Here is a 125,720-nt window from a genome sequence, read left to right on the forward strand (position 1 = left end):
GCTTGGGGGACCCAGGGCCTGAAGGACAGTGGTTCCCACTGGGGTTTGGGGTGGGGCAGACGAGACTGCCGGGGAACCCAACCGCCGAGTGAAGGCAAAGCAAAACCGCCATACTTTTCGCGCCCTTCGCGTTTGAACGTGTAACTCTTTCGGTGCCGGAGAGGAGTGTCTCCGCCCACTTCCGCCACGCCTCCGGTTCTCAGACTTCCGAGCCCGCCTCTGGGGAGCGGGACGGTGGCCTTAGGGAGGCTCCAGGATCGAGAAGGTTCCGCGCCCGCTACCATCACGCACGCCTTCGGGACCCGCCGGGCGCTGACTCGAAATTTTCTCTCTGATCTGCGCCGCGGTTCCTCTCCGGTCCCCGGGCGCACCCGCTGCGCTTTCTCCAAGTGGCGCTGGAGGAGCCGGGGTGGGGTCCTACCCAAGCACTCCCAATTCCTGCCCTGCGGCAGGGGAGGGCTAAAACCGGACGGGCAGGCCCTGGTTGGCGGTGTGTGGCGGGACGCGCAGGCGGTTAGACCGCTGGACAGAGCCCAGGGCCCAGACGCCTCTGCTGGGGCTGCACGACTCCCAGCTGTTCCTCCGGGCAGTGCATTTGCCACCGAAATTCATGGCTTGTGCTCATAGACCCACTTGAAACTTTAATACTGTAAAATCCAAGTAACAGTGATTTAAAAGAGTTACTGGGCATCCCCGTGTCCACCAGCGCTGCTGCCTCCATTACCAGCCTCATAGGATCCTCAGCCGCGGTGGGGAGGTGCTGACGTTTGCACTGACCGTGAGGGCCCCACTGCACAGGTGGAGGAGGCTGCTGGGAGGATAAAGGCCAGCAGGTGGGCAGCAGTGCAGGGTGACTGAGGACCCTGTGGGGAGGGGAGTGCTGGTCCTCTGCACCTTGTCCCAGAGAGGAGGCGGCACACTTAGAGCACATCCTAGCTGCCAGGTACTTGGTACACGTGGCTCCTTGTAACAGAGGGAGATGCCCCAGAGAGCCCTGTCACCTTTCTGCCTGCCCCTGTTGCCAGCCAGCTCTGCCAGCTCCCAGGCAGGGTTCTAGCAGAGTCTTGCTGGCGGTGGGGACACCGTGTTGATTGGTTAGCTTGCTTGGTTTTGTCTTTTAATGAGATGGAGTGTCAGAGTGTATAGACAAGAGGCTGAGGAAAGCAAGTTCATTGTCCTCACAGGTACCAGAGGCAGGAGGCCACAGAGGGCCCCTGAGGAAGTACAGTGGTCAGGCGGCAGAAGACAGCAGCCACGGTAGAGAGGCCAGGTTGGGGCCTCCTAGACAAGGACCAAGCACAGCGGGGACAGTCTAGGACAGGCTAACATGGATGATTTGTGTGTGTGTTGGGCTCTTTTGACCCCTGGAGGCCTGACTCCTGGCACTGAGACGACTAAGGCAGAGCAGTGCTGTCTCCTGGGGTGGGGGCCAGACAGAGGAGGGTGGCTCTGGGTTGGGCAGTCTGCATGTCACAGGCATGCTCTTGGAGGTGCCCTGTGCTACCTCTAAGAGAAGCAGTCTCTTCCCACCCAAGAGACTTTGTAAGATTTCAGAGCATTATAACATCCAGAAAACTTGAAAATACTTACAGCCCAGTTACCCAGTCCAGCCCTATCCTTCCATAACCCCTCTGGTTTTTCTCGTCCCTCCAGGCCTCTGTACTGTGGTTTACTACTTCACCACAGGACAGCTTCTCTGGGGATGGCTGGCGTTTTCTGTCCTCCTGCCTGGCTTCCTGGTCCAGAGCCTGAGCTATCTGTGGTTCCGAGAAGATGGGCATCTGGGACGTAGCCTGTTGGTGATGCTGCACCTCCTGCAGCTGGGCGTCTGGAAGCGGTAAGAACAGCCAGCCTCCTTCCACCTCCAGAGCCTGACCAGGTGCAAGAAGGGACTCCTCTGACCTCTGTCCATATGTTCTGTCCTTAAGGTCCTGGAAGTTCAGGATCACACCTCTGCTTGAGACTGACATCCCCTCATCCAGCATCTCTAACACCAGGGCCCCCTCCTAGATGCATCTGTAACCTTTAGAAAGCTTTTTCTTCTCTTCAGCCAAATTCTGTCTTCATGTTGTGTCCATCCTTTGGTCAACCTTTGGAGCCACGTAAAGCTGCTCATGGCAGCTCTGTTTGAACACCTATTATCTTAGTCCAGGAAGGTGACATAGTTGAGTTAGCCACAGGCTAGACAGTGAACACCCCCATACCTTCACACCCCACAGCAGCATCTGTTCAAGCTTTTGTGAAAGGAAGAAGTCATCTGGGAGCCAGAACCAGTGTTTTTGCCACAGAAAAGCTGCCAGAGATGTATCTAGTGCTGTGGGCTTACCTGTGGTCCACAGGCCACCTCTGAGGCAAGGTGTGGCTTCTCCCCGGAGCACCTGGAAACAGGGAGTTGTCAGAGAGATGTGGCAGTGAGTTTGCACAAATGTGCACTTCAGCTCTCAGCAGCCTCAGGCCCACCTCATCTAGAGCCTTCTTCAGAGGTGGGGATGCAAGAGGCCCAGGGCATGTCCAGATTCTTGGTACTGGTATTTGACAGTGGACTCCATCCTCTTTTCTTCCCCTGGGCTCTCAGAACCTCCATAAGCACACTGATATTCTGGTATATACTGAAAATTAGCATGGGTAAGTGAAGAGAGATGCAAAAATTAGGAGCTAGGAAAGACAACTACTCACGTGTATCTGATCATTATAAAGAAGTGAAGGTAACCAAAGAAATTTACACATAATTTAAAAGAACACAAAAAAATTTTAAAAGGGGGGGTTGAGCGAATAAAAAGAAACAATAAAAGCCAGAAAAGGGGGCAAAATATTAGAACATGATCAAGCCAGAGTGGGCAGTTTGTATAACAAGCCACAAATTTGGTTCTAACTTCATGACAGTATAAGCATAAGAAACTACCCAGCTTACAAGTTTTCTGAGATTACAAATTAGCCAAAACACAGAAATCTACTTCCTTAGTAGGGAGATTTGAAAATAGAAATAAGAATCTTTTCCTTATTCTGAAGCTAGCACTTTCAGCTCTCACAAAGAAAACATGGTAAAAGTAGTCTTTTAAAGCAAATCGTTTTTTTTAAATCACAGTTTGGTAAGCCACCTGTAGGGGGAGCCAAAACAGTGGTATTTTGCACAATCCTGAGTTGGATCCCAGTGGCCCACAGGAAGTGATTCCATAAGGAAATGCAGAGGAGCCTTCAAAAACAGAACAATCAATAAAACACAACCAACTTGAGGAAAGTTGCTTATAAAAATTCAGGGCTTTAAAACAAAATTGCTGAATTTTTTTAACACAAAATGATACAAACTATATTCATGTTAAATCTGACTGTTCAAACCTGACATTAGTAGCAGCTTGTTTAAACAAAGAGCTACTTTTTTTCTATTTGGGCTTTTTGTGTCCCTTCTACTACTATATGTCACCAAGATCTTTTAAACAATTTTTAAAGCCTGTCAATTCAATTGAAACTCAGTGTAAGCTGGTAGAAGAGTCCCTAGCTAATCTCCTCAGCATGCATTCTGTGTTAGCACATTTAGAAGTTAAAAGTACTTTAAAAGAAAGAGGCAAATTTTAAGGGCGTGTAAGATAAGCTCAGTGTAGATGGGTGGAGACTGAATACTTAAAAAGTACGTAAAACACAGCTCTAGTCAAAACCTTGAGCTGCAGGCTGACAGGGCCAATATCCCCAGGAATGTTACACTGGAGAAAAAAATCACTTATTCTCCACGTCTTGGGCCCAAGATAGACTACTCTAGTTGTAGTGGACACATTTTCATGCTTACTTGTTATTTAGGAAAGACTAGATTGCTGAGAAACTGAATTCTAAAGACAAGTTAGGCTGATGGGTTGTGTTTCCAAGCCCCTGTGTGGAGCCTGTGTTCCTAATGCGACCAGGACCCTGGACCGTCATCCACAGGGCTCGGCACGCTTGGTGGGTGACTGTTCATGGTTAGTGACTTGTGTGAGTGCAGTCTCTGAGGCTGAGTTGGGAACAGAGCTGAGAGAAGGATGTCGGCAGAGCCCCAAGAGTCAGACTTGCCCTCCGCACAGAAGGCAGAGCACTGTCCCTACACCCGCTGAGGTCCAGTCCTGGCGCCTCTGCAGGTTCTCACATCGTGGGAGGGGAGGCGACTCTGACCCAGGAAGCCGCAGTGTTGCTGCAAAGGCACGGCAGCTGCCAGAAACTTCTGTCTGGGGAGTAGACGTCCGTAGTCAGTATAAGAGGGTGTTCTCTAGAGCAGGGAAAGTACCAGGGTAGAGGGACCTTGGTCGTAGCCTAAGGAGCTTGCAGTTGGAAGCCCTGGGAGAACTGACCACCGTGGCAGGCTGGGCCTGGAAGAGCTGCCCTAGCAACAGTCGGCCGAGGCTCTCAGAACCCAGGCCAGAGCAGGTGGGGGCCTGGGTGTGCTGTGGCCAGGACAGATAGGTTGAATCTCAGGACCAGGTAGCCAGATCTCTGCACCTTCCATATCACCCCAGCTTTCCCCAGGGCCCCCAGTGACCTACTGTCACAAAACCTGGGTGGCTGCCCTCCCTCAGGCCATCCGCATCCTGGAGGGAAGCAGCCTCAGCACACCCGGGAACCTTTCACCATCTGCCCCACCCTCTGTTCCACCAGACTCTTGACAGTTCCCAGACACGGACCCTTCCCACTGCGCCCACATACTCCTTTAGGTTCCCTCCCACCTCAGCTGCCCAACCAGGCCTTGCCATCCTCCCCCCAGAGAGCCCTCCTAGACCTCCTGACCCCCTGCCCAGGACTCGGACTCCACCTCCACCCTCACTGCTCATTTTGATGGTTTCTTCCTCAATCCTTTCACGTGTGTTTTCTTTCCAAAACTGAATCATAAGCTTCTAGTGAACATGGTTCATTTTTCTGGTTATATTTTTTGGGGTTTCATATGTTTTTTCTTAACATTAAGTTTGTGTCAGAATCAGAGCTTCAAAGACTCAGTAAGAAATCAGTTCACTCCAGGATTCCAAATTATGAAAAAGGAAAACTGTTTTCCCTAAGCATCTTCCCTAGGCCCTCAGCACTGTAAGTAAAACCCTTTCAAAGGGGACCCCCCACCTTCTGCTTGGACATAGCAGAGCTGGCCAAAGATCAGAGTCTGCCTGTCTGGCAGAGTCTCAGGAGATGCTTGGGAAGCCTTCCCCCGTGGACTTCCAGGGACATTGGCTCTGGCCCAGGGGTTGCTCCACTGTGTCTCTGAACTTGGACAAGACAAGGAGGTTCTGCTCCTAAATGGAGCTGTAGGCACCACTGCCCACACAGCAGGCAAGTGGCCACCTCCCTTGTTGCTGCTGTGCATAGAAACCTCATCACCAATGGAAACTCCAAGTCCACTGAACCTCCAAGTGTGACCAGGGAGTGGCATGGTTGTTATATATTCCGTGTGGCCCTTTGGGCAGTTTAGCAGGTGCCCCACACCACATTATAGACAGCTTTCAGAAGATGAGAATATGAGGAAAAGGCTTCTGGGATGGATTTATGGGAAACAGAATGAGAAAAGAGCATTCTAAGTCCTTTCACTGGTGTTTGACCCTCTTCCAGACCCTAGGAAGGTTACCCAGGTGGGCTGAGCTGAAGTGTCCTTGGGGTCCTGCGCAGCCCGGTGCGACAGACATGTGAGGGGGCTCATCCCTTCTGCTGTTTTCTGTGTCCCCCAGGCTGCTAGCAGCTGTCCATCTGCCTCCAGCTGCCTCTGGTTCCCCATTTGCCTCAGCCTGGTTTCCACGCTCCACCTTGACCACATGCCTTCCCTTTCTCATCTTGCCACCTGACAGCCTGACTCTCCTCCATCCACGTGTGTGTGTGTGTGTGTGTGTGTGTGTGTGTGTGTGTGCAAGCACGTGAGCATGTGTGCATGTGTGCGGCTTCTCTTTCTCATCCTGGCCCCTAAGCATGAACAGCCCCCCAGCTTCTTGGGTGTCTTAATTTTAGGGCACAAGGTTCTTGTGTGTCACAGTTTTAGGGCACACAAAGCTCTGCACTCCATGAGTGTGAGGATGAGGGTTTTCTCATCTCTCTGGGCTCTAAAGAGATGAGCACACACAGCACCTTGGAGCAGGCAGCTGCTGAAGGAATTGATTCCCATCCCAAGAGGCTCTGGGGCAGGGGAGTCAGTTGGAGTTGCCTTCAAACCTTGCCAGCCTATCCGTCTGGGTTTCCTTGCCCTGTGGCAGCTCTGCTCAGAGAGACCCTCCTGCACTGGGTCCTGGCTCCTCACCTGCCTTCCCCCACCCCTCCCAGATGTGGGGAGTCTGTGGCACATAGGCTGGGCCTGGCTGAGCACCAGAACTCAGGGCACACCCATTGGAACTGACATCTCCAGCTTGGAGTCAGCCCAGTGACAGCCTAACTGATGACTTTGGGTGACATTGATGAGTACCTAGGGTATTTCCCAGAATGCTACCTGTCTCTGAATGAAAGAGGCTGTCCTATTGAGTCCTGCCACAGCCTGGTTCCATGTCACCATGCCCCTTGCTCTTCTTTAGGCACTGGGACACTACATCAATTGCTCTGTCAAAGGCAGAGGAGGCTCCCCACTGGGGACAGCTGTGGCTGCAGGAGGCTGACCTGTCAGCGCTCCGGCTCCTGGAGGCCCTGCTGCAGACGGGGCCCCACCTGCTGCTCCAGACATATGTTTTTCTAGCCTCAGACTTCACAGATGTTGTGCCAGGTGAGTACCTCTTGCTGCAGAGCTCAGACTGTCAACTTCCCAAGGGGGACATGAACATGTGACTGGTTGGCAAAACCCTCCCATCTGAGACTTCCCCTGCCTGGGAGAATGAGGGCATCCTGTGCTCACTAGCCCATAGGGGACTACATTTGGCTTTGCTTGGGGCAATGCATTCTCAGTGAGCTGGCTCTCCTCGGGGGTTAGGCTGTAAGATCAGACCAGAAGATAGAAATTGTGCACTTAAGATGACCCTGAAAATACCCCAGGAAGAACTGGTTCTCAGCGAGATTAATGCTCCGTCTTCCCTGTGTCCTTAGTCTCTAGAATAACTCCTAATGCAGCCAGAGCTGACTCCAGAGCCTCATGGAAACCACAACTCAGATCCCAGCCGATGCACATTTCCATCTCCTGCATCCACAATCTCTCCTTCCCTCCCTCCCTCCCTCCCTCCCTCCCTTTCTCCTTCCTTCCCTCCCTTTCTCCTTCCTTCCCTCCTTCCCTCACCCACCTCCTCCCTCCCCCTCCTGTCCATAAACCAAATGCTCAGAAGACAGGACTGTATCATTCTTCCATGCATCTTCATCGAAGGGCCTGATGCCATTTATGTTCTGATTATAGTTTTTTTTATTAAATCTCCTTCACATGATCCAGTGATCGAGCAGCAAAACACCTGGGAAGGAACCACATTCATCATCTTCCAGGATCTGCTTTGTTCTAAACAGAACTTAGACCAGAGGATTTGGACCTGGGGCTGGGAAGTCTTTATGTTGTTATGTTTCCGCCTTCAAGGGGCTTGGTCAGTGGTGTCCCCTGTAGAGCTGGGTTTTAATGAGAGGTTATATGTCCCATTAAAGCAATGAACCTTCAACAGTGGCTGTTTGGAGCCTGTGGGGAATGTTCTGTCTGTTTGCTTCCCTTTCAGGAGTCAGTGCCCTGCTCTCCTGGTCCTCACTGTCCTGGGCCCTGGTGTCCTACACCCACTTCCTGGGTGTCCTGAAGCCAGGCCACCGCGTCATGCCATGGGCTGCCCTCTTCTGCCAGCAGCTCTGGCGGATGGGCATGCTGGGGACCCGCGTCCTGAGTCTGGCTCTGTTCTGCAGAGCTTACCGCGTTTGGGTCCTGGTGGTTGGAGGTAAGCAGATCTCACGCTCTGGTCATCTACTGCTGTGTAACACCGCACCGCAGAGCAGTATGTCTTAGAAATACTGTTGATGATCATGAGCCCCAGGTCTGGGGCTGGCTTGGCTGGGCCGGTGGCTCCTGCTTAGGGGTCGCCTGTGGTTGCAGCAGGAGAGCAGGCATCTGGGTTCACAGGGAGGCTGGAGCGGGCTGCGTGCACACATGGCCTTGCTCTTCCACAAAGTAGCCTGGACTCACCCTTGGCAGCTAGAATTCCAAGACAGGAAGTGGGACCTGCCAGTCCTCTTAAAAGCTAGGCCTAGAACTGGCTCAGTATTGCTTCCGCTGGGCTCTGCTGGTCCGAGCAGCCACAGGCAGCCCAGATCCCCCTGCGTGGAGACGCAGACCCCAGCTCCCAGAGGGCCGTGGAGTGGGAAGGAGGGCATGCAGCTCGCTCTGGAGAGACCTCGCCATAGCTTACATATCCCAGCCTCGAAAGTCCTAGGGACCCCCAGGGCATAGACACCATTCTACATCACAGACTAAAATCTTTCCCTAGAAAAACTGCCATTCAAACAGGAGGGAGGTCTGGGGTCCCATTGCCCTGACCCAGTTCAAAAATATACAAGTTATGAGAAGCTGCTTATAGTCTCTGAAAGTGCTCTGACATTGTCTCTGTCTGAAACGAGACAGCTCTTCAGAACCCCAGCCCTCTGTCCAGGGCACACAGAGATGCACAGTGATGACAGGGAGTCTCTCTGGCCTTGCACACTCCTGAATGGGGTCTGTGTGTCTCTGCCAAGGACAGCAGTCTCCTCTGGTCATCAGTGAATACACTCTGCAAGAAAGAACAGTGTACTCTTGTTTTAAGGGAACTGGAGACATTGAGAGGTATTTGGCCCTTGGGCCCAGAACAAACATTTGATACAGTTATTGGGGGGGGTGGGGGAACTTGCTCCAAAAGAGAAATTAACGATGTTTTTATTCATCCTTTTAAAAACTCGGCTTTAACTCTAGAAGGATATTACTCATCTTAAAATATAGGCATAAAAACTATAGCTGGACCACATAGAATCCTTCCCTGTGGGTATGGAGGGTTTTGGCTCATGTAGTAACAATTTTAAAATAGTAGAGTCGATTTTGTAACTGCCTCCTTAAAAACTTTCTGGAACCCAAAAGGCAGGGGTACGTAACATCTGACATGTGCCATTGAGGGCAGCAGCTCGTCTTTGTTCCCGAGTCTCCAGACTAGGCCAAGTGCCCTTTAGGAGGCTCGAGAGGTGATAGGTGCAGAGCTGGACTGGCCGGTTTGCCGCTCCTCCACTCTCTTCTGGATTCTGGTGTCTGTTCTTGGATGCTGGGGCAAGTGCAGCCCAAGCAGAGAGGGAGGGTTCCAGGCCATGCTTCTGTGTTCTTGCCCCCTCCCCCACCTCCCCCCTGGACCCTGACCACCACCGCTCACCTCTCCCCAGGTGCCCACTGGCTGGTGATGACGTTCTGGCTTGTAGCCCAGCAGAGTGACATCATCGACAGCACCTGCCACTGGCGACTCTTCAACCTGCTGGCGGGGGCCGTGTACATCCTCTGCTACCTCGACTTCTGGGACAGCCCTTCCAGAAGGAGGATGGCCAGCTTCTACTCGGCAAGTGCGATGGGGGCGCTCTTTCATCCCGGCTCTCCCAGAATGTGTGTGGCCTGTAGTGTGTGTGTGTGTCTGTGTGCACAGGAGCGTGAGTGTGCACACAGCTATGAAAGAAGGACTGGCATGGTTTACAGGAAAATTCTAAAAGGAATTAGTCTTGAATGGAGTCGACGGGCTGTGAAAATACTGAGCCGACGTCCAGGTGCCACCAGAGCATCACTGTGGCAAAGGCGTGTTTGGTGTGTTCTCTGCTGTCTGCTGAGGGTCCCTGCAGGTCCTCGTCCCACAAAACGGCCTTGGTCATCACCTCAGTCTTTACCAGGTGTTTATCACCGAGTTCCAGATGCGGTCCTACCTAGGGTGACAATCTCAAAGGTGGCCTGATGTCAGTCTTCAGGTTGCTTCTATTCCAGAAGAAATTTCTACCCATTTTTTAAAAGAATTCATATTAGTAAGTTCACATGATAGTGAGGCAGAATGTGGGCAAGGCAGGAGAGAAAAACCTGGAGGACCTAGCAGCATGGCTTCCCATTGGTGGCCAGAAGGTGAAGGTTGAGCTGCACTGTGAAGAGCAGAGACAATATGGCCCAGGGGGCAGGCCCCAGGTTTCGAAGGCTAACGAGTGACGGAACCCCAGCCCTGCTGGTCACGACCCAGAACTCAGATCCTCGCAGCCTTTTCCACCTGTCCCTCAGTGTTCCTGTGACAAGCAAGACCCATCTACTTTCCAAGGGCCTTATGAAGAGCAAACAACAGGTAGCATAAGTAGCTTGGCACAAAGTGACCGATAAATGGAGGCGAGACGCGTGACAGACGTCACAAGCCTTAGCAGGCAAACTCCAGGGGGGGTACACATTCAAAAGGAAATACGGTTAAAAAAGATGGTGAGACACCAACAGAGCCGGTAACAACTATAAGGAAAATACAGATGATGACCACCCAGCTTCCCAAGGGGGCCTCAGACCTCCAGGAGCCTGAGCCAACTGGGTCCTGGTGAGGGAGTTGGGGCCCTCCCAGAAACTGAGGCAGCACCAAGACCCCCTCTTCAAACCCCAGTTCTTGCAATTGAGTCAGAAAGATTGCAGACATGTCACCCAGAGTAACAAGAATGTTTAATGAAGGAATAGGAAAGCAGAAGGGGACACTCTCAAGGGAGAGGGTGGGTCCTCTCAGGGAAGACAGGGACTGTGTGCCTCTCCTGAACTCCAGTTTTATTGGGGATCCCAGAGACGTTTCCAGAAAGTCCTGCCCAGGTCCACCTCTTGACTTTCGACTGACAGCAGGACGGTATCAGACTTTCAGGCCTTCCCTGTCATGGCAACTCTAGGTCACCTTGGCTCATGCTGACCAGCTCTAGTTGAATTCTTAACCACACACAGATCGATTTTCTGGTTAGGAAGAACTTTCCTTATCTCCCAGAGTTCTGGGATCTGGTCACAAAAATCTTCCGGGCTCCTCCCATCAGTATTCTCCTGGGCCTGCATTTCCCCTGCAGTGAACAACAGGTAGTCTGCTGAGGAAGGTGACGTATCCTGTCCACTGAGGAAAAGAATGCATATGGGCGTCAGCACGGAGGGGGGGTGGTTACAGAATTACTCTTACCTTGTGATCCCCCATCCTCATCTGTCCCCTAACAGCCATGAGGCCCCAGGGGCCATATCTACAGGGCCTTTGAGCCTCTGCACTCCACTGTCCCCCTATTCATTTACTTCTCAGGTGTCCCTCAGGCAAGGATGGTGATGGCTCCGCTCCTGGAAGCCCATGTCCCACCCCTAAGCCCCTGGAGAGGGAGGCCCAGGTCAGGCCCAGATATCGTAAGGGCCACAGGCAGAGGATCACAGCACTGAGGTGGAAGGCGCCCAGAGGACCAGTCTGCCTTCCACCAGACTTGTGGACCAACCAGACATCTGTCAGGAGTCAGAGTGAAAGACTGCAGGTTTTCACAGGGGCTGCTGAGACCCCGCCCACAACAGCTCCTGAGAGTTTTCAACCCTTGACTTATTTGAGTTTCCTGGATTAAGATGAAGCCAGTGAATCACCAGGGCGAATCTTTGGAAGACTTTCTGAGCATGTCAGTGCTATAACTCAGTTTCCTATGTCTTACGGTCAGCAGTAAAGTGTACAGATGGTCCCAACTTCTATTATTTGATTTGCAGTGCAGCAGAGCTGCACCCATGCTGACATTCTGTCACTTTTAATGCACTATTAAGTTACGTGAGACAGTCCACTCTTCCCTGTAAGCGGGCTTGGCGCTACCTGACTTTGCCCAAGTGGGGAAGGTCAGTGTTCTAGGCACACTTGGCAGTCTGGGCTGTACTAGGGTATTTGGGAGGTGAGGTACCTCAGACTTATTTCCAACTTAGCAACATTCGATTTACAGTGGGTTTATTGGGTGGTAACCCCATGGTAAATCAAGGACCATCTGTATAATCTTGAATTATGTGCTGTTAATTTACATATTTCAATAAAAATTTACTTTTTATATTTAAAAATTAGAAACAAGTTGACAGGCCAGGCCAGCCTGGAGGCAGGTGCCTTTGGGAGAGCCCACCAGCCACCGGTTTCCAGCCAGGGAGATCCCCTCCCCCAGTGCCACTGCGTGGTGCAAAACAAATTAACCCTTAAAGGTGCTCCTGTTTACAGGAAATCTCTAGAGTTGTTATGAAAGTCTGTGACTCTAGCTTACTGGAGCTCGGTGACACCCTGAGCTCTGCACATGGCTTTCATTATCGCGTTACCATATGAGTCCCTGCCTACACCCAGCCTGGGCGGGAGACAGAGGTGGGAATAAGAGCAGCCCAGCCCGACTGCCCTAGGGAGCCCCCACGGCCGCTCCAGTGTTTGTGACTCTGACATTTTAATGAGCAATGCTAGGAGGCTCTCCCTTGCAGAGAGGTTGCCCTTGAGGATGAGGGTTCTGCTTCTAGGGGCCATTCGGCCTGGGCACCCTGGAGACAGCAAGGAAGAGCTGCAGATCCAGGAAGGGCGCAGTGGCTCTGCCTTGTTCTGACAGGTGCTGGCTCTGCCTTGGTCCCACAGGTAATGCTGCTGGAAGACATCATTCTTTTGGTGCTGGCCACTGACTTCCTCCAGGGGGCCTCATGGAGCAGCCTGTGGACCATAGCTGGGGTCTTGTCTGGATTTCTGATAGGTAAGACCCACCGTGGCTGCCTTCTCAACTTGGTTGTCTTGTTTTTACGTTGGACTCAGAGGACAGGAAACTGAGTTCAGAGGTGGTGGGCTAGGGACTGAGGACAGAGCCATTGTGCTGTGGCTGGAGGCCATGCTCCAGGGCCAGAGAAACTGAGATCAGCCCTGTTGTCCTGTCTTGACTGCTGGGAACTCAGGTGAGGCTGGGCCCAGCCCCTTGTAGCCAAAATGCCTCCTGTGCCAGCCCCTCTCCAGGCTCCCATGGGGTTCAGGCGATTTCCCTCTCCTCCCTGTCCTGGCCACACCATCCACAGCAGAACAGGGAGCTCCTGCTGGCCACACAGGCACTCTGGTGTCTGTCACATCTGCCACTGGTTGGAGAGAGTTTGCACAGAGGTCTCTAGGAGACTCCACGAGACCAGCAGTTGCTAAGTGGTCTAGCTGCGTCCACCCCAGCTCCATCATGGGCATCAGCAGTATCAGTCAGGCTTAGTGAGTGGACAACCTGATGTCACTGCTGTGTCCACGTGTTGACCTTGCCTCCCTGATAGGGGTGAGCTCAGCAGGGGCTTCATCCCTGTACTTGAAGGATGATGCCAGCCTGCCCCCCACCGCCGCCCTGCCAGCCGCTCTTGAGCCTGTGGTGGATTGTCCAGGATGGCCACCACACGTGGCAGTGGCCCCTGCCCAGGATCCCCCACTGTTCACTACAAGCCTTGGTCCTGAGGTCCTGCCTGTGCCCCCCATTCCTGCTCACCTGGTCCTGAGGTCCTGCCATGCCCCATCCCTTCCTCTGCCCACTTGTACTCTGAAGGAGGCACATGGAGGCAACAAGACCACCTGACACCTGGGCCCTCCCCAGAGAGGTGGGCAGCAGGGACCTAGGGCCTTTTTCTTGCTCACAGCTCTGGGGGTGGGCTGGCCTACGAGAGCAGCCGTGACGGGGAAAGAGCAACCTTGACACAAAGCCTTTGAGGTGAGAGACCATTCACAGCACAGAGGAGATTCCCAATACGTGAGCCCCAACCACCTGGGCCTTAAGTCTGCCTCCTCTTCCTCAGAGTCCCGAGTCCTGGCTTGGCAGAGTGGGCGGCTGAGCCAATGCTTCTTCTTCAGATGAACTTTTATTTTCAGATAGTTGTAGTTTTAATCATGCAGAGAGTTCCTGTACCCATCACCCAGTTTCTACCCTGCAAGACTATATCACAGTCTCACAACCAGGACAGAATGTGACATAGCCCAGACAGGAAGACCCTCCCACACCAAAGACCCCCTATAAGCTCGGGGTGGGAAGACACAGGCAGAGCTCAGCCAGAGTGGGCCTGCCCGTCCCTCTCCGCTGAAGGCAGAGCGTGAGCAGGCCTGGCTCACGAGGGGCCTCAGGAATCCTCAGCAGGAAGAGATACAAAAAAATGAAAAGGAAAGGAATTTTGTGAGCCAGTTGTTAAATGCAGGCATTATTGAGAATTAACTATATCATGTCTATACTTACAATCAAATACACTATATCAAAACTGATATCACTAAATATAAAACAAAATGGAAAGGAAGAAGGTAGGAAAGGAGGGGAGGGAGATTTGTAGGCCAAAGAGCTAGAGCTCAGGCTGAGAGTAGACAGTCCCAGCTCACGTTTAGCCCCCACCACCTTTCCTTCTTTATTGAGCACCTCCTGCCTGCCAGCCTGGGACTACGACCCAAAACCAGCAAATGGCATGGCCCTTGAAGAGACTTTTCACTGGATCTGTGTGCTAAGGACTTCTGTGACCCCACAGCTTGGTTCGTCTTGGGTCATTCATTGTAAAAGGTGACACTGGGTCCCTCTCAGCAATGTGAGAGTCTGAAGCAGTGTGCAGAAGTTGTGATCAGGGCCTGCTGCAGAGGCCACACCGAGCATGTAGGGATTCTGCCCTTTTTGTCCCTGGTTCGAGCCCTGAGCAGTGGCCCTTGGCCTGAGAGACAGAGGGTCTGGGGCAGAGTCCTGGGGCCCCTTGCAGCTGTCACGCTGGCGTGTCCTGGCGCCCTCAGACTCTTCTCCCCAGCACTTCCTCCCGTTTCCTGCGGTTGATAAGGAGCGCCCTGCCCAGCGCTCCTCCAGTGCCGCAGGAAGCTGGGCGCTGTGTGGGAGGCTTACTGGAACGCTCTGTTAAAGAGATTACCCAGCAGTCAACACTCCTGATCAAAATATACGAAAAAGGCAACAATGTGACCAAGATGTTTGCACACAGAGGAAGCCCGGCTGCTGTTCCTGGAAATTCCTTGATGTGTCTGTTCAGGAGCAGGACGGCCTGGGCTGCAGCCCTCCGCCAGCACCAGAGCGCTGTGGCCCCTCCACCCAGGGTGTTGACTGAGAGCTCTTCTAGGCATGTTGCACACTCACACACGTGTGCCCACTCCCACATGCTACACATCCCCGTGCTACACACCCACTACACACATGTACACACATATTCTCACACACAACCCGAGCACTCAGTGGGAGTGTGCTTGAGAGGGAAGACCCAGAATCGGCAGGAGTCAAGCTCTCTTGTTCCAGTTGAAGACGAGCTGCAAATTCTAGAAGCTGCAAACTCCCCCAGAACATGCATTTCTCAGGCTCCAAATAGTCTCACTTTGGATCCCACTGATATTGCTCTACTCAAAATGGCTGGAACCGCAAACCACGAGGCGGCTGCAGGACTTCCAAGAACTTGACCTGGTACTCTCTTTCTGTCTTTTCAGGCAGTGTGTCGCTGGTTATTTATTACAGCCTGCTACACCCCAAATCCACAGACATCTGGCCAGGCTTCGTGAGGACATGCAGAGGCCCTGCCAGCAGGGACAGCGCAGAGCAGGAGGCCCCACCCCGGACCACGGCTCCAGCAGCCGGAAGGCCTGAGAGCGCAGAGTCCTGCCACGGAGAAAGCTGGGTGCTGGCCAGTGTGGAGAAGGCCCCCAGCCCAGAGCAGGGCCCTCCAGGGACAGAGATGGGGGACCCAGGCTCCAGGGAGGGGTCCCTCCTGAGCCGCCACCACTGGCTGCTGGTGAAACTTGCCCTAAAAACAGGAAATGTGCCCAAGATCAACGCAGCCCTGGGAGAGGACAGTTCTGGCTGCCCTTGTCCCCCCACATGGGGGTCCAGTCAACACTGCAGTCTGCAGGGGCAGACCCTATGTACCCAGAAAGCCCACCTGTCATCCCCCCATGATGCTTCAACCCTAGAGAAAGGCTCCAAGTTTGAAGGGACCCCAAAAGCAGAGGTGGACGCCTTGGAAACCTCGAGTTACATCTCTTTTGCCAGTGATCATCAGGACAGTGTGCCCACCCAGAAGCCATCAGCCACACGCGGGGAGGACAACCCAAAGGAGAGAGCCAGGGCTGCCCCCAGGGAGCAGGGGAGGACTGCAGGGGGGCAGCTGAGAGGAAGCGAGGGACAGGAGAGCACAACATTGTACTTCAGTGCCACCACGGAAGTGGCCATGTCCTCACACCAAGAGGGCAGCCCCATGAGCCTGCTGATGGCCCGCTCCAGGAGGATGCCGGGAGAGAGCAGCCCTGCCCAGCCTCCCTTGCCCCAGCCCGGTGCCAAGTCCTTCCCCCTCACTGTGGCCAACATCAGCCCCATCCTAGGCGCAGGCCCGTGCAGACACTTCCGCCCCAGCCCAGGCCTCCCTGGACCAGCCCCGGGTGGCTCCGAGTGTGGGGAGTGGCAGGAGCCGGCAGAGGCTCTGAGCCATCCTGCTGTAGTTGGCACCCCGAGGCTGTGGCCACAGATGAGCCTGAGATCCGCTGAAGAGCCCCGCCTCACATCCACCCCCAAGTCCGAGCCCATCCAGAGGGACTGCAGCTGCCCGGACAGGATGAAGCACGAGGCAAGCTTTTACATCTGACCACAGTCACAGTGAGACAACAGGTCACAAATGGGGCCAGCCACCGGGTGCCATGATGAGAGAAACCACCTCCAACGTCTTCGTCCTTGGACGGGCTTTTCCTCCTCTGGCTCGCCATCTGCCCACCTGAAAAATGAGGGAGCAGGACTGGATGCCCCCTGTACCTCCCGCAAGAACGTCTCCTATGGCGCCTGCACAGGGGACATCCTAGCACAGTGTACCCAGGTGAAGAGGCTCCCAGACTGCTCACCTCCTCCAGTGAGCTGAATGGTCCCCATTTCCCATCTTGGTGGCACTAGGAAACAAAGGTAAAACTCAGTTCTGTTTTACCCTGGGTTCTTTTGTAACTAACTTTTCCTGACACTGAGTGCTTATTCATATTTTTATTAAACGTATTCCAACTGCATTATTTCTTGGAGTCACACAGCTAGACAATGCAAACTCTGGAAGCAGACAAGAACTACAGTGCCTGGAGTCAACAGAACTGAACCCGCAAACGCCGTTCTGAGATTTCCTCCGCTCTTTGGCAGAGTCTGGATGGTATTTTTCAGTGAAATCCCAGCTCTCCTTCCCGCAGGCCAGCCGGCCAGCAGTTCTTTGTCTGCTTTTGATAACTGCCATTCTGACTGGTGTGAGATGAAACCTGAGAGTAAGGTTTTCCTTGATCTCCAAACACTGCTTCCTCCTCCATTCCACGTGAGACTCAAGTGCACCCAGCGAGGGCCGCCAGCGCGCCCTCGTGACAGTTTCTTCCTCACTCCTCTCTATAGGCTGTCCCTGTGGGTAGGAATTTCCATCGTTTTTCTACGCCTTCCTTCATCGCTGGCTAAGGAAATCCAATCATAAACCCTCTAGAGAAAGGACACAGGGAGGGCTGTGTGCTGTTAGGGTGGGGAGTTTCTCCTCTCCAAGTGTCTCTGGGTCCAGGGACAGCATCAGAGCCCCAAAGAGGACAAGAAGCCAGCCTCGCTTAGGCCAAGACCACACAAACATCAGCAGTGAGCTCACAGGCATCCTCGTCACCAGCCATGGAAGCCAATCAGACACTTCAATGCCACAGTAAACATTAACTATGGGGAGTTTTAAAAGAATGAGTAAGTCATAGTGACAGTCACTGTGCCTCACATCACCCATTTTTTTTCCTCCTCTGCCTAGGTTCTCACCAGCTGAGTGAGAAGAACATGGGCCCCTCAATTCCTCCCATTCATCCTCTGATTCTCAATTCCAGCACGCCTTTAATTTTTTTGAGTTCTAATTAGTTATACATGATAGTAGAAAGCTCTTCAATTCTTTGTACACAAATGGAGAATTTTTCACTTCTCTGGTCATACATGGAGTAACATCATTCGTGTAGTCATGCATGTACCTAGAGAATGATGTTCGTCTCATTCCACCATCTTTCCTACCCCTTGCCCCCTCCCCATTGCCCCGTCCAAAGTTCCTCCACTTATCTCATGCACACCCCCCCCCATTATGGATTAGCATCCACTTATTGGAGAAAACATTCAGCCTTTAGTTTTTTGGGGATTGGCTTATTTCACTTAGCATGATGTTCTCCAGCTCCATCCATTTACCTGCAAATTCCTTGATTTTATTCTTTTAATGCTGAGTAATATTCCATTGTGGATATGTATCACAGTTTCTTTATTCATTCATCTATTGAAGGGCGTCTAGGTTGATTCCACAGTGTAGCTATTGTGAATTGTGCTGCTATAAACATTGATGTGGCTGTGTCCCTGTAGTATGCCGTTTTTAAGTCCTTTGGGGATAAACCCAGGAGTGGCATAGCTGGGTCAAATGGTGGTTCCATTCCAAGTTTTCTAAGGAATCTCCATACTGCTTTCCAGATTGGTTGCACCAATTTGCAGTCCCACCAGCAGTGTCTGAGTGTGCCTTTTCCTCCCACATCCTCACCAACAATTATTGTTGCTCATATTCTTGATAACTGTCATTCTGACTGGCATGAGGTGAAACCTTAGAGTAGTTTTGATTTGCATTTCTCTAATTACTAGAGATGTTGAACATTTTTTTCATATATTTGTTGAAAAAGACCTAGTAATTAGACCAGATAATATGCCTAATAGAAGAAAAACTAGCCCCAAATCTTCTTTATGTTGGATTAGGCCCTGACTTCCTTAACAAGACTCCTAAAGCACAAGAAATAAAATCAAGAATCAATCAATGGAATGGATTCAAATTAAAAAGTTTGTTCTCAGGGAAAAAAAACAACCAATGAGGTGAAGAGAGAGGCAAATTTTTGCCACATGCATGTCAGGTAGAGTATTAATCTCCAGGATATAAAAAGAACTCAAAAAACTTAACACCAAAAAAATAAACAACCCAATCAGTACATGGGCCAAGGAACTGAACAGACGCTTCTTATAAACAAATCCAGCCCGACTTTAGGGAGCCTTGTCCTGCTGGCCTCCTCCACCTCACCTCTCCCTGGCTGCCTCCTGTCCTCTGCCCTCCACTGACCTCTCCCAGGCTGGACACCCATCCCCACTTGGAGCTCTGGGTCTTCAAAGCCAGCACAGAGCCTGTGACATTCCAGGAAAAATTAGCAAAATGGGGAGACTTTAGTCAGGGCTTGCAGCTCTGCTCCCCATGGTAAAAGGCATTGTGGCACAGGGAAAGTGGGCCTCAGACCGGCCACTGGAGATGGCACTGTGCCGTCCCTCAGAATGTCGGCGAGGCCTCTTCTGTCTCCTCAGGCTCCCTCTCCCGTCCCAGATCACAGCCCAAGCCACAGGCCCCCCAAAGAGCCAGCAGCAGGTCTTCTCTGTGTGCACCTGAGCCTGAACGTTAGCTAGTCCTGTCCCAGGGTGGGAGCTGATCTGAGGTGGACAGGCTGCCCTGGTCCACAGGTAAGTGCAACACCTGAGAGTAAGAGGCGGCCATGACCCTTCTTAGAAGCCGAGGTCACGAGAGCCCGTCCAGCTCCCCAGAGGTGATGTCAAACCCGCACACTCTGGATGGGATGTCGCTCTTCTCTGCCTCACAGCTCCTGCCACATGGTCATCGCTCCTCCCGACAGTGGGCCCCTCACTGCCGCCTGCTCCTTTTCCTTACCAGGTGAGCTGCTGGGAGGAAAGGTCCACCTGGTGCTGAGGCCTCTGCTGGACTCATCCTCCACCCCCACCTCTGGTCCCCGCTGGCTTCTCCTTCCCTTACAGCCGCCATGCTGACTGTCCACTGCCCCCCCCCCAGTGCCCCTCAACACTGCTCTGCTGCAGCTTTGCCCAGACTCCGTGGCCACCATCTGCTTAGACCTGGAGGAGGGCAGAGTCGCTCCTGGGCACGGGAACCTGGCTCGCTGCTCTGCTGGGCTGCCGCCTCAGGAGGGGCTCGTCACCCAGGTCTCTGACATGGGGTTTGCTCCCAGGGCACTTATCTGCGGCTACAACCACCTGGCCTCTTTAATTTTTTTGAGCCTATCTCTGTTTAGTCAGTTTTTGTGCCTCTGTGACTAAGAGACCCGAAAAGAGCGATTTAGAGGAGGAAACGCTTACTTGGGGGCTCAGGGTTCAGAGCTCTCAGTCCATAGACAGCCAGCTCCATTCTCGGGGCTCAAGGACATCGTGGCAAAACAGTGTGGCAGAGGGAAGCGGCAATGATCAGGAAGCAGAGACTCTGTGCCCCCAGATACAAATATATACCCCAAGGCCACGCCCCTAATGCCCCACCCCCTCCAGCCACACCCCACCTGCCTCCAGTCAGCACCCAGTTAATCCCACCAGGGACTAACTCACTGATTGGGTTAAGGCCCTCATTACCCAATCATTCCACCTGGAAACCTTCTTGATTGTCTCACTCTTGACCTCTCGGGGGACACCTCCCATCCAAACCGTAACAACCTAACTTCTTCCCCCATGAGGGGACACCTGGCCGTCCACAAGCTGCAGGCCATAGCTTTCATGCATTTTCCTCTCCGCCATTCCTACCCAGGCAGGGAAACCCAGCCCCCAGGACCTGCAGGGAATTCGATGGTTCCCGTAATCTTCTGTTCCTTGGGGAAGGCTGTTTGGGGCAGCCGTAGCCCCTTGTGAGAGGCGTGGCAGGCATCCAGCAAACGCCTCTTTTCTGGAATTCAGCAAGGACTTTCTCGAGGACTAGGAGCAAAGCTTCTGAAGGGCCATTCCGGATACGGGTCTCAGCTGACAACCCCCCACCTTTGTAGTGGGGGCTCCGTTACCTCAGAACACAACTGCCCCCCTCTCACACTGGAAGGGGCTGCTCTCAGCAGGGGAGGGGAGTTTCCAAAGCCAAGGAGGCCGGGAGCACCCAGTTTGCTGCCACCCACCTGAAGGACAAGGCTCTGGCTGCCACTAGGCCCCATCTGAACCGTGCTGTTGGTGAGGGCAGCAGCCAACCCACAGGGACCAGTGAAGGAAATGAAAGCCCCGGGCCCTCTCTCCTCAGACGCCATTGTGGGCCAGCGCTCACCGGAAGCCTGAGGACTTGGAGCCTCCCACACAGCTCCCATGGCCCAGAATGGGCAGACCGGGCAGAGGGGAGACTGAAAATCCCTGAGGGTTGCCACGGGACATGCCCTCCAGATGCCCAAACGGCCCCCATGCCGTGGCCTCTGTGTGTGTCCACTTCACATGGTGGTCCTCTCCCTGGTGCCTGCTGTCTGCACTCTGTGGGCTCTGGCCTATGGCTGCAGAGCCTTCACGGGCTCGTCCACATTACTCATTTAGACTTTATTAGGAAAAGCAGAAGGGAGATTCTGCACCTTCTGCCGGCTCCTACACAACAGAAGAAATCCTGGAGGGAGACATTTGAGGACTTCTCTGGCTCTCGGTAACACAGGAATGGCCCAGCAAAGACAGCTGTGGCCCCTCACTGCTCACCCTCCTCCTTTAAGGACAAACAGCACAAAACAGCATCACAAACAGCACAAAATCTCAGTGACATGGACCAGCACTGCACACCACTCAGGTTGGGTCTGTGGGATCTAAGGGACCCTTCCTCGGCTGTGGTCCAGGTCCCATCCACTCACACCCCAGGCTACGGGACAGTGGCCAGGCCCTTCATTCTTCTAGAGAGGAAGGTTGGAAATTGCCTGACAGGTAGGTGGACACACAGGCGTAGGACCCACCAGCCCAGGTTCCCTGCTGGGGACGACACTCCTCCCGCAGAGGTGGGCAGAACAGGCAGCACCTTCACTCCCCCGGAACCCTGTCAGTCCATCGTGTGATCCTGGAGTTCACAGTACTCCAGTTATAGCAGCCCAAAGGATTAATGCTCCGCTGCCAAGGGCTCTGAATCCAGAAATGGATTCTATGCATATCCTACAAGTTCAGCATTTCTAAATCAAAAAATAGGTTTAACACTCATATCCCAAAAGTTCTGCTTTCATGTGTCAACAAGAGGTCTGACATACATTTTCTCTTGCTGCTCTACAGAGTAGGGGAAGTGCCTTCAATTCCACTCAGGCCCCAAATCCTGAGAGTTCGTGGTTCTCACAAAACCTAGAAAGGCAAACAGGATGCTCAGAGATCTGGGGGGGGGGGATTAATCCAGAAAGCAGGGCCCTTGAGGAAAGCACCACCTAGCTTTCCTCCGTTGCCTCTTTCATCATAGAGAAAGAAGCTTGGTCCTGCTGGGGGCAGGCGTGGAGCAGGGGACCCCACCACCACCCCCAGTGACTCCTCTGCTTTTGCCTCAGGAGAGCGAGCAGACACGTTCGCCTGTTTTCCACATATTTTCTGCCACGTTGAGCACAAGGCCTGACGGTTCCTTCTGAGTCTTTTCATGGATGTGATCTCCAGCTACATGTTGACTACACTAGGGTTTTTAAGCACCACGAAAGGATTTTCCTTTGAAACTCAGTCTAGTTTCTCTCTTTAAGAGAGTATTGGTTTTCTGTGTTGAATTTGATCCTAGTTCTATATTATATGTATTCTATTCCTATATATTAAACTGTATTTTATATATACATATTTCTACATATGCTTATTTCTACTTCGGATGACTGGCTGTCCTGGCCTCCCCAGGCCTGGGGAGTTTTGTAGAGTCCCAGGCCAACCAGGAAGGCGGTCACCCTAATAGGAGTTAGCTTGTTCAACTTTTCTTCTCTAATGTAGCTCCCAAGTCAGAGAAGAAAGAAACCCATTCCCTGGTTAAAAACGTGGGAGACGATGCAGTTTGCTGGGGTCCGCTCCTGCACTGAGCAACCACCAGTCCTCACCATCGGTGTCTCCAGAATCAATGTGACCAGTGTCCCCCTTGTGATCCACGGCTACCAGAGCCAGCGTCATCACCGACTTCAGGCTGCAGCATTGCCTGCTCTGAAGTGAAAGCTATAATCCAGATCTTAAGTTAACATCTCACAGGAGGAAACCTCCCATGGAAAAATACCATGGAAAAGTCCACACTGATACACTCATTATGGCAAGGCTATAATTACCGCATCGCCGTCAGGGTTTCCATTCTACGTGGGGCCTGAATCTTGGTGGAGCACAATTCTTTCCAGCTGGAGTAACACGGACAGGTTTTCAGCTCATTTGGGGATTTTTCCAAATTGTTTACACACTGGCAAGGCTGGGGATGGGGAAAGGAAAGAGGGGGAAGATGAGGCTAGGAACAGAATAAACAGTAGGGATTCCTGTTCCTAGGGCATCCTTTCCACTGAGACTAGAAGAACACAAAAAGCAACCGACCAGGCTGATGAAGAATATCACCCGAGTCCACTCCTGGATTTGGGGTTTGAAATGACACTTTGTCCTTAGTTTTCTTTTTAAAATGAAGTATTAAATGAAAGAACCAGGATTACCCTTTCCCCCTCATCCCTAAAGCGTGGCCCACCGCTGGAGAAACGAGCTCTGGGCTCTCTGTGCCTCGGGGAGAGCAGCACTGGGAAGAGCCGAGTGGGAGATGGGTCTTCTTCTAGCAAAATCTGAGGTTGCAGATAACGACTTCATCTTTCTGAGTGTCTGGCCCGTTGCTGCAAGACGGGGACACTGCTCGCTGGCCTGACTTGGTAGTAGATTTCTTAAGCATGTCCACAAGGCCACAGGTGTGAACTGTCTTACCAAGTGATGGGATCCTTCTGTTTGTTCTTTCAAGCTGATCCCCTGCTGCCCTCCAGACACAGTGAAGTCAGGGGCCTCCTGCTGGTCCCCAGAGGCCAGGGAAGAAGGGGTACCTACACCCTACTCTGCCTCGCTGGACACTGCCTCTCCCAGTGCAATGCACCCGCAGGCTCTCCAGCTTACTTCTCTAAAGGTTTTACAGTCGTTGCTCTAGCACCAAAAAAATCTCTGAAGGACATCTCACCCTCATCTGGTGACCTTGTACAGCACCAGAGGAGAAGCCTCCTCTGTGGAGTCTTTGGGGACAAAGACACAGACCTTTCTCAAGGCACACAGAGACCAACAGAATGACCAATACAGCTCCTCAAACAGCAGGAGGCCAGAGATGTTGGTCCCTGCCTTACCCTGCCCCGGGCCTGGGGACAGGGCTGAGGGCATCTGTTCTAGCTGTTGTTAGACTTCAGTCACAGCCATGGCAGAGCAAAGGATATTCAGACCCAACTTTCCATTCTCAAACATGTTAAGAATTTGGAGGTCAGTGTGTATCTTTTTCTGCCGCAGCCAGGAAGTACCATGATTAATCTAGTGAATGAGGTGGACAAAGGTCGAAGCTGAATTGCAAGGTCGTGAAAACACTCAGGATTGCTAGCCATTTATTTTCAGAAACTGTCAACTAAAAGGTTCCTCTGGGGTGGCTGTGTCTTGGGCTGGCGATGAAGGGCCAGCTGCCTTCCTATTTAGCACAGAGCTGGAAAGCAGCAAACGGCCCATCCTTGTGGTGATGGAGTGCGAAGCTGCCACAGTCTTGTTGACACAATGAGACACTCTGCCGTGAAGTAGCGCAGCGTGTTCCCACTCGTTTTGCTCTAGGGGCGAAAGCTGTGCTGGTCTCCAGTTCCCAGCCCTAGCCCATCCCTGGGCCAGCCGCGCACTGGGCTCCCCGGACCCCGCGCCGCTAGGGGGCGCTCCAAGCCCTCGGTCGCTAGGGGCGCTGCCTGGGCCGGGGTTAGCTAAGGCCCCGCTGCTTGTCCTTTGAAGTGCAAGTTTGGTGGGTCAATCCGCGGCTTTCAGTCACACACCGAAGCGCAGGCGCACCACAGAGCTTGTTGAAAGCTTAGCACACGCAGGACATTTTGCATTCCCAGCAAGTTGCCGACCTGCCCTAGTTGGAGCTTGTGTTTAAGGTTTTATGAAGATAATTAGGTATTCAAATGCAGCTATCCATTTTTCCAATGAAAGGAGTACAAGGGAGTTCCGTTTCCAACAGTGAGCGCCCTTACATTTGAAGTTAGTGTTGAGGAGACATCAAGCGAGTTTCTCCTCCAGGAAGCCAAGCTTGCTTCTGGGGGACTGGCCTTGCACACTGCCCCGGGCAAGGGCAACGCGTCCAACAAGCCGAGAATTCCTAAGGCTCCTAGGGGTTTGGTCCTGGTGTTGATGTCACTTAAGAAAAAGGAAATAATGTACATCTCTTCAGGGACAGAGAATTCCAAAATGGGCCTCCCGTGATAAGGGCCCTCAGTCTCCCAAGAGCAGGAGAGACTTTTCATTTTCACGAGGTGAGAACTGTCCCTTCTCAGACAATGGGGTACTGTGGGTGCCAAAAAGGAAAAGAGCCACAGGCCGTGAAAGACCTGGAGAAACCTGAAAGCAGGTCCCCGGGAAGAAGCCCGTCCATATGCTGCACATTCCAGCTAGCTGACATTCTGAAAAGCCCAACAGAGCTCGGGGGGATGGCTGGCTAAGGGTCAGTGGGAGGAGGCCCCAGCAGGCGGAGGGCTTTTAGGCAGAGAAGCCACGCTCCATGCCCTGTGACAGTGGGCACACGTGGTATGCACTGGTCCAATCTCACAGACGTGACACCAGGAGTGGACCCCAAGGACCCCTGTGACTCTGGGGGACAATGACACGTCCCCATGGGCGTGTGTACTGTAACACACACATTGCTCGGCGGGGATGTGTGAGGGGCAGTAGGGAGTGTTCCACAGGTCTCCCCCCTTCTGCTCAGCTCAATTTTGCTGTGAAACTAAAACCAGACCTACAGTTTTTTAAATCATGCTTCGTCAGTCATGAGCCAAAACCTGTTCTCATCTGTCGATGTGTTTGAGAGTTGGGCCATCACCTGGGCCGGCGCCAGAGATGCGAGGCTGCTCTGGATCCCCAGTGCCCAGAGGCCAAGGCTCCTCCCTACAGGCTTGCAGCGAGAGTCACTGCACCCCGAATCTGACGGACACCGACTCCGCTCACAGCCCGTCTCAGGTGCGTACTCATGATGGCTCTGCCCCTGTGGGTTTGTGTGCAGAGGACCCTGGATGAGCTGGGCACAGTCACGAGAGGCCTGGTTTTCACGCATCCACCCCTCAAGTCCAGTCTTGTGGTCAAGACACTGGCCTTGGAGTAAGTGCCTTGGTTTGCATTTCCTGCTCTGTCACTAAAGTGTGACTTCAGCAAGAGACCTAGCTTTTCCCCTCCCTCTCAAAGAGGCGGTAGTGACAGCCCAGCAGTGTCTGAGGACTACGGGGCAGGACTGAAGGAGATGAGGCCCATAAAGCTCTTCGCCATGCATCTGGCCGGACTGAGAACACAGAGTGAGTGGCCATTGCTTTTCCAGGTGGTCGGCACGTGGGGGGAGGCGGTCAAGCCGTGGACCCACTACATGCAGGACTACTATGGACTCAAGCTTATCTCCGAGATGTCAGAAATCCCTCAAGAGCACCTGCAGCACCCACTCAACAGCCTTTTCTACCCTCTGCTCCCCGTGACGGGGCAAGAACACCACCACGCTCCCCTCCGCCTCTCACAGGGCTCCCAGGCACCCACTGTGGCAAGAGTGCGTCACCTCCGCGGGGCAAACACGAAGATCCCCGGGTCACCTTGGGTCGGAGGTGACTGAAAGAGCATAGATGTTTCTTTAGTTTAAAAAAAAAAAATGGTTCCGTTTTCTCTGGTTGGGAGAGTTCCTGACGTGCTTTTTCTTGTTTTCCTTCGTACTTGGGGACAGCAGGAGTGATGCATGGCCTCGCCACAATCACAGGGCACTATCCAGCGGACGATGATCTATTTACTGAGAAATTTTTAATAAATAAACCGCAGCCTTGAACCCATGTGCCCTTATAAACCAGCCGGTTCTCATGGGGAGAGTTCCGGAGTTTTTATGGAGCAATCCTATGTTCTCATGAGAATTTTATTAGAAATCAGAGACTTGAAATGCATCGAGCAGGAAATTTATGAGGTTACATGGGAACCATCTTTTCATTTTGTCATTCTGGGTTAATTTACTTCTTCATATTATGTTGATTTACTTTGTACAATTTAGTCATGAACAGTATTCTGAATTTCTCAGCAAATTTAAGCCAGCTGATTGATCTCTTGAACTTTTCACTTTCCATTTTTATCCTTAAAGTCAGATAGATCATTATTGATTGTCTATAAAAGAAAAGTCCCTGACTCTATGGGAAACACAGATGGCTACTCAAAAATGAGGCCGAGCAGGTCTTGCCGAACTCAAGGAATAAACAAGAAGCTTAGTGGGAAACATGTTTTATAACCACACACAATTCTTTACATCTCTGACTTTTCCACTTAAGAGTTTCTTCAATTATGTTTTTGAAATTGTGTTTTGTGAAGTACCCAGTTAAGATTTCACTCACCCCCCCCCCCCCGCAAAAAAAAAAAAAAATACCCTGTTGTTTATCATCGTGGAACCCAACTTGGAAAACGGCCCAAACCCAGAATAGATGTTTGCGCGGTTGAAGTGTGGAGGAAGTGCTCCGGACACGTTTTCTCCCTGGGCCGGGTCCAGCGTTTCATTAGTCGCCTGTGTTAATGGTGTGAGGACGACGCCAAGCCAGAGCGGCCTTGGCTAGAGAGGAGAGAGTGGGGGTGACCCAGGAACCAGCCTTCTGTCAACTAGCTGACCCCTGCCCCTCTTTGAGCTGGATTCCAGGGTCAAGTCCCCAAATTAGGTATTTTTTCATACTCTCTGAATGTAATTCTCCAGTTGAAACTGTACTTTTCCATATTCCGGCTCTGGGGGGCTGCCTCCAGACCCAGCTGGTAAGCTCTAACTTTCTAGCCACCCTCCCAAGCTTCTAGGCAACTATGTTATTTAAAAAAAAAAAAAAAAAAAAAAAAATATATATATATATATATATATATATATATATATATTCTTGATAAAATTATGCAATAAGGCATAGTCACTGGCGGGCCTCATGGTTTTTGATCCCAGAGAATCAGCTGCCCCGCCCTGGCTCCACTGGTCTTTGTACTGATGAAATTCAGTCCTTCCGTCACAATGCAAACGGAGGGGTTGGGGATTTAGCTCAGTGGCAGAGCCCTTACCTTGTCCTCAGCCCTGGGCCGAACAGGGGCAGGGGTGGGGTGGGGGTGGGATGCAAACTGAGTGCTCATTGTCACCGTCAACGCACCTTCCCCGTGCTGGCTCTGTGCTGCTGTGTCTACTTTAGCATATTCACTACCGCAAACAACCCTGTAAAGCAGGTGCAGCTGTTCTCCCCATCACAGATGAGAAGCTTGAGGCTCAGAGGGGCCTGATCAGGGGCTGAGCCAACCAGCAGTCGCACCTACTTGCCCCATTGCACCCAGACAGAAGCTCCGCCCTCAGGCAGCCTGCTCCTTGACGTCAGTTTCTTAGCAACAAGAACTCAGATCCAGTGATTGTCCAGAGGAGCGCTGGCGGGCCTGGGAAGGAAGATGCCTGGGATGACAAGACTCACTGAAAAGGGCTCCCGGCACAGATCATCTGGGAGGCGCAAAGTGAAACCACACGAGATGCCACTGGACCCCGGCTGCTTGGCCAAGCCTGGTGCACCGTGAGGATGCAGGGCAACAGGACACTGACTCACTGCTGGAGGGAATGCAAGATAGCTACGCAGACTGGGGGAAGGCCTGTAGCAGTTCTTACAACACCAAGCACACTCTCACCTTCGATCCCTCTGTCATGCTCTCTGGAATTTACCCAAAGGAACTGAAAACTTATGTGCAACAAAACATGCGTGTACATGTTTGTAGGAGTTGTGTGTGTGACCGCCAAAGCTCAGAAGCAGCCAAGTTGTCTCCTAGTTGATGAACGGATAAACAAACCGGTACATCCAGACGATGGGATGTGATCTAGTGTAAAATGAAATGAGCTCTTAAAGCATGGAGCGATGCCGGTGGGGCTGACGATGTGGCTCAGCATGCGCAGAGCCCTGGGTTCCATTCCCAGCAGGAAAAAAAGGAAGGAAGGAAGGGAGAGGGAGAGAGAAAGGGGAGACCTGGAGAAGTCTAACAGCAGTTTACCAGTGGAAGGAGCCAGTGTGAAGGGGCTGCTGCTGTGTGTCGCAGCTACATGACATTCTCCAAAAGGCCAAGCCAAGGAGACAGGAGAGACCAGCGCTTGCCAAGGCTCGGGGGAAGGAGGGTGAACAGAGGAACACAGGGAATGCTACCGGATGGTGAACACGCATCGTGATGTGTTTGTCCAAACCCATACAATGTGCGACACCAACAGTGAGCCATGGCATAAGCTATGGATTCAGGGTGACTACGATGTGTCAGTGAAGATCCGTGGATGGTGATAAGTGTACCATTCTGGGGTTGAGGGTGTTGATAGTGGGGAGGCCGTGGAGGGGGAACAGAGAATATAGGGGAAACGACTGTATTTTCTGCTCAATTTTGCTGTGAGCCTAAAACTGCTTTTTTATTTTTTTTTTTAAGTCTTTAAGTAATAAAAAAAAACCTAGAACAGTGACAACCAAAAAGTTGACTTGGATTTAGGAGACACTCACCCCAGCTGCTCTGGAGCAGAGAGACCTTTGTAACAGGACTGCACCCATCTTAACAAGCATAATGCAAATCCAAACAAGTCCTTCCACCTGCCCCACCCTGCGCCTCAGGGAGAAGGTGCTGGAACAAGATGGAGGGCAGCGAGGGAGCTTCCTGGTGAGGCCGGCTTTGTGGCAGGATGTGAAGGGAATGAGGGTGTGAATGTGGCTCTGGCAGGACAAGGAGTTAGACTCAGGTCTTTGCCCTGGAATTGTGCCTGTAGATTCTTTCCCCCCCCCTGGCCTCTTGTTCCTGAGAACGTTAACAAATTGGTTTTCTTCCACCTCCGTGGTTTGGGGGCAGGCCAAGGGAAATACCCGCTGCATACAAACCAGTCTCCTAGAACATGCCCAGGAGCACAGAGCAAACTGTCCCAGCGAGCGCCCCCAGAAGCCTCCCCGCGCCCTCCTGGGAGGCCTGCCGCCCACCTTGCCAGTTGTGCGGCCTCTTGGAAAGGACCGACAAGTCTGGCGGGGCCTGCTCCAGCCCCCAGCTCAGACACTGCCAGCCACACACAGTCCTCCAGGCTTGGGAAAAACCGTGGTCCCCTCCCCTGGGAAGAGCTCCAGAGGGGCACCATCCACAGCAGAGGCAGGAAGGCGTGGGCAGCCCCAGAACAGGGTGCCACAGGGCCAACCCAAGCCTGGGCCACTCTGGCTCCACTCAGGGTTCTGCTGGCATCCAAAACCCAGAAGGGTCTTCCTGCGGGAGACCAGGAAACTCACCCATCCAACATGAGATTCCAAACAGGCGCCTCCTGGACCCACTGCCCACCAGTCCCCAAGGCCTCTGTCACAACCCAGGCTGGGAAGGTGACTTCTGAGCCCAGTGGCCCTGACTCACTTTCCACCATGCGATGGTTAAAGTTTGTGTCCCCCAAATCTGCCTATTGAAATCCTAATTCCCATTGTGCTGATATGGAAGGGGGGTGGTTAGGGCATGAGGGTGGAGCCCTCAGAATGGGATTAGTGCCCTTAGTGCTCATTAAGGAGGCCCCGGAGAGCTGCTTCACCTCCACCATGTGATGACACCACGAAAAGATGCCACCAAAGAACCAAGAAATGGGACCTCAGCAGACAATGACTCTGCCAGTGCCTTGGACTTGACTGCCGGCTTCCAGAACAGTGAGAAGTAAACTTCTATTGCTTATAAGCCACCTGGTCTATTGCCCTTTGTTATAGTACCACCAACAGACTAAGACACACTCTCCTGCTTTACCCAATCTCCCTACTGGGGCTGCCTGTGTTGAATGCCTCTCAGGATGCATCCTTTTATTTTCATGGAGATGGGGCTCTGAAACATTTCTAGAGGCTCTGAATAAGGCAGAAGCAAGGGGATACAAAGGGATAAGCAATTGCCTACTCTCTTTGAGGAAATCGATGACCCAAGCTGAGCTGCCTTTGTCCTTGGATGACAAGGATGTTAAAAACTGCATGAATCCCTCCCGTCTCTGCCACAGCCTGAGAAGATCTTACAGACTTTATACAGACTGTGGACATGCAGGTCAAAGTCATCAGGCCTGGAATCCTGAGCCTGATGAAAATAGAAAACAGCGTCATGTTTGAGTAAAAGCGGAAAAGTTGGCATAGGTCCATCTAGATGACCAAGTTCTCCATACTGAAAATCAACCTATCACTGAAAATATGTTCCTGATCCAAACAGAACTAGTGTTTGACCACTTGCATTAGGGGTTGAAGAGTCTGCTGAAACCCGAGCTCCTAAGAATCAGGACCCACCTGCCATGGCCCCTCTGGATCCCCCATCTCAGTCCATTTGTGCTGCTAGAACAGAACCCCACAGCCTGGGTAATTCACAGAGCAGACATTTGTCTGGCCTGGTTCTGGAGGCTGGGAGATTCAAGGTCAAGGTGCCAGCTGGTTCGGTGTGGGAGGAGGGCTGTGCCTTCGCGTAGCAGAGGGTGGAAGGACCTGCTGACCAACCGCTAGAGGCAGCCTCTTTCCCAAGGGCCTCGGCCCTCTGGGAGGAGCAGCCCTCAGGCCTGATCACCCCTTCAAGGCCCCACTTCTCATCACTGCCACGCTGGGAATACCTAAGTTTTGGAGGAGACACATTCAGGATGATGCCCCAGACTTAGAACAGTGCCTGGAGTCTGGTGAAGTTGGATTTGTTGAATAAAGCAGTGTTTCCAAGCCTTTGTCTCTGCAGCGAAGCAAAAATGCTCCTCAACTCATAATGGGGCCACATGCCAAGAAACCCACTGCAACCTGAAACCCATCTAAGTTGAAAATGCACTCAGTACAGCTGAGCTGCTGACGTCACAGCGTGGCCCCGTCTGGCTTCAATATGCTCAGAACACAGTAGCCCACAGTTGGGCAGAACCATCTAACACTGGCCTATCTTAGAACAACGAGTTGCCTGTCTGGTGTGACTTATTGAATTCCGTATTGAAAATGAAAACCAGAGGCTGGAAGGACACCACCCTGTGGCTTCTCTTTCATACCTTTATAAAGAAGAAAACTCACCAGAGGGACCGTCTTATTGGAGACCATCTATGGTGACAAGACCTCAGCGATTTCTCTTCAGTCTTGGTGAGCCCAAAGTGAGGGACGTAAGGATCCAGTCCAGGAGGGTGAAGCCACTGAAGGTCCCCGGATGGCTACTCCAGGCCCGGGGTTAGTGGGCCCACCCCATGGCTGGAGGACAGGGCGCCGGCTGCCTACAGGACCAGAGCCTCTCCCCTGTGCAGAGACCACAGTAGGCCAATCGTGACCCTGATGGGAGATGCGAAGGCAACTCCCAACTCCCGCTGGAGCAAGACGACCATGTTCTAGGTCCCGGAGGAAACCCGCAGACCAGCTTCACCGTGGCTGCACCCTCTTTGCCCCAAGTGGGGCTCCCTGTACGTTGTGCAAGGCCTTAGCCCCTGGTTTCCCACAGGAGTCACCCCAAACACTGTCCTCTGTGCTTCAGTGGAAACCTCTGCTGTGCCGAGAAGACGGGCCTCATCTGAGCGGAGCCCCTGAGCCTCCCGGGCCTCTCATCACAGGGGCATGAGTTTCCACTCGTCTCGGCCTCCTGCTCCTTCCTTATCAAGCCTCCCCCCTGCCCCGGGCTTCATCCCTCCTGCCTCCTCCTTGCCTTCCCCATGAGGGGTCCCCTCCCCCTCCAGAGCCTCCTCTGAGACCCCAATCCACCATCCACAAAGGCCGACGGCTGCCCGCACCCGCCGGTCCTGCAGCTACGCTCGTTGCCAGCTCAGCTCACCCCTGCCCCAGCCTGCACCCTCCAGGCCCTGCCACCAGTCAGCACCTCGGGTCGACCTGGGGACACATCAATCTGGAAAAGCCTCAGAGGCCTCTCCTCCGGTCCTCCCCGTCAAGACCAAGGAAGGTGACAACCTGAGCAAGGTCCCCAGAACTAAGGTGGGCTCAGGACACGCATCCCGGTCCCCTTAACCACCTAGTGGTCTCTGGGCCCCACGTCCTCCCCCACCCCTGGACCACCAACGAGGGAGCATCTTTGAGGGTGCCCCCCGACACCACCCCAGGCTCTCTGCACGTTAAGGCAGAGCCATCCTTCTCTCCGAGTCCACTCGGTCCTCCTGCTTGGCTTACTGCCCCTGCCACACCTCCCCACGACCACTAGCCCTCTCTCCCTCACCCATGCACCCAGCCCACATCTCCCTCTGTCTTGGAACTCAAGGCACAAATCCGCTGGTGTTCTTCTCCTGCTCTGGCTCTGGATATGAGAAGCCAAGCTGGAGCAGTGGGGCCGTCCTATCCCGTTGGCTTTTGCAACGGTCACAAATGTATCAGAAAGGCCCGCCGTTCCTCAACAGCGAGGAAGAGGGTCAAGGCAGAGGGCATCTGGAAACCACCTAGTGTCCAGTTGTCGATGTGTTGCACATGAACACTTTTGTTATTTCCTTTAAACAGTTTCAGTCCTATTTCTGGGAGGCAGATTCGGTAATCCTCTTCAAATTCTTGACATCCTTCTATAGTCCTGCATTAAGGTCCCCGTGAGGTTTGGACCTATAGAAGACAGATAGGACACAGCATAATCAACTTGACAATGCAGGTCAGTATTCTAGTGTCCATCTGGTTGGTGGCACCTTTTCTTTTTAAAGCAAACTCTCTTTTCATGAGGCCTACTTTGCACTGCGAGGACTTGGGTCTGCCTGTGGAGCCCTCAGGGAAACCCTTCTCTTTCTTTCTTTTTTTTCTTTTTTAACCACAAATTCCCATGTCAGTTCTTCTGCAGAAAAGAAAAATAACTTTAGGGCCTGGTTTCTGCATCCCAACAGATGACAATAACATTTCAAACAACCATATGAAATGGCGTTGTTAAAATCCCATCTTTGTGATACTTAGCCATTGTCATGGTACTTCCTCTTCATGCTTTTGCATTTCACAAGAAGATACTAATTCCATTTGAAAAGTAGATGAATACTGATGAGTGCAGGATGGAAAATAAAAATGCATCAGCTGGCCTCTGCTCGCTTACCTGCCCCTGGTTAGGTTCCTCCGGCTCAGTGTGTTCACCAGGCAACCAGCCTGAGATCATCGCCTGGGAGCAGTTTTCTGATTACCTAAGTTCCTACCACTGCGTTTGGCATATTGGACTCAATGAACATTACTTTCAAAATAACAAAACTGAGTTGAACCATGACAGCCGCAAACGTCTCACTCAGTGCCAATTTCTTTGTCCTCTAGATTGCTGTCTCCTCCGGGACAAGCCTATTCACTGATAGCCATGTCCCCAGCACTTGGGGCAGGACAGATGTTCTGTTCCAGCCACCACTAGCCCCCAGGCCCCTGCCTGTAAGTCAGGAAAAGTTTCCTGTCGGGTGGATTATAGCCCCTCTCCCCTCTGCAAGACGCTGGCTGCCAAGCTCAGCCCTCACAGGCACAGTGGCCCTGACTCTCAGGACTGCACCCAGCTCACAAGAAGACTGATGTCCTCCATCCCTGCCTGGGCCTGTACAGTTGGTTCTCAATCAGCTGGCCACGCTCTCTGCAGTCAGTGGTCACCAGCAGGGCTTAACTTGCCTCCACGTCCCTGATTTTAAAGGCCTCCCCAGGGACTTAGACTTGTAAGCAGGGACCATGGTGGATGGTAGGAAGAATGGCATCAGCCGAGACTCCGAGTCAGGCGGCAGTGCAGGGGAGGGAAGGATCGCTCTGACCGCGCCTCACCAGCAGCCGCATCTCCAGTGGGTGTGAAGGCTGCCCTTCTCCGCCGCGCTGCACCGAGCATCCTGTCTCTGTCCCTGGACGGACCCTGCAGTGCAGCCGCGTGTGGCCACTGTCTCTGTGAGGCGCTTTGGAAGTTCTGTTAGTACCTCTCAGCCTGGAGAGCGGAAAACCGGAGCAGAGAAGACACCACTGGCCTGTTTTACGCCTGGGCACAGCGTTCAGGAGAACCCTCCAAGGTCAGGACTGGGCTGCTGTTGGCGTGGAGCCAAGAGGAGAGTCCACTGGTTCCCGTGGGGGAGGGCAGGAGACCATTGGAGCAGTCGAGGCGTCTCTCCTTTGTGGTTTTGTGGGGAAGGAGACTAAATTATCCAGGTGGCTATGACTGTCTAGACTCAAATCACGGCTGCTCTCCACTCAGAGTCAAACTGGCGGCTGTTGTTGATTGAGCCTGGCTCTGTGCTGAGACAGGACGTGCCCGTTGATCGTAGCATCTTTGTTTTAAAGATAACAAACGCTCCTGAGAGAACTGAAGAAGGCCCCCAAGCTGGCAGCTGGAAGAACGAGGAATGGAACCCAGATCAGTCGGACGTCAGTTCCTACTGGACCCCAGCGTCTCCCCAGGGTCCCCTGCACTCACTCCCTATCACCTGGATACTTCTCCAAAGTCCCCGGCACCCGCCAGGTCCTCACCTCCATTCTCTTCTCCCAAGTCTCTGGCCCCTCCTCTTGCTGATTCTTTAAAACTCCCTTAGGAGTCCCCGCAGCCCAGGTTGAAGCACCTGGTGGCCACAAATGCACAGCTCATCTTCCCATGACGTGGGAAGAGCACAGATCCCACAGAGCACGTTACGGGACCCTGTCTCTAACAAGGACTGCAGGCAGGATGCCGAGTGTCAGCCGAGGGCCGCGGCCCCTCCACCTAGCAGATCTCGGCTTGTGCCTTCAGACGGGAGCAGAGGCCCCGGGTGCCGGGACACAGAGCAGGCTCCCACTCTGCCCACAGCTATTCATTCTGCCATGTGCCAAGCTTGCTGTTAGCTCAGCTCTGGGGTAGGAGTCGGAGGTGCAAGACAACCCAGACAGCCCCTACCCACGAGGACCGTAGAGTCTAAGGGGACAACAAATGAATAAACAAATACTTGCAATATAATTAGCCTTCACACAGAGGGCACGTGATGGAGACATTCAGCCTTTGCCAGACCAAGACCGCGTGAAGGCAGCCCGGTGCATTCCTACCCTCCTTCACACGTACCCAGAAAGAGGTCAATGAAGGCAGGTTCCTACATACCCATCCTAAATGCCCACCCTCTCTACAGCACACGGTTTCATTGTGAGACCCCAGTGGGTGTGGAAGGTGGCATTGGAATGTCCAGCGGTGTCCGCAGAGGTACAACACTGGAATTCACTGGCCCCGGTGGTGTGTAGGCTAGGTCATCACGAAGGAATCTGGGGAGAAGAGGAGAAGCCATCCATAAACCAGAAGGAGCCCCTGGACGGTGGGAAGCCAGGTGTGAGTGGGTCCCTGCAGTCCCACAAAGGTTTCCAGGAGGGGTACAATCAACCGTGTCCAAGGCCGAGGATGAGCCAAGGCCCAGGAGAACTGAGAAAGACCCTGATCCAGCCACACAGGGGCCTTGCTGACCTCAACAGCAGCAGTTTGAGAGATGGTTAGAGTCGGCCAACTTTGCACAGGAACCAGAGGAGGGTGACTGGGGCCCCAAGCGGAGACACCCCCGAGGCGTTTGGTGTGGAAGAAGGGAGCGGCGGAGCCCCAGCTGGAGGGAAGGGGGCTGCGGAGCACAGGCCTGGTGCCGTGGACAGGGAATGGCAGAATGCATGCACATGAGGGGGGCCCAGGAGGGAGGGGAACCAGAGGTGCAGGAGAGGGGAGACTGCTGGGCCTTGAGAGGTGATGGAACCCGCGTGTGCAAGCTTTGGTCAGCCAAGAGCATGGGCTGGTCGTCCACAGACACAGGCGAAGAGGGACAGAGGACGTGTGAGCAGGAGGAGGTTGTGGAAGTTCACCTGGGATTACCATCGGTCAGTTTTATGTGTCACTTGACAGGGTAAAGACTGAGCAGAGACCTGTCTTCGCCAATGAGGCTCCCAAACCACCCAGGACAGGAAGAGAGCCCAGAGGGCAGGAAGGGCAAGTACTCTCTCTGCCTGAGCTGCGACATCCATCCACGCCAGCCCCCATCAGAGCTGCTGACGCCCAGGCCTGCGGACGTGGACTGAGTTATACACCAGCTCCCTGGGCTTCTGGCTTGTGGGCTGCAAATCGCAAGGCTGCTCGGCCTCCATGATCACACAGACAAATTCCCATAATAAATATGACGCATGTGAGTGCGTGGAGTTGCGTGAATGTGTGAGTGGTGTTGTGTGTGTTGATATGTGAATGTGTGTTTGAGTACGTACAAGTTCAGTGTCTGTGTCCATGTGTATGCTCCAGTGTGTTAGCGTGTGTGTGAAGACGTTCGGGTGAGTTGTGTGTTTGAATATGACAGTGGTTGGAGTGTGCTAGGAGTGTGTGTTTGTGCATGTGCAAATGTGTGTGTGTGTGTCAGTGTGAGTGTTGAGACAGCCCAGAGACACCAAGTGTGGGTGGACTAGAGGGGCTGGGTGGTGGAGTCCAGGGCTTTACCAGGAATTCCTGGAGCTCAAGGACAGGGGCTTGTTCAGTGCACGTGTGCACGCGTGCACACACACACACAGACACACACACAACAGCAGGAAGGCGGCGGCGGGCCTGGCACAGGAGGCTCAAGGGGGAGTAAGGGACGGTCATTAAGGACAGGGGAAAAGGCTCAGGAGGCTATTAAGGAAGGGAAGTGGAGGGAGCTTCCTGAGAGCAGGGGCCTGCGTGGGCAACAGATCAGGGCCACCGGCCACTTCCCAGGGAGGGAGCCAGGCCTCCAGAGTCCCTGCGGGCCTGTGGAGTGGCCACCAGTGAGCCTGAGGCCCCTTGCCAGGGCCAAGGCCGGGAGATGGCCCCGGGGGGTTCTCAACCGCCTTTGCCTGCACCTGCTGTGCCCCAGCCAAGGCTCAGCCCCCTTGAGAAACAGGCAGCAAGCAGGAGAGGCGCCCCGGGCCTGCCCAGCACGCCTCAGCCAGAGCAGGGCGGCCTTTGCCTCTTGCTGGGTGGAAAGCCAGGGTCGGTTCCTGAGACTGCCCTGGGTGAAGGTGGCCCCGGAGGCTGGTATCGGGACTTCTGTGCTCCCCTCCTCACCATCTGAAGGCTGCAAGACTGAGGTCCACTGGTGCCTTGCTGACGTGTGAAAGAGGGCTGGTGAAGAGCTGGTTCATCAGCACCCACCGGTACCCCCCCCCCACCTCACCACCTCCCAAGAGACCCAAGGGCACATGCTCCGGCCTTTGGCCTCTTTTGAGTTCCATGAGCTAAAGTGATTTTTAGGGGAAAAAGTGTTCTTTCTAAACAGCCACTTTAGACCAAGGACACTTTGCCCTAGAGCACCCGGGCCTGGAGGTTAGTGTCTAACGGAGACTCACAGTAGCTCCCATGTCCAGCAGGCTAGGCAGTGTCCATCATGGGGTCAGCAGAGGAGGTCTGTCTACACAATGCAATGCCCTTGGCCTGGAAAGGAACAGAAAGGCTGGCCTGGGCTACACCATGGACGGACCTTTTGCTGTGTGCAACGAGCCAGCTGTAAAGGGACAGATGCAGGTGACTCCACCAGGTGAGGAGCTGGGGCCCGGTCAAGATCATAGCGGCCGAAACGGAGAGGTTGTTACCAGGGCTGGGGGAGGGGAGGAGCCGGTGTGAATGGGTGCAGTTTCAGCTGCGGGAAAACGGGAAGTTGTGCAGAGGGCTGTGGTGGGAGTCGCAGGGCAAACGTGGATTAAGTACATTAAGTGCCACAGAACTGAATGTTGAATCATGGTTAAAATGGTAAGCTTTAAGCTGTGTACGTTTCAGCGGTTTTTAAAAAGTGAAAAAGAAAGGTACATTGTTCCCAGAGCAGCTGCCAGGAAGCAGGCCCAGAGCTGGACCCACAGTGAAGCCAGGTGCCCGCGGCTCGGCAGGTAGGGGGCTGCCTGGTTCCGGGCTGCACAGTCCTGTGTGGTCCCCTCATCCCAATGCTGTCCTCTTGAAAGCCAAAGTTCCCTCCCTGCCCCGGGCCACTTAACAAAGAGGAGAGCCCTGGAAACTTGGAGTCTGTTTGTACTTATCACAATAGAAGCCGCGGCCCTGGAGACCCACTCTCTGTCCGCTGCTTCATATGTATTTTTAGTGTTCAAAACAAGCCTGTAAAGTAGGTATTCTTAGCTCTCGTGTCTGGAGAATGCTGTAGGGAGGACTGTGGTGCCTGTGTGGGAGCTCCAGCCTGGTAACGTGGCCTCATTCGGACAGTCTCAGCAGAGGTAAAATTAAAAGGACATAGTTAGTGTGGACCCTAATGCAATAAGGGTCCTGTCTTATGCAAGGGAAATTTGGACTCCAAGCCAGACGCGCATGGGGGAAGATGGTGACCAAAGGCACAGGGAAAGGATGGAGCTCTACAAGTCCCAGAGAGAGGCATGGACCGGAGCCTCCCCCTCAGCCCTCAGCCCTTCCAAACTCTACAGACTCCCCCCCAGAGCTGAGGCAGTCTCTGCTGTGCGAGCCGCCCCATCTGAACAGTTGGTTATGGCGGCCCAGGCAAAGGGACACAGCGGAGTTGAGGCTTGGCGGGGTGAGGGAGGGACCAGGGGTCCTGAGCCAGCCGGCCGCAGGGCAGAGCTTCACGCCCGGATCCAGGGGGTGTTATCAATATCCAGCAGCTATCTCCTGGGCAGCGGCTGGGGACCCCGGTAGGTAGCTTTTGGCGATCATGGTGGTGTAGACATTCACTGACTCAGGGACCCAGAAGATGTGTGCAGAGTTGACACCGGCTCTCGGGAGGACACGAACCACCTCCAGAGTGATGCTGCCTGAGGTGGGCAGGTTGGGTGTCCGGGTCCTTCCCCCCACACTACTGACCCTGTTCTTATAGACATGGCTGTGTAAGCTCTCGGAAACCACTAAGACGTGGCGACCATGTCATCTTATAGAAGGTCTGATCTCTGCCAGTTTCTTTGATGTCCTTTATTTAATTAAGACAATAAGGTGGGGGAGGGGGAACAGAAGCCATTAATAAGATAATTAAGGGGGATAGCCTATGCCACTTGTTGTGGGGGCAGTTGATAAATGAGCCATCTAATAGCTTCTGGGGTAAAAGTCCCCTACCCTTTGCACACTAGGTTGTAACATAATGAAACATGTGTCTTTTGAGTCAAAACAGGATGGAAAGGCATCTTACAATGCCGTCATCAAAACGGTGTGCCCATGGGCTCAGGAGACCTCAGGGTGCAGCTTTACTCCGTCTGCTAAGGCTGGGAAGGGAACGTTCCTAGGAACAGACCCACGCATGTCTTCCCTCCTTTACCACGGCCTGTTGGTCCACTGCCACCCGGTTCCCTCTGGGGACCCTTCCTGCCAGCCTCTCTGTGGTGCCATCTTTCCCATGCCCACCACCTTAACTTCAACAGCCACAACTCCTCCGAGCTGGTCTCTAGTGAAGCTGAGGCCTGAGGTGCTCCCACGGCAGACGTGAATGTTCTGGGGGCAGCGTGCCAAGTCTTGACCAACGTGTGGACAGCTGTCTGGCAACTGGGGGATGGGAGGCAGCAAGGTGCTCCACTTCGCTTTGGACAGCATTTTCCGAGGTGGTGAATGAAACTGTCTTCATTGAAGTTGGCCATGCCCAGTGTGAGCAAATGAAGGGCACAGGACAGACCACTCTTTCCTGTGGGTGCTCAGCAAGGACTTCACTGGACCCGGAGGTGTGTGGAGGAGGAGAGCTCCACCATATTGGATCCAACAGAGAAGTCTCTGAGAAATGCTGGGCAAGTGGACGCTTGCAAAGGGAGGTCAAGGCCCCAAAGAAACAAGTCCTCCTGTGTGGCTCGTGAAGAACAATGCATCATTCTGGGAGGCCGTGCCGGATCCAGCCTCCAAAGCTCCATGTGGCCCAAGAGCACAGGAGCTTCACCAGGCTGGGGGGCACGGCGCTCAGCAGCGTCTAGCCAATGATGCGTCTGGCTGCTGTGTATCTCAGAGGGCGTGGAGCACCCCCAGGAGTGCCCCCTACCTGCAGGCATTTGTGTCTATCCTAAATGTGGACAGTGGCTGAACACAGAGGGGATGAAGGACAGGAGCACTGGCCAAGGTCCTCACATCCTTATCAACTTCCCAAGAGCCCTTTCCCCATAACCCTCCTGTTATGGGGAATCATCCTCGGACATACCCAGAACAGAGAGAGCCCACACATGACTGCATTTTCTTCTACTTTGACTGAACAGGGATGGCTCAGTCCCTCAGCTTGCCTTCAGGTTGAAGAGATGCTAATCCATCTCTGTGGCTTCTGTTTTCTGATGTGGGATGACTTCAGGGCCTGCACTGGGGGTGCTTGTGATCCTCGGGACGTTTCTGTGGATTTTCCTGTATGCTGCATGTTGGTGAATTATGATCTACTAAAAGATTCTATTTTTATAGAAAAGGCCACACTTAAGAAATAAGATATTTATATCCGCAATTCATAGGAAAAAATTCAGTATGAACAGTAGAACTTTACCAGGATGTTGCCTGTCTTAATGTAATTTCTTCTCAGTGTATATCAAATGTTTTAAAACTTTAGAAAGTTTTATGTTTATTGGTACTCATAATAACTGGAATTTGACCAATAATAATTTTCCTGAGATGAGAACTTAGAGAATTTAACAGGCCAATAAACAGATACATAAAATATCAGAGTTAACGTGTAGATCAAATTTTTTTCTGTCTCTCTCTTCTCTAAATGAGGGCAGAGGAAACACTCAACAGGTACATTTGTGTAAGTCAACTATTATTTGTAACAAAGGAATCTGTAATTCATTAGCAGAGGAGTTATTTAAAAGCATCATATGTGTTTTTTTAAATGAATGGCTAATATTTAGAAAGTAAACAACAATTTTCTAATTTATCTGTTTCAGATCATCTAGAAAACTGCACGTGTGAATCCTGTTACTAAATTGATTTTGGTCTCCAGGGCAGCTTTCAATTACTTTAACTGTTTTTCTTTGATCCAGCAAATTGGCTACACATAGGGATAGTTAACTGGACCTAGGAGGATCTCAACTTCTTCGCTTAATTCTATTTTCAAGAGTTAGAATTCTTTATTAAATCAGTTTATTCTTACCAAAATTTGTACTCATTTCCTAGGTCTGCCAGAACAAAGTTCCACAACTGGGTGGCTTCAGACAACAGAAGCTTGTCACTGTTCTAAAGACTAGAAGTCCAAACTCACGGTGCAGGAGCACGTAGCAGGGACCCCTCCTGGCTCCTCCTGGCTCTTGGCGGTTTCTGACAAGCCAGGCTTGTGGATGCGCCACTCCAAGCATGGTGCTCCCGTGGCTCTGCCGCTGTCACATCAGCTAGCCCGTGCCTGCGTTCATCTGGATGCACATGGCACACACTCAGGAGTTGGAGTGTTTAAACATAAATGCTTAGGCAAACAGGAGCCTCGGACAACCTTCAATGACCCCGTGATGGGAGTCACTGTTCACATCTAGCCACCTTCTTCCCACAGATTTGACTCAGACTCCCTCTCAAAGGTGAGGCTTCTCAACCTTTCTGCAGTTTAGAAGCTGGCTCTTTCAGAAGTCTCACGGGCTGTTGCCTCAGGCCTCAGACCCACACTTCTCAGGACCCCGGCTCTGCCTGGTGAAGCAGAAGCCACAGAAATGGTGTCCAGGGACCTCATCTAGGTGGGTCTCACCCTGACAGGCACAGCGCAGACTTCTGCGTGCGTCCAGGCTCTCCTTCCTCAAAACCCTGCCTCCTTCCTATTCAAGACATGGGATTTGACATTTTAAAATTGGTTCTTTCTGTACCAAATTATGACCTTCGAGAGTGACTAGAACAAGAATGTGTTGAGCTGCGCCTTAAAGGGTCTTGCATTTGGGGTCTCACAGCTACTGAGACCAGGGCCGTTGGCCAGATGCATGTGGGGCCGGGCAGAGGATCCACACAACCTGGTACAGTCTAACTCAAGAGCATCTGCCTCTCAGGGACCCCACTTTTCACACCTCCCCAGTGGGAGGAGTCGCTGAGTCAGGCAGTAACACACCACGCCCACTGGAACTCACTGGGCCTCCTCCACCTGTGTCTGGCTGGGCTAGCCTAACACTGTGCAGGGGAAGGAGCTTACCGAGCTCCCTATTCTTAAAAATCAATCGACATCCAAAGTTTCAGAGAATTTATTGGAAGTCTCTACCTTGTACCCTTACAAACAATGTTGCCAGTACTGACCCACCTGATGGAATAAATAGGATATGTTTGACATGTATGTACAAGTGGCTCTCAAGGTTGATTCTTCTGGTTTCCACAATTCCTTTGTCATCTCACTGTCACCCACATGCCAACCTTTTCCCTTCCACCTATTAAGATGCAATTTGTATGTACAGTGCACTCTTCCTCACAACGATTAAGAGACTGAAAAGAACAACTTCCCCAAGATCACAGTTAGAAAACAAGTAGGAAACCAGGTCCTCTGGTCTGAATCTGGTGCTCCTAGAGTCACGCTGTCTGTGCAAAGCCCCTTTCCCACAGCTCCCTGGTCAATTGCTCTGACCATGATATTAGCTGACCTAGCAACCACACCAGCAGGACCACTGAGCCAGCTCCACTCATCCCAGGTCTTCCAGGCGAGTCAAACGGCTGGGGTGGGAAATTCTAGTTGTATCAGATTGGTTTTGTGGTTTTATTACGGCAAATTCCTTGCTCAAACTTTGAGGAAATACACCAAGAAACGTGCCTGACAGTCATGAGTTGCAAAGGATCCCGCTGCTGTGATTTCCCCACTCACTGGGGTTTTTCCATGTGGGAGGAAAACTGTCACCTAAACCCAGGTTTCAGGTTGGTCAGAGGCCAGTGGGGACTGTCCTCAGAGCCCTGCAGACATCACAGATGGAAAATCTGCCTGCAGGGTTCCGCCCCGTCCCGGAAGGGCAATCTCCAACAATTCCACGTGGCACCCGACCACCCCGCCCCGTCCCAAGAGAGGCCTTACCGTTTAACGACTCCCCACAGTGGTAAATTTCCCTTTCATTCATTTGCTTATTACATTTGGGAAAAGTTTTCAAAAATAATCTTTAACGAAAATCTGAACTAAAAATTCAAAAAATAAAATAGTTCTTGCAGCTTCCCATTCATGGAAAACCCTGTGTTCTTAAAATCAAAGTGATTTCCTTGGGCTTCTTTGAACAAGGAATACTGTCTTCGGATACTCTGGTGGGAAGGAACCCACTTCAAGAGCAACCTGAAGAGTTGTGCCCTGTGGCATGCAGGTCACACGTGGGTCACACACTGTCTACTGACATGGGATACTGCCCACGTGTTACCCAAGTGCTCCCTCCTGCACGTCTCTCCAAGCCTTCTTCAGGCCTTGCTGCTCGCATTGGGGACATTATCTTGCCCCCTATGGAAGCCAAAGTGGTGATCAGAAGGTGGATTTCAAGGGATGCATCCTCCATGTCTGTTGGTTCCAAAATCCCCAGATGCCACAGGCCAGAGGCCAGTGTCTCTGTGGCCTTCCCTCTGCACAGCTCAAGGAAGTTGTCTTCTAGCTTTATGTCTGTGGCAAATGTCTTTCCTCTGGTCCCCGATGGAGAATAGGAATATCTAGTGTTGCATGGAGTGAAAATGGATCCCTGCACCTCCTGTCAGCCCATTACGGCTGGGATACCCTTGACAGAGAAGATGTCCCAAGACATCAAACTTGGTCATCTCTTAATTGGAAGAGCTGGCCTCCCTCAAGGTCCTGGTGTGAGGTCACAGACATGCATGCATGACTCTGGCCGAGTGTGGGTTGGCCGTACACATTACCCCACATCCACGGGCACCATCTAATCTCTTTCCCCTCCAGTAGGGCCTCATTCTTACCTCCAACCCCCACCTCTGGCAGGGCCACCAGGCAGGGGGTTAAAACAGCAAGCTTCCAGGCTCCCCAGACCACTGACGCAGTCTCTGGAGGGTGAAGCAGGGAGACGTGACCACCTGACCATCAGGGGCCGTCAGGGGCCGTCAGGGACCAGCCCTCTGGCCGTCCTCCCCCTCGGCAGCAGAGGCATCTGAGGTGGTGCCACAGGACAAGGCCAATAGGAAACCCAGGAAAGGAACCGGGTGGGGAGACTGGAATGGCACAAGTGGCCCCCAAGGCGAACCAGGAACATGGCATTTGCAAGTAAAGCAGGGCCTGGCCCTAATCTCCATCATGTGGGATGAGGCCCCAACTTCCTTAATAAGACTCCTATAGCACAAGAATAAGAACCAAGAATCAATAAATGGGATGGATTCAAACTAAAAAGCTTCTTCTCAGCAAAAGAAACAATCTGTCAGGTGAATAGAGAGCCTACATCCTGGGAGCAAATTTTTACCCCTCACACATCAGATAGAGCACTAATCTCTAGTGTATGTAAAGAACTCAAAAAGCTAAGCACCGAAAAAACAAATAACCCAATCAATAAATGGGCCAAGGACCTGAACAGACACTTTTCAGAAGAGGATCTACAATCAATCAACAAATATATGAAAAATGCTCATCATCTCTAGCAATCAGAGAAATGCAAATCAAAACTTACTCTAAGATATCATCTCACGCCAGTCAGAATGGCAGCTATTATGAAGACAAACAACAATAAGTGCTGGCGAGGATGTGGGGAAAAGGCACACTCACACATGCTGGTGGGACTGCAAATTGGTGCAGCCAATATGGAAAGCAGTATGGAGATTCCTTGGAACCTGGGAATGGAACCACCATTTGACCCAGCTATCCCTCTCCTTGGACTATACCCAAAGGACTTTAAAACAGCATATTACAGGGACACAGCCATATCACTGTTTATAGCAGCACAATTCACAATAGCTAAACTGTGGAGCCAAACTAGATGCCCTTCAGTGGATGAATGGATAAAAAAAAAAATGTGGCATATATACACAATGGAATTTTACTCAGCAATAAGAGAGAATAAAATCCTGGCATTTGCAAGTAAATGGATGGAGTTGGACAAGATAATGCTGAGTGAAGTTAGCCAATCCCTAAAAAACAAATACTGAATGTTTTCTCTGATATAAGGAGGCTGACTCATAATGGGGTAGGGAGGGGGAGCATGGGAGGAATAGATGAATTCTAGATAGGGCAGAGGGGTGGGAGGGAGAGGGAGCAGGCAGGGGATTAGCAAGGATGGTGGAATGTGATGGACATCATTATCCAAAGTACATGTATAAAGACATGAATCGGTGTGAACATACCTTATATACAAAGATCTGAAAAATCATGCTCTATATGTGTAATAAGAATTGTAATGCATTCCGCTGTCGTGTATTTAAAAAAAATTTAAAAAAAGGATTTTAAAAAGTGTGAAAAAAAAAGAAGAAGAAGAAGCAGGGCCTGGGGTAGACTGCAGACCTCAACTCCCGCCCGACTGGTGACGTCGCAGTGCCTTCTCCACAACTGGGCAGGCAAACCCAGGGGCAATCCTGTAACCTGATGGGGAGTAACCACAGTCTGCCGTCTCTGCAGCTCTGTGTTGTTCTTTCCATTTGTGTTTAAACTCACTCCTTGGGCTGGGTGTGGCTTGGTGGCAGAGCTCTTAAGAGCCTAGCATGTGTGAAACCCTGGGCTCAAGGTCCAGTACAGAAAACAAAACCTTGTCTTTTAACAACTTTGACCTGCTCAACATCAGAACTGGCAGCTTCTCACTGGCCACTAGGTGGTGCCAAGTCCCCGGTCTGTGAAGGGGTCCCTGTGCCCCTTGAGCTGGAGACACCTTAGAGGGCAGAAGCTAGGAGTCAAATCTAGAGAGAATTTCAAAAGGAACAAGAGAAAGGGGCCAGAAACTGAGGCAATCTGGAAGCCAGTCTAGCGGGGTCACGGCCTCCCTGAGATGCACCCCCAGTGGAAGCCCTTCACCTGAGCCGCCGGAGGGCCCCAGGGATGCCCCCCACTGCCTGGCTCCCTCTTTCACACTTGGCCACTTGCTGTCCAGGGGCCCAGGTCGGAAGCGGGCTGCTCTCTGTTTTTCCACCAGGGTGGCTTTTCGGGCTGCTCCTTCCCCCGCAGGAAGCTGGGGCTGTTTACGGCCTCTGCATCCACAAAGGCCTTTTCCCACCGGACAGGCCTGGAGACAGCGGCCCCGGTTGGCGCGGGCGCAGTGTTTACGAGGCCGGTCATAAATCCCTCAGCACCGCTGGCGGGCTCAGCGGACGGGCCACCTCCTTTAACCTCGTTCCCCGTCCTGTGGAAGCTGATTTTCCGGGCATGTTGCTGTGACTTTTGACTTGGGGCATCCCAGGCTGAGGGGCTGGCCCGGGGCTGTTGCAGGAGCTGGCCAGGAGCAGGCCTGTGACTGACATCCTCAGGATGCTGGTGGTCCCGGGACAAACAGGAAGACCTGGGAATAAGAATGAAGACAGCAAGCCCCGCTTCCCTCAAACTCAAGTGTCTCAACTTGGAGGAACCATCATCTTCTTGTCAAACACGGGGTGGACGCTTGCGTCACCCCCTAAAACACAGGCTGAGGGCTCACCTGGCCTTTCACCTGCCTCTGAAGGAAAATGAGCTGAAACATAAGAGCCAGGTTCAGGTGGCTACTGCAGGGGCAGTAGGTGTGAGGGACTCTCACCAGCATGAAGGTCAAGGCCAACCTTCCTGTAACAGAAGACAGGTCCACGAGGAAACCAGGACAGTTACTTAACCAAAGGTTTTCATGACACGGGAGACTTCAGAAATGGAGATCCAAAGGCCCAGGGAAAGTGGTCCGTTTTGACGATGAAAGTGCCTGGACGCGGAGTCTGGCTGGTGGAATGCATGGGGGACCCACAGGCCTGTCTGTCTGAGTCTTGGTGGCCACCGGCTCAGCCTTCCTTGCACCTGACCTCACCAGCCACGGCAGGACCCTGTTGCACGGGGCTTTGAGGGAGAAGGGGGAGTGACCTTCCTACTTTCTCTACTCACCTTGGGGAAAGGAATTCTGGCTTCCCTGACTCCCTTTGGGAGGAGAGTGGAACAGAGATGGGAAAGGGGACATCAGAAAGACCTCTCTTCTGGGCCTCCCAGTCTCCTTCGTGGAGAGAATTCGGAGGCCAAGGCAACACAGCCTCGAGCCTTCAAGCTCCTCCAGCCCTCGCACTGGGTCCCAAGCCTCCCAGCGGCTCCTCTGCCCAACCTGTGCCAGGGGAAACCCTCCTGGGAGCCATGCTCCAGCCAGCCGCTACATGCAGACAGAAGCCTCCTCCCTCCGGGGGCTCCGTGGGGGAAGCACATCGCCAGCGACCCAGTCACCCTGGATGGCGCTCATAAAGTGCTGCGGACCAGGCGGCTGCAACAACAGAGATGTGTCTCTCATAGCTCTGGATGTCCACAAGTGGCCCCATCCCTGCATGCAGGGCAGGACACAGAAAGCTCTGGAGTCCCTTCCTCTTCTCAGAAGGGCACTCATCCCACTGTGAGAGCCCCGCCTTTGTGACCTCACGGAGCACCACCTCCATGTACCATTGAACTGGGGTGAGGCCTTCAACCCCCCAAAGTCGGGGGACACAACACTCAGTCCTAAGACTCCCATTACTGAGGTTTACAAGGACTGATCATTTTAAGGAAGGGACTGTTCAACCAGCTTTAGGGACATGGAAACCTTCAGAAGAGACTACCCTAGAGGTGGGTTTTGAGAGATGAGTAGGATTTTGCCAAGGAGATGTGCATTACAGTTAAAGGGATGCTGCCCAAGAGTTTAGGTAGTATCCATCTTTCTTAATCGTCAGACAAATGTACCCAATAAATCAGTCATTCAAGATAGCACTTAACTCAGCCCTTCTCAGCATCCCTCTGAGGACAGCCGAATCTGCAGAGTGACTGTCTGCTGGAATAGATTTTAGGGTTTCTCTAGACAGACGAATACTGAACTGCATTTAGAATGTCAGGGGAGAGACGCATATAGATTCTGGCAGTGCTAAGGGGCAAGAGAGTTAAAAGTGTCCAGGCTGCCTCCCTTCAAGTCTGCCTGGCACAGGCTCAGTCTATAGTTGGCCTGTGGAAAGGGATCCTGAGCTGGGCCTAAACCCAGGCATGGAGGGGGCACAGAGGGCAGAAACACGAGGGCTCTCACCAGGGCCCAGCAGGGCCCAGCGGCAGGACAGGCAGTGGGGACAGCCCCGCACTGCGATGGAAGTCCTCACACCCAGTGTGGGGTTTCTTCAGCTGCCCACAGGCACAAACCAGGGCTCAGACAACAGAAACCTGTTTTTCAAGGTCCTCGGGGTGGAGTCTGGATCAAGGTGTCAGCAGGGCTGCTTCCTCCTGAGCCTCTCTCCTTGGCTTGTGGGTGTCCACCTGCTTGTGCCCTCAAATGGACATCTCTGTGCATGTCTGAGTCCGGAGTCCTTCTTCTCATAAGGACCCCAGGCTGCTGGATCGGGCCACCCTAGGCCCTGATTCCGCCTGATCTCCTCCATAAACCCTCGTCTCTGTGTGCAGTCACATTCTGAGACACTGAAGTCTAGGCATTTGGGGGAAGGGTGGAGGGTGGGGCTCAGGGGTAGGGCACTTGCTCAGCCTGCTCTGGGTTCAATTCCCAGCACCAGAAAAATTCATAACTAAAATTAAAAAATAGATAAACATGGGGAGATGCAGCCCATCCCTTAATCTCCACGATTTCAAAACCAAGTACGAGCACCCGGACGACAGGTGTGGTATGTTTATTTCGGCTCTCCCAGCTTCAGGCCTGGGAAAGAGGGTGACCTTGTTGACAGACATTTTGGGGGCAGGAGGATCAGTGAAAGGCTAGTCTGGGCTGGGCCGGGACGGGAGCAGGGTTTCAGTGTTATGTGGGGCCAGAGCCCTGGGCTTCTGCAAACCGCTCCTCTTGGGCAAGGCTTGGCACCCCCTGCAGCCGCTCTCAGACCTTCTCCCCTGCTTCATTCCTCCAACAAGCCAGGCCCCCTGCTACCCCCCGGAGGGAATCAGGATCTCCTCGCCGTTCCCCAGTCCTGAAGTCACCTTGCAGACAAGGACAGAGCCAGGTTTCCCTGTGTCCTGGGGCCTGCCCCAGCGGGTTCTCCTAGTGGAAGGAAAGCTCAGCTGAGAAACGCTGAGATCATGTGATCCGTACGACTGGGCCTTTCCGTGAGGTGACGAGGATCTCATGCTTGTCCCCTCACTTTTCCCTGGAGGAAGATTCTTGGTAATCAAGGAGGAGGAGAGCCACGTGTGGCATGGAGGAGACCTGGTCCTTTGTCAGGGCTGCCCTGGGTCCTGCCGCAGCCTTGCCGTGATGGGGGGGCATCCCTGCTTCTCCACCTGCCGCAGATGGTTAGTGTCCAGGCCCCGCTGCGCGGCACCCAGGGAGCAGTGCCTCACATCGGGTCAGGACGGTGGTATTAACTACCTGCTTGCTGATGGTGAGGGCCACAGGCCCAGTGCAGCGAGGCCCTTGCCAGGAGGAGCAGAGGTCAGGGCCAGTCCACACCCAGCGGTGGCTTTCAGTGCCTGGCCTGGAAGCTGCATGGTGGGCATCAGCAGGTCGGTTTGCACCTGGCTTGGCCCCTTCTTCTCTCAGTGACTTTGGATGAATTGTTAAATCTGTGAGTTTCGTGTCCCTCAGCTGTCAACTAGGACAGATTTCTACCACTCAGGTCTCATAAGGACTGATAGGACGATGGGACCATGTCCTCCAAGCATGGCACCCGCAGCAGGGGAAGGCGGGGCACTGAGCCCCTTCCCTCTGCTTTCTGTCCCCGTTCTCCAGGCGGCCGGCCTTCGCACCCTGCCTGGATTCTCACCACCTCCCACAGCACCTCCTCCTACCTCAAGCCCCTGTCCACCCACTGCCGCCAGTTGAGAAATGCCTAGGCCCACGCTGTGGCTCTTCTCCTGCTCAGAGGTCCCCGGACACGTCTTCACCTGCCTAAGACTTGGTTTTCTTGTCTATAAGGTGGGACGGGCGATGCCTTCTTTACACAGTCAGGAGGTGACGCAGCTCACGGGCACCAGCCTAGCTCAAGGCTAGACTGGGAACTGCTCGAGGCTAGGTGGACGCCCCTCTTCCCCCAGCAGCCCACTTCTCCCCAGAAACCTGAATCCGTAACCCCCAGTGCGACTCTGGAGGTCTCTGGTCATTTCCTGGGCTGGTCACACAGCAGGCCTGAGAGCTGAAGGCTGAATTGATGCTCCCACTGAGTGGGGGCAGAGTCAGTGCCAGGGCCTGGGCCCTGGCTCTGGGAAGGCAGGAGGCTGTTCCCGTCCCAGCCTGCAGGACTAATTGTGCCCTGTACTCAGGCCCCAGAAGCTGCAGGACAACCTCAGAAGCACTGTTTCCCTGTTATTCAGGGAGATGCCCAGCACCTGCCAATTCCTCGTCCCTCATGAGAATCAAGGAGAGGCTGGGAGCTGGGGGTGGAGAATTCAGCACCATGGTCACAGGTCACTTTGCTTTCTCTGAACACCCTTGAGAGGAAAAAGAAACTGAAGAAGGGAATCAGGATGGGAGGGGGCTTCTGTGGCACACATGCACTGTATTGACCAGTGTCCCTGCGCCCTGATGGCACAGCCCTCCCGGAGAGTCCCTGCCAGCTCTCAAAGCCTGGCATTTGGCCACACACACACCTCTCGCCTCTCACCTCCAAGTGTGGGCACCAAGCCTCGCCAGCCGGGTGGGGTGGAGGAGGAGAGCTGTGTGGCCGGAGAAGGGCCCTTAGCGGTCACCCCACATGTGGTTCTTAGCGGTCACCCCACATGAGGTTCTTCTCTGAACCTCAGTCTTCCCCCCATAGAGATGAGGACGCTGACGTGGGAACCCTGGCTGGCCTTGGAGCAGTCTCCTGCTGACGTGATTGGTCCTGTGGAGCACAGGGGCTTAGGTGTGCACAGGCTGCTCAGGGCGCTCTGGTGGGGCTCTGGACGGCAGGTGGAGGCAGAGGCTGTGGAAGTCCCTCCTTAGGGAGGCACTTCTCCGTCCTTGAATGGCCACCAGGGGGTGGCAAACCACCACTGGCCCAGGGGCTAACACACAGGCTTCCAGCTCACTCTCCTTTTCCGACTCCCCAGGGACCCCACCTTACCTCCAAGGTGGACTGCCCACCAGCCACGTGGAGTCTTGGGAAAGCCCGAGGTGGTCTTGGACCCCAGTGACCAGGGCTTTCTTCTCTTGAGTGTTGTCTCTGGAGTAAACACCAGCAGCTTCCTTATCTGTAGGCCTCTGGGCAGCTCTTGGAACTGAGCCGTCAGAGCTGGCGCTGCACTGGACGTGACCTCAAGAATCCTGGGCAACAGCAGCAGCAGGGGAAGCGTGGGCTCTGGGGTCAGATGGGCATCGAAGCCTCAGTCCCCTCCTGACCCATGGAGTGAGCTGCCTCTCCGGAGCAGAGGGAGGCCGCACAGCCCCGTGGCCAAGCTGCCCTGAGGCCGGCAGGGCTGATGGCCCAGCCTCCCTGGATGGGAGCCCCAAGTGACCAACCCTGCCCCTGACACCAAACCACCTCCAGCCCCCAGGCCTCAAGAGGGAAACCCAAGGAAGCACAGGCCAGGTCTGCTTTCTCTCCCAAGGCTGGAGGGGGTGCGTCTCTGTTTCTTTTAATGCCCCCGCATCAGCCATTGCCTTTCCTAGAAGCCCACACTCACCTCTCCGGTGCTGCAGGCAGGGGTTCCTAGGAGATCTCATGGGAGAAGGAAGCACCCCTCACCTCCTCACCTCCTCGCCTCTCAGGGCAGGCAGGCCACTGCTGACCACCCACTTGTCACCTGTCCCACCGACCTCCACCTAGCTGGTCATTTGCTGGTGTGTCAAACAGCTCAGTTCCACCCCAAGCTCTCTGCCAAGCAGCTCCACAGGCTCACGCACTGAACCCCCAATTCCCATATCCTCAGACCCTCAGCCGTGGGCAGGGCTGCCTTGGTCATGAAGCTGGTGATAAGAAGGACACCTGGTGGGAGGACCTGGCATCTGTCCACCGGCACAGCCTCCCTGTGTTTCTTCAACTCTGTTTCTTCAACACTCCACCCTGTCCCCACCTGAGAAGACGGGGAGCCAGGCCTCCTGCTCCAGTGCCGCCGGCTCTTGGGAGCAGTGGCAGGTGGCACTTTCAGATGATGAGATTTCAGAAGTAATAAACATTCATCGTCAGATGTTTGGGGACTCATCTACTTCAGAGTCATTGTGAAAACTTGTATGCTACCTTAGATGGTAAATACTCAATAAATGACAGTGATTCTGAATCCCCGAGCGCTTACTTGAATTTGGGTATGGCTGAGCCTTTGAGAACTTTATCAACTGAAAAAACTATTAATCCAAGGTCAGGTAATGACTCAGAACTGCCTAGTCCATCAGAGACGGACACACCTGGCATGAGCATGCCTGTTAACGTAACAGGTCGCTCTTTTCTTTTGTGGTGCTAGGATTGCTCACACTAAGCAAGTGCTCTACCACAGAGCTGCATCCAGTTCAGACGATGTATGGTTTTATAAGAACAAATTTCTGTTAAGAGAGATGGTAACTGGGCATAAACTGATACCAAGGACCATACAGAATGTGCCAATATTATCAAAATCAGCAGTCTTCAAATTAACTGAGGCTTCAGGAGGCTGGTTGAGACCTTGCTGGGCCGATGGGTGGAGGGGGAGGTCAGCGCCCACTAATTCATGGAGGGCCTTTTAAGGAAGGGTGGCCTGATTGCTGCCCTCCACATCAAATATGGAGAGAGGGGATTCAGCAGACCCTGTGCTGTAGAACACATGCACCATGCAATTTCATGTCTATGAAACTGGAGTATATGCTGTGTGTGTGTGTGTGTGTGTGTGTGTGTGTAAATCAAAGACTCCTTACAATAAAGTCGGTATTTGGTTATAGCTGTTCACACTGGCAGACACCTAGTCATCCTTCTGTCTCTCGGCACCCACCAGCTCACCTTGGTGAGAGCTTGGTGCAGCCTCCTGCTGACTTGGATTGGTTCTTGGTTCTTCCTCTCAATGTCCTTCCAGCCCTCTGTTCACAATTTTACCTCTTCATTGAACCATTTAGAAATGTATTTTCTAGGTAGGTATCACGCTTAACCTAAAGGGCCAAATTATTTACTAGATTACGAGAGTGTTTCTAACGACAACTGGGGGAGTCGTCTTTTCTTAGGTCCTTGTAAATTCCAGCTGCAACCAGGTCAGGCACCCCATTCTCTCACTGCCAGCACCCTGCACCCTGTCAGCAACCACCCTCAGTGGTTCTGAGGCCAGAGCAATCCATCCCAAGGGATTTCCTTTGAGAAAAATGAAAGGAGAAGAAAGAATTAACAATATTTTAGTTCCTTATTATAAACATGCAAGAGCAACAGTTTCAATGATCACTATTTGGAACCAGTGGCATGTAACATTAACTAATTATATTCACTGAGATACAGTGCAGAAGAAGGGTTTTCAATTCCTTGAACATTTTACTGACTCCACTCATACCTGGAAAAGAGATCAAGGGAAAACAGCAATATATTAAACTAGAAATCGTAGCACAGTATGGAATCACCTTTGGCTATTTCTAAATGAAATCACTTGACATTTTTTAATTTGGAAAATACAACCCCCACCCCTAGTAGCCACTGAATACACAATCCACAGGGAATGAATTTCAGTGTTCTCCTGTTCATGTCGGATTTTATTTCTTGGTTGTGCGTTATCTTAAACACCAATTCCTGGAAGACCATTCCATTGTAACTTTTTGAAACTTACTAAAATGTTTCTTGATTGTGCCACTTTAAAAATAATTTACTATGGACTATATAAAAACCTTTACATGATATTTAATCTGACATAACTCTGATTAAGCTAAATGTGAACTGTCCTGTCCCAAATTTATATTTATTATCTATTTGTAGATTTGAGCATCCATTTGTAAAATCTGTATCTATTAAACACTGTTTAAGTGTTCAATATGTGCTGAGAATTGCCAGTTTGGGGAATTAAAAATTGGGACTAAAGTCCCTGCCCCTAAGTTATCTTGTGTACTGTGTCTGTCCAACAGAAATACAATGCCAAGCACATAGCCAATATTAAATTCCCTACTAATTGCGACTTTGAAAAAGTAAAATAGGTAAAAATAATTTTAATGTATTTTATTGAACACAATATTTCCAAAAAAGTATCATTGTACCTACTGAATATAAAGATTAATAGAGTATTTAACATTGATCGTACTTATTTTTCAAAATCTGGCATGCATTTTGCATAGGCAGCACCTGTCCCCTTCCCAGGGTTCTACAGCCCTGGGGGACTGTGGCTACCACACTGGAAAGCTGGCTAAGGCGGGTGCAGTGGCTCATGCCCGAGGGCAGCAGGGGGAGCTGTATGTGGCACTCGCCCACTTAGTGGAAGGGGACTGTGGGGGGTGGTGAAGACAAAGAGGAAGTGATGGGGACAGGAAGAAACCACCAGGTGGACTGGCTAAGGCAACAGGGTGGCAGAAGACAGCCCCAGGCATGAGGCCCAGGGCGGGGGACGATGTGTGGGAACGAGACTGTGGGAGCTGCACATCTCAGAAGCTCAGGGGTCCAGAGATGAGTGACATGTCACATGTGGGACTAGCCACAGCTCCAGATGTCCTAGCCCCCAGCAGGGCCTTTCTGTACCCGATGCCTTAAGGCTGCGTGTAGTTCAAGCTCCACTGCCTGTTTCATGCAGACCACAGCTGACAGTTGTCAAATACACCAAGAAACAAAGTGACACAATAAAGTTAGAAACCACCAGTCACCTAGAAAGAGAGGGTGCAGGGATAGGGTCAGTAGGGAGACACAGTCAGGACTGCCCATCCAATGACATCAGGAACACGTGCCCGGCATTTGTTCTGATCTCACACCCTTTATTTATTTCAACTGCTAGAAACAGACGAGGGGACGAGATCCAAACACAAAAAGAATAATGATATTAGCACACATTAGGACACATTGTTTAGAGATGTAGCAGATTTCACAATGTCTGCTTTGTGTCACATGCTCATTAGACCACCATACCAAAAACCTAAAGCAAAGCATCCTGAGCTCTAGGGTAAGGTGGAACCCACTTATGGGCACATACGAGCTAAGTGAGGGATCTGCAGCGGAAGGGACAACCATGATACAGTTTTGGACAGCTCAGCACCCAGCTTCCCACTGGACTTCTGGGATTGCCACTGTCACAGCACAGAATGGCTGGGGTCATCAGGGTGGCTCAGAACAGGCTTTATGTAGGCCATACCATCTCATCCTCGCGACACTTCTGTCAGGTTGGTACCAGCACATTACCTCCTTTCTACAACCACGGGAAACAAAGCCCAGGAACTGGGGCACTCGCCCAGGTAGGTCCTCCTGTGGCGGGCTGGCAACAGAACAAGGATTCCAGCCCAGTGGCCAGGCTCCGGAACCCTGCTGCACCCCGTCCCTCCCTGCACCCAACCAATCCTCCCTGTGGCTCCTTCACAAATGAGGTCAACAGAAGAATTATAAAGAGCCTTGTTTGACCATCTGAACAACAAAAAAGCCACTATTTAAGCTGCAGTGCCATGGGCAATGCGACCCTGCTGTGCTAATACCTCAGGCTCACCTCAGTGGTCCCAGAGGCTGGGTCCGCCCCCACCCCCACCACATCTGGGTTGAGCTAGTAGGCCCCCAAACAAAGAGCAAATTGGCAGCAGAGGAAGAGCAACCCTCGCCCAGGTCCCTTGTGCACCATGCCTACTCTGCAGAAGTCTGAATAAGCGGTGGCCGAGGCCACAAAGTCAGCCTGGGTGCAGCAACCAGTCCCTGTAGGAAGGTACCAAAGGCTTTCTTTGACTCCCTAACACCTTTGGCTTTGCTAGAGACTTTGCCTGGTTTTCTTTGCACCACAAATAGGAACCTCTGGCAATGGCTGTCCTGGTTTAGCGCCTAACAGGGAGCCAACATTCAGTGGGCACCTGGGAAGCGAATGCAGACTTCTGGGGGCACTGGTAGAACCATAACTTACCACTACTCCAAGGCCTCTGAAGGTCACCGTGGCTGTGCTGTAATTTTGGCCTGACTTCCTACTAAATCAACCTTCAGCTATTGTCATGTTCCTCATGACTAAAACACCCAGGGTCACTCCAGGGGAACTGGACTGCACAAAATAATCAGACAAGAGACAGAGAGACCTTTTTCTTTAGGGTCCTGTGATGGCTCCTCTGACCTTAAGGGTCGGCAGAAAGAGAGCATGTGCGGAGCCCTTTGATTGAGGAGAAGCCATTCAAATGAGGCAAGGGATCAGGTTTCGGGGGTTGAGTCTAGCTTCATGTTTTCTGCTGTCAGCAGGTTGACTGCCATCTAGGAAGGCCACACCCAAAGGCAGACAAGAGAAGGGGACACACAAAGAGAGTTTCCATGGAACATTCTATCCCAAACAGGGAAAAGGGGTAGTATTCAAAGGAATAGGTGAGTGTAGCTCAACCCCATGGTGACATGCCTACACCTGAAGACACACCCTCAACCTCCTGGACCAGGACGTCGTCCAGGTCACTACAAAATGTAGTGACCAGTGACCGGTCAAAGCCTTTCGCTTCAGGATGGAAGGCGCGAATCATTCGGAGTGGCACCCTACAAACTATCACAATTCCATAGTGAAAATTATTGAGGATAAAACCTAATCAACCAAAGCAAGCAGACAACAAAATTATAATAGAACTCCTAAAATATTTACATCTTACAGATGTACTCCAGGATTTGGGGACACATACTCTATCTTCTGCTGATATTTGCTAATTAGTAGCTTGAGACAAAAAATTTCCTATAACTATAGTAATCTTTCATTGGTATTTAATTTGAAAGTGCTCTTTAAGAAAGTAAAAATGTCAGTTCTTCAAGGTAAATCAGGTTCTTTGCTGTTTCCATTGTACAGACAGATGACTCAGTATTCACTGGTATTTTGCATTCTAGCCAGGGATGAGTTGCTGAGGTGGAGCTGGTTGGAGAAAGGATCTTCTCTGCCATATTCCCTGTAATAGATGGAAAAAACCTATAAAGGATGGGTGCCGGTAATAGAGAATGAAAGGGGTCCTGGACAAGAGGTTGATTGTTCGTAAAATCACCAAAAACTGACCTTTGACCCAGATACAAAGTAACCCAGGCATGGATAGAACCCAATGGAAACATGGTCCTGGACGGCTAGAAAATGTGTGATATTCCTAACAATCATATGCTTAATTTCCAAAATACATTAGACCATAACGGACAATAACCTACTCACAAACTTTAGACAGTAGGTAAAGCTGATACCGCTGGTCACTGGTGACGAGTCCTGCTCCCCACATGTTGAAGTAGAACATTAGAGAAGCACACCCAGGCAAGTAGGTGAAGCAGGTTTATTTTAAAAGGGGTAACATAGACTGCTCCCCGTGAGGGAGAAGGGGCCATAGCTGGTATCCTGATCCCAAGAAGCATAAGTGTTCTGCCCTTTTTATATGACCTAGACTTCCTTTGTTCTCCGGCCTTTTCCCCCTTATCTTTCTCCTTCCTGCCCAAGTGACTAGGCCCAGGAGTGCTTGGTGGGATGGCCCAAAGGTGGCAAACAGTGGGCTGAAGGGGAAGGGCAGGACAGTCCGGCACAGGACACATTAATTAACAACTTTATAGCTCCCTGTAGGGAGGGGTAACTCCTGGGACAGGTGACCTTAGCAACAGGTAGGAGCAGGGGCAGGTTCTTGATAAGGGTGGAGGAAGGCTCTGAGGAATTAACATTTCCATCCCTCAGGGACAGTCTCCAACTTGCCCCATTCCATCTGACCTGACTCATCTATCAGTCAATACAGACTGGCTGCCTAATTCTGGCTTCAAACTGATCTAAGGACCTCTCACCTCTATGCCCAGCACCGTGTGAGTCCATCTTCATTCACCTAGGTAGAGGCTCCTTCCTCTCTGGCCTGCAGGAGAAGGTAAGGATTCCGTCCAGTTTGTCAAGGGAGGCTCCAGCAGGTAATCCCTAAGGCTGTACCCAGAACACACTGTTTCACAGCCAGGAGTGACCCCAGGGTTGCACCCCCCGAGGGAGGACTTGATGCCCCTCCGGGAAAGGCCTGTGAACCCCCATGGTGCTCCCTGAGGAAGGCCAGTCTGCAGCCCCAGGCTCCGAGCAGCCTCTCCTGGAGAGGCCCTGGGACTTCCTTAAAAGCTGAAGGCATCTTCCTTTTGTGACTCTACACTGTTGAATTTATATTTTAAGCAGAGCCTATAATCTAGATCATAGTCAAAATCAACCACTTTTAAAGGCTCTTAACGGGTTTGAAACACTGCCTTACATCTTTGATCAACAGGAAGAATGAGAGCACAGCAGAGTGTGTCACTCAGTATTCTATTTGGTTAAGTCCATTGTCAGAATTTATTCTGAAAATGTCCTAAGGAAACAAGATGGAGTTAGTTATGTATTTCCTATCAGACACAGAGAATATCAGTGGTAACTTCATTTTTTAAAGACATGAATATAAAATTGAAGAACACATATATTCACAAGTAAAATTATGAACCAATAATAATTTGGGTGCAAAATCTGACCCATCTCATCATCAAAAAACATTTGACAATTTACTCCAATATCCAGTTTTCTTTAATAAATTATAGTTCTTGAGCTTTCTATTTGGAATGGCTTTCTTCAAAATAACTTCTGCTCAGGATAGTAGCCAGATGTTATTAAATTACACACTCACATCAGGTGATCACCTCTCTGACTCCCAGGACAGCTACCTTTTGTATGACTCTACCTGCTAACATAATGGACTTACCTCTACACATGAAGTGAACAGGAAGTCAAATTAAATCCTGATGGTCATGTCTGAGTCATGACCACTCCAAACTGAAATCAGTGATTGTACATGAAAGTAGTCCATAATGATGAATAATAAGTTTTAAGTTAACATGGGTATTTTCCCTATATAACATATCTGGATATTCCAAATATTGGTTTGACCAAAGTACTGACTTTCATCCTAATGCATGGGTGTTACATCCGTACATAATGCCAGTTACGCCAGATGGTAACATTTCACGTAGGTCAGTCTTAAATCTAAAAAGCATGTGTTACTCATAATAAAAACTGGCCTGAAAGGGAGAAATTAACACTGTTTATGAAGAAAGATATAACTTTGTACAAGTTGGTATCTGGAGTATCTGCCAAGAAAATCTTGAATCTGAATACGTCAAAAACAAGCCGGGTGTGTCGGCACATGCCAGTAATCCCAGCGACCCAGGAAGCTGAGGAGCAGGACTGCAGCCTGAGCCAGCCTCAGCAATTTATTGAGGTTCCAAGCAACTTAGTGAGAACCTATCTCAAAATAAAAAGTAAAAAGGGCGGGGGATGTAGCTCAGTGGTAAAGCAATCCTGGGTTCAATCCCCAGTATCATTAGAAATAAATAAATAAATAGTACTTTAACAATAAGTATTAGTAAGGTTAAAATTCATTTTTACTATAGACTTGCAATTGAGCAGATGAAATACTTTGATAAGAATTTCTGTCTTCACAAATGTGGGTCTGGTATACATGTAGGAGTTACTTTGGCAAATTTTTATTTCGACTTTCATTAATAGTCAATTTAAGTATGAACCATGTAATATTATATGTATAAAGGAAAATTGGTACTATTACTAATTAAAAAAAAAACACACAGAATTGAAACATGTGAAATAAATCATTAGTACATAAAACAATTAACCAGACTGGCCCACCTGCTCAACAGCCCTGCTAATTTTAAGCACTCGACATGTTTGGCTGAGATCACCTAATGATTACAGCACTGCCAAGTATTGATTAGTATTGATCATACATCTTAGTAATAACATAAATGAATTTTTAACAAACTATTATATTCCTTTGCAATTTTTAATTTTTCAACCTAGTTTTTAAAAACTTTTCTCAGTACTTAAGAAAAATATTGTAGTTTTATAAATGCAGAAAGCAAGCCCAATCACTAAGTCACTCTTATGTAATAGAAAACTGTTGGTGATATTTGGGTCGCAAAATGTTAAACAGTGAAGACATTAGAGACAGTGAAAGGTTTTATTTTATTTTTTACTTTCATCCAAACACACCCTTTGCTGAAAAACATAAAAGCATGCACAATGATGAAATTCTTATAAAGAAAAACCAAGTAATAAGTAAGCTGTAAATCAACAATAATACAACGAAAGCTTAAAATGATAATGTGAAACGATTTACAGGTAGGCATATAGCTTTTAATTTTAGAAAACAGTTAATTCAAGTCAACATCAACATGTGTTAAGTTTCTGACTTCTCAAATGTTTTGATACAAAAATGTTTCCAACTCCCATGTTTTATTGACCTTTTGTGATAAGAAAGTTAAATACAGTCCTAAGAAACACCTTATTCAAAAGTGACCTCATGAAGGTCACCTTTCTTGTTAAAATCATTTGTAATCCACATAATTCCAATAATATTTTCTCTTAAAATTTAAATAGAAGCATATCCATGATATTCCAAGTTCCACAACTTAAATTCATTTTGATTTGTCAGAAACAAGCTCTAAAATTAGGACTTAAAAAAAAAAGTATTTAACAGAGACATGGAATTGATCTAAATTTCACTTTACATGTAAAAGAAAACGGCAATTCAGCATGAGGACACTTTTCATGAGTCTGATCCAAGCCTCCACTCATAGTCAGGCTGACCGTATTCTGCGGGAAGATAGGCATATGAATGTTGTACTCATACACATACTAACGGACAGAGACTGATTCACACCACACTACTCTTCAAAGGTATTGTTTGAAATGGCTTATTCTCTGGTTTTGGAAAAGTAACGGAAGATAGAGAAAATTTCCCTCGATTTTTTTCCCTCCATTTTGCTTTTTATAATTCAATTGGTGTGTTTCATCTGGGTCACAAAATGATTTTGCAACAAAAACTGACCAACAGAAAGCAGAATTGTTATCTTAAAACACCAGAAAGCAGTTGTATTTAAATTATAACATAAAAACAGAGCATAAAAACAGACCTTTAAAAAGGTCTTCTTCCATGACTGAAAGCTGTGATTTGGTTCCTGGAACGTAGTAGCTCTTATTCTCACTTTGTAGCTCCATTTAAACCAATGGAAAGAACCAAATCTACTCAGTCCTGATGAATGATGTGAGGAAGGTGAATTTCTTGACACTGAACAAATGTGAGATGCCTCTGCAGAAGTCTGGGAAGCTTGCTCGGAGTGCCTGGTGAGTTCCACTCCAAGCCAGGCCCGCTGGCCGGCCACTCTTCACTGCTGGTCTACTGTGCAAGCTAGGAGCAGCACCACTGAAGGAAGGGGTCCGGGAGGAAGGAAGGGCCCAGTGCAGCTACCATGATAGCAGAAAGATGGTTTCTGAATCAAACAGTTGGCTAGATCAAAGAGAAAAGAGGCCAAAGGCACATGCTAGCAATGGAGTCGTGATGTTTGTGGGCTCCGACCACCTCAAAGACCTGGGGACTCCAGATCCAGACAAAGGTTCACAGTAATTACTCTGATATAAAAAATAACAGGAGACAATTTTGTTTTCAAGCACTTATGGCACAGATGTTGGGAAGTACTAATAGCGTAGCTTAAATCTTCAAAAGCTGGGCAAATTCAAGTTCTGTTGTAATGTATCAGTTGCAAATTTAACTTAAAGTTCATTCTGACATTTGATACATTATTCTCTTGTGCAGAGTATAGGGTATGCAAATTAAGTGTTTTGAATAAATATTAGAAATGTTAATTATTTTTCAAATACAAAGTAAAATCAGCTAATATCGCAATACAAAAAAAAAAAAAAAAAACACTGAACAGAATTTCTTTCCCCATGAACATTTCTTGCCCTTTTCCTTGAACGTATTCATACTTAAATTCAATTTCTTTCATGGGCTTGCACAAAGTAAGAAAAAGCCAAATATTGCTAGCTTCAAGATACTAAACAGTGATGAGTTTGGAGTTGTCAGGTTGTAAAAAAAAAAACTGAAAATAACAAATAGAGTGAAATATGCTGCAAATTAATGTTAAAAATACAGCCCTCTAAATTACAAAACGACATCAAATTATACAATGCTAATAATCTTCGGAAGCTGACGTTAGCTCGTGGGAGGTGTAAAGAATAGCATAAGCTCCACTTGGCTTTTACCTTTCCAGCAGCTCCTGCAATAACGTTGAAAAACCACCTTATGTTTGCCCAAGATCATCTGCTTATCGGCTTTAGTCACAAACTCTATCTTATCCAATGTTCAATCAACAAGGCTTTATTTACACTTCTTACTAAACTCAGGAAACAAGTTGACGTACTAGGCAGCCACAACGGCGAGAGGCAAGGCAGCACATTTGTGGCTGGGGTGCCTCCTGCTCATGCTCTGATGGTGACCCACAGGCAGCCCAGCAGGGTCCCGTAGAGCCACGTGTTCACATACAGTTTCCTTCCCGCCTCCGTGGTCAGCATGCCAGCAGTCAGTCCACTGAGGATCAACAGTGATGGCAAGGTCTTCTTGAGACTTAGTTTGGAATGAATACATTTCCCAGGAAATTTGTTTCTTCTTTCTGGATCCGGTGAATCAAAGAATTCTATGAGCAACCTATGGTCATAATGAAAACCAATACAATTGAAAGTTTCAGTTTAAAGACATTTCAGAAGGTCTTGGAAATTCAGGGGAGATTGAGATTTCTAGCCTTTCACACTCTATATAATTCATATGAACTGTATTTCATGTCTGACTTCAAACATTTCTCAAGGATGTCTTTGAACCTTGACCTTCAGTTTTGCAGCAACCTGACTCACAGGGAGTGGCTTGTTGCAGCTTCTCTCCCTCCTCCCACTGCCCCTATCACACTACACAGCCAAAAAAAGACCAGCAGTGCTTACGATACACATGGAGAGGCCCAGCAAAGCCCTAGTTCCCATGGAACTATAAACACAAGTAAAAGAAGGAAAACAACAAGCATCTTCCCAACTTAAAATGTGTAGAATTCCAATAGCAGTACATGATTCGATAATCTCAAACAAAATCAGAAAGGAAAAATGCTTCTATTGCCTTATAAACTGCACTAGACATAACCACTGTTTTAAAATGTCTAGCCTCGTCCTAAATACATATAAGTATCTATACCATAAAATAAATGATATATTAAACATTGTTAGGTCTTTTTTCTAAAAATAGATTCCCATATCAATACACAGATATTATTTATTAAAGTTCTCCCATAACCAAAATGGCCCTGAATCACTAGTTTAATAAATTCCATCATGTATAACTGCATTGATGAAACATAGAAATTTAACAAAGTTTCATTTTCTACCTGCCACACTTTTAATACTTTTCTTAGGTTAACCCAGAAGGGCTAATTATGAGGTATTTCACCATAATTCAAGGAAAAGAAGAACAACTAAGTCTCCTGAGAAGAAACATACTAATATGTGTGTGTGTGTGTGTGTGTGTGTGTGTGTGTGTGGTGTTGGAATTAAACCCAGAACCTCACCCATGTCAAGCACTCTACTACTGAGCTCAACCCCAAATCCTCAAACAACACTTTTTAATATGGACTTAGTAAATGGACCCATTGGGAAAAAAAAACAAAAAAAGTCTAAATGTTTAAAATACATCTTAAAAAATAGGATATGCTTCAGAAAGTATAAAATTTTCATTTATAAAAGCAAAACAAGCAGTAAATATCCTGAAGTGTTCAACTGAAAAAATACTTTCTTGTAACAATAAATATCACATCTGAATTTAAGACTCGCCTTTCACCTTTGAAAAGAAAATCCTAAAACTTCTCATATGAAATCAGAGACAGTGATGTTGCCTGCTGCAGCTCAGTGTGGCCCTGGGCTGTGCCTCACCTGAGAGGTATCCAGATATACCTGTAATTCACTTACAGGTAACCCTCAGCAAGGTTCAACTCTGTGCTATTATCGTGGACAAAAACATGGCCAAGACCAGAAACTACTTAGGCCCCAACATACTAACAACATAGAGACACCTTCACCATAAAAATGTCAACTGCCCCTTCCTCTTCCAACACACACACCTGCACTATGCCCACCAGCATGGGAGGCCCTGCCCTCTGCACCCCAGGATGGCGGCTGCTCCTTGTACAAAAGGAACACACCTTTATCTGACCTGGGGAGGCAGACTCAAGCATCTTACACTGGGAAACTTCTCCTTTTTCCTTAAACTTTATATCTTACCACATAGTTCAGGAAACACTGACAGGTAGACAGCTCTTTTACACTGACTTGTAAAAGCAACGTATGAACAGATATGCAGGGAATAAGATACTACTTGAGTTTATAAAAAGTATTCTTGAGATAATAAAACTCTTTAAATTGGTTTCAAGTTATTTACTATAGTAAAATTTAAGTTTCTCGAATTGTTGTTACTCACTTATCTTTTATCTCAAAACGCTCATGAAGCCATCTTCTCATATACTCTTGTTCTTCTGGGACATCTTTCTTGTCTATACGAGCTATGTGAATATGAATTGTTGGACATTCTTTGCAGAGAAATTCTAATAAAGAACAAAAATATTTCACTTTTTGCTATTTTAGAACTCATGGTTATATAAAAGTGAACTGTAATGCATTCCGCTGTCATATATAAATTAAAAAAAAAAAACTAATTCCCAAGTACTTACACCTGATCCTCTTCCAGTGCTATACTGGTGTCCCTACTTTTTCATGAGAACACTTTTTTCCTTCTTTCTTTCTAGCTTTCAACATATGAGAGAAAACATAAAACCCTTGACTTTCTGGGTTTGGCTTATTTCACTTAATATTTTACTATTCAGGTTACTGCAAATGACATGATTTCATTCATCTTTATGACTGAATAAAATTCCACTGTATATATACACAACATTTTTATTCATTCATTGTATTCTATACTTTGTTATTCTAATTTGTACTGCCATAAACATGGATATACATACATTTCTATTTAAAAAAATAAAAAGAAAGAAAATAAGGCAAAAAAAGTATTGATTATAAACTGGTAGTTTGAAGTTTCCAGAGGCAGTGATGTGGTAATTTCCAAGTCTACTATAATTATGCAAGTCATTATTAAATAAACAGCACCATATGTTGTTTTCATACAACAACTTGTAATTCTCTAAGCATCCCAGGCATAGGAAGCTGGACCCTTACTAAAAGTCCACCTCATCCCTCTGAAGGGATGCCAGGATACTGATCACCATCAGACTCATCTCCAGTACCAACCCCCATCTAGCACAGCACCTGTTATGCATGGTTACTGCCACTTCCCCTAAAAGACTGGAGGCTTCTGGGGCAGAGGAGTCCATCTGGTTCACTACCACCTAGACCTCCCAGCCTGGTGAAGAGCTGGGCGGAAAGAGCCCTTCAGAGCTTTACTTCTGGTTGTAGGCAGACAGTTTCTTGTCACTGACTGCTCCACAGCCCGGAGAGATCTGGAGGAGCAGCTGCCTTTCCTCTCTCTTCTTGGCCACTGGCTATCCTTGATTTCCTGATCCTTGCCACATTTTAACAGATGACAATTGGTCTGGGAACCCAGATTCTTACTATGAAATAGCTACAAGCCCGTAAGTGACTGTTACTTTGAAGGCTTGCTAATATAGTAAAGGAGATGCTCTTTTTCTGCCTGGGCTGCCCAGGGATGAGGTGAGTGTTTACTGCAAGCCCCAGCCCTACTCCTAGCCCAGAGACCCCCTTGCAGACGGCTCTGTGGAAAGGAGAGCTCTCAACACACTGAAGTTCCTCAGGGAACAAGGAAATCATCCTCTGAAATTTAAGAGTATGTTTCCCTGGTAGGTGTGAAGCAGGACGCTGGGGCCTTTCTTCTCAGCATTGCCCAGTCTGAGGGGGCCTTCAAGCTTCTCCTTAAGCAGCCTTCACTCTCTTGGACTCTGTGGGTGCTCTTTACTTCTGCGTCAGGCCTTAGTGACATGTTGCACTTAGGTCATCAGAAACACCTGAGGAGGAGCAGGCAGCTTGGATGGCAAGGAGCCAAGCACTAAGCCAGGGAAGATGTCACTTGTTCAGTGTTTTTGTCTTCATTTTCCTCCAGGTCTATTTCATCTACATAATCCAAGAACTGCTTACAAACTGCTCTTTGAAGCAGAAGTGCGACTGGTCAAGAGCACAGGCAGTGGGAAGCGGGAGCTGGCCTCGATCCCTCACGACCCTAAGCAAATCTCCTAGGCTCTCTGTGCCCATGCACCCACGTCTGAACAGAGGATGACAGTCACAGCAGCTCCCACACTCCCTAGTCTGCCTATTCCTCGTTCTCAGTTCTCTAAATTAGTTAAGAGTGTCTGCTTACATTTACCCAAACTATTCTGCTCACTCAGAACTCTTTTTCTTCTTATGTATGACACAGATAATAGATCTAAGTCCTTAAAGCCCAGCATGTTTGAAAAAGAAATGTCATAATTTCTTCTTGTCAGACACTGATACTAAGTTTCATAAGTATTCTATGAAAAACACATTCAAAGATGAGCACTGGCCGTCAGTGCACACCTTGATATCACTCAGGACCACTTACCCTACCTTTGATTTACAGAGCTGTCCGTTTCTATGTATGAGCTTCAGGTAGAAAGAGGCTGGGATAAGGACTTCCAAAAGAATAATGTGCAGCCAAGAAGTACCAAACTTGGCAGGGCAGATGAAATTTCAACTGGAGCCAATTAATAGCATCTTGAAAAAGACACCAAGTAAATGGAATGCCTATTTTTGAAGAATGGTGATACTCTTAATAGACACCAGCCACTGACATGTGCTGTATTAGCACTGAGTCTCTAGCACACGAAAACCTAGACTTACCCGTCATGGACGGTGACTCTTCTCGCTCTCCTTTATTGTCTTTCCCTTGGTAAACCACTGTAACATCATAAATCGCATCTAAGTAGTTCTTCATAGAATCAAAAGCAACATAAGTTGCCTTTATTCTTGGTGTCAGCACATACTTTAATACTGGAAGGCCTAGAAAAGAAGTCAATTCAGTGTGCCACAAATTAGGAGTATTCTAAGTTTTCAATTGTTTTAAATTTCCACAAGTAGACAAGACAGACAAGTATTAATGCCATAACCTCATACCTATGGGCTTTAGCTTTGAAAGCACACCTCTCACAAGCCTTCTTCTATTTATGTCCACATTCCTTAATACAAACTAAACACTTACAGGCACAAGATACTGCATGGAGAGCTGCCAGAAAACAGGTCCTTGGAAACTCTTGGCTTCAGTACGCCCAGCCAAGGGCAGACGCTGGGATCCTCACTTCTGGCAACTGCCTCAGGCCACAGCATCCTGCCCATGACCACTCAAGATGTCTGAGCAGCACAATTCATAATTTATGACCCCTAGTCCGTGACTCCTTTAATTCTACTTCTGCTCAAACTAAGACAGGGAGAGAGGAATCATGTAGATGACCTCCACTGTGTACAACATCTAATAAGAGCTCACACATTCCATATACTGCAAAATACTGACCTGATGTTTTAGGATAAACTGAAGAATACCACATCTTAGTGTAGTATTTTTTAATGAAGTATACAATCTAGTGGCTGAGTCTATTCAGAACTGTCAGTCATCATCACTAAGGCTAGACTATCCCCACTTCCCCACAGACACCCCATAGCACATATGTGGACTCTGCACACGCCACTCACTGGTGACGACCACTGCTCTGCCCGCTGTCTCCTGCTTACTCTGAACATTCCACATAAATGAGCTCTGACACTATGTGACCTTGTGTGACTGGTAGCTTCCTTACTTAGCAGAATGATTCCAAGGTTCACTTGCTCTTGCATGCATCAGTTTATCCATTCCTTTTTATGGCTAAATACTATTCCACTGCATGGATGGAGCACATGTTTTACCTGTTCATCATTTGATGGCATGTGAGTTGTTTCCACTCTTTGGCTCTTAGGAATCATGCAGCTATGCACATTCACATAAACTCCATATGAATTCTGCCCACTGAATAAGTTATTGTATCAACATATGATCTTAATTCTCTCAGGTATTTCTTATACTTTTTAAAACTTCTTGGATGAGAAAACATTGCAATTATAGACAACTAACAGAATGTCACCAGTGTCTCTACTTGTGTGAAGGATTTGCAGTTCCCCTTCTATTTTCTGCTGCCTCCCCCTGCCTGGATTAGCACACTGACCAGTTTAAGGGAAAACCGCACGTCTCTAGACATGCCTTGAACATAGACCACGGAGAACCTGACTTGGATCCTCTGCCTCCTCTTGCTGAGTCCTGCTCTGGCCCTCATGACTATTGGCCAAGAAAGGCCCATGGCTCTCACTGGTCCTCTGCCTTCACCCCTATTCTGAAGCTCCCTCAAGAAAGCGCTGTCCCGGTGTTTCTCCCCTACCTGGACTTGTGCTCAGGCCCCTCGGGGCTGACGCACACCCCCCTCAGGAGCCCTGCCCACTGGCATCCTGCACAGCCCAGCTTCAGTGCTTCTTCCCATAAAATCTCCCCAAACCACACCTAGAAGTGGTTCAGCCTCTGTGGACTTACTCTTTTCTGTGTTCTGGTTTTATGAAACTATGTAAAAACCTAAACAAGACTGAGGCAGGTGGCCTCTAAAACAGCTCCAGTAACCCCTGCTCCTGTGTTCATGCCCGAGTGGGGCTGGACCTGGTAGCTGGCTTCTAAACAACAGAATACGGCAAAAGTGACAGACGCCACTTCCAACATCAGCTTGCAGGGCTGGGCCTCCTGTCTTGCCCATTCTTGCTCCAAACTCTTTATTTTTTTTAATCCTAAATTATAGTTTTATTTACATTTAAAAATACATTGGAAATTCTGAATATGCCCATGATCAAGCTTATTTTCAATGTACATTACTTCAGTTTTGATGTCATGGTTTGTTCTGACAAGTCCTTTTACAGACTCAACACCAAAATGGGGAAACCCCTATAGATTTTTGCTGGCATTGCTGCCGATGATGTACACTGCTCCCTTGCTAACAGTGATGAGTGACTCTAATCGGCTCCTTGTCACCTCAACGTTTTCTGGCCATAAGGATGATAACTGTGAGCTGATGAGCTGTTGTGCATCTACCAAAGCACCTGAAGGTCAATGCCATCAGCATGATTGAAAACTGTAGCTGCCAAAGAAGCCACCACGTTTAACTGAACTGCTGTGTTTGCCTTGCTGATGAGCGTTAGTTTTAACACCGCAACAGTTCAGCAAGGATTGAAATACTTAGTGTTTGTGGTGGTGGAAAAGTTCAATATCTGAAATAAAAAACAGCAGCAATTACTACATCTCTTGAAATTATCCCATTAGTAAGTGGAACTGGAATAAGACCTTCATAGGTCAAGCTAACATGGAAGATACTGATAAGGACTTTATCAGCAAGTGGATCAAGAGCACTTCCCAAAGATGATTTTTGATTGGCCCAGTTTCCAGCAATAAATCATCCAACAAATCAGTTAGCCCAGCTAAAGCAAAAACTCCTAATGCAACATTAAAATCTTCAATAATCAAATATCCCCAAGCCGGGGCCATGCCAAGGTACTCACTGACACCCTCTCTGGAACTGTCCATGAATGTTCATGGGGACTGGCAGTGCTCGCTGAGATCCACTCACCTTTGGGACCTCCTTTATGGGCCGGCTGCCGCAGGGCAAGTGCTATGGGTGCAGCAACCAAGCTTGGCCTGGCAGCTCAGGCAGGCGGGCACAAGTGGGCAACTTAGAGAAGTTCCCCTACAGAACTCAAATGTTCTGAAACCCTAACATTTGTCCCACTGAAAATCCAAAAATCTTATTTAATGATGAGATTGCTATTTTTTTTCCCTAAAACCTATAAAATTATGAAACACAATCAGACTCTACTGTGGAACTTTTCTGAGATTAATGTTAACATGAACTGAAACTCTCTAAGGGAAGTACATAAAATACAACATTATCTAAACCCACCTGTACATGAAACCCTCTTCTTAACACTGCATGGACTTCATCACAGAATCAAGACTGTAAAGCCTTAAATAAAACTCAGTGACCTCATTAGGAAGACTGCTGTCAGCAGAGGGGCAAAAGGAGGCACAGTGGAAAAGACAGGAGCAAGTACTCAGGGAGTAACTTTTTTAAATTATTTTTTTATTTGTTTTAATCAGTCATATATGACAGTAGAATGCAGTTATGCACTTTAATATACCATCCATAGGTGGGGTATGATTTCTCATTTTTCTGAGTGTACAGGGTGCAGAATCACATTGGTCATGCAGTCACACAGACACATACAGTGATAATGTCTGCTTCCTTCTACTGTCTTTCCTATCCCCACATCCCCTCCCGCCGTCCCTCCCATCACTGCCCTCTACCTAATCTAAGGTAATGCTATTCTTCCCTAGTGTCCCCCCCTTATTGTGAATTAGCATCCGCATATTAGAGAAAACATTTGGCCTTTGTTTTTTGGGATTGGCTTAATTTTCTTAGCATGATATTCTCCAAGTCCATCCATTTACTAGCAAATGCCATAATTTCACTCTTCTTTAAAGTGGAGTGATATTCCATTGAGTATATATGCCACATTTTCTTTATCCATTCATCTACTGAAGGACACCTAGGCTGGTTCCTAGTCTAGCTATTGTGAATTGAGGTGCTATAAACATTGATGTGGCTGCATCACTATAGTCACTGATTTTAAGGCCTTTGGGTATAAAGGAGTGGGACAGCTGGGTCAAGTGGTGGTTCCATTCCCAGCTTTCTGAGGAATCTCCATACTGCTTTCCATAGTGGTTGCAGCAATTTGCAGTCCCACCAGCAATATAGGAGTGTACCTTTTTCACCATATCCTCACCAATATTTATTGTTGCCTGTATTCTTTGATGACTGCCATTCTAACAGGAGTGAGATGAAATCTTAGAGTAGTTTTGATTTGCACTTCTCTAATTGCTAGAGATGTTGAACACTTTCTCATGTTTGTTGACTGATTGTGTATCTTTTTCTGTAAAGTGTCTGTTCAATTCCTTAGCCCATTTATTGAGTTATTTGTTTTCTGAGTGTTAAAGTTTTTGAGTTCTTTATATGTCCTAGAGATTAATGTTTTATCAGAGGTGCATGTGGTGAAGATTTTCTCCCAGTCTGCAGGCTCTCTCCTCACGTTATTTATTGATTGCTTCCTTTGCTGAGAAAAAGCTTTTTATTTTGAATCCATCCCATTTATTAATTCTTTATTTTACTTCTTGCACTTTAGGAGTCTTGTTAAGGAAGTCAGATCCTAGGCCAACATGGTGAAGATTTGGGCCTATTTTTTCTTCTATTAGGCTCAGGGTCTCTAATCTAGTTCCTAAGTCTTTGGTCCACTTTGAGTTGACTTTTGTGCAGGGTGAGAAAGAGAGGTTTAACTTCATTTTGCTACATAAGGATTTCCACTTTTGCCAGCGCCATTTGTTAAATAGGCCATCTTCTCTCCAGGGAATGCTTTTGACACCTTTGTCTAATATGAGATAACCGTATTTATGTGGGGTTGTCTCTGTGTCCTCTATTCTGTACCATTATTCTACAAGTCTATTTTGGTGCCAATACCATGCGGTTTTTGTTAACTATTGCTCTGTAGTATAGTTTAAGGTCTGGTATTGTGATGCCTCCTGCTCCACTTTTCTTGCTAAGGACTGCTCTAGCTATTCTGAGTCTCTTGTTTTTCCAAATAAATTTCATGATTGCCTTTTCTATTTTTATGAAGAATGTCACTGCGATTTTAATAGAAAATGCATTAAATTTGTATAACGCTTTTGGTAATATGGCCAGTTAGACAATATTAATTCTGCCTATCCACAAGCATGGTAGATCTTTCCATCTTCTGAGGTTTTCTTCAATTTCTTTCTTTAGTGTTCTGTAGTTTTGATTGTAGAGGTCTTTCACCTCTTTTGTTAGATTGATTCCCAGGTATTATATATTTTTTGAGGCTACTGTGAATGGGGTAGTTTTCCTAATTTCTCTTATGGATTTACTGCTGATGTCTAGGAATGTGTTTGATTTATAGGTGTTGGTTTTATATCCTGCTACTTTGCTGAATTCATTTATTAGTTCTAGAAGTTTTCTGGTGAAATTTTTGGAACTTCTAGATATAGAATCATGTCATCAGCAAATAGTGATAGTCTGAGCTCTTCTTTACCTATTTGTATCCCTTTAATTTCTTTCTTTTGTCTAACTGCTCTAGTTAGAGTTTCAAAGATGATGCTGAATAGAAGTGGTGAAAGAGGACATCTTTGTCTCGTTCTAATTTAGCGGGAATGCTTTCAATTTTTCTCCAATTAGGAGGATGCTGGCCTTGGGTTTAGCATAGGTTTTACAATGTTGAGGTATGTTCCTACTATCCGTAGTTTTTCTATTATTTTGAACATTAAGCAGTCCTGTATTTTGTCAAATGCTTTTTCTGCATCTATCAAGATGATTTTATGATTCTTATCTTCAAATCTATTGATGTGATGGATTACATTTACTGATTTCCATATGCTGAACCAACCCTGCATCCTTAGGATGAATCCCACTTGACCGTGGTGTACTAAAATTTTAATGTGTTTTTGTATGTGATTTGCTAGAATTTTATTGAGAATTTTTGCATCTATGTTCATCAGCGATATTGGTCTGAAGTTTTCTTTCCTTGGTGTCTGGATTTGGTATCAGGGTAAGATTTGCCTCGTTGAATGAGTTTGCTTTTATATTTCATGAAATACTTTGAGGAGTATTGGTGTTAATTCTTCTTTGAAAGTCTTGTAGAACCTGGCTTAGAATCCATCTGGTCCTGGGCTTTTCTTGGTTGGTAGGCTTTTGATGGCATTTTTTATTTCATTACTTGAAACTGAAATGTTTAAATCATGTATGACCTATTCATTCAGTTTGGATAGGCCACATGTCTCTACAAATCTGTTGATGTCTTCAATATTTTCTATTTTATTGGAATATAAATTTTCAAAACAGTTTCTAATTATCTTCTGTATTTCAGACATGTCCATTGTGATATCTGCTTCTTCATCTTGTATTTTAGTATTTTTCTCCTTTTTCTCTTTGTTAGCATGGCCAGCGGTTTCTCTATTTTATTTATTTTTTCATAGAACCAACTTTTTGTTTTGTCAACTTTTTCAATTTTCATTGATTTCAGCTCTGATTTTAATTATTTCTTGTCTTCTACTGCTTTTGGTATTGATTTCTTCTTTTTTATCCTAGGGCTTTGAGATGTAGTGTTACATCATTTATTTGTTGACTTTTTATTCTTTTGATGAATGAGCTCAATGCAATAAACTTTCCTCTTAGTAGTGCCTTCATAGTGTCCTAGAGAATATCAGTGTTCTCATTTACCTCTAAGAAATTTTTTATTTCATTCTTGATTTCTTCTACTATCCATTCATCATTCAATAGTGTATTATTTAGTCTCCATTTGTTATAGTAGCTTGTATTTTTTAATTTTTTCATTGATTTCTAATTTCATTCCATTATGGTCTAATAGAAGGCAGGGTATTATCTCTGTTAATTTGTATTTACTAAGAGTTGCTTTGTGGCTTAAGATATGGTTTATTTTAGAGTCAGAGCATGTGCTGCTGAGAAAAAAGTATAATTTTTGCTTGTTGATGGGTGAAATATTCTATATATGTCTGTAAGTCTAAATTATTGATTGAATTATTTAGTTCTATAGTTTCCTTATTTAGTTTTTATTTGGAAGATCTGTCCAGTAGTGAGAAAGGTGTATTAAAGTCATCCAGTATTACTGTATTGTGGTCTATTTGACTCTTAAAATTGAGAAGGGTTTGTTCAATGTACATAGATGCTCCACTGTTTGGGAGCATGTCCTGCTTATATATACTTCCCTTAATAAGTATGAAGTGTCCTTCTTTGTGTCTTCTGAATAACCTTGGTTTGACCTCTACTTCATCTGAGAATGAAAACTCCTGCTTGTTTACACAATCCATGAGTGATAAATCTTATCCCATCCTTTAACCTTCAGCCTGTGGATGTCTTTGCCCATGAGGTGAGTCTCCTGAAGACAGATATTATTGGGCCTTGCTTTTTAACCCAATCTGCCAGTCTATGGCTTTTGATTGATGATTTTAGCCTATTGACATTCAAAGTTATTACTGAGATATGATTTGTATTCCCTGTCATTTTGATTTATTTCTGGTTTTTGATTTGTCTGGGTTTCTCATTTGGTTGAATGTCCCTTTAGTGTAGATGCTCCCTCTGCTGGTTTTCACTTCATCCTCATGGAATATTATGTTGGGATGTTCTGTCTGTAGTGTAACTTTCTAGTGTGAATTATTTTTTTTTTTTTAAAGAGAGTGAGAGAGAAAGAATTTTAATATTTATTTTTTAGTTATCGGCGGACACAACATCTTTGTATGTGGTGCTGAGGATCGAACCCGGGCCGCACGCATGCCAGGCAAGCGCGCTACCGCTTGAGCCACATCCCAGCCCAAGTGTGAATTATTTTAATTTCATCTTCAAATCTGAAACTTAATTTTGCTTGGTATAAAATTCTTGGTTGGCATCCATTTTCTTCAGAGCTTGAAATACATTATTCCAGGACCTCCTAGCTTTGAGAGTTTGGGCTGAGAAATCAGTTGAGATCTGAATTGGTTTCTCCCTATATGTACTTTGATTCTTTTTCTCTCACAGCCATTAAGATTTTATCTTTATTCTGTGTGTTAGTCATTCTCATTGTAATGTGTCTTGGTGGGGGTCTGCTGTAATTTTGTACATTTAGTGTCCTATAAGCCTCTTGTATTTGATTTTCCATTCCATTCTTTAGATTTGGGAAATTTTCTGCTATTATACATTGAAAGGATTGTGCATTCCTTTGGTTTGTATCTCTGCTCCTTCATCTATTCCAATTAAGCTTAAATTTGGTCTTTTCATGTTACCCATAATTCTTGGATGTTCTTCATAGTTTCTTACCATCTTCTCTGCATGGTCAACTCTACTTTCAAGATTATATATTTCGTCTTCATTGTCTGAGGTTCTGTTCCAAGGGGTCTTAGTCTATGGGTGATGCTTTCTATTGAATTTATTCATTTTTATTTTTTTAGAATTTATTTATTTATTTATTTAAGTTTTCGGTGGACACAACATCTTTGTTTGTATGTGGTGGTGAGGATCGAACCCAGGCTGCACGTCTGCCAGGCGAGCACGCTACTGCTTGAGCCACATCCCCAGCCCCTTTCTATTGAATTTATAATTCGGTTTACTGATTCCTTCATTTTGAGGATTTCTGCTTGTTTTTATTTCCATGATCTCTAACTCTTTTTGAAGTGAACTTTCACTTCCTGTATTTTTTCTTTGATTTCACTCCTTACACTATACTTCACAGATCAATTTAACTATATACAATCTGAACTCCTTCCTGAACATTTCTTCTACTGTTATCAGTGGCTTCTGTTGTTGAAGCATCTTGGTTTGTTTGGGGTGCTTTATTCCCTTGTTTTTTCATGTTGTTAGTGTGTTTTCCCATCTAGAAGTATGGATCTAAGGCAGGATAAATTCTACCCTGTAGACCTACAGGGTCCCTGAAGGTTTCTAACACTTCACCTTTACTGGTAAGACCAATATCAACAGCACCCAGTGTACACAATATATAGGCTTAAACCTAATAGCTCCCACCAAGGCGTCTGCTGCTTTCTTGTAGATGATGAGTTCAATAACTATCTATAGTACAAACAGAAAATTGGTTAAAACAGTTTACACTTTCAAATGGTAGATGAGAGAACAGGGGTAGTATGCGATACTAGTGAGGGAGGAAGAGAAGCTAGAAGTAAAACTTCACAGGAAGAGTGGAAGAGGAGCCGACAGAGATTGGCTGTTGGTTGGAGAAAGGTTTGAAAGAAAACAGACAAAAGAGAGGAAGAACATGAACAAAGAGAAAAATATTAAAGACATAAGAATAAAACAAAAATGCAAAACACCAATCATATATTATTGTCCTCCACACACTGATGCATAAAAACATCCTGTTCCAAATATGGTAGAGATATTAGCAAATCAAAAAATAAAATAGAGTAAATCTTGCTGGGAAGACTAACTGTCTCTGTCAGTGTTCAACAGTTTCTCAGCTCTGTCTCTGAGAAACTTGATCACCAAACCCAGATCAGCCCCTACAAACCCAGTCACTATCCCACTGATCTGGTCTTCAGATACCTCAGGTTCAGCAAGCTGCAGTCCCAAGATCTCAGTGCTGCTCCTATTTGCAGAGAGATCACCGGGGATCCACTCATGCAAAGGAGCAACCCCGAGATGCAGCAGCAAGACAAGGGCCACCAGCACTCTCAGCAGGAAGACCCCAGGCTCCTCAAACCCACAGGCACCCCGACACTGGACCTGCAGGTCCCAGCTGGAGTCCTCAGACAGAGGCTCTTGTGGTGGTAAACCTGCTAGTACCCAGGCCTCAGGGCCTGGCTGGTGTCCCAAAATGGGTGCAGCCATGCGCAACCAAATCCGGAGTCTCCCCTGCAGAGGTGCTCTAAGCCTTGGGAGCCGTGGTAGTGGTGGTGGTTGTCGGCAGCAGGAAGTAGGTCAGTAGCAGTGGCAGCTGCAGGGTAAGCAGCAATTGAAGCTGTGGGGGCAGCGTCACCAGGCAATTTCCAGGGATCAGCAGCAGTTTGGGCTTCAGCTGCATCGGGGCAGCCGTGTCTTCTGGGACAGCACCAGGTTGTTGCAGCTGCAAAGGGAGCAGCATCCAGAAAGAAGACCTCCAAGCGACCTCAGGCTGGCAGCAGCAGAATCAGAGGCAGCAGCCAAGCGGGTAGCGGTGCAGGCTAGGAGTGACGTTTTGATGTGAGCCACTGATAGGGTCTCTTCTGACTGGACTGAGGGATACTTTAATTCACTGGGAACAAGCATCCATGTGGATATTTCAGAAGTAGAAATCTGGGTCATGAACACTCTTGGAAACATGCTCGGTGGATTCTGTCTCTTCATCTCATTTTAAACGGAACATTAAGGAATGCATTATTTTAGCCGTAACTATGCCAATGTATCTATCTAGAGGCCTCTCGCCATTTCTATCTTCAGTGAACATTTTGTCCCCAAGAAAGGATTATAAATTTTGACTAATAGATTGAGATGGTATTGTGTATTTTTGGTTATCCAAAACACTCACGTAGCTTTAGGATTCTGAACTGGTGAACAAGCGCAGTACACAAGACCTGAGGAGTATGCCAACTATGCTGCTTGTGACGCAATGGCTTTGTTCTTTGCTTGTGTTTGTTTCTTGTCTTGCACAAATGAACTTTTAAAAAATAAAAGCTATTTTGGAAATAAAAAGAAAGAAAGAAAACTACTGCTAATGACTTGCCTTCACCCACAGAAGGAGAGCCAAATACCAAGCCCACGTTCAATGACCTCCATCACTGCACCCGGCCCAACTGAACACTCCATTGCCACAGCTCTTCTTCATTGGCTTTTTGCATGAAGCCACTGTAACTCCTTGCTCACCACACATGTCCCTCACCACTCATGCCGTTCAGCTTGGTTTCTCACACCCAGAGCTCCCTCTTCAAGTCACCAGGTGCCCTGCAGGCTGGCCAACTGGCTCTGGCCTGACTTACCCACTGCAGTGCGGAGGCTCCTCAAGTTGCACACCTGACACACCATGCACTCTCCTGAGCAGGATTCGTGCCTGTGCCATGTCAAGTCTCTTAAACAAACGCAGCTACACGCAGCTACACAAAAGCCTTGTTTGCCTGCTATTACATGGCACAAGATGACCGACTTGAGTTCTTCTGTACAGTTTTATTAATCCTTTTTTTTTAAAAAAAAAAAATAATCGAATCTCTTTTTTAATGTGTTCTCCTTGGTTATACATGACAGTACAGTATATTATGACATATTTGTATAAACATGGGTACATCTTATTCAAATTAGGGATGCCAGTCTTGTGGTTGTACATGATGCGGAGATTCTTTGTAGTGAATTTATAGTGTACAAAGGAAAGTTAAGTCACATTCATTCCACTGTTTTTCTTATTCCTGACCCTCCTCCCTTCCCTTCAATCCCCTTTGTCTAATCTACTGAACTTCTATTCTTCCTCCCCAACGCTTACTGTATGTGAGCATCCATAGACAGAATATTCAACCTTTGGTTTTTCAGGGATTAGCTTATTTCACTTATCATAATAGTGTCCAGATCCACCTATTTCTCAGCAAATGTCATAAAGTCATCCTTTTTTATGGCTGGTTAATATTTCATTGTGTATACATCATGTTCTCTTTATCCATTAACCTGCTGAAGGGACCTAGGTTGGTTCATAGCTTACCTATTGTGAATTGAGCTGCTATATGTGTCACTGTAGTATGCTGATTTTAAGTCCTTTGGATATATACCTTAGAGTAAGAGAATTGGGTCAAATGATGGTTCCTTATAAAGGTTGTTTTAGGGTGCAGAGTGGGAGCACATACCAGCAATAGAACTCCAGGGCACTTGACCACTGAGCCACATCCCCAGTCCTATTTTGTATTTTATTTAGAGACAGGATCTCACTGAGTTGCTTAGCACCTCACTTTTCCTGAGGCTGGCTTTGAACTCATGATCTTCCTGCCTTAGCCTCCTGAGCCACTGGGATTACAGGTGTGTGCCATCGCGCCCAGCCCCATAACAAGTTTTCTTGAGGAATTTCCATACTGTTTTCCCGAGTGATTGCACCAATTTGCAGTTCTACCAGCAATGTATTATGTACCCTTTTCCCCACATCCTCACAAACATTTATTGTTACTTGTATTCTTGACTGTTCCATTCTAATTGGAATGAGATGAAATCTCAGTGTAGTTTTAATTTGCATTTCTCTAATTGCTAGAGATGCTGAATATTTTTTCAAATATTTGTTGACCATTTGTATTCACTTCTGTGAAGTATCTGTTTAGTTCCTTTGCCCATTTATTCATTGGGTTATTTGTCTTTTGGTATTAAGTTTTAGAGTTCTTTATATATCCTAGAGATTAATGCTCTATCTGAGGTGCAGGCAGCAAAGATTTTCTCCCATTCTGTAGGCTCTCTCTTCACAATGTACAGTGAACCCCAGGCCAACATCCTTTAAATGGAGAAAAAATGAAAGCATTCCCTCTAAAAACAGGAACAAGACAGGGATGCCCTCTTCCACGACTTCTATTCAACGCAGTCCTTGAAACACTAGCCAGGAGCAATTAGGCCAAAGAAAGAAGTCAAAGGGATACAAATAGTTCATATAAGAGCTCAAACTATCCCTATTTGCTGTGACATGATCCTATATTCAGAAGACTCAAAAAACTTCACCAGACAACTTCTAGAACTCGTAAATGAATTCAGCAAAGTAGCAGGATATAAAACTAACACCCATAATTCAACTGTGTTCCTATACATCAAAGATGAATCAGCTGAAAGAGAAATTAGGGAAACTATCCCATTCACAATAGGCTCAAAAATAAAAAAGAAAACATGGCAATCAATCTAACAAAAGAGGTGAAAGACCTCTACAATGAAAAATAAGTAACACTAAAGAAAAAAAACTGAAGACCTTAGAAGATAGAAAGATCTCCCATGATCTTGGATAGGCAGAATTAATATCATCATAAAGGCCATACTACCAAAAGTGCTCTACAGATTTAATGCAATTCCTATTAAAACTCCAATGACATGGGGCTACAGTTGTAGCTCAGTGGCAGAGCACTTGCCTAGCATGTGTGAGGCACAGGGTTCGATCCACAGCACCACAAAAAAACAGAAACAAAAACAAAGCTTTTTTAAAAAAAATTCCAACAGCATTCTTCATAGAACTAGAAAAGCAATCATGAAATACATTTGGAAAAATAAGAAGCCCAGAATAGCCAAAGAAATCCTCAGTGAGAAAAGTAAAGCAAGAGGCATCACAATACCAGGCCTTAGATCACACTTCAGAGCTGCAAAAACAAAAACAGCAGGCACTGGCACCAGAGCAGACATGGAGAGCAACGCAGCAGAACAGAGACACAGAGGCCAACCCACGTGAACACAGTTAGCGCACTCTAGACAAAGGCGCCATTAACATGCCCTGGAGAAAAGATGGCCTCTTCAACAAGTGGTGCTGGAAAAACTGGAAATCCATACGTAGCAGAATGAAATTGTGAGTCCTTCTGTTTTGTCCCTCAGGACCAGCTACCAGTGTTTGGTATCACCAATAGATTTACCTGTACTGCTCCCTTCTCTCTATCTTCTAAAGTTAGCAGCGACGACTTTACTTATCACATATGAGTCTTTGTATAAATACTGTGTCACTCACAAAAGCCATATTACTACTACTGCTGCTTTACAAGTAAAGAAAGAAACTGAAAGAAATAAACTTGTCCAAGGATATGTGACTAATATGTGCTTAGGAAAAGCCCAAAGCTAGTGCTGATGTTCATCTAGGCACAAATACTAGCAAAAGAGTGAAACTTGATAAATATCATGAAGAAAAGCTGAAAATTGAAGAAAGAGGCCCAGTTACTCCTGGCCAATACAGACATAACAAGTATGATATAAGACAGGCTGGCAAAGTCATCTTGGACTTTCCACCCATTTTCTGAAGTGAAATAAGAGACCACAGCTGACTCCGTGGATAGAGATGAGCTGACCTTGCCGAGCCTTGCACAAGGCACAGATTATGAGCAATAAACAGGTGTTACTGTTTGGAGTTACTAAGCTCTTGGATGGTTTGTCACCTAACAACAGATATCTGAAAGAGATTTTAAAGTACAGCGTAATTATGGGCATAGAGAGAAACTAGACTTTGCTGATCTATTAGATGTTTGCTTGGAGAAAGGGAAGCGTTGAGGATGAGTCTGGTTTTGCACTGAGTGGCTGAGTCACGAGGGTAGGAAACGTGAGTGTGTGTGTGAGGGGTAACACACCTTCAGCATACTGACTCTGAGACGCAGCTCTGGACCCGTCAAGTGAAGCTCTCTAATGGGCAACTGTACATACAGGACTAGAATTAGAGAGAAATAAAAAGGAGAAAGCTTTTTGTGAATCATCAGCACTAAACAAATGATGGCTGAGGTCATGAATTTAGACAATTATGAGAAAAATAAAAAGTGAAAAGAGGGGGATAGTAGAGGATAGGAAAGGCAGCAGAATGCAACAGACACTAGTATGACAATATGTAAAAAAGTGGATGTGGAACCGATGTGAATCTGCAATATGTATACGGGGTAAAAATGGGAGTTCATAATCTGCTTGAATCAAATGTATGAAATATGATATGTCAAGAGCTTTGTAATGGACTGAACAACTAATAATAAAAAAAAGAGAAAAAATAAAAATAAAAAAAGTGAAAAGAATGAAAGGTCCAATTCAGATGGTGGAAACAGTGTATGAGACAGGAGAGAATGAAGACGAGTGGGACAGAAGGAGATGAACACATGCAGGAACACAAAGGACAACCGACAGGAGCGCAGGGAATGGGAATCAGAAAGTACCATGAATGTCGTAAACCATCCCCGGGGGCTGAGAGGTGAGTGAGAAGGTGGGAAGAAGGACTCAGAGGCCCGGGCTTTAAGGAAAGGAGAAGAGGGCGCCAGAAGGAGGAGAACGTGAGCAGAGGGAGGAGGTTTTTATTTTACTTTTTCAATGTGAAAAAGTCAACAGAGACGATGGTATCGCAAGAGAACAAGTGAAAAGACAGCCCATGGTGTCCAGACTAGCCAGAGAAGGCAGTAAAAGCCAAGCCTTCACAGGACTCTCCTGTTCCTGACCCACTGCTTGGGAACGGGGTGTGTAAACCAGGGTGTGTAAAATACACTAGCATTTTAAAAATGCATCGTTATAAGAGATTTCACATACACATGCATATTCATACATACTGAATGAATGAAAGTTCCATTCTTAGGAAAAGAGGTTTCTCTTAATTTGTTTGCATATTATATCTGCCAGAGATTAAATTCAAGTGCTGTGGATCTAGTAAAAATCTAAAGTTTTTTGCATCCCACAAACCTGTGCTATCATAGATCTTCCACTAGCAACATGTGTCTGCTTAAATGTAAATTAAACAAAATTTAGAATGTCAATTAAAGTAAAATCAAATAAAATGAAGACTTCCTTTCCTCTGATGCACTGGCCACATGCAGAAACCACATGCAGGCTGCGGAAGTACACTGGACAGAGCAGACAGAGTGTGTCACCGTCGTTGCAGAAAGCTCTCTTCTATGGCACTGTCATGTTCCTGGAGTGACATGACCAGCAGATGCTCAGTCATGCCTCGCTGGCCACACAGGAGAGCTCACACTGATTCAACCTTCAAAGACACTTCTGAGAACACAGCAGAACTACTGTTGTCTGCAGAATTCCCAATTTGGTTAAACTGTGTAGCTTACTGGTGTATTAGTTATCCAATTTTCTAAAATGGACTTTAATCCTTGATATCCCATCATCCTATATACAGGACACCGACAAAAACTTAACTGAGCACTTTTATAGGTGTCCTACACAACGGTGTGCATTTTTATAGGTGTCCTATACGCAGGATGATGGACACAATGAGTTAGGAAGAACATTCCTGTTGTTGGGGAACATTACAGCTTCTAAGAGCTATGAACCAACTTTCAGAAATACTCTCCAAGGGAAACTTCATACATATTCTAATCTGATTCCTACACAAATGTGGGGCTTACACAAATATATCTATGTATTTTAGAAATAAGAAACTGGTGTTTGGTAACATTAGGCAACATGTACTCACATAGCTAATCAAAGTCAGAGTGTGGCTTCTGCCTCTCATCTGTAAACCTACAAGACAGAAGTTATTTCCATGACCCATAACCCACTCAGTAGGAAAAAAATTACACTTACTTGCCCATGTACTTAGATTTTTAACTAAATCCAAAGTACCTGAATATAATATCTTAGACATATGAAATAACATGCCAATGAATTTAGGAGAAACCTCATTTCCTCAGAGATGATACATTACTTCATTCAATCATAAAACATACCTTCTCCAGGAAGAAAAACTAAAAGGATCTTTCTCTTTAAAAAGTTATTTTTCAAACACAGTTAACCTTTTACTTACCTTGTTGAACAGCAAATGTCTGGCTAGCCGAAAGGAGCTTTGTCTGTCCTGGATTATACCTTGTTCCCTCTGGAAAAATCACAAGATACATCTGTGGGGCATAAAGGAAATTCAGTTTGCTTTTTTTGTTTGAGCTTTATTGTTGTTACTGTTAATTTACCCATGCTAATCCTATTATTACAGGATTTACATACAACATTTTTTCAGGCAGAGCAATCAAACTGCACACACTCACTTGAGTCTGAACACAGCATGGACTACATGTAAAATGCAATCCTCACGGTGGGCCAGCCACTGAGGATCTAAAACGGTTCTAATAACATGCTAGCATTCACAAATCGAAAATCTGGCCACACCATACTGACTTGTAATGAAATCACCTTTCCCCTCTAAGAATCTATACCATTTTATTTCATTTGTCCATTGACTTAATAACATTGCAGCTGCACATTTATACTGGTATTCAGTGTATTTCTATACATGTATACAGTATGCACTGACCCTGCCCCAACCATCCTGTTTTCACCCTTTCCCCCTAAAAACCCAACATGACATTTAAAAGGGTGCAAATTTTAGAAATTAATGTTAAGTATCAAGACAAAAGTACATCTCAAGTACTAAATGTACTAAAAGTACATTTCCATTTTAGGAAAACTATATATATACATTGAATATTCCATAATATAAAAGGTAATATCTGCATTTTGAAAGCTTTGTACAATAATCCTATTTTATAGAACTTCTCTAATGCATTTGCAGCTTCATATTAGTTACATAAGTTGAAGTAATATAGTACCTATAAATAAAACGAGACTATCAAGTATCTACTAAGCAATCAATTAGTCTAAGCTTTTTATAAGTACCTACCTGGGAAGGTAAAAACAAAAACATTAAATCATACAATAACAAACTCTCACTTTGAGAAGTGAGTTACAAAAACTACACTGATATTTTTAATTGACAGCCAAAAGAAAAGACAAAAGTAAAACATTCACCTTTTCAAATAAACGCGTAGAGTAGGGACTTTGGATTTGACTGAAGAGGCACTCTACCTCTGAGCCACATCCCTATTCCTTTTTATTTTATTTTTAAAATTCTAATGTTTTTTATTTTTTTATAATAAGGTTAGAAATCAATAATAAGTTAAAAAACAGAAACCACTCTAACACCTGGACACTAAATAATAATACACTTTTGAATGATGAATGGATGGCAGAAGAAATCAAGGGAGAAATTTTTTTTAAAAAATCATATAAACAAATGGAAATAATGATATATCAAAATCTCTGGGACTGTATAAAAGCAATTCTAAGAGGAAAATTTACAGCACTGAGTTTGTACATTAGAAACTAGAAAGATACCAAATAATCTAATACTATATATCAAGACCTTAGAAAAAGAAAAAATTAAACCAAAATCAACAGAAAATAATTAAAACCAGTACCAAAATAAATGAAATAGAGAATTTAAACACACACACACACACACGATCAATGAAACAGTTTCTTGAAAGGACAAACAAGACTGATAAACCGCTAGTCAAATTAACCAAAATAAGAAGAGAGAAGAGTCAAACGAATAAAATCAGAGATGAAAAAGAAAATACACCACAGACACTATACTGAATCCACAAGATCATCAGAAACTATTTTAAAAATTCATACTCCAATAAACTATAAGATCTTGAAGATATTGACAGTTTCCTAGAGAGATAGAGCTTCCTTACACAAATTGAACCATGAGGATATAGAAAACTTAAACAGATCAATAACAAGAAATAAAATTGAAGGAGATAGCAAAAGCCCTCCAAAAAAAGTCCAAGACTGGATGGATTCTTAGCCAAGTTCTATCAGGTCTTTAAAAAAGAGGTAATTGATGGGCTGGGCCTGCAGCTCCGGGGTAGAGTGCTGGCCTAGCAGGTATGAGGCACTGGGTTCGATCCTCAGCACCACATTAAAAATAATTAATTAAAGGTATTGTGTCTACCTACAACTAAAAAGTATATTTAAAAAAAAGAAGAAGAATTGACTAATCCTCTTCAAATTATTCCATGAAATAAAAAAGCAGGGTACACTGTCAAACAGACAAAGACACATCAAGGAAAGAACACTTCAGATCAATATCCTTGATGAACACAGATGCAAAAAATCTTAATAAAATATTGGCAAACTGAATACAAAAACACATTAAGGGGCTGGGGTGGTGGCTCAGAGGTAGAGCACTCGCCTACGTGCGTGAGGCACTGGTTTGGATCCTCAGCACCACATGAAATATATAGTGAAGATATTGTATCCACCTATAACTGAAAAATAAATATTAAAAAAAAGCACACACTAAAAGCTGGGCTTGGTGGTGCATGCCTGTAATTCCAGCAACTCGGGACTGAGACGGAACTATCACAGGTTTGATGCCAGCCTCAGCAACTTAATGAGGCTATAAGCAACCTAGTGAGACTCTGTCTCAAAACAAACAAACAAATAGGGCTGAGTATGTGGCTCAGTGGTTAAGTGCCCTTGCATTCAATCCCTGCTACCAAACACACACACACACACACACACACACACATATTCACACACACACAGATATTGCATCATGATCAAGTGGGTTTTGTCCCAGGGATGCAAGGTTGGGTCAATAAATATAATTCCCCATATAAATAGCCTTAAGGATGAGAATCACATGATTATCTCAATAGATGCAGAAAAAGAATTTGGCAAAGTGCAACACCCATTCATGTTTAAACAACAGGTACTAGAGATAAAAGTAAGCACTTCAACATTGTAAAGGATGTATATGACAAACCCCAAGCCAACAGCATACTGAATGAAGAAAAACTACAAACATATTCTCTGAAAACAGAAACAAGAGAAGGATGCCCACTCTCACCACTCCTACTCAACAAAGTCCTAAAACCCAGCCAGGTCAATCAAGCAGAAGAAGGGAATTAAAGGGCTACAACAGGAAAAGAAGAGCTCAAATTATCTGTTTGCCAATGACATGAGCCTATATTTAGAAGACTCCAAAAATTCCGCTAGAAGACTTCTAGAGTTGAAAACCAAATTTGGTAAAGTAGCCGGGGGCAGTGGCATATGCCTGAAATCCCAGCGCTCAAGAGGCTGAGGCACAAGGATCGCAAGTTCAAAGTCAGCTTCAGGAAAAGGGAGGCACTAAGCAACTCAGTGACAACGTTTTCCTAAATAAAATACAAAATAGGGCTGGGGATGTGACTCAGTGGTTGAGTACCCCGAGTTCAATCCCTAGTACACCCCAACAAAAAAAAGGTAAAGGAGCAGATATAAAAATACATACATAAATCAACTTAACATACATAAATCAATCACTTCCCTATACTCCAATAACAAACCTGCTGAAAAAGAAATTAGGAAAAATATCCCAATTATAATAACCTCAAAAAAATGGAAATAAATCGCACAAAGAATGTCAAAGAACTCTACAATAAAAACTATTGAACACAGAAGAAAGAAACTGAATAAGACCTCAGAAGATGGAAAGACCTTCCATGTTCTTGGATAGGCAAAATATTATTAAAATGACCATACTATCAAAAGCATTCTACAGATTCAATGCATATAGAGCACAGATTTTCCTGTCTCTGGTTGTACACAAAGTAGAGTCACACCATTCATGTCTTCATACATGTACTCAGGGTAATGATGTCCATCTCAGTCCACCATCTTTCCTAAAAATCTCTTTTGAAGTAACTTGAATAATTTTTAGTTACTGACTTTTTTACCATTTTGTTTAGTGAAAATAATTTCATTATGAAATTTAAGTGTGGTAAACATTGACTTTTTATCTTTATCTAGCACATTCAGAACTTTGATGTTTCTAATCTTACTTGTACTACAATCATACAATATATTATTCTGATGTCTAATTTACCTCTTTAAATTTAGTTAATTTAAGGTTTTTTAAAATTTCCTAACAGTTTGTCTAATTTTACTAGAGTGATCCAAGATCAAAATGCATTCTGCTGCCATGTGTAACAAATTAGAATAAATAAAAATTTAAAAAGAAAAAAAAAAAAAGACCAAGGGAATAGAAGACACAGAGATAAACCCACATAAATACAACTATCTGATACTAGATAAAGGTACCAAAAACATTTCTTGGGAGAAAAGATGGCCTTTTAGACAAATGGTGTTAGGAAAAATGAAAATCCCTATGTAGAAAAATGAAACTTGACTCCTATCTCTCACCCTGCACGAAAGTCAAGTGGATTAAAGACCCAGGAACTAGAACACAAATTCTGCAACTGCTTGATAAAAATGTAGGCTCAACAGTCCAACATGCTGGCACAGGAACCGACTTCCTTAACAGGACCTCTAAAGTACAAGAAATAAAACCAAAAACCAATAAGTGGATGGCATCAAATTAAAAAGCTTCTGCACAGCAAAAGAAACGAATAAGAGCATAAAAAGAAAGCCCACAGAATGGAAGAAGATCTTTGCCACCTGCTCCTCTCATAGGACATTTATATCCAGAATATATAAAGAACTCAAAATATTTGACACTATGAAATCAAATAACCCAATTAATAAACGGGCAAAAGAACTAAACAGACACTTCTCAAAAGAAGAAATGCAATTAGCCAACAAATATATGAAAAAATGATCAACATCTTCAGCAGTCAGGGAAATGCAAATCAAAACCACATTGAGATTTCACCTCACTCCAGTCAGAATGGCAATCAATTACAAATAATAAATGTTGTCGAGGATGTGGGGGAAAAGGTACATTCATACATTGTTGGTGGGCTGCAAATTAGTGTAACCACGCAGGAAAGCTGTATGGAGATTTCTCAAAAAAACAGAAATGGAGTCACATATGACCCAGCTATCCCACTCCTGAGTATATATCCAAAAGATTTAAAAATCTGTATACTATAGGGATATAGCCACATTGATGTTTATAGCAGCACAATTCACAATAGCCAAGTTATGGAACAAACCAAAGTGTCCTTTAACAAATGAATGGATAAAGAAAATGTGGTATATATACCCAAAGGAGTATTACTCAGCCATAAAGAATGAAATTACGGCATTTGCTGGTAAATGAATGAAACTGGAAACTATCGTGCTAAGTGAAATAAGCCAGACTCAGAAAGCCAAAGGTGAATATTTTCTCTGATTTGCAAAAGCTAGTCCCAAATAAGCAGGGGGAAAGAGAGAGAAAAAGAAGTGGGGTGGATTCCATTAGAATAAAAGAAAGGACTAGATGAAGGGGAGTGCAGGGGAGGGAGACGAGCTAGGAGAGGGAACAACAACAGAAGGAATCTGCCCACCTTCCCTGTGTACATGCAGGAAGATGCCACAGAGAATCTCACTGTCATGTACACCCACAGGACACTGACTTTAAGGGGTGGGGGTAAGGGCTGAAAGTGAACAGCAGAAATATCAGTAGAGGGAAGAAAACAGGAGGAAGGAGAAGGACAGGGAGAGGGGAAATAGCGGGGACTGAAATACAGCAAATCATAGTCCATGCTTTTATGCCAAAATCAACCCTAGCGTTGTGTGTAGCTAAAAAGAGCAAAATTTTTTTTTAAATGTTTTTGGTACAGGGAATCAAACCCAGGGTGTTTTAGCATTCCCAGGCCTTTTTAATTTTTTATTTTAAGACAAGAGTCTCACTAGGTTGGCCTAGAACTTAAGATCCTCCTGCCTCAACTTCCTGAGTTACTGGGATCAATAACAGGAAGATAGAAAAGAGGACAGGAGTTCAGGGAGAAAACTCTGCTCATGCCACCCATGCTCAAATAGCACCTAAGTACACCTCTGATATAAGACACAGTCCCTTATCTGAGTGACCTGTGATTATAAGACTCCTACTTAACACATCCATATGAGAATCTGAGTTTGCTTATGAAACAAACTCATAAACAAATTCACCCAGAGTTTATCTGAAAAAGGGATAATGGAGAATGCTATTGTGGCAGTTTTGCATTTTCAGCTCCCACACAAATAATAAGCTTTTTGTTCATTTACATAAAAAGCTTTGGAATCCATTTTCTTTGCCTAACTTAGGAAGTAACAGATTGTGTTATGGACCTTTATATTTGATAATGTAGATTGACCAGATTTGTTATGAAAATGTAAAAAAAAAAAAAACTGGTAAAACTGACAAAAAAATAAAAATTCATTATTTTCAGGAAGAAAAATATAAATATTAGTTCCCCAAACCATAAATTCATGTTCATGAGAATATGTTTTTAAAGTCTATATCCAGATCTACGAGAGCAATCACTGCTGGCGATCAGCCTTAGGCTCAACCACGAGAGACAGAATGGTTTTCCCCTGGCTAACCACTCTTGTAGCATGCTCTCCTGCTCTTGGGTGTTTACCTTAAAAGAAGACTGACAATCAGAGAAGGCAAGGTCCCCAGAGAGCTATTTCTTGCACTCTCCTTATGTGCCAGGTCCTACACACCAGACGCAGAACAGACACAGCCTCCCCTCCAGTCTTTACGTACAAGTGAGGAAAATACACAAGATAAACAAATAAAACTGTGCAACTACACATCGTGACATACTGTGAGAAAGGAACACAAGGATGTGAAGGACAAGTTACACAGGGGACTCCGAACGGGGCATGGGATTAGGCACCAAGAAGGGCAGGAGAAGGAGTGTCTCCTCCGAGGCTGAGAAAGGCTGCTGCTCTCTTAGTTCTAATTGAGAATGTCCTGAAGGGTCTGGCCAGAAAATCTGGCAAGAAAAATAAAAGACATCAGATTTTAAAAGAAGCAAAACTGTCACTCAGATTAATACAAATGACATTATTGTCTATATAGAAAACCCTAAGGAATAATCTAAAAGAAGTTAAAGTTATTATTACTTCTAATAAGTAAGCTTAGCAATGTTATGGGATTAAAAAGTCAATATACAAAAAACAACTGTATATTTAGATGCTATCAACAACAGAATGTACTTTTTAAATGTGAATTTTTAATAGCATTGAAAATGTGAACTTCTTAAGGTAGTAAAAATTTGGCTGAAAATATAGAAACCATACCCTAAAAACTACAGAACACTAATAAGAGAAATTAAAGATGACTTAGATAAAGAAATGTAAGCTATTTATAGAGCCAAAGATTCAATTCTGTTATATCAGTTCTTCCCACACTGAGTTATAGAATCAATAAAATCCAAAACAATTTTGAAAACAAAGTGAAAATTTAAAACTCAATATACCAGATTTCAAAACTGATTATAAAGCAAGGGTAATCATGAAAGAAAGGTACTGGTATAAAGACACACATACAAATCTACAGAAAAGAACACAGAATCCACTATGTATCAATAACAGACCTACACACAGTACATTTATTTCAAACAATGGGGAAAAGATATCCTTTTCAATCAAAGGTGATATATATCTATATAAAAAAATAAACTCCTAACTTATGTACAAAAATGAACTTGAATGAATCAGACCCAAATGTAAAAAATAAACTTTTATGTTTCTAGGAGAAAAATCTCAGCAACTCTGAGTTTAGTAAAGATTTCTTAATAGGACACCAAAAGCAGAAATTATATATGAAAGGAAAAAACAAAGAAAGTGAAAATTATAACGATACCTACGCTTCCTGACGATATTATAAAAATAAAAGGTTACCATCTTTTAATATGCACATCTACTTAATACAGTGCGTAACATAAAAGAGCACTACAACTCGCTGCTTTTCAATTACAACATGGATCTGCTTTGAAAGTCTGAGCTGACCCACTCGGTGGAGGACTGGAGAGGGGGCGAGGGGACGCCAGACCCCGTTCCCTAACCCCGGCCGTCCCTGTGGTCACCCTCGCACGCGGCATCCTCAGGAACCACCACCCAGGGCAAGGAAACTGAAGCAGTGTTCTCTTTCTCCCTCCCAACAACCAGACAACCACATGGGGCAGAAGGCACACTTGGAGAGGCAAGGTTTTCCACAGAAGGTTTTTTCTCCTTCAGGTGCTTTCATCTGATAACTTTTTTGCTACTGGTTTCAAAATGCTGATAAAAAGGGCAGCCATCCTTTTTTTTTTTTTTTTTTGTAAAGAGAGAGAGAGAATTTTTCAATATTTATTTTTTAGCTCTCGGCGGACACAACATCTTTGTTTGCATGTGGTGCTGAGGATCGAACCGGGGCCGCACGCATGCCAGGCGAGCGCGCCACCACTTGAGCCACATCCCCAGCCCAGCAGCCATCCTCTTTATTCCCGGGGTAAGGAGAAGGTGGCCCTGGAGGGAGGACAAGGAGCAAGCCAGAGCACTGGGGCAAGAAAAGGGCGCCCTGCAGGGTAGCCTGGGCGTCGGGACCTCATCGCAAGAAGCATGATGTAAAAGAAACTGCTGTCCCCCGACAAGGAGGAATGGGAGCTACAAGAAAAAATGACAAACTACTAGTAGTTAAACTATGGAGAGGATCTCTACTGCTACCCATGTAAGTCTGATATGCTAAGTTTTCACTGAAAGAACCTGAGATTCTGTTCTCCCCTGTGATGACCTTCAATATTTTTAAAAATATATATATATTTTCAAGATATGATACACCATTTGGAACATGAGATGTTTCACCCTCTGATGGAAAATTAACAACCTATTTACACTAAAAACCTAGTCAAAAATAAAACAACTCTAATCAGAGTTTTAAACTATAACCAACCACTGAACTGGACTTTTTCCATGCACTGGATAAGTTAATTATTAGAGGGATGTCATGAAAATATTAAGCACTAAGTGGCAGGCTCTTATGAATGTTTCCTTCACCCTCTGATTTTTAGAAATTCTAGTTTACTAAATAGTTTTCAAAGCACATTTATATAGGAACAATATTAAAGAACTTAAAAACCCTGAATTGATTAGCTATATACTTTGAATACTGCCTTTTCTTTCATCTCTGCCTTCTGTCCCCCAAGCTAATCTAATCTAGCAAACCATTTTAAAGTTTTTTACAATTACAATCAGAAACACTCAAGTCATTCAAAAGTCCATCATCCGGTTAAGAGGAAAACCTGCCAAATGTGGCAGGATACAGAATAGTTTCTTTCCTCGCTGAGCTCATTATTTATTTCACTCTGAAAGTGCTATATGCATGGTCAGAAAACATGGTCAGGTCCCATAAACACATATGTGAGTGTGGTGGGCAGGATAACGCCTTCCCTCCCTGGGAGGTCCACATCCTAACCCTGGAGCCCTCAACGTACTGTGTGACAAGGCCAGAGGGAGTTATGAGGATTACTTATGGACCTAAAGACAACAAGTTATCTTCAACTAACCAGAAGGCTTAATATAATCATGAGAGTCCTTGAACAGGAAAGGGGGAAAGTCCTGGAACAGGAAAGGGGCTCAAAAGTCAGAACCAGAGGGCTGGGGTTGTGGCTCAGTGGTAGAGTGCTTGCCTAGCACACAGGAGGCACTGGGTTCAAATGTCAGCACCACATAAAAGTGAAATAGATACTGTGCCCACCTATAACAAAAAAATAAATATATATATATTTTAAAAGTCAGAACCAGAGAAATGGTCCATAAGGACAGACCAGGCCAGCCAGCGCTCACTTGTGGAGACGGATGGAGCCACGAGGTAGGGAAGCAGGCCATTTTAAAAGCAGGGGAAGGCAGGAGCATGGATTTTCCCTAGAGTCTCTAGAAAGGACCACAGCCCACCAACACTTTGATTTCAGTTCAGTGAGACCTATTTTGGGCTGATTTTTAGAAAAGTTAAGATAATAAATCTGTGTTATTTTAAGCCGGTGAGTATGTATTATTTGTTAAAGTAGTAATAGGAAACTAAGACAATTTGTGTAGTTTGCAAATATGCTATTTAAGACTAGCTAACAAATTAATAGTTATTAATAGATTTAATGAAAATGGAAATCAAAGCTTAGAAAGTGACTTATGTAAAATAATAAAGTCTAAACAGCAGACCTAGGACTTAAACCTAAATCTGATGCCAAAGGAGTACTCTCATCTAATAGGCTGCCTCCCACTCCAAAAGAAACTTGGAAGAAAAAGCATATAAATTTACTAGCTCGAATTCTAACTTCATGACTTTTATAAATTATGTAGTTATTTTTATCATAAATGTTTCATTTGCATCCAGAACCAATAAGTACCTTATGAAAATATTATCCCAGCAACAATTATGGAAATTATTTCTTAATAATTTGTAATACAGATGCACTTTTTTAAAATAAAATTTTGTAATCCCTTAAATAACAATATTGAGGACTAACTCATGTAGTCATAGATTCCTAAGAGATATATTAAGCCATATGAAAGCTAACTTGATAAATACATTCTACCATGTCAGTTACTTAACTTTCACAAATAAGAGTGTAATCTCTGCTTTCATCTAGATTCTAAGAAATTGGACCTCAGATACAGGGTGATTCCAACATGAGCATGCCAGTCATTATGTGCTAGGAACATAAAAAGTGAGACTCTTGCCCTTGAAAAGCAATAAGGTTCTTTTGGTAAGTCACAATGAAAAAGTAGACTATCTGAATGAACCTTCCTATAAAAACAATTTGAAAAACTAGATATAACATAATTTTCAAAGTATCAAACAGATGACAAAGCCAGGTGTGGTGGTGCATGTCTGTAATCCCAGCAATTTAGGAGGCTGAGGCAGGAGGATTCCAAGTTCAAGGCCAGCTTCAGCAACTTAAGCAAGTGTCTCAGAATTACAAATTAATTTAGCATGCAGAACACTGAAGAAGGTTGCTCCTAACCCTACACCAGCACAACAACACTGGCAGCGTGTAAATTCACAACTTCAAAGAGCTGACAGGCTGCAAGGCAACCCCCACCAAACACTGAGGAAGGGGCTCAAAGGGGACAAGAGATGTCAGCACTTGCTTACCTAGGAAATGCCGGGGGCCACTAAAAAAAATTTAGTTAAAAAATTGTTACCGATTTTCAAAAGCCAAATGTGAACCAGTAAAACAGAAGCACCCCCGATGGCCCCAGGCACTACAACCTGAAGGAGGGAAGGAAGTGAGGAGGAAGGGAAAACCACGGAAAGACAAAGGGGGAAATGCTGGAGTCGGGAGGAGAACAACACAGCCCTGGAGAGAGAAGCAGCCCTGGACGGCCGCCCAGCCCACACAGGCCCTTCCCTCCACTCTCCTGTGCAGTTGCTGGTAAAAGAGCAAGAAAATTCTGCTACACTTCAGATGTGGATGGAAAACTAAGGATGCGAGGGGAAGAGAAGGAAGAAAGAAGCCTCAGAGGAGGGAGGGCAGGGATTCATCCAGGCACAGACAGAGGGGCAAAGGCAAGATCAGAGAAGGCTGCCCTCCATACCCTCCCTAAGTCTGAATCAAAACAAAAATACTCCTTCCTTCCCTCTACCAAATCAGCAGAGGTCAGCAACAAGTTCCAGAGTACTATGGAGAGAGGGAGCCTGAGTAAAAGCTGGGCATGGAACAGACACTTAGGGAAAACTCTCCAATAGGACACCCTCCATCCTGAGCACAAAGTAATGAAAGCTACTGGAATCTGAAGCCCCAAAGACAAAACACGACATAGCAAAGCTCAAACCTAATACAACTGCTGGCTGGCAGACTCCACTCCCAACACAGGGACAAAGAAAGGTGCGACCATTTCCAAGTGTCGGGACGATCTGCCTCAGTGCCTTCTAGTCTACCCAAGATGCCAACTTTCAAAATCTTAGGAGGTGTGAAAAGGCAGGTGAAAGCAGGGTCTGGACACAGAACCACCAGAAGCACTGGTCTCAGGCAGATGCTGGAAAACAGCCAGCAAGGATGAGAGGCACAATCAAGGTTCTCAAGTGGAGACGTGCAGTACAAAGAGGAAATCATGAGAGAGAGTCAAAGAGAAATGTTGAGAGGAAGGACCAGGTACAGATGAAGAATGCCTTTAACTGGCTCAAGTACAGACTGAGCACAGCCACAAGAAGAACTAGTGAACTTGATGGCAATCAGCAGAAGCTACCCAAACTGTAAGACAGAAATAAAAGTGAGAATGGGGAGGGCAATTTGTGGAACAGGGTAAAGCATCCAAGAGCTGTGGGACAGCATCAAATGATCCAACACACCAGTAACCAGAGAAGAGAGAGAGAACAGGATAGCAATAATATTCAAAGAAATACAGGTTGAGCACTCCCAATTCAAAAATCACAAATCCAAAATGCTCCAAAATCCAAAATTTTGAATACTGACATTCCTCAAAAAGTTTCAGATTTTGGAGCATTTCAGATTTTGATTACAGATGTTCAACAGGTAAAGCCTATGGAAAATTCCAAAATCTAAAAAATTCGAAATTGAAACACTTCTGGTTCTCAAGGATACTCAACCTGTAATAAACAGAAATTTTCCAAAATTAATGATAGACACCAAACTGTAGAGCCAATAAGGAGAAAAGAAAAATGGACATTTTAACACATTAATCCATGTCTTTAAATTTAAAACTTTTAAAAGTGGATATAAATATTTCCAATCTAGTCTGTCTTTTGGAGATCTACAAAATGACCCCCACTGTATCAAAAACCCACCACACTGTATAAAACTGAGTAGTCCCTTCTCGACTCAATGCCTGTCCTCCAGAGTGCACTATGACAGGACACAGGGCCGCTCTTCCCCTCATCTCATTCCATTGCCATCTGCCCAGACCGCACGCCACCTCCTACTGCAAACACACCCAGAGAACATTTATGAGAAAATGCTCACACTGGGTACCTCACCGGCTGACTCGCAGAATCCCTTCAACGGGAGCCCAGGCTGCTGCCCACAAGCCCTGGCAAGTGGAGAGGAGGAGAGAGGGGATAAGAAGAAAAAGAAAAGAAGTTGAGCCCCTGAGCAAAGTTTCGGAGCACTTGGAATGCACTGAAAGACACATCCCAAGCCGTCATGGCGATCCTGTTGCTGATCCAGGGGGAGTCATGGGAAAAGTCATTTGGCAGCAACTGGCATTCTTCAAATAGAAGATCGAGATTCTTGGGTTGTTTTTTTTTTTAAGCATAGTTTTGGAAAATAATATTCACATTGAATGTAAATATTAATACTCCTGGTTTTTCAAACAATTCAGTGTATAAGAAAAATCCAAATTTATACTGACAGAAAACTGTGGCTGCTTCTAGTATCAAATCTGATCTAAAGAAGACAGAAGTTCGATGAGCTCCGAGGAACTCAAGTGTAGGGTTACCAGCACATTGCCGTTTTCTATTTATAGACTCCAAAAGTATGAAATGTTCTTTTTATTCCTCTTTAAGGTCGACACTGACAACCACCAGGAAAGGACTTAATTGTCTGCAGCAACCTTTCTGATGGCTAAAAAGAATCACTGACTTTTATTCAGAGAGTTTTTGTTGCCTCACAAAACTCTGAATTATTTAGTACCTATATGGTTGTGTACTTTCAAACCAAATCTTAAATGTCACCTTGACCCTAGATTAGTAATCAGGAGCTGCTAAGGAAAAACACAAACAGCACTCTTACTGGGGTCCCCGCGTCCACGTAACTCCGCAGCTTCCTCCTCATGTCTCTTTCGTTAAATTTGGCACTTCGCTTCACATAGATCCCTCCATGCTGCACATGAAAAAATGGGGAGGAAAATCATTTACTTTTAAATTAACCAACTGCCACAGTCATCAGAGAGGCAACTCTGCTCCTGAAGAGTAAAGAACAAAACCACATTTCACAATTTAAGGTATATTTAATACATTCAAATATTAGCACCTAAATAACTTAGATAAACATTATTCCAATAAAATTGCATGCTATCCTATGAAAATATATGAACGTTTAGTTTGTTGGTAGTTAAAATCCTTTCTTTCTTAAAAATATATCCTTTAAACCAAAAACTCTATTTATCAGATGGATCTTAACTCCCAATTTTCCACTGATTCATTACAGAATCACTAAAAAATATCCTTAAATGTCAGCACTAACAAACTTTAGGGATTTGAAAAACCGACCCAGCTACAGCTATTTACGTGGCACTGGTAAGGACTACATTTGTTTCCCCAAAACCCAGGTGTTGAGGCTCCAACTTCCATGGTGACTGTGTGGAGACAGGGGTAATCATGATAAGTACATCAAGGTCCTGGGGTGCGGGGCTGAGCCAGAGTGACTGCATCCTTCTGAGGAAAACAAACAACAGGAATGCAGTGCACAGAACAAGATCACGTAAGACACAGGGAGGGTGCTGTCATCTGCCAGCCAGGGAGAAAGGCTAGGCAGAAACCCGCTCTCTCACACCTGGATCCTGCACTTTAGGACCTTAGAAAATAAATGCCCTCATGCTAAGAACTTTACACATTATCTCATTATTTTGCTTAATCTCTGAGAGATCATAATTAATTTTACCATTGGTTTCTTAAAGTAACTGACTACTGAATTCTATGTCTTTAGTTTCCTATCTGACTTTTGTACTTTTGCTATTTCATTTAACTATGTGGACAATCAGACACGTATATACATATACAACATCAAAAATACCAAAGAAAAATTCTGGGGATATAGTTCAGTGGTACAGCGACTACTCAGCATGCATGAAGACATGCATTCAATCCCCAACACTACAAAACAGAACCAAAAAATCCACATATATTTATATTAAGTGTATGTTAAACTTTAAAATATATTTTTTTAACTGACCCATATGTAAAGGAAAAAGTAGAGGAAAGAAAAGTTACCTGAGAAAAGTAACACCCATATAATGGAAGCCACTTGAGCCTATCCTTCAGCACGTAGCGCACGTGTCCGAGAGCATTCTGCCGGATGGCCAGAATATCAGCAACAACCCAGTCAACTGCAAAGACAGACTCTGTCAGTACGTCCAGCGCCCCTCCCCAGAGACCACAGAAACAGCCTCTTCACAGCACTGTGTTAGGAATATGCTATGAGAATAATCAGAATGTTTAAAATTACTTTACATAAACCCCAGATAGTTAAATAACTTAAATTGTGGGGGATTTTTTTCTCTTTTACATTATCCTCCAATTCTTGAAAGGCTTTTTATTTCAAGGACAAAAGAAAAAAAAATCATAAAGTACCAAGTAATTCAACAGAAGTATTTTACAAAGAATAAGCTGAGTTTTTAAAATTAAGACATATTTTTCTTTTTTTCATAAAAAGGGGGAAATTATAAGCAGAAAATGCTAAAGAAACTATCAAGGATGACTAAATATTCTGGACACACATGCTCAATAAAAGGCCAGGGCCCTTTAAGAACGAGCCTCTGGACACAGTACTAGGTCACACTGGCATTCAGAAGGTCTCAGATGCCTTACAACGAGGCTAGGGAGATGTGTGCTCCTTACCAACCAAGGGACGAGGTCCCCAACAACCCATTACCCCGCTATGCTATTATCAAAGAGTCGCGAAACCAAGAGCAAAGCGTAAGCGAGCCGACAGGAGTGGCAACTGAAGCCTTCCAAGAAGTTGTGCACTGGGCTTCAGACAGAAGAAACGCTGACCCGCAGGAGTGGGCTTGCCAAAGCAAAGAAACAGGACCAGCAAACAGGGTGCAGAAGACAGTAACAGAAGAGGCGCTTTGAACAGATGAGAGGAAAGGAAATGACAGGGACAAATAATAATAATGTCTTGAGAGCCAGAGAAACCAGACTTGAAAGTCAGTGGCTGCCAACGGCCTCTCCTGGTGAGAAGGGCAGGGTAAAGTGAAACGTGAAGGAAACTCTAGCATTAGCAGATGAACTCAAGGTGTGAGACTTAAAAATACATTTGTTAAGAACCTGTGAAAAGAATATAGTTCTAGCATCACAAGCATATTCAAGGCCACGGAAATGAGAAATGGAGTAAATTAAAGGAAAAAAATGTTTTAAAGCCTAGGAAATAAGTCTGGAATTTAAAGAAATCACAATAAAATTTTAACAAAAGAGACAGTTTTCCACAGACTACAAGATGACTAACTCTTAGTCACGTGAAATCCTTTTGACAACGCACATACTATCTAGACTGTCCTGAAGATATAGCGATTTAAACACTAAAAATTAACCTTCTAGAAAAAGTCTTACCAATTATTATAAATTTCTCTTTTTAATTAGGGATTATCACTCACAGATTACCTGGTTTTTGATGCCTTTAAGACTTACAATTATATATTATAATTTTGTTATGGATCCTTATATACTGATGCCTAAAGATCTCTGTCTATGTTAGACAGTCAATGGCAGCTGTGTCTATCACACAAACTGTAATGCTATCAACTATGGCTTTTTCTAAGGTACACAACTTTCTTTAGAAGCCCTCTCCTTAGTCCCTTCTAACTTAGATCACATAAACCATCACTGAGACACAGTTCTTCGAAATCATCTTAAAAACACATAACCAAGCCTGTTAAAACTGTTCTAAATTTAGAAGTAGATTCAATATTAAGAACTAATTTGATATGACTCTATATGGTTCCCAGGTTAAAGTACATCATGGTATATATTCAGGGAGTATGAAGCTAAAAAACAGATTTGGCATCTTTTCCTACAACAATTATTTTTGAAAGTTTAGGGAATAATAAATGTATTTTTTGAAACAAGCATGGTTATGTTGTGGACTTGGATGCATATTCCAAGAACGTTGTAAGAAGGTATAAGATTTCCAAAATATGTCATGATCCTAATAACCTACCCTGAGCTATGCCCTTAAACTTGAAATTTTTTTGTGGAAAAGTTTAACAACTAACTAAAGCAGTCAAAAGACATAAGCTTTTTAATTGTCTCGCTGTTTATTCTCAGCTAGGTTTCAGATAGGTAATACTAGATTACAACTGACACAATGACATATCACCTTTGGAGTAACTATTCATATTTCACATTCTGGCTAAGTCAGAATTCTTCAACAGTGAACCAAACAAAGCAGGGTCACGCTCCCTCATCATGAGGAGAGAGTGGAGGGATGAGGAGGGGCAGCCACCTTTTATCTCCCTCAACCCTATCATCTGTTGTAACACTAGTTCCTAACTCAAAGGTCTGCTGTACAGAGACACAGCACATGGAGCACTCAGCTACTGTGGGCACAGCACTGTGCTAACGGTTAGCTCTCATCCTCATTACTGTTGTTGAACGCCACCCATAAGCCATATTCACCACTGGGATCACGAGATAACCTAAATGTAAACTGCCTAAAACCTCCATCAGTAGATATGACACCTAAACAACTAGCCTCCAAGAGGTTAAGTAATTTGCCCACAAACTCACATGAACCAAGGTCCCTGACTTCAAAGCCACATCTACTTATGACAGTTGACTCACCACACATGCTGTTAGTCAAGGAAATTGCCACCTAAACCCAGAAAAGGAGCATTTGTGAGATTAAAGATAAATAGTGTTCAAAGCAGATAGTTAAAGAAGAATGAGGGGAAGAAATAGACTTTTGTTTTTGGTAACACTGGTAAGAAATAAGTTAACAAAAACTAAGAATGTAGAGACAGCAAGGGCATGCCAAGTAAAAACAAGGGATGAGAGAGACTCATTTACATGTCAATTCTATTTGAACGCCAGCCAGGAAACTCATTTATTCTGGCAGGCCTCGTGGAGGGTGAACTAGAAAGCCCAAACTGAGCAGTGGTCCTTGAAATGTTCTTTCTGCCAATTACATTTTCAGAGATATTTAATTGTGCCTTTTAATATCTCAAAAGGGTTTTTAAAAGGGCATCTACACACAAGAGGCCAAGGAACCTAGTCTATGGTTAGGCTTTGAGAACCTCTGGAATCAAAAAACTACATGCAGATTTTATGGGTCCGTTTTTCTGGGGGAAGATTCCAAACCTTCCATCACATACTAACCAAAGCCTGCAATTCTAAGGTAATTTAAACTCATTCTTCTGGTATGTCCCCAAGTTGTGCATTTTTAGAAAGCATTCCAAAAGTAGCCTTCCCAAATTCCAAAGGCTGCCTGGTATCAGGACCTGGTGCTAAAGCAATGCAAGAAAGCCACGGGGCTTGGGCAGGGAGTAGAAGGACGTGGTTCTCTACAGTGAGAAACGGAACCTCTCAGGTTAGGGTGGGCCCAGTGTGGAGTTCATGCCGCCACCTGCGACATTCCAATCCCAACACAGAAGGAGAACTGTTTCCATGTATCGTGTTTCCACAAATGCTCTCCCAGAAGTTCTCACTCTGGAGGGAGGCATGGAAAGGCCAACAGAGTAAGCATGGAAATGGCAGTGGGGGTTTTCCATTCTCATCACCACCACCACAGCCTCTGGGAGTAGTCCCAGGACGCGTTCTGCTTGTCAGTACTAGGACCACAGCTGTTAAGAGCAGTGTTTCCACTAAAACCCGGAAAAGGGGAAGCTGGCAGGAAACTGAATAAGGAATTTCAAGAGAATTCTGATAAAGAAAATTCTATGTTAAATTAGTGACTCAGTCAATAATAATTGAAAAACGTGGGGTACATAATGCTATCATAGGTCATTCCCTATGGTAGACCCATGAATGTCTTTTTTATTTGGATGCCTGGTAGAAATTCTTCCTCAGCACCAGGACAAGAATGGCAGGATTGTCCTACTGGTTAAAAAAAGGGCATCTTGTCTGGGCAAGCCAGCATCCCAAGAGGCTGTTATTTCTACTAAAGTCAAATGTAATTAGATCAAATAATCTGAGCCAGTCCCATTAATAAAGTTGGGGAAAATACACAGATATGTCATGATTCCTATCCACCAGTTTCTCCAGCCCTGATCCTATTCATCTGAATGTAGTCATTCATATGCTAAATTGAGATTCACTTCAACTGCTCTCACTTTCTGCACTTACCTAAGGTAATAAAAGCAACAAGATCATGAGGACAGCTGATAGGAAAAAACAAAGGAAAGCCACGGGCATACGTGATCTTCCATGAGAGCTCTACCATGGTTTTTAGCTTTGGACATACTATATATCTAAAAGTAATTAAAATGGAATTTAGGAAGCATGTATCAAAAGTAGCTACAGGTTTGAAAAATATGGAGATTTGTTTGTTTTTTGACTAAATTATTTGAAGAAAAAAGTGCCTTAACCAGTGTCACTTTCCTGGTTTTGATACTGGCTACAGTTTTATAAAAATGTTATCATTGAGGGAAACTTGGTAAAGGGGTTATGGGACTAGATGCACTATTTTTACAAATTCCTGGTAATTATTTAAAAACGAACAGCTTTTGAAAAGCACCTTGACCTAATTCAAAGTCTACTAGAGACAGTCTCCTGTGATTTCTCTGACAGAGACTAGCAAGCTGGAGCTAAAACAAAGGCATGTGAAGGGGCAAAAGGAGGTGGACCAGTAGGAACAGAAGGCCATGATCAGCAAGTGTGCAAGTGCATGCACACCAGCCCAACCGTGCAGGCCACAGCTAGGAGTGCAAAGGGTGCACCCACTTTGACCTACCACCTGCACCTGCAGACAGCTCACAAAGAGAAGAATGGACAGTCTCAACAGTTACTCTAAGGAATAGGGGAAAGCAAAGAAACAACTCATTTACAAAGAAGTACAAATTCAGAACTTTCACATTACTGACTTTCCAAAAAGTAAAATCACAAAAATACAAGGACAGATAGAAAATCTGCATAAAAAATGCATGTTTTAATAACTATAAAAAGACCCCACTTCATTTAAATATATTAAAGTATTATTTTGAATGCCCATGAACCATTTGTAGAAAAACCTAAATCTCATGCAAATGAAATACAAACCTGTGCTTTGATGATTTGCTAAATATATTATATTTTCTTTATTTTTTGGCAAATCTCCATATAGCAATATCTAAAAGACAAAAAGAAACATTACTTTGATATTTTAAAACACATACTACTGTAATATACAAACTAAGACAATGTGAAAAATTTGACAAACATGTGATGTTGTAAATATATCCATAATTAACGAAAATTAGATTTCTCTCAGAAGCCTCACAGATCATAAATAGCTCATGCTTATAAAGTAGACAAACGTAGGGCAGGTTAATGGTCATAGCATAAAACAGAATGATAAACATCCTCCAGAAAAAGGCTACAAGCATTAATTGATTGCTAGCAATATATAAAATTTTTCAAAAGATACCTCTTCCTTCAAATAGCTTGCAAGCTAGTGGAAGAGACAGACACGTACACAGCAACTGCAATGACAACATAACACACGTATAATCAAAGTACAGTATATTTTAAAGAACTACAAGCTGCAAAGCTGTGCATTTCATAGGTGTGATTTCCAGGGACAAAAGGAAAATGTTCACAAACATAAGGTCAAATGAAGCAGCGGTGCTGGAGTCCTGCTGAAGCACACCAAGCAGTATTGTGGGGAAAGCCCAGAGAGAGGAGCTGGTGAAATGGAGCAAGGAGGGCAGAAGGGGGACTGCACTGAATGTCAGGTCTTTTGAATACCAAGTAAAAGATTACCACTGTATTCTGTAAGTACCAGGGAAACATGGCCTGGGGATCAGAACTCTGTATCTCCATCAGGAATTGATGCCCTGAGAGCTTCCAGTCCACCTGTCAGCTGCATTTCTTAAATCGGGTGGTAGAGACATAGGGTTCCTTTTATTAGACCTTCTGAAGTTTTACATGTCTTAAGTAATCCATGACAAATAATTTAAAGAAGCTGGCAGTACACTTCTAAAGACTTCAAAGGAATGACTGTTAATGGTGGGTTTTGCTTTTTTTTTTTTTAATACCTTCATTTTATTTACTTATTTTTATGTGGTGCTGGGGATCAAACCCAGTGCCTTGTACATGCTAGGTGAGTACTCTACCACTGAGCCACAACCCCAGCCCTTGCTTTGTTTTTAATTCAGGGCTTTCTGTTTTTGTTCCTTGTCACCATTGAGTATGCAAGCTTATGAATTAGCTAAGGCTTTTTAGATCTAGCTCATCCACAGGGGACTTTCTTTATTCATTAGCATTTTAACAAAAAAGAAAGGACATTAATGCAATATCTTTGTAGAAAATGCAACTAGGTGACATAAAGTTCCAAAGGTCAGCGACTCAGACTGAAGTTTCTTCTATCTTTGACAACCACATAGTGCATGAATCTAATAGGTATAAATATATGCCCAAATTTTTAAAATAAGGTTTATCAATGGCATAAATAAATACAGTAAATACAAATAAAACCAAATGATTGATCTGTGCAGGGTTAAGACTGGAGGGACTCCAGATTGTGAGCCCATTCCCTTAACAACGAGCACAGGACCTCTTCAGGACCCTTGTGTACACACTCAATTTAAAAGTACTGCAGATATGTAGCAGTGTTTCAGGTTTCACTTCCTTGGGTAGAATATCCAAGGTTCTTTAGAGACATGCCTAGCCCCCAAGCTGAAGGCAACACTTGAACCATCCAAAGGCTCCTTTCTCACTTTCTTGCAGAGATCTACTAAGAAACTGCTAAGCTGCAGCCTTTGAAGACTGATGGCAAAAAAGCTATTGAAAAGCAGTTTTCAGGGCTGCGTTTGTGGCTCAGTGGCAGAGTGCTTGCCTGGCACATGTGAGGCACTGGGTTCGATTCTCAGCACCCTGTATCAATAAATAAAATAAAGGTCCATTGACAACTAAAAAAAAAATTGTAAAAAATTTTTTAAAAAGCAGTTTTCACAAGATTACAGATTATAGTGCCATCCACAGGAAACATAGCACTTCAAATTTTTTAATAAACCTAAACATACCTCATTTTAAAATCAAACAAGCACATTGAGGGTAGAGAAGAAGCACAAAAACAAGCACAATCATCTAAGGTTTCTCAATGTATGCAGAGGACTGAAACTGTGTCCAGCCTTGGTTCTACACTCAAGCAAGCTGAGGTGTATAGAAACCAAGTTTCTTGTTCAAAAACCCCTGAGCAGTTAACCATACCACAGCTTAAAAATACTACATATCACCACTTTTGGGGCTCCAAGCCAGCTTTAAAATACTACAATTTTCTATTTTTGTTTAGGAATACACCATGAACCTAAAAGCTTTACATAAAAGGCCATCTTTTCCTAGTAGATATTTCTACTTTTGCCAATGAATTTCTCTACCCTTAAAAAAAATAAAAAGAGCACACAATAAATACATCAATGGAACAAATAAAGCATACAGACTACGTAAAAAAAAAATTTTTTTAAACTTCATATCTGTAGTCCCTACAAAACTAATGTTCCCACTTTGAAATGGCTTATAAATAACTGTTAACTTCAGTATTTTGGTTGATTAATTCAAAGTTAAATTTGCTCAATCTTTAAAAACCAACCTTTAATGGAAGCTAAAGAAAGTATAAACAATTAATTCAACTGGGTAAAATGAACAGGGAAATGCAGTTCAATTGTGACATTTACTAATAAAGATTTTTCTTCCATATACATATCATATTGAAAGAAATGATATTTCCAACTAAAATGCAAAAGATAAGCCTTTGACAAAATATAATTTGGAATCTCAAAGTAGGTATTTGGATGACAGCCTCTTCTCTAAGATTTTCCACTCATGGCTTTAACACAAACTGTTTGGAATTCAAGAAATAAGAAGTTACAAAATACAAGAAGATCCTGTCATAATTAAGACTTAAAAGCTCTGAGATAAAGCAAGTGAAATGATAAAGTAAATCTTAATGTAACAGATGTAAATCATTACTAAGTATTTAAATAGATGCTGATAAACCAAAAACAAGAATGTATAAGTTCAATGCTGGCTCACTGAATATACTCAATTTTTAAGATCCTACATTTCTGAGGGTCCAAGTGTAAACAAGCATTTCACGCTAAGAAATATAAAATTTCCTCCATTCACTTAAGTGGAAAGGTTATGTGTTTCAGTCTACTAATGTGGGGGGGGGGAGGAGTTTCATTTGAAGAATACATATTTTCAAAAATATTTAATAATCATTATCTTATTAAGAAGTATATGATTGGGGCTGGGGTTGTGGCTCAGAGGGAGAGTGCTTGCATAGCATGGGTGAGGCACTGAGGTCGATCCTCAGCATCTCATAAAATTTAAAAAAAAAAAAAAAGTATATGACTGAGGACAGTAGAATGAATCAGACATTATTACCCTATATACATATATAACTATACAGCCAGTGGTATTTACATCATGTACAACCAGAAGAATGAGAAATTATACTCCAACTATATATGATGTATAAAGTGCATTCTACTCTCATGCATAACTAATCAGAACAAATAAAAAGAAGTGTAAGACTGAGATAGCTATAATATTTTCAACATTTTAAAAAAGCTCTGAAGAACTTAAAAAAATATCTACACAAATTACGAGATCATTACATGATTGCCCCCAGCACACCTACACTCACTCCCTCCAGTGATCACCAAGTCAGCCCTCACCTTCTGCCAACCCAGGAAGGTGCAGCAGCTGGGGCCCTGTGACACACCCTGTTCACAGCCCGCTCACATCCCAGGGCAAGGGATGTGCTGGGCTGACAGTCACGTCCCTCACGGCCTAGGAGCTTCTCATTTTTCTACCCCCAGAGTCCAGGATCCCAGATTCAACAGATGTTTACTGAATCACTGAGTCTGCACTTTTGTATTCCACAGGTACGGAAACCTATACCTCATTTTCAACATAAAATCAGTTTTTTAATAAATATAAATAAAGCAATCTAAATATACCAGTGAACTTTTAAAGGCCTAATTTTATGAATCTTCTAGCACTCTTATTTTAAATTACATTAGCAAAATTTCATTGTTGTTTTGTTTCTCGGTACTAGGGACTGAACCCAGAGCCTGGAGCAGCTTGGCAAGGGCTCTACACTGAACTACATCCCCAGCCCATATTAGCCACTTTTATGAATACATCTTATAGATAATTCGTTCCTTCAAAACAAAGCACATGAACACCTAAGTGTTGTGAGGGGGCAAAACTGCAACGTTTGCAGTCGAGGGGAGAAATAAAGAACTTCTACGCGCTTCTGCCCCTTTCAATGCTTTATTCACTCAAATTACTCAACACAATTTCACTCTATAGGTTCTTAATCAAGAAAACAACAATCCTTAATGCTAGACACAGCAATTGACATAATCCGTTCATAGCAAAAAATTCTAGATTAATCAATTCACAGCAAACAATTCTAGATTAATTCTAAGCACTGCAAACACATTTAATCATGACAGGCTAATGAAAGACATTCCCTCTGCGTGCTAAGTTCAAAAGTCTCAAGCCTTAGGCTTTATGTCCAGCAGATGCACACTCACTCAGACCATGGCCACCAGGTCTGGAGCCAAGGCAGGGTTTTCCTGGCATGGAGTGGACAACAGGTTGAGGAGAGGGTCATAGGGAGGAGTTGCTGCTCTCACCAAAGTCCAGGTGGTAGAGTTTGAGAGCGGTGAGGATCACCCAGAGGATCAGGAAACAAAGACAAGTGATGGGATGTCAGGTCCTCATCAGGCTCTCTAGCTCGAGTGCATCCTTGTTGTTTCGGCTGGCTGAATCCCTGTTCATTAGCTCTATTATTAGTACTAAATTTGGGGGCTTTGGAACTCCCCTTTCAATCCTTATCAGCTACCACGGAATTTCTCAGTGACATCATTTACCCTGGAGTCAGAAACGTCTGTCTGATGGTCTCTACCCTGATCTTCTACTGATTGCAAGGACAGCCTGCCAGGGCTTTACAGGGTTTAGGGGAAGTAACCTGTTTGAGGCCTTACTGGAGGGCTCTGTGGGTATGCCTGGTGCTTTTAAAATGGAGTTGCTTGGGCGCAGGCCTAAGGCCATTTCACACTAAGGCTCTTGTTGGTTGCTCTTTGGAATTTTATAATTCTTTAGGTAATTATAGATTGATCATAAGTATATCTTCACAACTGATTGTTTTAGGTTCATATCCATTTTTTTAAAAAACTCATTAAAAAATCCCTTTAAAGAAAAAGAATAATTTTCTTTTCATTTAATTAATCCAGAGGCAAAAAAAAAATTGTTTTCTGAATAATAGCTTTCATGGCAAATGATACACTAGTTCTTATTCTGCTTTAGTCAAACAAGTTTACCTTCACAAACTGGCTTTCTTTCACAAGGACCGGATTAAATGTAGACTATTTTCACTTTACTTTGATCAGATTGTTAATTTGTTTTTAATTTTCTTCCACTTGAGGACTTTCTCTTTTGTCTTATAACAGGCAGTAAAATGAAATTAAAGTGTTTAATACCCAAGGCCTCCAACTATCACCCCCCAATTGGGGACATAAAAATATATAGCATTCTTGGTTGTTTAAAAAAATGCATTAATTTATTTCAATGAAGTCCATTTTCCTCCAGCATGTAGAACCTGAGACATGATACAATTCCTTGTCTTTAAATACAATGATGTTGAAATGAAACATAATATGCCACCTCAAAACACTGCCACTGTGGCCTAATAATTTAACTAACAGCGACTGAGAAACAGCAGGCACAGAAGAAGGCTCTGCCCCCAACCCGTCTGCCTGAAGGCAGGGCATACATCTCCCTGTGTAAGGTGACATGATGGCCCTTTATAAAACCCTTCCCTTCTTATCAGGAAGACCAGAAACTGCCATTCCGAGTGAGTCTACACAACAAACCGTACTAAGCCACCCATGTATGCCCTACATTTCCTGGTCAGTGTCCCCACAATGTACTATCCGCAGTAGCCAAACACCCTTTTTCTTTTGTTGAGTCACTTCTTCACTGAATCTGAGCCCACCACCTCACCATGAGAACTCGCCTAAAGTCTTGAACTTAACACACCTATCTGTAGAATGAATGCATGTAAACTGCTTCACAGAATGGAAAAACATGTAACCCCTCAAAAAAGTGTCAGTCTGCTATTATTATCCAACACCAAAAACTGTTTCATTCAAAACTGTTCCGTGATTAATAGAAAAAAGAGACAGCTGCCTAGTCTATTTCCCTCTCCTCAAAAAGTCTCTGAATACTAGCAATACAGCTATAATTTTAATTTGAATGACTGTATATACTATTTACACTATATGCTTTCAATCATTTGAAATGAATCATAAACAGAGTGAATGAGTTTTAAAATGGTTTTGTTGTTTGTTTTGTTTTATTTTTGGTACTGGGGATTTAACTGTGAGCTTTACCTCTGAGCTACACCCCAGCCCTTTTAAAATATATATATATATGTGTGTGTGTATATATATACATATAAACATATATACAATATATTTTGGTTGTAGTTGGACATAATACCTTTATTTTATTTATTTATTTTTATGTAGTGATGAGGATCAAACCCAATGCCTCGCACGTGCTAGGTGAGTGCTCTACTGCTGAGCCACAACCCCAGCCCTTTTTATATAAGAGTGGTCCAAAGATACACTGTTGAGAAGATTTTGCCAAAGAAAGAAGGACAAAGGGAGGAAGGAGGAGCTGGGCTAGAGTAAAACCAAGGAAAGGAGCCAGAACAGAATCTAGCCAGACTTGAATGCTGTGCTTAAAAGCCTTCACATTTGTTCTCCTATCAATAGAGAATTTCTTTTCCCTAAACACACCATGTTACTATGTTACTTGTATTCCAAGTAAAAATTCAAAGTAGTTCATGACAACTGATAACAGCATTCTTGAATAACCCCAGCAAACAGTTAAAGAGTTCCTTTATCTGTTTCACAAAGCTAATAAATGCAACACACCAACAATTTCAGATTATTCTCTATTGTAATCATCTGTCCTTGCTTTTCCTAGCATGAATACTTTTGAGAACAGGGAACACATTTCAACCAATATAACCATAAAACCTGACAAAGCTTCTTCAGAACAAGGTGACCTTGAAGCTAGACTGCCTTGGACTAAATAAATCCTTGCTTGAGGATTACAGGCAGGAACTACCTCTGCCTCAGTTTCCTAGCTGTAAAAAGGGAAGAACAGTGTCTACCTTGCAAGAATGAAAAGATCACATAACAGAACCTATACATGGTAGGATTCACTACATTTGCTAACGCTCCCTTGGTTTTTCTTTTCTTTTTCTCAATTCCAATCCAAGGCCATCTGGCTCCTTCTAAAACAGATCTGGAAATTCTTTCACACCTTGTGATGTCTATCTTTCTACCACTCAGCCACCACCTCTCACCTGGATTACCACAGTATCTTCCAAACCAGCCCTTTATCAGAGTCAACATGCAAAACATGTCACTTGCTCAGGGAAGTTTTTCCAAACCACTACCTCCTCCCACTAGGCTAAACAAACTCACACAGAACAGTAAATTGTAATTCTCTTGTTGTTGCTTACTTTCCCCACTAGAAGACAAGAACAAGGTCTCTATTTTTCTTCACCCTTTCATAACCAGCACAGTTCACCCAGAAAATTGTGCACACACAAATATTTATTGGATGGATGACTGATTTATTACTAGGTTCTAGAGCCACCTTATTGAAAAATTATTACTGAGTACTGAATTGTCGAGCTATTAATATCAACTTCTGTTTAAGAAACATAAAATAAGAAAATTAACTTATAGTACTACTGAAGAAACATCAACATCAAAATTAGACAAATATATGAAGGAGGAAACGCAAACTGAAGTCACACTGTCCTTTCTTTCCCTCATGATGGCACAGGAGAGCTATGCAGGGTCACTATGAAGTACTCCTGAGAAGTTCATTTAATGACAGAGTCTTCCCCTAGTTCAAATATTTACATAAATGCTCTTGGAAGACACCTAAAATTACACACCAGACCATTATACACCTGAGAAAGTGGAGGCAGGGGAGTAGAAGAAACTAACTTCCTCGAGATATTCTGTCAGTGTTTGAATGTGTTATTGCATCTGTGATTTAAAATTTAAAATCAAGAAGTTAAAAAACTTTACACAAATGCAAAGTTTTTAAATAAATAACTGGTTTATTTATAGAGGTTTACATCTGTAAAAAAGTGTAAAAACAAAGTTCTGTTGACATTTCTAAGATTTTCTTATCTCGCTAAGATTCCCTAGCAAGACCTATGTTGTAGACTGGAATTGTATTTGATTGGAATTGGTTGATTTCCTGTATCAAAGGTTGTACAGTTCTGCTTAAGCAAGCAAATGCAAAGGCACACCAAGCCCCCTAGTCTTCCTTGCCCAGCCAAGCCTAAGGGCAAAAGCCATTTAAGGTCTTCTGGTGGATGCTAAACAGAGGGAAAAACTGAAAATACAATCCATTCACATTCTGTTTTAAGACTGGGAATACTAGAGAAGATTTGGGGCAGAAGGTGGAAAGAATTCAGACATGTAATAAAGCAGGATTAGGATAGATGAGTTGTATGATGTCTCCTTCAATTCCAAATAAGCATGTTCAATTCCAAGAGTTTAGGTGCTTTTACAGCAAGACACAGAACACACACTTATTAAGAGTTTAGGACTCAGCTGGGCGTGGTGGCTCAAACCTGTAATCCCAGCAGCTTGGGAGGCTAAGGCAGGAGAATCACGAGTTCAAAGCCAGCCTCAGGAATTTAGCGAGGCCCTAAGCAACTCAGCAAGACCCTGTCTCTAAAATAAAATATTTTAAAAAGGTGCAGATATGGCTCAGTGGTTAAGCGTCCCTGAGTTCAATTCCCCAGTACCAAAAAAAGAAAGGGGGAAAAAAAAAACAGTTTAGGACTCTTTTGATGAAGTAGTACTACAGAAAGACTATAAACAGTTTTTAAATAGGAAGTCTTATTATTGTCTTTGAGGATCTTGAAAAACATGTCTGTTAAAATATGAATCACTAAAGAAATTAGAAGTATTTGGAACACATCCTACAAACATCAAAATCTGACTTAAATTATTTATCTTGCTTCCTGTGTTTTTCAAACTATTTTACACTTACAGCAGTTCAGCTGAAAAGCTGCTTATTTTATATAAACTAAGGCTCTCACACTTTATTGTTACAATATGTTAATATTGACTAAGGAGGGGATTAGCAGTCAGAGCCATTCATGGAAAATACATTTTGAAGTAAATTCCAAATGTTACCAACCAATTGAAGCAGGAATAAAATGGTGACTAAAATACTCATTAGGTTTCAATGAAAAGGCATGGATCACATCACTAGACTATTGGCCTGCAAATATCAATAGTCTATTTTTAGTGTTTTTTACTGGAATAGAAAAAGAGAACAATTATAAAAAGAAAGTATTCTGACATTGAAACAAATTGTGGTCACTTTTTCAGTTTCACAATACAGGTTAAGATTTTCCACTATCTATCACCTCTACTAGTTACGTCTGTAAACTACCTCCACATTAGCATACACCTAGACTCCTGTGATGGAAGTGAATATAAATGCAGCTTCGCCTCAAGACTGCAGCAATGAAGTTGCCCTCACTCCTCTCAGGAGTCTAGCCACACCTTTTGCCATCCAGCTTCCTATACAGCTTCCCACAAGCTTGCCTTCAACTCTGGCTCAAGGACACACATCGGGCTTCTTATTTGGAGTCCAGGCACCCCATATTTAAGTTCCTACCGATCCATTTTTTTTAAAAATATGTTCAGTTGTAACAATAACTTTTTTTTTAATGATTTTTTTTAAATACACAACAACAGTGAAAGGCATTACAATACTTATTACACATATAGAGCGCAGTTTTTCATATCTCTGTATATAAAAATATTCATGTCAATTTATGCCATTATACATGTATTTTTTTTGCATTACAATTCTTAGTACACATATATACAATTTTTCATCTCTGTTTGTATATAAGGTATGTTGACACTCAATTCAAGTCTTCATAAATGTACTTTGTATAATGATGACCATCACATTCCACCATCCATACTAATCCCCTTCCCCCTCCCTTTCCCTCCCACCCCTCTTCCCTATCTAAAATTAATCTCATCCTCCCATGCTCTCCTTCCCTACCCCACTATAAGTCACCCCCCTTATATCAGAGAAAACATTCGGCATTTGGTTTTTGGGGATTGGCTGACTTCACTTAGCATTATCTTCTCCAACTCCATCCATTTACCTGCAAATGCCATCATTTTGTTCTTTTCTAATGCTAAGTAATATTCCATTGTGTATAAATGCCACATTTTTTTAATCCATTCATGCACGGAAGGACATCTAGGCTGGCTCCACAGTTTAGCTATTGTGAATTGTGCTGCTATAAACATTGATGTGGCTGTGTCCCTGTAGTATGCTGTTTTTAAGTCCTTTGGGTATAGTCTGAGGAGAGGAAAAGCTGGGTCAAAAGGTGGTTCCATTCCCAGATTTCCAAGGAATCTCCATACTGCTTTCCATATTGGCTGCACCAATTTGCAATTCCACCAGCAATGAATGAGTGTGCCTTTTCCCCACATCCTCGCCAGCACTTACTGTTGTCTTCATAATAGCTGCCATTCTGACTGGAGTGAGATGAAATCTTAGAGTAGTTTTGATTTCCCTTTCTCTGATTGCTAGAGATGATGAGCATTTTTCATATATTTGTTGGATGATTGTATATCCTCATCTGAGAAGTGTCTGTTCAGTTCCTTGACCCATTTATTCATTGGGTTATTTGGATTTGTTGGTGTTTAGCTGTTTGAATTCTTTATAAACCCTAGAGATTAGTGCTCTACCTGATGTGTGAAGGGTAAAAATTTGCCCCTAGGATGTGGGCTCTCTGATCACCTCACAGATTGTTTCTTTTGCTGAAAAGAAACTTTTTAGTTTGAGTCCATCCCATTTATTGACTCTTGTTTTTAATTCTTGTGCTATAGGAGTCTTATTAAGGAAGCTGGGGCCTAATCCCACACGATGAACATTATTAGGGCCTACTTTTTCTTCTATTAGACGCAGAGTCTCTGGCTTAATTCCTAGGTTTTTGATCCATTTTGAGTTAAGTTTTGTGCATGGTGAGAGACAGGGGTTCAATTTCATTTGTTGCATATGGATTTCCAGTTTTCCCAGCACCATTTGTTGAAGATGCTATCTTTTCTCCAATGCATGTTTTTGGCACCTTTGTCTAATAAAATTGTAATTTTGTGGGTTAATCTCTGTCCTTTATTCTGTACCATTGGTCTACCAGCCTGTTTTGGTGCCAATACCATGCTGTTTTTGTTACTATTGCTCGGTAGTATAGTTTAAGGTCTGGTATAGTGTTATCACCAGTTTCACTCTTCCTGCTTAGAACTGCTTTAGCTATTCTGGGTCTCTTATTTTTCCAGATGAATTTCATTATTGCTTTTTCTATTTCAATGAGGAATGCCATTGGGGTTTTGATCGGAATTGCATTAAACCTGTAAAGTACTTTTGGTAGTATGGTCATTTTGATAATATTAATTCTGCCTATCCATGAGCAAGGTAGATCTTTCCATCAAAGATCTTCTTTGATTTCTCTCTTTAGGGTTCTGTAGTTTTCATTGTATAGATCTTTCACCTCTTTTGTTGATTACCAATTATCTTTTTTTTTTTTTTTGAGGATATTGTGAATGGGGTAGTTTTCCTCATTTCCCTCTCAGAGGATTTGTCCCTGATATACAGAAATGCCTTTGATTTATGGGTGCTGATTTTATATCCTGCTACTTTGCTGAATTCATTTACTAGTTCTAAAAGTTTTCTGGTGGAATTTTTGGGGTCTTCTAGTATAGAATCATATCGTCAACAAATAGTGCTAGTTTAAGTTCTTCTTTTCCTATACTTATTCCTTTAATTTCTTTCATCTTGTCTAATTGCTCTGGCCAGTGTTTCAAGAATTATGCTGAATAGAAGTGATGAGAGGGGGTATCCCTGTCTTGTTCCAGATTTTAGAGGGAATGCCTTCAGTTTTTCTCCATTTAGAATGATGTTGGCCTGAGGTTTAGCGTAGATAGCCTTTACAATGTTGAGATATATACCTGTTATACCAGATTTTCTAGTGTTTTGAACATAAAGGGGTGCTGTATTTTGTCAAATGCTTTTTCTGCATCTATCGAGATGATCATATGATTCTTATCTTTAAGTCTATTGATCTGATGAATAACATTTATTCATTTCCGTATGTTGAACCAACCCTGGGATGAATCCCACTTGATCATGGTGCACAATCTTTTTGATGTTTTTATATTTGATTTTCCAGAATTTTATTGAGGATTTTGCATCTATATTCATTATAGATATTGGTCTGAAGTTCTCTTTCTTTGAAGTGCCTTTGTCTGGTTTTGGAATCAGGGTGATATTGGCCTCATAGAATGAGTTTGGAAGTACTCCCTCTTTTTCTATTTCCTGAAATAAATTGAAGAGTATTGGTATTAGTTCTTCTTTAAAGGTCTTGTACAACTCGGCTGTGTATCCATCCAGTCCTGGGCTTTTCTTGGTTAGTGATCTTTGGATGGCTTCTTCTATTTCCTCACTTGATATTGGTCTTTTTAAGTTGGGTATATCTTCCTGACTCAATCTGCACAGATCATATGACTTAAGGAATTTATTGATGCCTTCACTGTCTTCTATGTAATACTATTAAGAGTATAAGGTTTCAAAATAATTTCTAATTATTTTCTGTATTTCTGTAGTGTCTGTTGTGATACTGCCTTTTTCATCGTGCATGCTGGTAATTTGAGTTCTCTCTCTCCTTCTCTTCATTAGCATGGCTAAGGGTCTATCAATTTTATTTATTTTTTCAAAAGAACCAACTTTTAGATTTGTCTATTTTTTCAATTGTTTCTTTTGTTTCTATTTCATTGATTTCAGCTCTGATTTTAATTATTTCTTGCCTTCTACTGCTTTTGCTGCTGATTTGTTCTTCTTTTTCTAGGGCTTTGAGGTATAGTGTGAGGTCATTTATCTGTTGACTTTTTCTTCTTTTAAGGAATGAACTCCATGCAATGAATTTTCCTCTTAGTTCTGCTTTCATAGTGTCCCACAGATTTCAATATGTTGTGTCTGTGTTCTCATTTACCGCTAAGAAAAAATTTTTTAATCTTCTCCTTGATGTCTTCTGTAACCCACTGTTCATTCAGTAGCATATTGTTCAGTCTCCATGTGATGCAGTATTTTTTATTTTTTGTTTTATCATTGATTTCCAATTTTATTCCATTATGATCTGATAAAATACATGGTAGTATCTCTACTCCTTTGTATTTGCTAAGAGTTGCCCTGAAGCATAGTATATGGTCTATTTTTGAGAAGGATCCATGTGCTGCTGAGAAGAAAGCATATCCACTTGATATTGGTTGATACATTCTATATATGTCAGTTAAGTCTAATTTATTAATTGTGTTATTGAGCTCTACAGTTTCTTTATTCAACTTTTGTATGGAAGATCTGTCCAGTGGTGAGAGAGGTATGTTAAAATCACCCAAGATTATTGTGTTGTGGTCATTTGACTCTTGAACTTAAGTTTGTTTGATGAACATAGCTGCACCATTGTTTGGGGCATATATATTTCTGATTGTTATGCCTTGTTGGTGTATAGTTCCCTTGAGCAGTATATAATGTCCATCTTTATCCCTTTTGGTTAACTTTGGCTTGAAGTCTACTTTATTTGATATGAATATGGAGACCCCTGCTTGCTTCCGCAGTCCATGTGAGTGGTATGACTTTTCCCAACCTTTCACCTTCAGTCTGTGATGTCTTTTCCTATCAAATGAATCTCCTATAAGCAGCATATTGTTGGGTCTTTTTAATCCAATCTGCTAGCCTATGTCTTTTGATTGGTGAGTTTAAGCCATTAACATTTAGGGTTACTATTGAGACATGGTTTGTATTTCCAGCCATATTTGTTTATTTTTGTTATTTAACTTGTTGGTTTTCCTCTTTGATTAATTTTTCTTTTAGTGTACTACCTCCCTCTGCTGGTTTTCATTGTTGTTTTTCATTTCCTCTTCATGAAATATTTTGCCAAAGATGTTTAGTGCTGGTTTTCTAGCTGTAAATTCTTTTAACTTTTGTTTATCATGGAAGGTTTTTATTTCATCTTCAAATTATGTATAATAATGTCTCGACCCAGAAGTTATATTATCTCTAATTTATCAGGTTTCCAGTTTTGTTTCATTTTGTGGGTTTTTTGGGACTTTGTGGGGTATACTATCAGAAAATGATAATTCCAGAATCAAGAATTAAAAGAATATTAAAACGTGAATAAGAAACTGCTACTGATTCTGAAAATAAGACAACTAATCAAATGCTCTATTTATGGGATATGTGAAAGTAAATATATAACTAAGAAATGAAAATACTATGGAAAATGATTTTGAAAGTACCCTTAGCATAAACAAGGTTTATGTATGCTAAATAAAGTAAAAACCTAATTTTTTTTTTTTTTTGAAAAGTAAATAATTCAATAGGACATCCCTCTAGCAGGGTCAGAACAACAAAACACTGAACAGGCAGAACCATGGCATTCACTACTGTCAGAGTTGAATGGTGGCCCTGGAAAGCACATCTATGTTTTAAGTCTGGGAGCTCATGAATGTTTCCTTATTTGGAAAACTGATCTTTGGAAATATTTATGTAAGAATTTTGACAGGAGCTGATCATCCTGGATTATGCGGGTAGATCCAAACCCAAGGACAAGTGTCCTTATAAGAGAAAGACAGAGGGAGTTGTGAATCAGAGCTGAAGGCAATTCACTGTACTGGACCATGAGAGAGCAACTAGAGGGATGTGGCCTCAAGTCAAAGAATGTTGTCAGCAACCAGAAGCTGAAAGAGACCAAGAACAGTTCTCCTCCCGGAGCATCTTCTTAGAGGGATTATTTCCTAGTCTGCATTTAAATTTCAGACTTCTAGCCTCAAACCTGTAAGAATAAATGTGTTTAAGCACCTAAGTTTGAGGTGTTCTGCTATGGCAGTCGACAAGAAAATTATACACTTAAATCAATGCCTTTTTTTTTCTTTTTAATTTGATTTGGCAGTATTGGGGATGGAACACAGGGCCTGGTTCATGCTAGACAACTGTTCTACTACTGAGCCACATCTCCAGGATCCCCCTCTTTTTTCTTTTATTTTGGGACAGGGTCTCACAAATTTCCCAAGCTGAAGTGGAATTTGGGATCGTCTTGCCTCATGCACTACCATGCCTGGCTGAATCAATGTCTCTCACAATAGTAAAAAGACTCATGTTGATTTTCAATTAATCTAAAATTAAGTGGCATGCACAAAATTTTAAAAATTCATTTTATATATTCCAAAGGAATAAAGAGTAAAGGTATACTAGTACAGAGTTTCAGTACTAATGAGAGGCTCTGGAAGAACCTAAAAGGATAAACAAGTTATAAATAATAATTTTAATAACATTGATTGAAATTTTTTCCTATCTCAAAGATACATATGAAAATAGGGAAGAACAGATGTCTACCTGACTCCAGTGGGATATCCAAGAAACTTGCTGGAAGCAGATCTTCCTGCCAAGAACAGGTGGTAAAATTCATGGACCTACTTCCCTTCAGCTTATAAAATTCTATGCAAAAAAAAAAAAAAAAAAGATATTCCACAACAACTACTATGAACAATTTCCTTTCAAACCTAAAATTAAAAGGCACAGAAGTGCCATTTTTAAAATGGTCTAATCTGGGCTGGGGTTGTAGTTCAGTGGTAGAGCACTCACCTAGCACGAGTGAGGCACTGGGTTCAAACATCAGCACCACATAATAAATAAAGGTCCATCAACAACTAAAAAAATCTTTTTAAATATTCTAATCTAAAAATGCTTCTTCAGTGTGTATAACCTGATGAGTTTTATTTAAAAACTTACATTCTCTTAAATTACTAAAATTTGCTTCTGAAATGAGTCAACAGTATTTTAGACAGAATAAGAGGATCACCAACAGCCTTGTAAATGAAGACTGACAATTCAAAGTTTGTCAAAAAAAAGAAAAGCTAAAATTTTAATCAAAACATCTCAGTCAATGGTGAAAAATAATAGATTAAAAAATAAAAATAAGGTGAAAGAATGTACCTATAAATCTTTTTCCTTTTTATATTTGAAGTTAGCTATTTATTCCTTTATTGATTTATTCTTAAAGAAAACCATCAATAAAATATTATAAGGTAGCCCTGCTTACACAGGACACCCAGATTTTAGAAAAAGACTAAAACATTCAAAATACCCTGCTTTGTCACTAAACAGCAAATAATGCCTTCAAAAAAAATTCTTCGGTCTACATTTTTAATAACTGTTCACAAACTGCCTCTGATGATCAGTGAGCAATTACACTTAGGATCCCTGACAAGCTTTATCAAGGGATACTCATTAAGTAAAATTTTGAGTTATACAGCAGACATCCTTTCATGAATACATGAAGATTATGAATGGATATTGGACCCTTTTACTACAAATAACAGGGGACAAAATCAGTAAGTTAAATGTTTTAAAACCATTTGCTAGACTGTCCCAAGAATGACACATTTTAGTCAGCAATACACAAGGTAAAGTGTGTAATTTCAGAAATACTGTGAAGTTCTACAATAGTTTAAATAAATACATTGCTAACACAAAAGACTCCAATGTCTTATTCTACATTACACTGTGTGGAACACACTATTTTTTAGACAAAAGTAAAACAACCCATCACAGATAGAACAAATTTTCCAAAAGGTGACTGACAACGTGTTCTGAGTTGTCATTTGATGCAAAATTAAAAACTTAACCATGATAAAACCATACCTTTAAACTAACTGAGTGAAGTAAGAGCCTGGGGTGAACTGATCATCCTTAATTTGTGAAAATTTTATGTGAAGTCCATTTTAAAAGTCAATTTCCAAGAAACTATGATCTGGAACAGCGATTTTTCTTTCTTTCCCAGAAACGCTTAAAAGATACTGTTTTAAATGGAGACCCTGGCCTCTCCTAGTTTCCTTCCCCACAAATAATCTCCAAGTGCAGCAAATTCAATAAGAAATCAATCGTTCAACTGCAAATCCAATGTAGCTGCCAGCTGACTACAGGATGAAGAAAAAGAAATGCAGAAAGACTGGAGATGAAAGTCTCCGGGCGTCCCCACCTGACCTCCAGGAGGGACGGCAGGGACCGCAGGAAGAGGCTAATAGGGCACTCAGAAGAACCAAGAATCAACCTCTTCTTTGAATCTGAGAAGTAAAAGGACAATTCACATTTTTAAGATACTTCACATATTTTAAGATAACTAATGTTGTTAAGACCTTCTACTTTTATTGTTTTGCAAGTTTAATCTACAAATCCTATCTTTATAGAGAAAAAAACTAACAGGGAGAAAGCAATCAGACCAAAGATCAGACCCACATTCAGACCTAGTCAAAGTTGGCAAGAGCAGCTGTATCTACAGTAAGGCTTCTACCGTAACAAATGTATTCATTTCCTAACCCAGCTCTCACTTGCTCTGGGGAAAAACGCAAAACAGAGTTTTATTCATCCTCCAAATGGTAACATCAGTCGCAAGAGGTCCTTTTAAAACGCACTTCTGAGTGAAAACGGATCCTGTTCCAACACTATCACCTTCTTGGATGAAATGCCAAAAACACCAGCCAAGTGCTTGCCCTACTTAAAGTGTTCATCTCACCTACTGTGCCAGGCACCAAGACAGACAGAAACACCAGACCCGGGCAGGGGGCGGGGACGCGGGCGGGGGCGGAGGACCCCGGTGGCAGCCTCGGAACGACGTTACTACCGCCTCCGAGAGACCTCGGGGACCTGCAAGGAACCTCAGAGTGAAAACGAGAAACCTCCCCCCCCCCCCCCGTGGGAGGATGGGTGCTAGCACGTGTTCTTGGGCTGGACCTGCCAAGAAGGCCAGAGTGATCCCAAACCCCGGGTGGGGGCTCAGGTGGACGCAGCGGCGCCGCGGGGCCAAGGGGCTCACCTGCACCCCGGTGTAGTTCTCGAAGAAGAAGAGCACCGTGCTCTGGTAGACCCAGTATAGCCGGTCGTCCACCGCCTGGTAGATGCGGGCTGGCAGGAGGGCGGACAGCAGCCGCCAGACCCCCCAGGCCAGCACGTAGGTGGGCGCAGAGCCCAGGAGCACGACGCTCGGCAGCAGGTAGCGCATGGAGTACATGTGGAGCACCAGGGACAGCAGCATCTTCCAGGCTCGGCGGCCGGGGCTCCGCCTGTCCTCCCCGCCCGGCGCCGGGCCTCAGCCGCGGCCGGCGCGCGGCCAATCACGGCGCGGGGCCGGGCGCGCCGCCGCCCCCTCACCTCCCAGGCCCCGGCCGCCGAGAGGCCGAGCCCGCCACCCGCTCCCGGCCTCCGTCCCCAGCCGCATGGGCCGCGCCGCCGCCGGGGCGCCGACTGGGAGTGCGGGCCGGCGCGCTGCTCGTGGCCGCCACGCAAGGGGACGCGTGGCCCTGCGGAGCTCGCTGCTCAGGAGCGGTGACACCCCTTGACCCTCGCCCGTCACTAGGTCCCCTGCCGGGGAGGGGCTCCGCGGCAATAACGCTTCTTCCTATTGGCCACCCGTCACCGTCGTCCCCGCCAGGGGCGTGTCTCTGCCTGGAAAACCGCCCTCCGATTGGCCAGTTCCCACTGACGGTTGAGTTGAAACTGCCGCCCGGGTGCGCTGGGGCGGGTTCTCGCCACTGCGCATGCTCCCCCCGCTGAGTGGCTGCAGATGCGCCTAGGGAGGCGGTGACTGGGAGCACCCGGGGCAAGGTGGGTGTGGGCCGAGCAGGGGCTAGCGCCCGTCTGCCCCTCACTGGACCTTCGCCCAGCTGGTTTGAGCGACCCTCGGGCTGCCTGGAACACGCCCTCCTGCCGGTACGCCCGGGGGTCCGTGGGTGCTCCCTGCGAGCCCCTGGAGGAGCGCAGCCGCCGAGACGCGCGCGTTTGGGGAGCCCCGGGAACGCGCCGGACCTCGTGTGTGTCGAGAACGTTTGTCCAGCGCCCTGTGGGAAGGTCAACGAGACGCAGTTCGAATGGTGACAGTAGTTGTTCCGAGCGCTATCAGAGGTCCCTGCGCGGACAAGTGGCAGGCGGCTTTCGGCCTCGTGGTCTGCCAAGGCCAGGCAAGGGACGTGCACCTCCTCGGCGTTGCCCAGCCGGCGCAGGAGATGGGCTGTTCCCGTCGGTCTCACTAGGGAGTTGCAGGGTTAGGCCTGTCTTTCTTCCATCACAGGAATGATGATAATGGCATGTTTGTGCGTACGGAACAGGATGTTTCCAACAGTTGATTTTATATTAGACCTTTGTAGATTTTTTTTTTTTTTTGGAGCCTCATATTTTTGTGTGTGGTGCTTAAAGTACTTACCTACACTTGGAGAATCTATAAAGTAAATATTTTTGTAAACTGGGGAGGTGATAGACAAGCATCCACAACCTTGAAGATCCGTCTGCCCTAACAAGTTGAGACTAGACTTCCCTTCATTAGGAAAAAGTATAGAGACAGGCTGTCTTCACATTAGGATCTATAGTCAAAAGTGAATAAATGTGTCTGTGCAAATATGTTAATTTTGGGGAGTTATCCCCTCTTTTTTTTTTCTCCGTTTTCTCCTTTTCCATCCAGACTTCTTAATCATCAGCTCACATCCCCTTTTCTGCTTCCTCATCTTGAGTTTTGCGTAATCCCTTTTGGTCAGAGTCCATTTTCCTTTTTCCACGGTTGCTGAAATGGTGCTGCCTTTTTCGTTTTTCTTTTAATCGTAGATTGACACAATATATTTATTTATTTATATGTGATGCTGAGGATTGACCCCTGTGCTTCACGCATGTGAGGCAAGCGCTCTACCCCAGCCAGAAATGGTGCTTCTTAAGGAACATCCAACCTCTGCAGACTGCTGGGAGCCTGGTTGACACTGGACACACTGATTCTTCTTTGTTCCTGGTGCTGCTTTTAACAGGGATCCACGTGGGATAGAAAGGGGGAAACCAGGGTACCATGGGAGCATATGTCATGGAGAGCTAATTTAGTCTGGGGGCAAAGAAGACTTACCAGTGAAGTGATACAAAAGATGAAACTTTAGGGTGCTGTTAGCCAGACTGAAGCTAGAGTGAATTTGTACCTACCCTGATTCATCTTAAATAAAAATATTGAGATAGAGAAAATTTTACCAAGGATGGTGCTAAAGTCAGTAATCCTATGTATTGATTCCCAGGAGATATTGGAACCCACAGAGCCACCTGACAAAGTGAAGCAGAGCATTCTGCCTGGGGGATCTGAGGTCTCAGCCCAAGTTGAGTGGAGGTCGGTAGCTGAGAGAGTGCTTATAGTGGGACAAACTTAAAAAAAATGTAGATGCTCACTGAAAGAATGCTGCATATTCCCCTAACACATTATTGGGTTGATATTAAAGGGTTTTTAAATTATAAATTTAAATAGTTACAAAGGAAATAGATTCTGATGAGTACCGTTTTGAAAATAAAGTGGCTACAAAAATCTTAGATGGACCCACAGGTCATTAGTACCATAGTGAATTTGTACCTACCCTGATTCATTTTAAATATACTGAAGCCTTTTACCAGTTGGAAAGTTTGCCCTGATCATTATTCTCCTGAAAAATGCTTTTTATTCTTCTACCACAGGATTCTATCTTGGTGGGATATGCTTTTAAACATCAAAGTCATTGATGAAAGCATATCATCAGAGTTCTGAGTATCAAAGTTTCTTCTGCATTCAAGCATTAACTTTGTTAATGTCAAATGGTATGTCAGAATCTGATAAAGGGGGCCAGGGTTGTGGCTCAGCTGTAGATCGCTTGCCTAGCATGCATGAGCCACTGGGTGCGATCCCCGGCACCACATAAACATAAATAAATAAATAAAGGGTATTGTGTCCATCTACAGCTAAAAAAAATTAAAAAAAAAAAAGAATTAAAAAAAAATCTGATAAGGACTTGCAAGTAAGAAAATGTATCAAAATGCACCTCAGCGCAGCCTTTATTAAAAGAAATCATCAGGCTATCTCTTGTCCTCAATATTATTCTTTCTTGCTACCTGAGGAAGGTGCAATACAGTGTCATTTGGGGTGCTCTGGGTGGGAGCAGGGCCATTGTCCAGCACAGGTCTGGCCTCCAGGACTCTGCTCAGGTTCAGCGGTCAGGTAGGCTGAACATCTGACAACTAGGTTTTACTGCATCTCTAATCTGTATTCTCAGGGATACTCACAAACCTACACCAAAATAAGAGCCATATAGGATTTAATTGCAAAAATATTAATTAAGACAAATATACTATAAAAATATCGAGATAGAGAAAATTTTACCAAGGATGGTGCTAAGGTCAATAATCCTACTATTGATTCCCAGGAGATATTGGAACCCACAGAGCCACCTGACAAAAGTGAAGCCAAGCATTCTGCCTGGGGGATCTGAGGTCTCGGCCCAAGTTGAGTCAACAGGAAACCTGTGGCCCTCAGGTGTATTGTAAATCAGCCACCCTAAGTGTAACAGAAAGGTGCTATCTGAAACCAGTACCCTTAGAAGCCAAGGAAAGCCACTGGTCTGAGTGTGAAAGAATGGAAAGATCTTGAACTAGGATACCTTTTATCTACTCACTCACAGCTCCCATCACATTGTCTCCCTCCCCCATTTTCCTTAACTCTTTCAGAAATAGTGGTTATGAGGAGCATCCTGACCTCCGAAGGCTGCTGGCACCTGGGTTAACAGTGACAACCCCAATTCCCCTTTACCCCTGGGGCTTCTTTCTGGTCAGTTTCCACAAAAGCTTTTATTTTTCCATTTATACTAATAAAACAAGAAGACATTCTTGTTCTAAAAGATTTAAACAGTAATCTGTTTGAATACTGAATGAAAGTCTTTCACTTACATCCAGTTTTCTTACCTACAATTTCCACTGTGTGCTTTTCTAGTTTATGCAGCAGAGGTTTGGCAATCCGATGCCTCTGTTCCCCTCTTGAGATGACTAAGGCTTTCATTCAGATAAGCTCCCCTCCTCATGGCCTACCTGCCTTGGGAGGAAGTTAACCCTGCCCTCCTGAGGCAGGGCAGGATCAGTCTAGTGCTTGCAGAGGGTCCCCACCCCCAGCCTGGACCTTGAGCCTCTCATGCTCACCAGGGTGCTCTCAGGTAACCTAAGGTACAGAGTATTTTTGCAGTGACACTGAAATGCCATTTACCTTTTCACTGGGCTGAATTTGCAGTGGTGGGTAAACTGCAGTGACCCCAAACTACACTAGTGCCACCTGTTCAGCACCACAGTCTCAGGGTGAGTAACCGAAACCACATTTCACTAGATGATAACCTTGATGAAGCAGTACAAAACACCAAGTAGCTCTCAACCCCTGGCTACAGATCTTGCGGTATTCCCCATGGCTGCGTGGAGTATGCCGGAAGTGCTTGGGAGGCATCGTGAAAACATTAGCTCTCTGGAGGAAGAAGCCTCTAGGGCAGGCTGAACTAGCCATTTTGTATGTGGAATGTCATTTTTATTTGAAAGACTATCTAGCAGATAAACTGTGCTTGTCCATTTTGTCAAAAATGAACAATAGGGTACCGTTTAAGGAAAACAACAGATAATAACTGCCAATAGGGTTTTCAAGTGA

The 125,720-nt window shown here is 45.3% G+C and overlaps 2 protein-coding genes and 1 pseudogene across 2 annotated transcripts in view; 1 reads left to right on the forward strand and 2 right to left on the reverse strand.

Moving 5' to 3' along the window:
* The window catches only part of Xkr5 (XK related 5), a 16,989-nt gene extending 530 nt beyond the window's left edge, over nucleotides 1-16,459 (forward strand). The window contains exons 2-7 of the mRNA XM_027922081.2: nucleotides 1,654-1,837; nucleotides 6,498-6,682; nucleotides 7,605-7,814; nucleotides 9,274-9,443; nucleotides 12,483-12,594; nucleotides 15,312-16,459. Coding sequence (XP_027777882.2) covers nucleotides 1,654-1,837; nucleotides 6,498-6,682; nucleotides 7,605-7,814; nucleotides 9,274-9,443; nucleotides 12,483-12,594; nucleotides 15,312-16,459 — 2,009 coding nt within the window. The remainder of the gene's footprint in view (nucleotides 1-1,653; nucleotides 1,838-6,497; nucleotides 6,683-7,604; nucleotides 7,815-9,273; nucleotides 9,444-12,482; nucleotides 12,595-15,311) is intronic.
* Nucleotides 16,460-60,549: 44,090 nt separating this feature from the next.
* On the reverse strand, nucleotides 60,550-121,390 carry Agpat5 (1-acylglycerol-3-phosphate O-acyltransferase 5). Its single transcript, XM_027922090.2, has 8 exons — nucleotides 121,089-121,390; nucleotides 103,130-103,199; nucleotides 98,147-98,262; nucleotides 96,948-97,037; nucleotides 83,492-83,582; nucleotides 67,307-67,465; nucleotides 64,896-65,019; nucleotides 60,550-63,089 (listed from the first exon to the last, which is right to left on the reverse strand). The coding sequence occupies exons 1-8, from the start codon at nucleotides 121,305-121,307 to the stop codon at nucleotides 62,864-62,866; spliced, it is 1,095 nt and encodes a 364-aa protein (XP_027777891.1). The 5' UTR covers nucleotides 121,308-121,390; the 3' UTR covers nucleotides 60,550-62,863.
* LOC139705278 (cardiolipin synthase (CMP-forming) pseudogene) lies at nucleotides 67,600-70,824 on the reverse strand (annotated as a pseudogene).
* Nucleotides 121,391-125,720: the final 4,330 nt, after the last annotated feature.

This window comes from Marmota flaviventris, chromosome 3, assembly GCF_047511675.1.
Source record: "Marmota flaviventris isolate mMarFla1 chromosome 3, mMarFla1.hap1, whole genome shotgun sequence".
Classification (NCBI taxonomy): Eukaryota; Metazoa; Chordata; class Mammalia; order Rodentia; family Sciuridae; genus Marmota; species Marmota flaviventris.

What these genes read in the sequence shown, in the direction of transcription:
- Agpat5 (XM_027922090.2), bottom strand. Translation starts at nt 121,307, where the DNA reads ATGCTGCTGTCCCTGGTGCTCCACATGTACTCCATGCGCTACCTGCTG. An exon ending in ACGTGGACGCGGGGACCCCA is followed by an intron (nt 83,583 to 96,947) that starts GTAAGAGTGCTG and finishes TATGCCCCACAG; the next exon opens with ATGTATCTTGTGATTTTTCC. An exon ending in CGTTTTGAGATAAAAGATAA is followed by an intron (nt 63,090 to 64,895) that starts GTGAGTAACAAC and finishes TTATGACCATAG; the next exon opens with GTTGCTCATAGAATTCTTTG.